The sequence below is a fragment of the Sceloporus occidentalis genome, unplaced genomic scaffold (genome assembly GCF_023333645.1).
Source record: "Sceloporus occidentalis isolate IW3139 unplaced genomic scaffold, rSceOcc1.0.p SCAF_13, whole genome shotgun sequence".
Taxonomy (NCBI): domain Eukaryota; kingdom Metazoa; phylum Chordata; class Lepidosauria; order Squamata; family Phrynosomatidae; genus Sceloporus; species Sceloporus occidentalis.
Genome location: NW_028316993.1, coordinates 18,664,362 through 18,808,540, shown reverse-complemented (window position 1 = coordinate 18,808,540; position 144,179 = coordinate 18,664,362). Strand labels below are relative to the sequence as shown.

Genomic DNA, 144,179 nt, shown 5'->3' with positions numbered 1-144,179 from the left:
GCCACACCAAAGCCACACTCCAGTCCTGAAGGGCTGGAGCATGGCTTTGGCGCGACTTCTGGACTCTTAGGATGCATGCATCATTGAAACACCATACCTCCACTGTGACTCGAAGCAGCTTTATTTTGGCTGTCTGTAACAGGCCTAGGTGTTCTTCTGTTGCAGCCTTGGAGGAGAAGAGGCTGCTATCACTAAAATACTACTTTTGTGAATTAAGTTCTCTCTCTCTCTCTCTCTATCTATCTATCTATCTATATATATATATATGCACTCATCTCTCCATATTGGTGACTTTGGCTTTTGCAGATCTCTTTATTCATGCATTTTATTCATATGTTCTCTAGGAATATCTATGGTGCAACTCTATGGTCCAGTTTAACTAAAATTTGCACTGAAGTACCTAGAGATTCCTGGAGAGAACACTCTACTAGGCCTTTGTAGCTCCTCCTGCGTGGTTCTATGGTCAGTGTCTGTCAGGTTTTGACCATGGAGTTGCCCTGGAGGACCTAGAGATTCCCAGAGAGGGGTCCTCTCAGGTAAAAACAGGGTGTATTTCTTCTTTGGAGTATTTTCACATTCACAGGGATCGTGTGCCCCAACCCCAACAAATGTGGAGGGATGAGTGTATATCTGTTTCAGAATTCGTCCGGCAATATTACAAATGGCATCACTTTAATCTTTAATGTTGGCATGTTTTCCCCCAGACATAAATGAACATGCACATTTCCTCTTCCTGTCTATCCATCTGCAAAGGATCCTGTTGTAGCACGTTTGAAACTAACTGAAAAGTAGAAGTTGGTAGCATGAGCTTTCCTAGTCTTGCGCTTCTTTCTTCTCCAGTATCTGAGGAAGGAGTCTGAAGTCTAGGAAAGCTCATGCTACCAACTTCTACCTTTCAGTTAGTTTCAAAGGTGCTACAAGATCCCTTTCTATTGAGACAGGTAGATAGGAACAGAAAATGCGGACGTTCATTTACACATAGGGAGAAACATGCCAATGTTAAAGACTAAAGTGGTGTCCGTTATAATATTGCTTGACAAAGCCACAAATAGATAAAGATATTTAGAGAGAGAGCTTAATTCATAAAGAGTAATTTAGTCTTACTAGCCTCTTCCCAGTCTACCACAAAAGGAAATCTCTAGTCTTGATACATGACTATAAAATTTAGTATGCAAAGGGATGTTGGAGCACCTTTGAGACTCCTTCAGTGAATCTCAAATGTGCCACAAGATCCCTTTGCAGAAAGATTTTCTAGACTAAACACAGCTATGTCTGTGAACTCTAGAAAATGTAAGTTTAAAATCTATATGAACAATTCCAGCATAGAGGAAACAGTGTAAAGGAAGAAATCCTGGTCTTTGCTTCATTCCTGTGAACTGAAGGAACAAGCAGGCGTATGGATTTAAGGAGTGGGAGAAGTTTTGGTTTGCTGGAGTAGGTGGAAGGAGGTTTATCAAAATATTTTCCCATCAGTTTAGAGCAGACTTTCAATGTCAGCTAATCTGAAGTGGACCCTTAGAGCGCTTCCATGCTGCAAGAGGGATCCTCACAGTGCTATCTTTCCATGGAAAATCCCCAGTGATCAACTGATGACTTCTCTGAACTATGCATAGTGTGTGAATATGCATTTCTGGTAATAGGCAGAATGTGTTTGTGAGTCTGACTAGCATGATGTGAGAACCTGAAACTTTTTAACGTAGTACAAGTAGAAGTTAAATGACCTCACAATGAGTGAGTATATTTACTTCACCGTGCATTAAATTGGAAATAATTGACTCAGTTTGAGGCATCTTTGCCCACCAAAAGCTAGCCACCATTTCCTTCAGGTGATATTAGGATAATGTGTGTTAATCTGTAGTATTAAATGGTTTTACTCTGCCCCTTAAGGGCATGTTAGGTCTAATGTTGGCTGCCAGTCAGTTGACTTACAGATTTTATCAGGTGACCACTGATTATTTGACCTTACTCAAGTATTGCACAATGCTGTTCTTGATGTGTGTCACTCTGCTCCCCCCCCCCCCATAGTATTGTCAGGGCATCTGATACCAAGAATAAGAATGATTAACAGTCCTGCAGGAGTATATCTGCAAACACTTTTGAACTAACTGGGCACACTCCTGGCCTCAAGCTCTGAAGAACTTATAACTTTTCTCCTTCCAAATAAGTAATAAAGTAGCTTCTCTCACCGCCTGTTACCGTATATACTTGACTATAATATAAGTCAACCTCATGTATAAGACGAGGGCAGGTTTTGGGGGCAGAATTAATGGATTTTGATACAAGTTGTGGATAAGTCGAGGGTAAAACTTAGGGAAATGTAAGGAAGGACCTAAAGGATGAAGCAAAGGAAAACAGTGGCAAAGAATTAACAAAATTCCAGCAGGCATTAACTGTTTGTGTCACACGAAAAGCTGAGAGAGCAGAGAGGGGTCAGTGCTTCCAGGACAGATTAGATTCTTTCCTCTCATGGTTCCTTTTTAAACAATAAGAGTTCAAGTACAGTACTTGCATTGACTCATAGATAACTCAACCCAGGGTTTTTGGGTCAAGTTTTTGACTAAAATTTTTAGACTTATACATGAGTATATACAGTATTTGTTGATCTCTCAGAACAAAAAAAATCAGACTTCAGGAGAAAACATGAATCACAATCAATAATCATGACAGTGACCAGTCTAAGGTTCACAGCTGAATATTACCCTACAGTGTCCAGATGTATTTTGTGTATAGGATTTTTAGATGTTATAATGTTGCACAAATATTTCTTTATTTCATTTCTCTTCTCCCTTCTAAACAGTCCTCATGTGACTACATTGCTTTCTGGCTCCATTTCAGACAGTAAACAAACATGCCTTTATGTGGTTGGTCTCATGCTAGATGCTCAAATTTATCTCTCCTCCGACAAATAACTGGTTTTCATTTTATTATATTTTCCATTTCTGTGTGTGATTGTGAAAGCTGAATGGAAGAGAATCAACCTGTTTGAGACATGCTGGAGAAGATTGTTACAGATTGCTAAAAAGACAAATAAATGGGTCGTAGATAAAATCAGGCCTGAACTCTCCCTAGAGGTCAAGATGGCTAAACTGAGGCTGCTGTACTTTGGACATATAATGAGAAGACATGACTCACTAGAAAAGACAATAATGCTTTGCAAGGTAGAAGGCAGCAGGAAAAGAGGAAGGCCACATTCCAGATAGATTCAATCAAGGAAACAATGGCGGGTTACAGACCGCCAAAAAATACGTATGGAATATGTATTAGGGTTAGGAAGGGGCAGTGCTTCCGCACCCCTCCATACGTACAACATGGCGGTGCCCCTTCCACATGGGGGCCGCCATGTTTACATATCAGACGCATAGCGTCCAGACGTGTCGCGGAGCCTATGACATCGCGAATGCGCCAGCGGCGCCTCGTGACGTCACAGAGGCGCTGCAAGAAGGAGCTCCTTTTTTGCTCCGTGCGGTGTGGCTGCTGCAGCTCCCGCACAGAGCAAACGGCGGTGGCGGCAGACCGCCTCAAAGTGGCGGTCTATAACCCGCCAATGGTTCTGAGTTCGCAACACCTGAGCAGGGCAGTAGATGATAGGGAGACATGGTGGTCTTTCATTCATAGGGTCACCAGAAATCAAAGCTGAATTGACTACAGTTAAGAAAAGCAAATTGAGGAATGTTTACTACTAAAACATTTTGGGGAGTCAATTTGGCAGATTTTGGCAGAATTTTCCCTATTTTAAAGTGTATTATTTTTTTAAAAAGTGTAAAAAGTGGCATATTTATATGAAAGTATATTCCATGAACCTAAGGGAAAGTTATTCTCTGTAGATTATAATATTAGCAGTTAAAACATTACAAAACAAGTACATAGTTCAAACTGTTAAAGTGCTGTCAGGAATGTGTGTGTTATGTGCCTTTGAGTTATTTCTGACTTACAGTGACCCTAAGGCAAACCTATTGCAGGGTTTTCTTGGCATGTTTCTTCAGAGGGGGGTTGCCATTGTTATTCTCTGAAGCTGAGAGAATGTGAATTGCCCAACCTCACCCAGTGGGTTTTTGTAGCCCAGTGTGGATTTGAACCTTGGTCTCCACAGTCGCAGTCCAGTGCTCACACTCATTCTCTACTGGTGTGAAACTTCTGTTGCATATTAAGCTATTCTAAATCCATCAAATAAAGAACCTAACTTAATACATATAGTTTGAATATGCACACTCACATATGCATCTGTGCTCTGCAACTAGTAAATGCAGTTTTCATGTGGTTAACAAAAGAGCATCCCAACTGACTGATTACCATATTCTGAATGTCATAGCTGCAATTGCTCTGTCTCCTTGCTACGGCATAAGCTGTTACTTCTGTTTTCTACTTTAAAATCATATCATAGAATGATACTACCATAAGTTTTAGGAGAGTTCATAGAAAACCTGATATCTCATACCTAGATGTCATTCTTAAATGCAGTTGAAGTTCAAGATAGTTTAGTAAAATGAAGATATATGGCCATGTTTAACCACTGTTTTAACATTTGGCAACTTTACCCAGAGGCTTCTATTTGACTAGTAGTGTAGTGTATTTTATCAGTGTTTCTATACTGTTCATGAACTCATTATCACTAGGAAGTCTGTATTGAGGAGAAGTTTGATATTAACTAATTTTTAAATATGTTTGATTTTTTTAAACCCTTTTAGGGAACAAGTGCAGAACAGGACAACCGCTTCAGCAACAAACAGAAGAAGCTACTAAAGCAACTAAAATTTGCAGAATGTCTAGAAAAGAAAGTATGTACAATTCAATATATTACAGTAAAACAGATTTTTAAAAAACATTTTAAATATAGATGATAAAATCATAGAGTTGGAAGCCGACCCCAAGGGCCATCCAGTCCAACCCCCTGCCATGCAGGAATTCACAACCAAAGCACCCCCTGTGACAGATGGCCATCCAGCCTCTGCTTAAAGACCTCCAAGGAAGGAGACTCCACTCCGAGGGAGTGTGTTCCACTGTCAAACATCTCTTACTGTCAGGAAGTTCCTCCTAATGTTGAGGTGGAACCTCTTTTCCTGTAGCTTGCATCCATTGTTCTGGGTCCTGTTCTGTGGAGCAGCAGAAAAAAAACTTGCTCCATCCTCAATATGACATCCCTTCAAATATTTAAACAGGCCTATCATATGACCTCTTAACCTTCTCTTCTCCAGGCTAAACATCCCCAGCTCCCTAAGTCAGTCCTCAGTATATGCAATAGGGTTGGTCATCTTCAGTAGATCCATGCCACAGGACCTTTTTGAGCTGCCAAAAATGCAAAAAACAAACAAACAAAAAAAACCCAAATGCTCCACCAACAACAAACCTAGAAGACAATTTCTGGTTTTGAGACACATATTTTATGTCAAATTGTGCAGAAGGAGCTGTGACCTAGTTAAAAACAAATTGTTCTTTTTTTTATTTCCAGGGTGTGTAGTTCATCCTTTTTTGCTAGAAAAAGTGGTAATCTAGGGCATCTTGGACTGGTAAAAACAGTCTCAGGGGTCACATCCAGTCCTAAGTATGCATTTTGCCCTCTCTGATAAGGAAGACTGGGTTTTGGATTTAGCTGATTTGGGATTATTAAGGTTATGTGGAAATCAGAATAAGTCTAACATGCTTCCTTGATCTGTGATTAGCAGGTGTATTGGTTTGAAATGCTAACGCAAAATTTGAATTCATAAAGTGCAAATTCACTGAGCCCTCCGTATCCATGAATTCTTTATTCACAGATTCAAGCATCCATGGTTTGAAAATATTTAAAAATATATAAATACCAAAAAGCAAAGCTTGATTTTGTTATTTTATATAAGGGACACTAATTTACTATGTCATTGTATGTAATGGGACTTGAGCTTCCATGGGATTTGGCATTTACAGTTTTGGAACCAAACCCCAGCAGATACTATAGGCCCACTGTACCAAAGTAGTGCCATTTTTAATTCGGTCAGGGATTTAGTATTCTTGTAGAGGATTCCAGGAAATACACACATGGATAAAAACCTACTAAAGACAAATGCATTTTGGAGGGAACTGTTTCATTGATGGGTTTTCAGGGAAAATATCTGTTATTGTGGATGGCTTAGACCTCATAGCCGGACTGGAATGTCACTATAGAGGGATAAGGAAGTTCTGTCTTGGGCTTCCTCTGCACTGCAGAAATAATGCAGTTTGGTACTGCTTTAATTGCCATGACTCAATGGTATCAAATCCTGGGATTTGTTGCTTGTTGTGGCACCAGAGCCCTCTGACAAGGAAGGCTAAATATCTCACTAAACTATTACCATATTGCATGTAAGCAAGCAGTTTTGTTTGTGCATGTTTATTATACAGATGGCTATATTTCACCATTGAAGAGTTTACAGTAGCTGAACAAAAGAGAGAAGAACCTATATAATTGTAACATTTTGGTTTGACTACATAGGTGGACATGAGCAAAGTAAACCTTGAAGTAATCAAGCCATGGATAACAAAAAGAGTAACAGAAATCCTTGGGTTTGAAGATGATGTGGTAATTGAATTTATATTCAACCAGCTGGAAGTGAAGGTAATGATTTTGCCGTGGTTGTATTTACATATTTGTGAATGTATTGTATAATATTCTGTGGAAACTGAAATTTCTGTCAAAAACAATTCATGAAATTAGGAGGGGCTGTGTTACAGTATATGTTGTGAATAAAGTCACGTTGTAAAACATTTTGTTAAGGTTGACAGTTTTAGTGAAGGTGCATAATTTGCAAAACTGCTCAGGTGAAAAATCAGACTTGCTGTGTTGATTTTGCTGTTACATGTTAAGCTACTTTGACAGCAATTTTCTAATGATGATGTGATTTATGATTTAAAAGGCCTGAACCAAAATGGAAGTTATTCCTTGCGTCTGAAGTATAGCACCATCACCTTATTAGGTCACAGCAGAGTGAGTGTCCAATGTCGCTCTGACCAACTCCCTTGATGATGCAGTGTGTGTTTGGAGGTGAGTTGTGTAAAGTGGCCGAAAAAAGACAGACAAAGCATCCAGCAGAAAGCAATTGGGCAAAGCTTTACACTGCTCTTGAAATTGTTGTGAATTAAAACAGATTAACTGTAAAGCATGAGGTACAGTTCTAAATTGGTGAGAGACATTCAGTGGATACTTACTCCTTTTAGAACTATGAATATGTTCAGCTGGGATGGGGAGGGATACATTAATTAGAATAAAGCTACACTTCAGGGCAATATAGAAAGATAGCTTAGAGGTACAAAACACCTCCCACTGAATTCATTGTTAAGATGCCCATCTGATGGTAGTGGGGCTGGATTGCACCATTGAAATAGTTACACTTTTTGTATAACATGAACTTCATAAATGAAATAGAGTTCATGAGAAATTCAGTCATTTTTTTCTTCAGTCTGCCACTGCATCCCAAGAGACAGTAAAGCCTTTTCTTTTAACTATTGGCAAAATAATCTTGTGCTAATATACTTTATACTCAATCTTTCTTCCAAAGAATTCATCTTTATCATTTGACTGAACAGTTGACATTTCAACTGAGAAAGGTATTGCTGTTAAAAGGAACAAAAAAGTCACTGTATGCTTGAATGTAAGGTTATATTTTTTAAAAACAGCCATATTTGCAATGTTTTATGTACTTGTATAGAAAATGCAACTGGGGAGACAAATTTGAGGGATCAGCTAAATAAAATAAAAATTTATATTCATTAGTAACTTGCTAGTATATATTACTGTAATAAAACCTAAATATGCAGTATAGATCCCCTTCCTAGAAAGCATGACTTAAAACTTTAGAACTATTAAAACATTTTTTCCCTTTTTGTGTTTGTGTACTCATTATTGCTTGTTCGTCTTTTGCAATTTAGATAAATGGTATAACATTAAACTCAAGGTGGTTGAGTTGCAGTAGGGAGTCGGAAGCAAGCCAAGGGAACATCTTTCTCTACAGGGGACTTGGCGATTCCAAAAACCCCCCAAGTTCCAAGAAGAAACAGAAGACACCTGGAATCTGTACTTGCTTTGTGCTGTTGAGCTGTGCTTGTTATATGGACCTTGTTGCTTTGACCAACAATGTTAGACCTAAAATGCTCACCTGTACTGTGAGCCACTCTTGACCTCTTAATCCTTTGTGGGCATTACATAATTCACATTTTAAAAAAATATGGCAGCTTTCATTCTATAAGCTAGTTAGTGGGGGCTTAAGAGTTGTTTTCTGATGAAAGTAAGAAAATGCATGCATAAATTCTTGTTCAGTTTTCACAACAGGACCTTGAGTGTATTGTAGGTGATGATTCTGTAATGTTAACTGTACGAATTCTGACCATTGTATGGACCACAGTGGGGGAAAAAATATTTAAAGCAGCAGTACCAAAGATTGGGGAAGAATGTTTAGAGAGTTCATTACAAAGACACTTATACACACCATTATGATGCTGCTATACCAAATTCATAGCCTCAGTTGTAGTGGCTGCACAGACCAAAATATTTATGAAATCCACAAAGAATTAACAGGCCATTTTAAATGTAATGGTAAAGCAAAAGAAATTTGGTATCTCTTAGAACTATAGTTTTGGGCCTCTTTTAGACCAAGTTTTAAAAACTAGCAATGAGTATAATGTATTCTAGTTCCATGGTAGAAGATTAAAGGCAGAATTAAAATGAATTTTCTGGGTTTGTTTTTTTCAAATAACCTGTATTTCTTCCTGTCATATCTCTTTGCAGAATCCAGATTCGAAAATGATGCAAATCAACCTGACTGGGTTCTTGAATGGAAAAAATGCTAGAGAGTTCATGGGAGAACTGTGGCCGCTACTTTTGAGTGCACAAGAGAACATTGCTGGTATTCCGTCTGCTTTTCTGGAGCTGAAGAAAGAAGAGATAAAACAGAGACAGGTAGCATTTTAGTAGAGCTGGTTGATGGGTTCAATTCCTAGTTGATACATGATGGCCTAGGAGAATCTTGGATACTCGGGTGCATCATCTGTAAATAGGGAATAATTTTCTAAGTAAAAATAAGGGTGTGAATTTATAAAAAAACACACAGTTAAACCTGGAAACAGAATATATTAAAAGTAATATGAGCACAACCCCCTTTCAAATATCTCGTTATACAGTGGTCTGTTAATTCCGTTCCAAAAACCAACTTTTTAATTTAGGAGGGGAAATGCTCATATGGAATTGTGAGTTGAAGACTTTTTGCCAGATTGGGAGGTGTGGTATCAGTTTGTAGGAAAGTTTACCTGACAGCTTCTGCATGTCTTTTTTTTAACTTACTCTTTGTAAGTGCTTTTAATTACACATCACCATCCCATTTTGTAAGCTGCCTTGAGTCCTGATTGTTTTTTTTTTGGGGGGGGGGATATGGGATATAAATGAATGAATTCAAAAATCAATTTTGAAACATGGTGTAATGGTTTGAGTATTTGACTAGAACCCGAAACAGACAGGCAAAAAGCTCCGCCTTTGTGCCAGTCTGGGGTGTGGCACGCAGAGGATTGGCTGAAAGCTGTGCCAATGCCAGCTAATGCAAAAGGAGCAGGTGAAAACCACTCTTTCCTGTCAATCCATTCCGCTGATGGTCTGTTCGACCCCTAGAACTGAGAGCCATGAAAGCCCACTAGGTGACCTTGGACAAGTTACATTCTTTCAGCCTCAGAGGAAAGCAGTGGCAAAGCTCTTCTGAATAAATCTTACTAAGAAAAAATTGTTACATCACTGTAAATTGGAGTTGACCTGAAGGCACATAACAACAACAACTGACCTTAGTGTGAACAAGTAACCAACCTAATATGAGATTTCATTGCTGAGATGTGGTTTTGACTGGAGCTCTAAGATTGGTACCAACCCATCATGCCAAGTGTAACCTGTCAGTTTCAGCTGTGGCTCCCATTTTATTCCTAAAAACAAATCAAAATAATTTCTCTCTCAAAGATCGTGTCATGGCGTAATAGTTAAAATTGTTGAAGGTTTCTAGATACCTAACATTTTGTCCATTGCAGATTTGCTGCTTGAGAGTTTCTTGGATGTATTTGCACAGTTTATGTGGGATTTGACACTGAACTGCTGCATGCGTGTCAAAACCCATTAAATCCTTTTCTGTGCTAATTAATGAAAATGTACATGCCTTAGTTAATGTCTGTGGCAGCTGATGGGTGCCATATCAGTGAGATGGTGTCTCCATTCCAGGTTTTAGTAAACACACCAGTAGAGATGTCCTTGATGCTGAACCCTCTTCACAAATACATTCCTAACTTGGATAACGTCTTTAAAAAGGGCAAGGTTTCTGCTTTGATTGTTGTGTCTGACTGTAGGGGGCGGTGCTCATTTCCATTACTAAGCCTAAGAGCCAGCGTTGTCAAAGACAACGCTGTGATCATCTGGTCAGCATAACTACACAGAAAGTTGTTTATCTTCCCACTGAAGTGGTACCTATTTATCTACTTGCACTTTTACAAGCTTTTGAACTGCTAAGTTGGCAGAAGGTGGGACTAGTGATGGGAGGTCGCTCCGCCACACAGTGCTTGGGCCTTGAACTGTCTGTCGATCTTGCAATCATCAGAACTGCTTAACTGCTGAGCCACCACATCCCATATTACCTTCTTTAAATTTGTCCCAAACCCATAATGCATTTTACTGCTCTCTTGTCATGATAGCCACCACCTCCCAGGGTCTTAAGTGTATAGAATAGAAACCTGTTGTTTCACTGTGCTTATGTAACTATACCAGCATATGGTTTGGTGCCCCCAGTGACTATGAAGGATTTAGAGTGTTTGGATGAGCAGATTGTCTGCTTTCCCTTTCCACTGCTTCATGATGTTTGAAACAGTGAAGTTCTAGTGTAGTGCAACAATAAGATTCAAGGGCCGATATTTATTTCATTGCCTAGCTTTCTGAATTAAGATCATGTTGATATTTATTTCAGATTGAACAGGAAAAATTGGCTTCTATGAAGAAACAAGATGAAGACAAGGATAAGAGAGACAAGGAAGATAAAGAGAATAGGGAAAAGAGGGACCGATCTCGAAGTCCTAGAAGGTATATACTAATTGGTATGAACACTACAGTATGAGGGATGAACATATGAACATTGTTGAATTCGGTGCTAGAACAATTGTGTAATTGAACTTTTTTTTTTTGAGAAGATGCACTTTACTATCTGGAGCTTGAGTGTTAGTTTCACATAGTTTAATGTGGAATACTATTTTTTTTCCTATCTAGAAAGAAAAGGTGAGAAATAATTGGAGGAAAACTCCTAATTAAAATGTGCTTGGGATTGGTCATAAATATTTTAAAAAATGCAGCAATCAGCTAAATATAGATTAATGTTGTTGTAGACGCAAATCGAGGACTCCCTCCCCTAGAAGACGTGCATCACCAGTCAGGAAAGAAAGAAAACACAGCCATTCCCGATCCCCGCATCACACCATTAAAAGCCGCAGTGCTACTCCTGCACCAGAAAAGAAAGAGGAGACTCCTGAACCAGAACCTTCAATTAAAGTTAAAGAAACATTGATCCAAGAGGCCACCTCTACTAGGTATCACTTTGGCTGTGACTTCTCTTCCTAGCTTTTTAACCATGTTCTTCTGAAAGTTGGTGCATTTTGTTATGTGAAATAATTTTACTGCATTGTGTGATTTGCATGCATGCTTGCTATTTTATTCTTGAGCTTCACAAATGCTTTTACAAAGGGTAGTTTTTTTCTGTGTATTATTTAAATGAGATATAGCCTGTGGGAAAGTTTAGAGTCTAATTAAGAAAAATTTACTGTTAAACTAAAATAAATAAAATTGAAGTAGTATCATCCTGGCTTGTTCCCCATTATGTAGGTATATGTTGAATATAGCCAGATGACACTGGAAAAATCTGAAAAGATCAAAATGAAAATGGAGCTCAGTTATAGCAGAGGCTTTGTCTGAACTATAGCTTACTGATAGGGAAGTCACACATTGATGTGAAAGCGTATTTAACAAATGCATTGTCAACTTGGGACATGAGTTTTTAGTGAACATAAAGCCATGTACATGTACAGTGAGTTTGTTAAAGTGTGCATACTGCAGCCTTTAAGTCTTTTCCTTTCACTTGTGACCCATGGTTTAAATATTTATTTCAACAGTGATATTTTGAAAGTCCCTAAAATTGAGCCCATGCCAGACACTAAGGAAATATCTCCAGAAAGAATTTCAAAAAAGGAAAGAGAGAAAGAAAAAGAGAAGAATCGTCCTAGATCTCCATCTCGATCAAAGTCAAAGTCTCGCTCTCGTTCTCCATCTCATTCAAGGCCAAGGAGGCGCCACAGATCACGATCCAGGTTAGAGGAATAATGTTTTTCCCAGTTCAAGCTATGATCTTCCTGGTTTACATCTGGAGTGTACATGGTATGAAGCTTCATCAGTCAATTTCCTTGTGAAATGGTATGAAGCTTCATCAGTCAATTTCCTTGTGAAATTCTGTGAAGCCTCATAAGTCAGTTTCCTCATGAAGTTATGTTCATTCACAATGGTCAAGCATTCCGTCCACTTGACCTTTTATAATCATAGAGCTTTCTTTTAGTGCCAGTATTCCCTTTCTTCCCAGAGTTGTGGAGCACTCTGGGAAGCAGCTCTCTCTCTCTCTCCAGTACACATAGTTTAGTGCATGGTGCCAAGATTTATTGTAATACTATATGGGCATGTGTTGGCTGCCTCACAGATAAAAAAAAATCCCTTTCATTACAGATGTGGCAAAACTTCAATTTTGTAAATAAGAAAGTAGCTGTTTAATATCTAAATTTTCCTGAATTACATTGAAAGGTCTTACTCACCAAGAAGGCGGCCTAGCCCAAGACGACGGCCATCTCCTCGGAGAAGAACACCACCACGACGTATTCCACCTCCACCCAGACACAGAAGGAGCAGATCTCCTGTGAGACGGTAAGAATCCTTAATTAAAAGCGAGTGTCACCAATGTTTAAACTTAAAAGAATGTGGCAATATTTTGATGGTGGTAATTTTTTGGTTACTTTGGCTCAGTTTATTTTTGCTTTGATTGGGATAAAGGGAGGAGAGTGAGAAATGGTTTCCAACTTGGCTTGAAAATAATCACCATTGTAAAAGTAGTCATGTTTAAAATTCTAGTGGACAGAGTTTAAGATTTCAGTATAAAAGCTAAATGGAAATCAGAGGCTTAAAGGTATAATCAGTAACTGATAATCTGATTGGGTATTGTCACATGGCCTACTTACTTAAACACTAGTAGAGCCAGCTTGATGTAATGGTTTGAGCATTGGACTATGACTCTTGGAGAGAAGGGTTCAAATTCAGCTTGGTGACCTTGGTCAAGTCACAGTCTCTAAGCCTCAGAAGATGGCAATGGTAAGCCCCCTGAAGAAATTTGCCAAGATAACCTTGTGATAGGTTTGTCTTAGGTTCACCATAAGTGAGAAATGACTTGAAAGCACACACACACACAGAGATGCACACTGTGCAGTCTTGATGAAACTTCAAATTTACAAACTAGGAGGTTCTGAAGTAGCCATTGTAAGTGGTGGGATGTGTTGCAGTTGAATTTCTGTAGCCATCTTTGATGAATGAAAAATGTTACAGGGTTGAAGAAAATACATAATTTTTATACCTCTTAGTAAGGCTGACTCCAATATTTTATAAGAAAATTTTGTTACAAGAAACATGCAGGCCCAAACATAAAAAAATCAGTGGTTTGTTAAGGATTTTCAGGTAACACCTTCAACATAAGCCTGTCACTTCCATATAAGATTTGTGTTTTTGGTTCTGAAACATGCTGTACGTTAGAGTTCATGCTGAATTCCATCAACCCCCTGCCCTGAGCACCTTGAATTTTGCAAGACACACACTTCAGGCTGCTCTGTAGTGCTAAGCAGAAGACCTTTCAAGTAGGAACTCCAGAGTTCTCTAAAATGCAACCTAAAAGTCAGCATCCCCAAACGATGAACACAGACCCACTTTTTGGAGGTCCTGATAGGGTGCTATTAAGATAGCTTAAATCTGCATACACCAATAATGTACAAATTCTAATGGCACTTGCATATTATAAGAAGTATAGTTTTGTAGCCGTATGAGTACTTGTGAGGAGTATTGCTCAAGGTAGGGTTTCTTTTTTTCAGGTTCTCAGGAATTCTGCAGCCAAAGTTGGAGTCAGCAGGTATATGATAGTAGCAGAACTGACCACAAATTGTGCCGCAGAATTCTAGAGGCCCGATTCTAAGTGTAGCCCAATAAACTAGTTGTAATTCTGTCCCTTATAGTACTGATGCACTTACATTATGTTTGGATGAATCAGCCATTTTCATTAGTTTTCAGATTTCTTGAAGAGTTCTGAAATCCATTTAAATTCAGTTCTCCAAACATCTTGGTCCTAGACATTCAGCTTCAAAACCAAAAATAGGAATCTTGGAGCCTTCCAGATGTTGTTTGACTTCAGCCTGCAGTCCTACCTCACACAGCTAGCACTGAGGATTGCGGTGACCATGTACAAGTCATATGCACTCAGCCTTAGGAAGGCAATGGCATATCTCTGAATAAATCTTGCCAAGAAAATCCTGTGATCGGGTCACCATAAGCTGGAAACAACTTGAAGGCCCACACCAACAAAATCCAACATTAGGAAAGCTGAATAATTCTCACCCCTGACCTATACAGGCTGAATCCTTTCCCCGTTGTTGACTGTAGCCTTGAAATATAAAGCAAATTATATTTTTTCATAACTTGAAATTAATACGGTATTCAGATTTGTTTGGAAGCTTTGTATTGTGAGTTTGAGATCTTAGTGAGAGCAGTACAAACTCGTAAAGGGTGTGAAGCCATGTTACATTGGTTATTTATGTAAATGTTGTAGGAGGAGACGATCATCAGCATCTCTGTCAGGAAGTAGTTCTTCCTCATCCTCTTCGCGTTCGCGATCTCCACCAAAGAAGCCACCTAAGAGAGTTGTATCTAGTCCTCCTCGTAAAACACGTAGGCTTTCTCCTTCTGCAAGTCCTCCTAGACGAAGACATCGACCCTCTCCACAGTTAAGTCCACCCCCCAAACTACGCCGATCTCCAACACCTCAGCAATCAAGTCGTGCAAGAAAAGCCAGAAGCTCAATTTCTCCCAGTAGAACCTCAGGTAAAGTGAAGTGAATTTGTAATTCTTCAAAGCTGTCCTGCTTGTGTGCCTAGCTTCTTATAGACCTTGACTAGCAAGGGTAGGAATCATGTACCCCTCCAGATGCTGGTGAACTGTTGTCCCCCACAATTCAAGTTATTGGTAAGAAATGTTTGGGAGTGACAGTCCAAAAATGTTCCAAGGGTCACATAAATTAGGCCTTTGAGCTGATGGGTAGGGTGTCTCGTGGGGTGACCTACCCAAAGTCAAAATAGTGAGTATACCTTCTAATAAGTGTTGAGACATAAAGAGCTTAGGATATATCACAGTACTTTAAGCCAGTGTTTTTATGGCCCTCTATTGTGGTGGGCTAGCAATTGCCTTTGTTGTTTTGTCGGCTAGCAATTTGCCCCTGTGTGCCAGATATTGGCATCTTATCAATGTCTACTGGCTAGAATTAATTACTTCTTTTCCGGAAACTGGCCAGGGACCACCACTTTCAGTAACACTGTTGAAGGCCAATTCTTTCTTCGGAGAGATGAAAATAGTTATCAGCCCTTTTTGTGTCCCTGTAGTCTTGAGTTTAAGGAGAAGCATTAGTGCAGACAGGACAATGGGGGGGGGGGGGGCTTTTGTTATTGCTCAGAAGGCTTAGTAAGTTAATGAAAAGTAATGAAATGTTACTTGATGTGTGTGGGATGTGTGTTAATTCAGCTTTATTTCTTGCCCTATCCTACGTACTTGGGAATAGTTGTAATCAGTTTTCATCCCTACAACAAGCCCTATGAGGTAGCTTAGGCTGCAAAGTACTAGGCTAGCTCAATGCTACATTTGTGATTGCACTGGGATTTTCTCCCTCCCTGTAGTCCTTTGGAGCAGGTTTTTAGGGTATATGCAGGGCTGTTGGAGGAAGGGAGGGTTGCCTGATGGCAAAAGCTGCTTTTGATTACTGAAGCACACTGTTGGGTTTTTCCTCATGACCTGCGAACGCTTGATAACTTTGCAAGATGGAATAGAGATTTGAATATGGTTCTGCCCTCTGAACATGCACACGTGCATTATATAAGTTATGAGTATAATAACTTGGAATGAATGAAGCATTTCAGTTACTGATAGTACTATACAGAAAATGTTCATATGTGTCACTGTGTTAGTTATGTTTCCTTACATTTTTGTTTACATGATTTCTTTCAGCTCCCAAACATAAAAGTATTGAAAAAAGGGAATCTCCCTCTCCAGCACCAAAACCTAGAAAAGTAGAATTGTCAGAATCAGGTAGGTGTCTCACACTTTTTCATCTTTCATACTGAAATACTCTTTGTATTTTTGATCTTTAGCATGTAAAACATCAGTGTAAGAACAACAGTGTGAAGCTATAAGGAAAGCTTATAATTAGATGCAGAATGAAATAAAAATCTCTAGAAGAGCCATATCAGATTTCTTCAAGGAAAAAGAAAACAATGAAGGAGTCCTGGAAATGCTGTCTGGAAAATATGAAATGTGTTCTGCACTGTTACTGTTAACATGGGGCAAATTCTAAATATAATTCTATTTTTTTTAAAAATGTGCATGTTTTTCAGAAGAAGAGAAAGGTGGTAAAATGGCGGCTGCAGATTCTGTGCAGCAAAGACGACAATATAGAAGACAGAATCAGCAGTCTTCCTCTGGTATGGTTCTTTATAGTTTTTCATCCTGATCCTGTTTATTTTTATTTGGAAATAAATTTTGTCTTTTTTGGAGCTTGTGGACGAGAAACCTTCCAGCAAAATAATGTGCTTGTTTGAATTGTTACAAATGACTTTCATTACCAATACTTAATTTGGTGAAAAGTCTGGGATTTATATGTTCTGGCTCTTGCTCCACATTTTTAGCAAATCATGTGTTTTGTAATTCGTGACAGTTCATAGATTTGTGAGGGCCTTTGGCTTTTAGTCCTAAAATATATTCATGTGGAGCAAGATTTCATCAGTGAAACTGCCTCTGCTGTTGAGCAAAGGCACTAGTTAGGAGAGAGGCATTTGTAGTTGAGAGAGGTACTCAAATCTGTCTCTGATGTTCAAGAATAACAGATGTATTAACTTTAAATATCTGGTCCTTCAAAATATGAGCTGCATCTTTCTGGAGTAGTGTAGATGGTTGTAGAGGAATTCACAGAGGAGGCATATTTTAAAATAGAACACAGATTTGTTATCAGATGCTGTTAGCCAACCGCCGTTACATAATTGGTGAAATTGATTTGTATAGCTGCCACTTATTAGTCATTATGGAAACTTGAAGCATTTTGATTTTTGGAGGATCATTCAGAGGGTTTGACTCAAATGGGTTGTGGAAAATTCTTTGAAGAAGATTTAGGACAAGAATAGTTATTTTGCAAAGGATTGTTTTAAAGCAGTGTCACGAGTGACTGCAGTGCATTATATATTGCTTCTATCCAGCATTATAATAACACCATCTTTGATTTTTTTAAACAGATTCTGGTACTTCATCTTCCTCTGAAGAGGAACGGCCAAAAAAGTCAAATGTAAAGAATGGTGAAGTGGGTAGACGTCGACGGCATTCGCATTCTCGCAGTCCGTCTCCATCTCCACGAAAGTGGCAGAAGGAGGCTTCTCCTCGGTAACTCCCCTTGTTTTATACTCATATGCTGATTTTTACTAGTAATGGTTGGTGTGCTGTCTTTTTTTGACTGCCATATTTTGACAGTTAGAACTGGTTTTGCTTTTGAACTCTTTGCAGTCAGAGTTAAATTTGGATCCTAAATTCTGACATGTTGTGTAAAATTTCCACTTTCATATTAGCTATTAGGTTGCTGGTTTTCCACTACATTCACTCAAATGGCTTCTGGTGATTTCAGGACTCACATTAGTGGGAGATTATATGGGATTAGCATAAAGAGATAATTGAGTTGCTAAGAACTACAAGGTAGTGACTTTCCACTTGATATTTCATCCTTGCATGTAACTGTGGGATGTTTGACCTGTCATTTTTCCCCCTCCACTGCTGTCAGGATGCAGATGGGAAAAAGGTGGCAGTCTCCAATTGTTAAAAGGTTAGTTAGCAGGATACTCTGCTAATTAGAAATAAATTTTAAAAAGGATTCACTTCTTGACACAGCCCCCATTGTGTTGTTTCCTACCACGTGACAAAATAAAATATGGGAATGTAATGGGAGATAAGTGGAGAAAGGTTGTTGCTTTTCTACCACAACTGTTAAAAAAAGAAATACACTATGATAAAGAAATAAGATATTAAACAAAACCATAATGTGTATGTGTGCTTCCATCAGATTGTTAGGGGAAATGGTTAGAATGTACTATTCTAATTTACAGGTTTTTCTGCCTCCATGAAAGTAGTCTGTATTTTGATCTTTTTGCTAATTCCAGGTGCAGTTCAGGAGGGTTTTTAGAATCTAAAATAGGAAGACTGTCTTTGTATTTACATGAGTTGTTTTTAGTCAAAAATACATATGTTATAATCTAGTGTATGAACATTTTGTAAAAGCTATAATAATGCAACTTTTATTTAGTTAGTTAGTAGACAAGTTATTTACAGAAACAAGAAGATTTTCAAAACATTTACCGTATATACTCGACTATAAGTCGACCTCATGTATAAGTCAAGGGCAAGTTTTGGGGCCAAAATTATGGATTTTGCTATTACCTGTGGATAAGTTGAGGGTAGAATTTAGGGGCATACAGCAAACGATCTAAAGGATGAAGCAAAGCAAAACAGTGTCAAAGAACTTATAAAATTCCAGCAGACATAACTCTTTGGGCTTACTCTTAAGGTTGGATGGATGAGAGACTAGAGGAAGTCAGTACTTCACATATTATACTCTTGCTTTTCATCAGGAGATGGTTTCTTCTTTTAAATAAGAGTTAAGACACATTTCTTACATTGACCCATGGATAAGTCTGAGTAATTTTTTGGGGGTCAGTTTTTTGACCTAAATTTCTAGACTTATACGTGAGTATATACAGTAGCCACTTTGAATGCAAATAACTGTGCATAGTTTTAATGAAGCTTTGTAGTAATCAAAGGAGCCTGACTTTTGAGATTGTGTAGAAGGCAGAAATATTGTATACAGGGAATCATTGAAACTTTCTGGCATGGTCTGAGTTTACTGCAAATGAATGATCAGTACTGCCCTACTATGCCTTTGAAGTAAAAGAGCAAGCCAATTTAACATTAAATTGTGAGCATATTGAGATTGCCAAGAGCTGGACACAAGTCTTAGACAAACCTGATTAAATGCAGTCTTTCTCATCTAGGCTGGCCTGGATACGTGCTAGGGTTGCCTCAGAGCGTCCTTGACAGACGCCCCACAACCCTAGCACGTAACCGCGGCATGATAATGGCTGCGCCCTGTATACATGGATGCCACCATTATGACGTCACGACAGCTCTGCAGCTAAATGGTGCGGGGCGGGGGTGATGTGTGCGAGCCGCTGCAAGGCACTCCTTCAGTGGCGCCGAAAGGAGCTCTGAAATGGAGCTCCTTTTGCCGTGCATATCGCTGACGTGGCCTTTACACAGTGATACGGAAGAGCCAGTGATACGGAAGAGAAAGGGGCCTTTCTCTCTCTCCCAGCTGCTGTTGGGGTGTCCTTGGGGCATGAAGCCCCAAGGACACCTTTTTCCAGGCCGTGGGGAAGCGACATTTTGACACTTCCTCAAGGCCTGGAGAAGCGGCAGATCGGGGTCTCTGGGGCTGCTGCTGTGGCTGCTGAGGCCCTGATCCATCGGGGAAAGGGGCGGGTGCAGGCCGCCCCAAAGGGGCAGTCTGTATCCCGTCCTAGACAGGTTCTTGTTGTTCAGTGCTTCTGTTTTGACTGTTTCACATCTCATCTATGCCAATAAATAAGCATTCAAGAAAAGGTCTGCTGCTGCTGCAATAGTACAGTGGTACTCCTTGAGGAATTGGATTAGTGTTGTGATGACACACACCATTGTTAAATGTCAGCACTGCTGTTTTTATGTATCCATTAGTGCTTTGGGAAACAAACTATGATTATTTGCCAAAGGTGGGATGGGATAATTTGTGTTTGGATGAAACAGGGCCTGAAGGTAGCTGGACATGTTTCTCATGTGCATAGTAAAATAAACAATGCTTTGTTTCCAAAAGTTTGTTCCCAAAGGTTCCCAGGGTACAAATATTTTTACAAGTCTCTGGATGCACATGCCTCTGTTATCCATTTGTGAACTTTTATAAGTTCACAACTTATCTCTTCTTCCACCCCTCCAAAAGCTTCCTTTTCTGATCACCTAAGCACATTTTCATACCATCAGGAGCCAAACATGTGTTTAAGACTTATTGGATGCCACTGTAATGTTATTAAATGAGCCCCAGTATAACAGTTTGTAGTTACTTTAACAAAGGAGAACTGCAGCTGAAGGGAAGGGTAGTGTCTTGCTTGTAGAAAGCCACTCTGGACTCTCCTATATTAGTTTCAAAGCTTATCTTTTAAGCTTTTCTACATGTGTTCTTCCTTTAGTAGAAGAAGGCGAAGTCCTTCACCCCTCCCTGCCAGAAGACGACGTACGCCTTCTCCTGCCCCTCCTCCAAGGAGGCGTAGGTCACCTTCACCACCACCACGCCGAAGGTAAGATTGTCTCTGCATGTAAAAATGCATGTTTCCTTTAAAAGTGTATTGTGACATAGAAATGTCCTTTAATCAACATGTCTGATTTAATATAGGCTTCAGAATTTATTTAGAAACTATTAAACTTTTTAAAAAGCAATATTCATGGTTAGAACAGCTGTTTGAGAATGTTTTATACATTTTATGATACTACGTCCCTTCAGTTATTTCAAGGTGATTTACAATTATTAAAACAAAAATAAATACCCATCAAACCACCTGCAGATAAGGACCACTAGAAGTCAGTGCTGAAAATACTCCGAAAAATAAAAATACTTCAAAAAATTAAGGAAATGCTTGAGTGTATTGTATGAACTTCCCAATCCATTTGTACAATGATACAGGAGTACCATCAGCTTTCCCCAATTTCTTTTTTGCTTTACCTGTTATCTGGTGTTAACAAACACCTTTATGAATCCCCTAAACTGTCTTTTTCCATTTTATATCTTAGATCTCCATCACCACCCCCTCGCCGGCACTCTCCCACACCTAGGCGATATTCTCCTCCAATACAACGAAGATACTCCCCTTCACCACCTCCAAAGAGAAGAACAGCTTCTCCCCCTCCCAAAAGAAGGACATCTCCTTCTCCACAGCCTAAGCTCAGAGTGTCTCGTTCTCCTCCACCAAAACAAAGAAGCTCTCCACCTGCAAAGAGACGTTCTCCATCATTATCTTCCAAACACAGGAAAGGATCTCCTCCTAGCAGATCCAACCGTGAAACCCGCTCCCCAGTGCAGAACAAACGGCATTCGCCTTCCCCACAACCTAGGCCCTCCCGTACCTCTGCAAGCCCCCCTCTGCTACGTAGGGGAGCTTCACCTTCACCCCAGAGAAGACAGTCTCCGTCTCCAAGCACTAGGCCCATCAGGAGAGTTTCAAGGACCCCAGAGCCCAAAAAGTCAAAAAAGTAAGTGGCAATCAGTGTCAGCTAAAGCACTTCCTTTGATATTATGAAGGCAGCTGGGTCATGCCACCAAGGACAGTCTTGTGTGCATTATAAAACCTGAAACTCCCATGTCATTTCCCTGTTAAAATAAAAGCCCGTTTGCTTATTTTGGATGCTAGATTTCAGAGTATAATTCAGCTGATTTTTTATAAGCCTTTCTAAGGTATTTTTTTATTTGCTGCTTACAGTCCTACTCTGCATCTGAGGAAGTAGGCTTGAGGAAGTAGACTCAAGTCTACAAAAGCTAATATTTCTTTCAGTTAGTCTCAAACGATGTTACAAGATCTCTTAGAGTCCTATTCAAGACAGGCTCATACAAATAAATTTACTGAGAACTGAAGAGGCCTCAGTCTACATAATTCGGGATCAGACATGCAAACCTAGAAATTGATAATGATCTTAAATTTCAGAAGGATCGTTATACAGATGTAATAAACATATAAAGCAGATTTTTATGTCTGCAAATGGTTCAGTGTGAAATCTTGGGAAAAGTTAAAACTGAACTTCCTTATATCAAGTATAAAGCCTAGATACAGAAAATAGTATACCAAAGTTCTGTGCGAGCAGATTTTATGATAGTTTGGAGGAATAAAATGTAGAATGAATATATGTGATACACCAACATCTTAGCTCATGTAGGGATGAAAGCGGTTTGCACCCTCTGGCACTATAAATGCTGTAGATTGATTATAGTAAAAAGATTGTGTTTGTAGATAGATAGATAGATAGATAGATAGATAGATAGATAGATAGATAGTATATATATCTAGAAAATATATGTACATTTGTGACTTTACTATCTATCTGTTAGGGCTACTCCTCCAAGTCCACACTCTGTGAGAAGGGGATCTTCATCCAGGTCTGTTTCAGGATCACCTGAACCACCTCCTAAGAAACATCCAGCACCTCCATCACCTGCTCGATCTCAATCACCTGCTCATTGGTCACCACCAGCAGCTGCAAAGAAGGGTAAAAGCCCCACACCAAGTCCATCACCAGTAAGGGTGTGTATCTTCTGGAGCCTTCCTTTCAGTTTATACACTTACAACTGATTGGGAAAATGTTTGCTTTTGCTAGTACAGCTGTGAACATGTATGTTTATTTGATGAATCGGCTTTCATTTCAGTTGTTGAGGGCCTTGCTTGTGTTCCTCTACAAACAAATTCCCTTTACCGGTTGATTGGCTTGGAATGTATTGCTTTGTGGTGTGAATGTTTTCTTCAGTTTTAGGTTTGTTGTGGAATGGTAACATATAAATGTTTTAAATAAAAAAAAATTATACTGTTGAACTTTTCAGAATTCTGATCAAGAAGGTGGGGGTAAAAAGAAGAAGAAAAAGAAGGATAAGAAACATAAGAAGGATAAAAAGCACAAGAAGCACAAAAAGCATAAGAAAGAGAAGGCGGCTGTAGCTGCTGCAGTGACTGTCTTTGCTACATCTACAGAGGAAGATACAGAGAAAAACGTAGAGCCCAAAAAGGTGAGTATTGTGTATTTATTAAAATATTTATAGAAGAATTTCTGTGTTAGATGTTATGGGGAGGAGTTAAATGCTGATTGACATTGTTAAAGGTATAAGGAACCAGGAACCAACATTGTAAGAGGCAGTATAAAAGATACAGTTTATATCCTCAGTTATGAAAGCACAAAAATATCAAGGGAGACACAAAAGACAAGTGGATAAGCATTGATATAGGAAGCAGTTTTAAGTTGTTTGTCATGGGATGAATGTTTAGGTGAAGGGGTGAGCATGTATTAAGAATGGATACAATTTGTGTATATGGATGTATGATTGTTTTAAATGTTTTAAATGTTATGTATTATTGTTTTAAGTAAGTGATTTCTTAATAAAGAACTAATAAAAAGGAACCAGAGATCAATTACAAAATCATTATAGTAATGCACACAAAGCTTGCGTTTTTCCTGTATGATTTGGAATACACTATGTTTGCATATGCTGAATTAGCTATGTACTTCAGACCCATGGAGGCTTTTTAATCTGTCATAATTAAAGAAATGAGGATATGGAACAGCTGGAAGTGGCTAGAATTCTGTTGGTTGTTGCCTGTGGTTGCACTTTTTCCAGGATTACCTAGTGATGGTGAGGATGACAGACAAAATACACCAGCTCCGAGCAGCCTATTTCCTCAGTGCATTATTGTTTTTAAACCCAAGTCTGTTTGCATCATGCCAAATCCAGTTCAGTCTTATATACTGTAATTAGAGAAGTTAATTGTTCACTTTCCTTTGTATTCAGGAGACTGAAAGTGAAGCAGAGGATAACCTGGATGATTTGGAAAAGCATCTGCGTGAGAAGGCTCTGAGGTCAATGAGGAAGGCACAAGTGTCTCCACCATCTTAGGCTGAAGCAGCTATTGATAAAAATGTACATTTTATTTGGTTTGTACTCAAGGTTTCAATTTCAAATTGCTAAACTGTGTTTGAGCTTTAGACTTTAACATTGGTTGTAATTGCTAGGTTGAAGTTCACCATGTTTTTCAAAAAGGGCATGGATCTTCATTACAGACAAAAGTATTCACAGTATACTAGTGACTTCCTATGACAGTTGACATGGTTTCACTAGAATTTTCTGAAGCAGTAAGGGTTTCTCTCCCCCTCATTTCATCCCTGAAGGGTTTTAAAACAGGGCTGACAGACCCAGCAACTTCTCTAAATGCCATAGTACAAATGTTTATGGTTATTCTGATCTAGTTTCTTGCTCTAGGCCTTATATGGTCTGTACACTCAGCTGTCAAAGAAATTACATAGGAATACTTGCAAAGACCCAGGTTTTTCTGTGTTTGCTTGCATTATTTTTGTTTAAGATTGGGATTAACATTTGAAGAAGGTAGCTACATTTTAACCTGTTGCTTGCCAGAATCACAGTGGGCTCATAGTAGTATAATATAATGGGTTTATTTGGAACACTGGAATTTTAATTTGTATCTTATGTCTTTCACCTGTCCCTTTCTTTTTTTGTCTTTTAAGGCAATTCCCATGATCAGCAGTCTCAGCAGAATTTGGCATACATTTTTGTTTGTGAAATGTTGTTGTTGCCCCATTCATTGTTTTTTGTTTTGTTTTTTGGTCTTGTGGTCCTTTGGAATAGTGTGTAACTTTTAGAGCTCTCATCTCTGAAAGCTTAAGGACCTGAACTTTGGATATTGTCATGTTCTCACTGGGTTTTTTTTTTAAAGAAGAAGAACTAAAGCTATTATAAAGCTGGTGGATTAAACAATAAATTTCTAAATTTAAAGGATCTTGGCTATTTATCTTACCTCCCACTCATCCCCAATTCAAATGAAGCATGTGCTACTATGACACTGTTAAGATAAAAGGATTTCCATATGGTTCTTCAGGAAGAGCAGGAAACTCTACAGAGCACATTATATGGCCTTGACTGGTCTTCAGGAAGCCTACTTGTACATTCAGATGAAAAATGTTTTGCAAGAAATACCTATGGTTTCATTATCACAAAGATCCAGAACACACCGCAGAAATAATCCAGTTTGAGACCACTTTAACTGCTCTGGCTCAGTGCTAGGGATTCCTAGGAATTGTAGATCTAAATGTCTCACAAAACTACAGTTCCCAGAATTACCTAACATTGAACCATGGCTACAGATTCAAACCTATCAAGAATGGGGAGTTCATTGCAATGGTCAGAACATTTAGGGGGAATGGTTAGTAATGGAAACAACTCAAAGCATAAATCTACTGGAATTGAGACCAATGTTTAGCATTGATAGGATTTTCAAAATTAATAAGAGTCTGAAGGTACAAGGGAACATGATAGCCAAATCCTATCTCTGCAACCAAGGAAATTCACATTGCCCAGTGCTTATCAAGGAGGTGAACAGAATATTAGCTTGGCAGAGAGGACGGTAAATTCAGTCTCTGATGTATGCAAGGAACATTAAATTTTCAAGCAGATTACTTGAGCAGGCACAGGATCAATCAAGGAAAATGGTCATTAACACCAGGAGGTATTTGAATCACTGAACAGTTCATTAGGTCCACCATTCCAGGTGGAATTGTTTGCTTCTGGTGAGAATTCAAAATTACAAAGATTTTATTTTAGTAGACGGCAGCGCAGATGTAGAGCAGCAAAATGCTCTAACTGTACCATGGCCAGAAGTAATGCTATATACATCTCTACCATTTCTGCAGATAGTAACATCAAAGATAAAATTAGAGTGAGTGCAGGTAGTATTAATTGTACCTTACTAGCCATGCTGCCTATGGTTTCAACACTTCTGGGTCTATTCTAGTTGGGATTACTTACTACTTATATTACACTGTTTAAAAAAGGTGGGAATTCATTTGAGCATTTATGAATCTGTAACCACAGTAGTTCTGTAGCTGTGCAGTGACTCCTGGCTTGAGCCCCCACGTCCCAATTTACCGGGCAGCTGCCAATGCAATAGATGGGGACCCATTCCCCTTAACTCGGGGAGCAACTGACTTTCCTAATCCCTTCTGTGAGCGATCTCCATTATGGCAGACACAAGCAGGGTCCCTGTTGCAATTTTTACTTGTACTGAAGATCGCTCGTGAGGGAAAGGAGTAATGCCAATCTTTTTCTTCCTGATTAATAGTGGAACAGACCCCCACCATCAGTTGCAGTGGCTGCTGCCCAGTAAGTGGACATTGGGGTCTTTCATGATCCCTATGTATCCCCTAACTAAACTAGAAGATACCTAGGAATTGTGAATATGAAACAGTCACAAATGCATAATTTTAAGTTTGCATTCACAACTGCCCAAGTGGATTTCAACCAAGATTATTACAGTGGGCCCTTTGTATCCACTGGGATATGGTTCCATGACCCCCATGAATGCCAAAATCCATGGATGCTCAAGTGCCATTATATAAAATGAGGTAGCAAAATGGTGTCTATTACATAAAGTGGCAAAATCAAGGTTGATTTCTGGATTTAAAAACATATTTTCAAGTCGTGGATGGTTGAATTCATGGATACGGAATCCATGGATACTGAGGACCAACTGTATATAGTAGAGTAGTGAGTTTGCAAGTCAAGGACTGTGATATAGCAATTTGCTGAGTGCCTCATTTCCCCCAGTTGATTTGCGCATGCAAGCAACTTCCATGCTCATATCCACTTTTTAAAATGTGAACTGTGGTCTGTATGCGATACAAACAGAGCTATCAAATCTGAGGATCTGTGCTGAAATCTCAAGGTAAGGTTGTGCCTCACCAGGTCTCGGGGTGAGAAATCTCTGGGCAAACAGTGCTGGTGAAAACCTTCATAGGAAAAGAAATTCATGCTGCTTAGTCATGCTCAAAATGGAGGACATGATGGAATTCCTCCTGGACAAAAGGCTAAAATATGTAAGATATGTCCTGGAAAAGGAGGGTGTCTAATCACCCTGCCAAAAATGCTATAGGCCATGCTCTGACGGGAAGCTCACAAATGTTCATTTCCTAGCTTATATTGTTCATTATTTCAAACGCTACGCTAGTTAAAGGGAAACTGTTTTTGATGTGGCTGAAATTATATTAGTTATGGTAATGGTGGTGAGACCCATTGAAATTAGCTTTCTGTTTTGTATCACACCCAGTTGCTCTCTTGTTTCTGTGGAACCAAATGCAAGATTACCTCTGTTGAAGTCCCTATAAATAATTAGGTTTGCCCAAGGGCAAAAGTAACCTTAGGCAGGCATCATGAAGGCACGTGTACGGGTCTGCACACACAGATGCAAGTCTGTTCCTTTCATTTCAATAAAAACCATTCTCACTGAATAGTCTACAGCTTCTCAGTGATAGTAGTGGCACCTTTGTGTCAATGTTGTGAAGGGCATAGATATAATTTGAACCAAGGGTAAAGGACAGGCTTGCAAACCAGTCAGTTTCTGAATGTGGAATGGGAGAGGGATGAACGTTTTTTCCTTCATCTCAAGCAGCAAGATATCTTGGACTGGCTTTGGTAATAACATGGAAATAACAATATAGTGTGTTGTTGTTATCTACCCTTGAGTCAGCCCCAACTCAAGGTGACCCTGTGGATGAGACATCTCCAAAGGCCCCCATCATCTACTCATCTATTTATGTCTTCTAGATTCATGCCTTGTGACCTCCATAACTAAGTCTATCCATCTGGTGTGTGGTCTTCCCCTCTTTCTACTGCTCTTCACCTTCCCTAGCATCATTGTTTTTTCATGCCATGATGTGGCCAAAGTACAACAGCCTCAGTTTTGGCATCATGACTTCCAAGGAAAGTTTTGGTCTGATCTGTCGAAGGACTCATCTGTTTGTCTTCTTGGCCATCCACAGTATCCACAGCTCTCTTTTTCAACTCAAATGAGTTTATTTTTCCCCTATCCTCTTTCTTCATTGTCCAACTCTCACATCCGTACATGGTGATGGGGAATACAATGGCTTGGGCAATTCTGACTTTATTGCTCAGTTGTATGTTTTCACTCTTTACGATCTACTTCTTTTGTTGCACTTGCAACACAATGACATGGCCCTTTGGAGGAGGAGAAGTATGCAAAAGCAGCTCTCGGGGCAAGTCGTGCACCTTTGGTGGTAGGCCAAGCCTGTGAGATCACTTCAAAATGCTCTGGTGAAGACAGACATCTTTGTTTTTTGAATTCTGCTATTGTGAGCTTAGTCATGGGGAGCCTGGCAGCAAAAACTGCAGCTGGAAATATCAACTCGGTTGCTGTCAGGAGAAACAAGCATCCCAAATGCTACACACAATGGGTTGTTGGCAGATAAGAACAAGAAATGTAGATAGCAAAGGAAGAGAATTCAGGGAGTGAGAGAGCCCAAGAATGACCTCATGCTATCTTTATTACAATCCTAGTTGGGTTAGGTTTGATTTGGTTTGGTGCATTTAAGAAGAAAAAAGCAGCTCCCCCACTCCACAAACCATGGAATTATTTCTTAGGAAACACCCATATTTGTGATCAAAATTTTTTGTTGTAGCAAAACTGTATAATCTTGTGTCACCTCTTAATGCAATGCTAGAATTCATTCTATGCTGCACGTATCGTGTCCGCGGAGTCGCGTCCGGCAGAGCTGTTCAGGGTAGTGAGGGAGCTTACTCAGCTGCCCTCCTCCCTGAACTCTATTTTGGAACCATCCAAGGCCTGCTGTGACGAGTTTAACAACTTATTCGCGGATAAAACCTCTCGGATAAGGGCTGATCCCGATGCCAGTATTTCTTCAGGATCCAGAATAGAGGTCTCCAGAGCTTCTGTGGACTCAATTGTACTGGATCATTTTGAGTCTGTGAGTACTGAGGAAGTGGACAAGATTCTTCGAAGTGTTAGGAAGACAACATGCTCTCTCGATCCCTGTCCCTCTTGGCTAGCGGCTCAGGGGGACGCGGCTGTAACCACTATGTTACGCCGCATAATCAATTCATCTTTTAGGGAAGGGCGATTTCCATCCAGCTTGAAATTGGCCATTGTAAAACCACTGTTAAAAAAGCCCTCCCTAGACCCCCTGATTTGAAGTAATTATCGGCCTGTTTTGCTGCTGCCTTTTTGGGGGAAGGTGATCGAGAGGGCGGTTGCCATTCAGCTTCAATCGGTCTTGGATGATACTGATTTTCTAGACCCATTTCAAACTGGCTTCCGGGCGGGCTATGGAGTTGAGACTGCCATGGTCACCTTGGTCGATGATCTCCGTCTGGGCATGGACAGGGGTAGCGTGTCCCTGTTAGTGCTCTTAGACATCTCAGCGGCTTTCGATACCATTGACCATGGTATCCTTCTGGAACGCCTGAGGGAGTTGGGTATCGGGGGCACTGCGCTCCAGTGGTTCCGTTCCTACCTCTCGGGTAGATTCCAGATGGTGCAGCTGGGGGATGTGTGCCCCTATAAGAGGGCACTTACATCTGGCGTCCCTCAAGGAGCCATTCTCTTCCCCATGCTATTTAACATTTACATGAAACCGCTGGGAGAGATCATCTGGAGACACGGGGCGCGGTGTTATCAGTACACTGATGACACCCAAATATGTTTCTCTGTGTCTCCGACTGATGCAGTGACCAGGGATGGCATCTCTCCTCTAGATGCCTGTCTGGAGTCAGTAATGGGCTGGATGAGGGAAAACAGACTCAGTTTGAATCCAGAGAAAACGGAAGTACTCGTGATAGGTTCCCTGGGCCCGGGGATGGAAATTTGTCCACCTGTCCTGAATGGGGTCACGCTCCCCCTGAAGGACTCCGTTCGCAGTTTGGGAGTGCTTCTGGATTCGTCGCTCCACCTTACATCTCAGGTGGATGTGACAGTCAGGAGCACTTGTTATCAGCTTCGGCTGATATGCCAGCTGCGACCCTACCTGGGCCGGGGGGACCTTGAAACGGTGGTACATGCTCTGGTGACCTCTCGGTTGGATTTCTGTAATGCGCTCTACATGGGGCAACCCTTGTACCAAACCCGGAAGCTTCAATTAGTGCAGAACATGGCAGCTAGACTGGTCACTGGATGCCCCAGGACCAGTCGTATAACACCTGTTATACAAGATCTACATAGGCTGCCCATTCGCTTCCGGGCGCAATCCAAGCTGTTGGTTATCACCTATAAAGCCCTAAATGGCTTGGGCCCAGGGTACTTGGAGGACCACCTCTCCCCATATAATCCGCCCCGCACCCTCAGGTTGGCCAGGAAGCAACTGTTGAGGGTTCCAGATAAGAAATATTCTGCGACTGCACAAAGGGCATTTTCCAGCTCGGCGCCGCAGCTCTGGAACTCTCTTCCCGGTGAGCTCCGCTCGGTTACCTCCCTTGACTTATTTAGGAAGAGGTTAAAAACCTTCCTCTTCCAACAGGCTTTCCCCCAGACAATGTAATACCTGCTCTCTCCCCGTTGCATCGTTGCACCTGCACTTTATGCTCGCTATTGTTGTGATTTTAATCTGTAAACTTTTTATCTTGTTTTTAATTTGTATTAATGTATTGTTCGGGTTTTTTATGGATACTGTTTGCAAAATTGTACATTTGTTGTACTTCTGTGTAACCCGCTTTGATCTGCAAAGGAAAAGCGGGCTATAAATAAACAGATTATTATTATTATTATTATTATTATTATTATTATTATTATTATTATTACTACTCAAAGTGGTGATCCATGGGTGTGCAAATCATCAGCTGCAAGTTTCCAAGAAAGCAGGAAAGAGTTGGAGCTGGTGGCACAAACATGATAATGGTCTTTGACATATTAAGAAGAAAAAATACAGTGGTACCCCGGGATACGAATTGACCGCGTTACGAAAAAGTTAGATTTAAAAAAACTGTTCCGGGTAACGAAAGATTTTTCGGGTTACGAAATTAATTTCGGCGCGTTTCGGCGCGAAATTCAAATCGGAAGCGCGGCTAGCGGCTTTCCAGCGGCTTTCCAGCGGCTTTTCGGGTTGCGAAATGTATCGGGTTACGAACGGCGCCGCGGAACGAATTAATTTCGTAACCCGAGGTAGCACTGTATGCTGGTCCATTAAAATGTCCTTTAAGGCAATGCTTCTGAGGGCAATACTTCTAGTGGCTATATTTACACATTATGACAAACCATGGCGTAATTTTCTTAAATCTCAACTTGTTCCACCAACCAGCCATGGTTTGCGAATCAGCCACAACCATATTCTGAACCCATTATTTGTTGATGGATTACAATTTCGGGATTTTTTTTTTTAAAAAAAGTATGTGGATTGCTGTGACATCTGAACCGATAACTCTTGTCTTTTCCTGGTTTGTTTCCCTAGTTGTCCACCCTGAAACAAGGACCTGACTTAGGGGACAGGAGAGAAAAACTAGAAATAGGGAAAGCATTACTGTTTGTTTGGTCATTTGTTGAGCAAGTTGTGGTACAAGCAACAATGTTAATACAAAGAATGGCTCCTTCAAATGTGTGATTGTTCCTATGACACACAAGTTATTGTGGACTAGATTCTACTCCTCCGGTGTGTATATTATTCTACTTAGTTGGCCTGTCAATTTGTTTGGATAATGAAGTGGGCTGTAGTCTACAAAAAGTTGTGCTGTTATTAATATGTTAGCCTATAAGGGTGTCACAAGATCTTTTTTGCTTGTTTTGGGTTCTATGCATATTCTGTTGTTATGGCTGCAACTTTTATTTGACTACTGGTAACCCATTAGTTGGAGCCCTGGTGGTATAGAGCTTAAATGCCAGTACTGCAGCCCCAAGGTTGTGAGTTTGATTCCAGGCAGGGCTCCAGGGTCCACTCAGCCTTCTCCCTTTTTGTAGGTCAGTAAAATGAATACCCAGCTTGTTGGGGGCAATTGGCTTACACATTGTAAACTGTGCAGTGAGTGCTAGTTCACTGATAAGTGGTGTAGAAATGTACTTGCTATTGCTGTTGCTATTAATGGATCTGACACTTAGATGGAGGTATCTTTTTCTTAAAGTTGTTTTTAATGAGATAATTATATTAAAAACAATTTTAAGTAAAAAGAGACCACCATTTAGGTGTCAGGCTCAATTTAGTCTAGTCCCCCCCCCCCCATTTCTTACAAAACAAATGCAGACCCCTAGAAAAAAACAGTCTCTTTAAAAAAAAAACTTTGTTTTTCTTTGTTTCTCAGGTTTCAAGGCAATATTAAGGTAGGTTATGATAGCCAAAGTGGTTTGGAGAGAAAAATTCTGAAAATGTTTTTCTGTTTTCAGCCAAAGACATAGGAGGCAAGCAACCCAAACAAATCTGCTTACCCTCTTTTCTCTCTCTTCTGCAGTAGAGAATCCAGCCTTCAGAATAATTTAAATTTGGGTGTGTATCTACCAGATGGGGTTAGCTATCAGACCGAGTATATTGACTGCATGATGTTGTTCTAATTGGAAACAGGCTTTCTCTAAGACCAGTTAGCATATAGATAGGGAATGGCAATTGGGATGACTTTGCTTTCACAACCCAGTAACATAATATAAAGCCCACCAGTATGCATGTGTTGGTAAAGAATGTCCATGTATGTTCAGCATGTTTTGCAAATCTAAATGAATATTTAAAGGACCATCTCTATTAATGCAGAGTCAGAAGACAGGCCGATCCCAGAGATCAATGATCAGCTAGGAGAGCTTTATTTACATACAGCTATCTGCCTGGTTGCTCCAAGGAATTGCAAATCAGCATTGGGATCAGTAATGTTTGTATAAAATGCCTTTGGTCCCAGAACAAAGCTGTTGTGGCCATCTTGAACTGCTTTGTTTATTCCATCCACCTGGCCAAATATGTCTTTCAGGACAGAGCTATGGTTCTTCCCCACATTGCTGCACACTTTTGAAGGGGAAGGTGCAGCAAAATGGGAGGCAAAATGATTTGGGAAACTAAGCTATATAGGGAGAATTTCAGCATTACAGACTTGTCCGCAGCAAGAAGTTTATCCATGATGGAACACAACTCATACGAATAAGGACATTTGCCTGTTTTAATGCCAAGATTTCCCTAACAAATTATTTCAGCACAACGTTGAGGATGTTCTACAGTAGGAGGCAGGGCTGCATCAATACTTTTTGTGAGCCTAGATCTCCTGCTGGGCCTTGGTGCCAGGGACCAAGCCCTGAACAAGGAAGCCCTCGCACAATGCTCTCTTTGTCTCTATCTCTTTCCATGATTCTGGGGCATAATAGGTTGTCGAGTCTGAAAGCACATGTTCTGCTCTCCACATGGAAAGCAACTGCTGCAGAGTCTTTCTGGGGCAAAACAGCAGCAGCGATATTCAACAGTCCACCCTTTGACAGCACTTTAAACTCAGTCATTTGGAAGCATTCTCTATTCTTGGAGTTTTGATGTTTGAAATGCTTAATTCCCAGGGCACCTGAAAGTTGATTCCTTTTCTAGGTTGGCTGTCTTCTTACTATAATTTTCCTCCTGCAGAGAGAGGGGAGTGGTAGTGGTTTGAGTGTTGTACTACAGATCTGGAGATCCTGGGTTCGATTCCCCGCTTCGTCATGAAATCTACTGGATGACCTTTGGCAAGTCACATGCTCTCAGCCTCAGGGGAAGGCAATGGCAAACCTCCTCTGAACAAAACTTGCCAAGAAAATCCCAAGATAGGCTCACCTTAGGTTTGTCAGAAACTGGAAACAATTTGAAGGTACACAATACACACAGTACAGAGAGAACAGCTTCTCAATGGCCTTTGGATTCCTTCCTGGTGGCAGTTCTGGAGTAACAGTGTCATCTTATGGGAGCGAATTTAAACTGCATAAATGTCATGGAGTGGGGTCCCTGGCCAACAGTGGAGTTCTGATTCAAATTAAAAAATACACAGACCTGTTGAGATTCCTAATTCAATTCTCATTACATCTAAATATTCAGATGATAGTAAAAACATCACTTGGTGAATATTGACCTGGTTCAAGGGACATTATTGTCTCCCTTAAGCATTTAGCTTAATTCCAGCACATTGCACAAACATATTCCCATTTCAAAATGTAAGCAACTTATTTTATTTATAATTACAGATACTCAAACACTTTGTCTTGCTTTCCCCCCCATGTGATTTTGTGTTCTAGAAAGGCATTGATTAATTTAAAATTAGACACATTTTAGTCTTGAATCTGTCAGAAGATGCTACAAGTACAAAATTATAATATCAAATACATTTCTATAACGGTTATCAGTGAACTAACACTCTGTAAGCGGCTTACAACGTGAAAGCCAAATTGATCCCTGTATGCTAAAGTGCAAATTGAAAGATGGCTGTGGCCTTTAAATGTCTGTGCATTGAAAGAAAAAATCTAGCATATCAAATATAAATGCATTGCTAAAAGTATACATTCTGAGTGTGAACACGAATCCTGGTTTCTTCTCTTATAAAAGTACAATGGCTATTTTTCACTTGCTCTTTCTTTGGAAAAGCCACAGATTTGTCTGTGTGAGCAGTATAATATGCAAATAGTGTATTTTCCTGCTCAGGTGGTCAGGTGTCTGTGCCTTTGACAAGAGCCTGATGGAATTAAGGATGCATGTCTCTGTGCTTTTTCTATAGAACAGAGGAGCTCATCACACTAGTCCTTTGTTTTGGGTCGTCCCATTTGAAAACCTCTTGTCCTGTGCCTGGAAAGGTAGCCAAGGCACTCTTTCATGCTATTTCCACTTCAGTGGTGTTATTTCCCATGTTTGCTTGCTTGCACTTGAAAAATGACAATGCCATTTAGATTATTTTCTGCTAGTCGTGCTTTTTTTTTTTTTTTTTTAAAAAGGAAGCCATAATGACAAAATGACATAGCGATGCTATTATGGAACCACCTCCACTCCCCACCGACATTGGGAACACGAAGGCACACAATACCACTTCCAAAAGTATTTTTCCCCCTATGGTTTTCCCCACAAACTAACACTTGCCTGCTTTTGCATTTGTATGCTACTGTTTAAAATTTTGCATACACACACACACACACACACACACACACTCATCCCTCCATATTTGCCGCTTCGATTTTTGCACATTTGATTATTCACGGATTTGATTAATATGTTTTCTCTAAGAATCTCTAAGTCCTCCAGTGCAACTCTATGGTCAACTTTAACTAAAAGTTGCACTGGAAGACCTAGAGATTCCTAGAGAGAATACTCTACTAGGGATTTGTAGCTTCTCCTGCACAGTTATATGGTCAGTGTCTGTCGGATGTTGGCCACAGAGTTGCACTGGAGGAACTTGAGATTCCTAGAGAGGTGTACTCTCAGGTAAAAACATGGTGGTTTTGTTATTTGCGGTTTTTCCATATTCACAGGGGTCTTGTGCCCCTAACCCTAGCGAATATGGAGAGGCAAACACACACACACACACACACACACGGGGGGGGGGGGAGAGACAGACAGACAGACAGATAGAGAGGCAGATAGGAAGAAAATAAACTCATTTAAGCTGTGGTGCTGGAGAACAGTGCTGTTGATACCATGGATGGCCAATAAGTCAAACAAATGGGTTCTAGAACAGATCAAGTTTGCAACTTCCTTGGTGGTGAAGATGACTAAACTGAGACTGTTGTACTTTGGGCACATCATGAGGAAAAAATGAATCATTAGAAAAGACAATACTATGAAAGGTGGATGGCAGTAGATGGTTAGAGTCAGTCAAGGAGGACACGGCCTGGCCCTGAAAAACCTAAGCAGAGTGGATGAGGACATTGGGTCTTGGAGACGTTTCATCCACAGGGTTGCCATGAGTCGAAGTTGACTTGAGGAGAGCTAACAACAATGGGTTGAGCTTCATTTGGTTTCTTTTTGACCCACGGTCACAAATTTCTTCATAAATCTGATGGAAAGAATTTGAAATTGAAAAACAACAGAATGCAGGAGAAAGCAAAGATTTGCAAAGGTTTTCCATTCCTACTCTCTCACTTGAGCAGTGATTCCCAATCTCTGGTCTACCAGGTGTTTTGGACTTCTGCTCCCAGCTCTTTAGACATCTTGGCCAATGGATTCTGAGACCTGAGGTCCAACACACTGGGAAGACCAAAGCTTGGGAATCACTGTGCTAGAGGAATTGCATTTTTGGATTACAGATCTTAAAATCCTGGAGCCAGCATGGTCAAAGCTATGCTGGATAGGGATTCTCAGAGTTGTAGTTCCATTCCACCAACCTCATAACTTAGCGTGTGAGAGCCGGTAGAAAATGAATTTACTGGATCACAAGGAGATGTAGACTACAACAACAATTAAAAGAGTTCAAGGGATGCCAGAGAAAGCAGGGAATGCAGCTGGCAAGAAATATCCTGGCTGGTAGCTACTTTGTATGCCAACATGCTATGGATTCCTGTTCATGAAAGGAGGAAAACAAGTCAGTGGTGGTGAGTGATTGCGAGATTTGCTGCCAGCTGGGGTCAAGTCTGCTGATAAGAGGTTAAAAATAAGTCACAATTTATGAGCTAGTTCAGCACACACTGACAGCATCTGTTTACTCAAAATAAATCCTACTGTGTTGAGGCACTTCCAGATGAAGCTTTGGACTTTTATCACAGGAACCTTGGTCTCGTCTGCAGTGTCATTAGAGGAGAATGAAAACGTACCAGCTTTGGAGCTTTGATTACTATACCTCTTTTTAGGAACGCAACAGGGATTTCTGCACCATGAAAGGTCCCTGCATGCTCTCTTTTTCATTCCCTTCTAACCCCATGTCCCTGCTCTATGCCCAACTCAACATGCTATTAATTTAATTTTTTATTTGTAATTCAATTTCAGAATAACTTTTTCTTTAAGAGGAACAGGGAACTGTGTCCTTCTTGCTTAGCCGATGGCGGTGGTGGGGCTTCTCTGCCCACCACCTGCTTAAAAAAAATGACAGTCTCCTCACAAGGAGAAACTCATATATATCTTTTTGGCAAGTAGAGGGGTGTGTGTTGAGGATAAAAGAAAAAGTTTTAAAAAATCAGCCTGCTCTGGAACAGGAGGAGAGGAGGAGATGCCAACGCCATTTGACTGCCCAGTACTGGAATTACCATGTGCAAAAACTATGATACTTGAGGACAAATGTTACAGCAGCATGTTTTGGAGCTTATTGATGGGTGACCCCCATCAATGAAAAGGGAAACTCTAACAGTAAAGCAGCAACAATATTGTGTGATAAGTATTGCATGATTTTCTAACTTTGGTGGGGTACAGACCACCCAGAAGAGGCGCCTCCTCGGCGCCTCTCTCTGCTGCACAGCTGTGCCGCAGCATACAAATTGCGTGGCACAGCCACGCAGCAGAAAAAGAGCTCAAAAAGCAGCTCCTTTTTGCTGCGCCACAAAGCGCCAAAGACGACGCATATACATTGCAGCTGCACACCTCTGTACGGAAGCTGCGCAGCTGCGACGTAACAGTTACGTGCGCCGTGTGTAAGGCGCTGAGTAATGGTGACGCGTGCACAACGTGTTAGGGTTACGGGGCGTGTGCATGCAACGCCCCAAGGTAACCCTAGCACGTCATGGACGTGCCGCAAAGGGCCCGTCTGGAGAGGGCCTTTGATAGCAGAGTTAAACTGTTGAAACTACTTTGATTGTGAAATGGCCCTGCTTCATTCATGGAATGCTGCAACTTTTACAACCAGGTTCAAACCATTAGCCATGAAACTCACTTGAGTCATTTTCTCAGCTGGCCTACCTTACAGAGTTGTTTCTATGAGGATAAAGGTAGCAGGAGCATATAGGCCACTTTATCCTTACCGAGGAAAAGGTAGGATATAAGAGTAGAAAACAAACACATGGCAACATCTTCAGTTTGTAACACCCCAGTGTTTCCCCCTTTTAAAATGTCTTCTTTTCCACAGAACATGTTAAGGAAGGGACGACAGAATAGCTCCACAATGCCTTTTGACGCAAAGCACAATGGACCCTCCTTCCAAAACCTCTCTGAGACTTTCTAATTCTTATTTTATACATATCTTACATTTCTCCAAGGATTTAAGATGGTCTGTGTGGTTCTCCTGCTCCCTTGCTTTATCCTAACAGGTGAGGTGGACTGGTCCAAGCACTCACAATGACCTTTATGTTTGAGTGACGATATGAACCTGAATATTTCTGGACTTTTTAACCACTAGGACACATTGGTTCTTGTTTGCCAAGTGCATGGGGGTGATAGTCTGGAGGGGCCTTAAGATTTGCCTCCAAAGTTGCTATACTACTGAGCAGCACATACAGAACAGTTCTGCAATCCAGCCCTGTATTGACATCTCATTAGAAGAAGCATGGAAGTTTTAGGACATTTGATATGTGCTCAATTTAATATATAATTTGTTGTATTGTTGCTTGGAGAGCCAGTGTGACATAGCAATTTGAGCTCTGGATATCAGGGTTGAATTCTCCACTTGAGCATAAAACCCACTGGGTAACTTTGGGCAAGTGTCACTCTGTCAGCCTCAGAAGATGGCAATGACAAACCCCCTCTGAAGAAGCTTGCCAAGAAAACCCTACAATACAGTTGCCATAAGTAAAAAATGACTTGGAGGCATACAACAACATTGTGTTTTTTTTCAAATTGGACTTTAATTGTGATTTATTTGCAATATTCATTTACTGTATATACTTGACTATAAGTCGACCTCATGTATAAGTTGATGACATGTTTTGTGGGTCAAAATTATAGATTTTGATATGACCCATGGATAAGTCAAGGGGCATGTAACAAAGGATCTAAAGGATGATGCAAAGGAAAACAATGCCAAACAACTTACAATATTCTAGCAGGCATGTTTGTACAACAATAAAGGCTGGATGGATGAGAGAATGGGAGGGTCAGTGATTCTAGGACAGACTACATTTTTGCCTTTCACCAGGAGTTGGTTCCTTTTTTAAAATAAGAGTACTTACAGTACAGTACTTACATTGACACTCAAATTTGTGACTAAAATTTCTAGACTTATACATGAGTATATACAGTATGCTTGGCCTCATAGAAGCCAGAGAGAAGTAAACTAGATTGGGAAAGAACTGTCCCAAGCTCAATGCATAAAGGTGGTTGTCCCTTTTCCTACAAACATTCTGCTTGTGACCCTCTCCCATTTTTGCCCTTCTGTTGACATGAATTCTGGAGAATTTTATTGACTTACATTTCAGGGTAATATATTGTGAGATAGCTCTGTAGCTCAGGGGCAGAGAAAACTGAGGCTCTTCAGATCTTAATGAACTACTGCTCCCATCATCCATCACAATGGGCTAGGCTGTGTAAAGATGGTTGCAACAGGAGTCCAATAGTTGATGTATCAGTTTCCCCAACGCTACTATAGGTAGCACCAAGAGCCAGTGCAGTGCAGCAGTTAGAGTTTGGCTGAATCACAGAAAGGACAGGTTCATCCCTGTTATGATACTGTTATCATACCCTGCATTATTTTGGGGTACATTTTTTTTAAAAAATATTTTATTATAATAGCAGTTACAGCAAGGCCATAAGCATGAACCTGGACATGTCAGATGACCTTTAAGTGAACATCTGACTAGTTAGAGATCTAAGGGCATATGGAAAGGGCACCTGTAACTTTATTACTGCACATTGTTGCTTCCCACTCCCTGCATTTCCTCCTGAAGGTCACAGACTGGGGTTGTCCTGATCTTATTACAGCTTGGCTAAATCAATGTCTCTGCCATTATTCCTTTTGTAACTCTGAAGTTAAAACCATCAACCAGGTGGGAATCCCATTGTTTTGGGGATTCTTGGAAGATCTGCCCAACTGCCTCAAGACTCTATAAAAAGCCTGCCTTGGCACATATTGATTCAGTCTTGAATCACGTAGGAATACTGCTGGGTTTCATATTGTCCACTCAACACAGGCTGGCTGGCCCTGTCTTTTTCAGGCAGCCTTGCTTAGCCACTGTCACTTCCACCATCCCCTGATTGGAGCTCCACTGGTAAAGCATTGCCTTACCTCAACCTAGCTGCAAGCTACATACCTTTAATTCTGTTAATTCTTGTGTGTGCGCGTGCCATTGTGGGAATTGTGACTTTCTCCCTTTGCTCTTAATCAATAAAACGAAGGCCTGTTACAGACAGGCCAAAATAAAGCTGCTTCGAGTCACTTTGGAGGTATGGTATTTCAATGATGCATGCGTCCTAAGAGTCCAAAAGCTGCACCAAAGCCACACTCCAGTTCTAAGGACTGGAGTGCAGCTTTGGTGTGGCTTTTGGACTCTTAGGACGCATGCATCATTGAAATACCATACCTCCAAAGTGACTCGAAGCAGCTTTATTTTGGCCTGTGTGTAACAGGCCTAAGTTGTACTTTGCACTCTCAAGAGTTTTAGTTCTTGGGACTGTTATGCAAAGGCTGAGACCTGGGCTTTCCGTAACCAAAACTTTCTGACTGCTTCCAATTGAGCTAAACTAATTTCCCCTTTGAATTCAATTTGTGAGTGTTCTGTTGGGACCCCTGCAATTTAAGTAATAATGGGCCCAAACAGGCAGGCCAAAATAAAGCTGCTTCAGGTAACTTTCGAGGAATGGTGTTTAAATAAATCATGTATCCTAAGAGGACGGAAACCACTCCAAAGCCATGCTCCAGTCTTAAGTGCAGTCTTGGTGCAGCTTCTGGCCTCTTAAGATGTGTGTGTCATTTAAACAGCATACCTCAAAGTGACCTGAAGCAGCTTTATTTTGGCCTGTCTGTTCGGGCCCAATATTCACTGAGCAGCCTTGTGCCTATCTCTTCCTTTCTCAGCCTGATCTACCCCACAATACTGTTGTCAGGATGAAGCAGAATGGAGGAGAGCAATGCAGACTGGAGAAAAGGCAGAACATAAATTACAATTCAATATTCATTCATTCATTGACTAAATAAATAATCTATACCTTTCTGGTATTACATCCTAAATGCAGCTGGCGCTTTTCAGTCAAGTTCTAACATCGGTTAGATTGTACAGTATATCATCTGGGGCATTCAGTCATTGGTCCAACAACAGTTGTTCTGTACCATTTTTACATCTTCCAATCCTGCCGTGTGGTGGAAGTCAGTTTCCTATCCCATCTTTGCCAAACTAGCCTCATGCGGTGGTTGGTCCCAGACGTTAAGTCATTGGTCATCAAGCCAGTTCACTGTGCTTTGGCGTCCTATGCCTGCCACTGCCTTAAGCAGGAAAATAGAAAGTTTATTCTGTATAGAAAAACAAAATTTTCAATCCCAAATTAGCACTGGGTGCGGTATAAGCACCATTTATAGAAACAGAGTAAGAGGTTAAGGTTTAAATGTATGACCAGATTTATAACTGAAGGCAGGATGGGATTGGCAGGATAGAGACTTGAAGATCAAAAATAGGATGGGAATTTATGCCAGTTGGGAGTCAATCAAAATACTCTCTGTCACTCAGTTGTGGTCCTCTCTCCCTGAAGTTTGTTGGAAATCAAGAGCAATGGCAACACAAGTTGCTATATGAGCTACCCATGTGTCAGACACAGTAAATGCTTCTGAACAGACCTGCTCCTAGTTGTCCCAATAAGAAAGCACCATGCAGCTATTCTGCCTTTTCTTCTTTAATAGATTTCTTTGTTTGGTGGGAAGGAAAAAAGGATGAAGGCAGTAGTGGGAAAATACAAGAGACTGAAAAGTGAATGGCAAGTTGTCCGAACCCTATCAAATTTTGTACATAGGACAGGGAGATTGTGAATTAAAAGTCTCTGTCTGAAGCATCTATGGTCCAAAACACACTGCAGAAATAATCCAGCTTGCGACCACTTTAACTGCCCTGGCTCCATGCTAGGGAATTCAGGGAACCGTAGTTTTGTGAGGCATTTACCCTTCCCTGTCAGAGAGCTCCAGTGCCACAATAAGCTTCAATTCCCAAGATTCCTTAGCACTGAGCCAGGGCAGTTAAAGTGGTCTCAGACTGGATTATTTCTGCAATATGTCTTGCACTGATCATATCTTTCACAGATGGACATGTGGACATCCTGGTAGTTCCCTTCATGTTGTTGTTGTTAACTGACTTTGAGTTGGCCCTGACTCATGGCAACCCTGTAGATGAGACATCTCCAAGCTCCTCTGTCCTCCACTTGCTCTGCTCCCTAATAGAGTCTATCCACAGACAGGGCTGTTCAACAGTGGAACACACTCCTTCCTCAGAGTGTAGTGGAGTCTCCTTCTTTGGAGGTCTTTAAGCAGAGGCTGGATGGCCATCTGTCGGGGATGCTTTGACTGAGAGTTCCTGCATGGCAGAATGGGGTTGGACTGGATGGCCCCTGTGGCCTCTTCCAACTCTATGATTCTATGATCTGCGGTCTTCCTCTCTTTCTACTTCCCTCCACCATCCCAAGCATTAATGTCATTCTGAGTGAGTCATGCCTTCTCATGCTGTGCCCAAAATATGACAGCCTCAGTTTCGACATCTTAGCTTCTGGTCTGATCTGTTCAAGGACCCATCTGTTTGCCTTTTTGACCATCCAGGGTCTCCTCAGCTCTCTTCTCTAGCACCACATCTCAAGTGAGTTGATTCTTTTCCTATGTGTTTTCTGCACTGTCCAGCTTTCGGATCTAAACATGGTGATGGGGAATACGATGGCTTGGACTATTCTGACTTTATTGCTCAGTTGCATAGCTTTCCTCTTTCGATCCTGTCTAGCTCTTTCATGGCTGCCTTTCCTATTCCAAGTCTTCTTCTTACTTCTTGACTGAAGTCTCTGTCCTGATCAATGTTTGGTCCAAGTTACGGGAACTACTGTTTTGATTTCTTCATTGTCTAGGTTGAATCTATGTATTTCTACTAAGGTCATTATTTTTCTTTTCTTTTTGTTCAGCATTAAGCCTGCCTTTGTACTTTCTTCTTTGACTTTCCTTAGTCATTTCCCCAACTCTGTGATGTTTTCTGCTAGTAATATGGTGTCATCCGCATAGCCTAGGCTGTTGGTGTTCCTTCATCCTATCTTCGTTCCTCCTTCCTCTATATCCAAGCCTGCTTTTCTTACAGTATGTTGAGCAAGTAGGGTGATAAGATGCAGCCTTGTCTGACTTGGGAACCATTCTGTTTCTCCACGTTGTGTTCTGACAGTGGCCTCTTGCCCTGAGTACCGATTCCTCATCAGGAATATCAGATATGTTGGCACTCCCATGTCTTTAAGGGCCTTCCATAGCCTTTCCTGATCTATGCAGTCAAAGGCTTTGCTATAATTTATAAAGCACATGCTGATTTTCTTCTGGAATTCCTTGGTTTGCTCCATTAGCCACAGTATGTTTGTAATGTGGTCCCTAGTGCCTCTTCCTTCCTGAATCCTGCTTGCACCTCTGGGATTTCTCTCTCCATGGATGGCTGGAGTCCATGCTGCAGAATTCAGAGTGTAATTTTGCTTGTGTGAGAAGTTAATGCTATGAGCTCATATAGTTGCTGCAGTCTTTGGTGTATCCTTTTTTGTGGATGGCCTCTTGTCCCAAGTTCAGATTTCTCATCAATACGGTCAAATGCAGTGGCACTCCCAAGACTTTAAGAGCCTTCCATAGCTTTTCATGATATATTTTGATGTTCATTTTTGTATATTTTTAATTGTATATATATTTTTTAAAATTGTAAGCTGCTTTGAGTTCCAACTTTGAAAAAGAAAGCAAAATAATAATAATAATAATTGAAAACATGCAAGGGGAGCTGCCTTGGCCATTTAACAAATACAACCCCCCCCCCCCACCAGTGATACCTTTATTGGCCAACCGAAATGCACAATAGACTTGTTGCAAGCTTTCGAAACTCCATGGGCCTCTTCTTCATCAGGCAAGATGTGGCAAACCAAGCAGGAGGGGGAAATAATTGGAGATGTTCGTCAGATGCCTGCATTTTATTGTTTTGGTCCTTAGTAAAGGTTAACATCTTTCCCTCAGCAGCATAACATCTTTACTAAGGACTGAAATAACATGCAGGCCTTTGACTAACATCTCCAGTTGTTTTCCCCCCTCCTGCATGTAATTTAAGTTTCCTAAGGCTTCAGCCTTTGCTAAGGAAGCTAAAATATTAAATACTAAGTATTAAAATAATAATAAAATAAACAACAACAACAACAATAATGCAGAATAAACAACTGCTTCTTGGGGGGGTCAGAGTGATGTTTTGAAGCCACGCCCCTTTCATTAGCATATAGACACCAAGCAGCGCCCTCGACTTTTTACTGGTCACTGTCCCCCTTCCTCTTCTCCCCCCCCTCGCGCACTTTTAGTTGCTTGGCCCCTTAGCCCCGCCTCTTTCGCGGCTGAGGCCCCGCCCCTTGATATAAATAGCCCGCTGTTGCGGCGCCGCCTTCAGTCTGGGTCCAGCTTCGCTCGGTGGAGCTTCGAGGAGGAGGAGGAGGAGGAGAGCACGAGACGAAGCGAAGCGGCGCGGCGGGGGAGGATGGCGCTCTCGGTGCCGGTGAACGGGGTGAAGGAGGAGGGCGACAAGGAGCCCCTCATCGAGCTCTTCGTCAAGGTAAGCGCCGCGCCCCCAGAATTTGCCCGGGCTTTGGCTGCTCTCCCCGCCTTTGCCTCTTCGCCTGGGCTCCCCTTCCCCTCTTCAGTCTCTGACTTTGCTTCCTTCCTTATTTTTGTCTTTCTTTCATCCCCCATTCTTTCTTTCTTTCCTTCCTCTCTTCTTTTCTTTTCTTCCCTTTCCTTCTTACTTTCTTTCGTTTCCTTCCTCCCTCCCTTCTTTCTTCTCTTCTTTCTTTACTTCCTCCCTCCCTTCCTTTCCTCTCTCCCTTCTTACCTCCTCTTTTCTTTCCTCCCTCTCTTTCCTCTCTCTTTACCTCCTTTCTTACTTCCCTCCCTCCCTTCTTTCCTCCTTCCCACCTACCTACCTACCTTCCTTCTTCCTTTTCCCTTCCTTCCCTCCCTCCCTTTCCTTTTTTCTCCCTCCTTACCTCATTCCTACCTTCCTTCCTTCCTTCCATTCCACCCTCCCTCCCTTCCATCCTTCCTTTCTCTCTCTCTCTCCCTCTTTCTTTCTTTCTTTCTTTCTTTCTCTCCTCCCTCCCTCCCTACCTCCTTCCTCTTCTTCTTCCCTTCTTCCCTTCCTCCCTTCTTTCCCTCTCTCCTTCCCTCCTCCTCTTCTTCCCTTCTCTCCTTCCTTCCTTCCTTCCCTCTCTCCTTCCCTCCTCCTCTTCTTCCCTTCCTTCCTTCCTTCCCTCCCTCACTCTCTTCTTCCCTCCTCCTCTTTTTCCCTTCTTCCCTTCCTCCCTTCTCTCCTTCCTTCTTTCCCTTCTTTCCATTCCCTTACTGAGGGAACCAACTTGAATACTTCTTGATCCAACCCTTCAGAACAACCCACCAAATAGGCCTGATGCCTCCTTTGCCCCTCTTCATTTGAAGACCTGTTTTTGTTGTTGGTGGTGTGAACTTCAAGGCTATGGAATTCTGGGAGCTCTGCTCTGGGCCCCAGAACAAACTCCAACTCCCAGAATTTCATAGCCTTGAGCCAGGGCAGTTAAAGCGGTGCCAAACCTGATTATTTCTCTAGTGTATATAGCAATAGCACTATACATTTCTATACCGCATCGTAGAGAACTAAGCACTCTCTAAGCCAGTGGTTCCCAAACTTTGGTCTCCCAGATGTTTTGGACTTCAGTGCCCAGAATTCCTGACCGTTGGCCAAGCTAACTGGGGCTTCTAGGAGTGGAAGTCCAAAGGTTTGGGAATCACTGCTTAAGCAGTGCTAACAATGTGTTAGCCAATTGCCCCCCAACAAGCTGGATACTCATTTTATTGGCCTACGAAAGGATGGAAGGCTGAGTCAACCTTGGAGCCCTGTGGGAACAAACTCACAACACTGTGAAGTTGAAGGCTTTCGTGGCTGGCGTCCATAGTTTTTTGTGGATTTTTGGGCTATGTGGCCATATTCTCGACGAGTTTATTCCTGACGTTTCGCAAGCATCTGTGGCTGGCATCTTCTGAATGGCCACATAGCCCGAAAAATCGACAATAGCTATCACAACATTGTGTCTATGGGGTGATGGTGGTGTCTTCACCTCTCCCATCCAGGATTAAGATTAGCATTGGATGCTCTATTGGTTGACCCATCAGTGATCCCACATTTGGAACTGCTAGCTTTCTAAAAAAGCCCAGGAGGCCAGAAAATATATCCAGGAATAGCTGTGTTGGCCACAGCAAAGTATGATAACACCCTAAATCCACAAACAGCAATATCTTTACCGGGCCAACTCAAATGCGCAAAATGCACAAAATACATATTGCAAAGCTTTTGATGCTCCACTGGCTTCTTCGTCAGGCAAAGGCGTTAAAAACCATATGAGACAGCGATATCTGTTCCTATTTTTAACACATTTGCCTGATAAAGAAGCCAGTGGAGCATCAATATGTATTTAGCGCATTTGAGTTGGTCTTATAAAGGAATTGCTTTTTCATATGGTTTTTAACACTTTTGCCTGCTGAAGAATCCAGTGGTGCTTTGAAGGCTTGTAACGTCCATTTTGTGCACTGATTTTTAACACCTTTGTCTGATGATGAAGCCAGTGGTGCTTCGAAAACTTGCAACAGGTATTATGTGCATCTTAGTTGGTCCACTGTTGGGTGGATTTTAGATGTTATTGTTCTTTACATAAAAGTGTTTTACATTTGTATTGGTTTTGTGTTGCAGGAAAAAGGACAATAGAAGTTTTCAAATGAAAGTTGAAAATTAAGTTACTTTGTGTTGGCAAGCTAAAGTTTACTCCTGAATTGATTTCCCCCCACCTTACTTTTCCTTTTTGCATTTCCCATTTTTCCAGTAACCGGTACAAGAATCGATTAATACCAGATGTCATTTTTGAAGGCCTTGCATATATAGTTTTGAAAACCTTTTAATAAAAACATTGTACATTCTAGTTTCTAGAAGGAAGATGACATCAAACGATTTATGAAATCATCTAATTGTTGAGATAATATAATTTTACCTTACCCACAGCCTATGCTTTCTTTGAACAGAGCAGATGCTCTGGCTTTAGCATTTATTTAGTCCTAAATCCAGTGTTAATTCTATCTAAAGTAGATCCATCGAACCAGTGGAACTTGCATAAGTGTTGGTTTCCATGTGCGCATTGATCCTGTGGTCTGCTTGATTTGGGAGTAACAACTAGGTTTGGCCTTATTTTGAGGAACCCTTTCCCCCCCAAAGCAAGCTTTGTTCCCTAGCAGTTTGATAATACATTCTTTTGCATTGCAATTCTGTCTGTAACTCCCATTCCAACATCTGTAACACCCATTCCAACCCCCATTCTCGCTGTTGTGTAAAAGAAACAGCTGAGAGCAAAGTCTTGAACTGGGAATAAAGGGTGGAGACTTGACAGAGTCTGGATGAAGTCATGTTCTCCAGAAGTCATGATTTCATGCAAGCTATGAATAGTCCATTACTCACTTGTTCTTGGAGGTGGTGTGAGGAGGCTTGGCCTGAATTCCTCCTTCAACTTCTGCCAAGCTTTGAGGGTTATAAAGAGTTAATTCAAGTTAAATTAAAAATTGTGAAGTCGAAAGCTTTCATGTTCAGCATCCATAGATTTTCGTGGGTTTTTTGGGCTATATGGCCATGTTCTAGAAGAGTTTATTCCTGACATTTCGCCAGCATCTGTGGCTGGCATCTTCAGAGAAGATGATTTCCCTGAAGATGCCAGCCATAGATGCTGGCGAAATGTCAGGAATAAATTCTTCTAGAACATGGCCACATAGCCTGAAAAACCCACGAAAATCTATAAATTAAAAATTGTGTTTCTTTTAAATGTGCTGATGCTTATTTGCAGCCTCATTAGTTTTGGTTCATAATGGCATGATCTATTCACCAGCATTTTGGTCCTGAGAAATAGAGGTTCTCAACTCTGTTGTGTGACAGGGTAAATATCCCCAAAACAGGAATGCATATTTTAGAAAACCAATTTAAATTTTTGAGCTGCACATCTAGGTTTACCCTATGATGCTTTTCAACTGGGCAGTGCTTTGATTTAGAAGTGAGCAGATTGAAGACAAAAGAACATAGGAAGCTGTTTCATACTGAGTCACATCATTGGTCCAAACAACCCTGACTGGCAGCAGTGGGTTTCCAAGGATGATTCTTTCCTAACTGTACTGGAAGATCCCTGGCATTTGGTGGTGGTCTTCCCATAGAAGTACCAGCCAGGCCCTCTGCTCAGTTTCTGAAATCAAGTGAGACTGGATCAGTTCAGCAAGTGGAGGAATTATGACTTTTAACTTCATTATATTTAGAGTTGTGTAGGGAGAGCCAATGTGTGGTGTAGTGGCTTGAGCATTGGACTATGACTGTAGACCAGGGTTTGTATCACCACTCTCTCAGCCTCAGGGGAAGGCGAAGGAAAACCTCCTCTGAACATATCTTTTTGACAAAATCCTGTGATAGGTTGGTCTTTGTTGTTGTTGCTTGCCTTCAAGTAGTTTCCAACTTATGGCGACCCTATCATAGGGTATTTTGGGCAAAATTTCTTTGGAGGGGGTTTGCCATTGCCATCCTCTGAGGCTGAGAGAGAGAGAGTGAGAGTTGCCTGAGGTCACTGAGTGGTTTTCCCTGGTCAAACTGGGATTCGAACCCTGGTCTCCCAACTGTCCTAGTCCAACACTCAAACCATTGTGCGACGCTGACCCCTCCAGATTGCCCTAAGTTGGAAATAACTTGAAGGCACATGCAACAAAAATTGTTTGGACTTTAAGCTGTATATTAGTTGGACTTGCTTATAAAGAATTTGACCATGAGTATTTGGAGGAAATGATTACAACTATGTTATACTCTAAATTGGATGTGAATCATTTGGCCCTTTAGATGAAGTTGGACTTCACCTCCCAGTACTCCTTGCTATTGACTTCGATGGTGGGACCACTGTGATTTGCACTCTGCATAATCTCCATCTGTGCTTTCTATCATCATATCCTAACCTGATAGAATAGATAGATTGAATTTCTCCTAGGTGAGCAATCTTCATTGTTAAAAGATGATGTCTTGGCACATGAAGAAGGCACCAGCTAGATCTGGGATTAAATAGCCCCTCCAGGAATTAACATGTTGAGGTGATGCAAAACTGGTCTGATATTAAAAAAGAAAGTATTTCCAAACAGAACAGCTTTTTTTTCTTTTTCTTTTTTAAAGTGTCACTTCTAGAGAAGGAGAAAACAGATGGAAGTTGCTAGCTTCCAATAGCTAGGATCATTGTGCTTTCAAGTAATGCCTTGAAACCAAAATATTTATGCTGTGGGCTGCATCCTATAACTCATGCCCTTTTTCTGCTGGAAAGCATGTTTGCAAAGCAAACTTGAGGAATTTAGATGAAATACAGCATTGCTTGTAGCACTTAGCTGGTGGTCTGTGGTGATGAATAACTGCAGTTTGTACCTTCTGTCAAGTGCCTTTGGTCTCCCTGCAGTCATGTTAATGTGCAATGCAAATATTTGCTGTCTTAATGCTGATTAAGCAAAACTGGCCAATACCTCATTTCCTAAGAGCTTACAAGCAAGTTCACATGTATATTTGATAAAAGGAGGGCAGCTTTCGGTGTCTAGCCTTAAAAAACTTACTGAATTGTGATATAAGGAATGTGGAGTAATTGGGTTTCTGTATCTAAGATTAAGCATGTATTGAGCCAAGGGAAGCTGAATTCCAACATGCTGTTAAGTATTACTGTATATACTAATGTATAAGTCTAGATATTTTAGTCAAAAAAGTGATCCAAAAAACCTGGGTCGACTTATCCGTAGGTCAACATAAGTACTATACTTTAACTCTTTTTTTTATTTTAAAAAAAACCCCTCTACTATTCTATCCAGCCTTTAGGGTGAGCACAAACAGTTAGGCCTTTCAAAAAAATTTAAGTTCTTTAGCATTGTTTTCCTTTACATTCTTTGTTACATGCTGCTAGGTTTTTTCAATATAAGTAGTGTTAGTGTTCAGTCAAATGTAGTATCGGAACCATTGGCAATAATCTTTGAAAACTCCTGGAGAACAGGAGAAGTCCCAGCAGACTGGAGGAGGGCAAACGTTGTCCCCATCTTCAAAAAGGGGAAAAAAGAGGATCCCAACAATTATCGTCCAGTTAGTCTGACATTAATACCAGGAAAGTTTCTAGAGCAGATCATTAAACAGAGAGTCTGTGAACATCTAGAAAACAATGCCACAATCACAAAAGTTCAACACAGGTTTCAGAGAGAGAAGTCATGCCAGACAAATCTTATCTTGTTCTTTGATAAAGTTACCAGCTTGGTAGATGAAGGGAATGCTGTGGATATAATATATCTTGATGTCAGTAAGGCCTTTGACAAGGTTTGTTATGATGACATTCTTGCAAACAATATTATGTAGAAGTCTCTGATTGTCAGAGTTCAGTGAAACTGGGCCGAGACAGAGTGCCCGAAAATGGTGGTCTTCAGGTGCGCATTTTAACTCCCAAGAGGCGCCGCAGCTGCCAAATAGCGCAACATCCCTCTGGAGTAAAAAGAACCCAGTTCTTCGGGGTTCTTTTTGCAACACCTGGGTTACATTGTGAGTGTGCTACTGGCACACTCGTGACGTAACCAACATGCCGCAGTGTGTGGATGCTGCGTGTCCCTTACATCAAGATGACATTGCCCGTGTGGAGGGGATGCTGCCATCAGGCTGCCACTGTTACATACACACCATTACATTTTGTTATTGGGGAATCTGGGGAAACTGGAAAATGTGCTAGATATTTTGAATATTTGACCATCCCTAAGCAAAGAAGGGCCTTTATGTTGGGAAGATTAAATATTCTGCCATCAGCAGTTCTGGAGGGAAGGTACAATAAGGTACCCCACCATTGTCGTTTTTGTCCCTGTGGCCTTGAGGAGATTGAGTCAATTAGTCACGTTCTTCTTAGTTGCCACCTTTATATAGAGACCCGTGCATTTTATATAACTCCTATTGTCAAACAATTACCCGGAAGGGAGAATAAATTTTATATTAAATATTTCTTAGCAGGTCATAACGAAGATGTAATTAGCAGAGTCGCTAAATTTCTTGCAGCTGCTATCACCCTTCGTAGAGGCTATTTAAAACAGATTCAGTGAACTCTGGAAGTCTAAGCATGGCTGATATTGTCATTCCAGACACTATGTAATTTCTTGTATGTGAATTTTTATATACTGCTCTATTATTTTTTTTATCAATTTCTGTTATTGATATGCAGATTATGCTAAAGAGATTCCTTGAAACATTTTTATAACCTTTTAAAACACCCTGCATGTTGACACTGTTAGAGTTTTTATGACTGTACTGTATTATTGTATTGTATTTTATCGCTGTGCTGGCTGTGTGCCATAATAAATAATAAATGTTACATACAAGGGTTCTGGACCATGCGGTTGATATGTGGTCTGGAACCCTAGTGCAGCCGCTATGCCCCTTTCGGTCTGTCTGTCTCAGACCTACGTTTGATATGACAAAGAACTGAAGTTGGCTTGAAGCTGCCTGTTTCTTGGAAACTAGTTGATCACAAGCCGAAACTGTGCAGATTTCAGAACACTCTGGAACTGAGGTGTGACTCCATATAGTATGTGAGTACACACCTGCTATGCTTCAACTTTCTTTGAATTTCCTGACTGTATCTAAACAAAGGCAGGAGAATACAACATGGTCCATTTGAGATGCATGCAAATGAAGTCCAGAAGAGTCAACAGTTTTTTGGTGGCTGGATCAAGAAATTGTGGTTGCCAGAATCCTAGCCTTCCTTTGTGCCCTGACCATATGCTTCTGTGCAAAGGAGGGACAATCCCCTGTTTTCTTTCTTCTTGGCTCAAAGTTTAATACTGGAAAGGGTGGTGACGGCTTGCTGGGTGTGCGTCTGCTGTTGAGATATTCTAACATACTGGCTAAGCAGCCCCACCCAGACTTGGAGGTTGTGTGGGGCAGAAAGTGACATACAGCTGTGGGAATGGTTTCCCCCCTCCTCTTATAGCTTCAAATACTAAAGTATGTTACCTTTGCCAAGTGGCAGTGGTGTGCATTGTGGTCTCACGTAAGTTTGCCAGTCTGGGTTCTTGAGAAATTCCTCCCTGGTCTCAGTTGTAATAACAAGAAGTTGATTTTCTGTTTTCTTGGTTGCCTTAGCAGCCAGCCAAATAGTTTTGTGAGCCCAGAGTAGCTGTTTGAAAACTGGTACGGAGTGTCTGGAATTAGCTATCTGAATAATTGGCTGTCTTTTCCTGAGCCCCAGCAGGAGAATCTGTTCTTCTCTAAAAACATTGCCATTTGTCATATGTTTTAGCATTGTGTCTCAGACATACAGACAAACAAAAAAATGGGACAGGAAATAGGCAGTGTGTATTCATTTCTAGCATTGCTGTCAGCAGATAATCTTATCCAGAGGTCTGGTTTAGCTTCAGAATCTCATTACGTGCAGTCCTTATGCTAGGTGCAGGGCAGTTGCTAAAGGATAATCTTGTAAAAAGCAAAAACAACAAACACATACATACCCTACACCTGCATCAGAAATAATGTAGTTAGGAAATACACGTGGGCTGTCACATTTTCAGGAATGGGAAATGTCAAGCCCAGCCATGGGTGGCTGTAGCAAAATCTGACCAGGAGTGTGGTACCTCCGTTCAGAAATACAGAGGTCACTTGTGGACACTGGGACCTGCTTGGCAGTAAGCCAGATCTCAGTGCATTTAAATCAGAGCTTGGAAATTTATTTTTTGGATTGTAACTCTGAGACTCTCCTGGCCAATATGATCAGGGGCCATGGCCAGTGACCTGGGTATTCTGGAAGCTGTAAACCAAAAAGTTGTTTTTTTTGAGCTCAGGTCTGAGCAACCTAGATGTTTAATCCTTCCCGCGTGTAAATGATCCAGTGCTGTTTACTGTATGCTAAGGACCTGGGGTCTTGGAAATGGTTAAGGGCTAACCTCAGACCTGGGAGCTCCTAGCAGATAAAGAGGCAGAGCTGTTATTACAGATGCAGTTGGATGGTGTCATGTGTCATTGAATGAAAATAGTATATGTTCCATAAAAGTAAGTTTTGACAAGCAAAGTGTAAGTTGGGCTTGGCCCTCTTCAGAAGTGCATCTGTTAATGCATCGTTACTTTGCCTGAAGACAGTCTTCATCACCCTCTTGAAAAATGTTGGTACCATCCCTTGTCAGCTGTGACAGCCAAAGACAAGTGCGACAATGTGTTTCTTGTTAATGAAGCTGACTGAGTGGAGAAACTGTGAGGCAAAGATTTCTCTTTTCCCATCTCTCCTTTGGTACAAATGTTCTGAATGGCTTTTGGCTCCCCAGCATTGTTTTTGACACAATCTGACCAAAACAATTCAGGCTTTCACATTGTTTCTAGGTCTTTGAAATTGAATTGGCCAAGAGGCTATGCTTTCTTTCAAGCCACTAGCCATAGCATCACATTAGATCGCTGTGCAAATAATGACACTGGTGTTGGCATCTTTTGTTCCTGTTGTGTCCCTTCAAGCCATTTCTGATTATAGCAACCCGAAGGTGATCCTATCATGGGGTGTTCTTAGTAAGATTGGTTCAGAGGGGGCTTTGCCTCTGCTTTCCTCTGAGGCTGAGAGAGTATGACTTGTCCAAGGTCACCCATTGACTGGGTGGGGATTTAAACCCTGGTCTCCAGTTCCGTCGAAGACTGATGTGCTGTGTTGAGCATTGGATTACAGCTCTGGAGACAAGGATTCAAATTACTGTTAAGTCAAGGAAACCACTGGGTTTTCTTAGGCAAGGAATACTCAAAGGTGTTTTTGCCAGTTCCTGCCTCCAAAACTTGATATTTATTGGTGGTGTTCCATCCAAGTACTAAACAGGGATGACCCTACTTGGCTTCTAAGATCAGGTGGGATCTGGTGCCTTTAAGTATTTAGGCCCACCATTAAGCATGTTGCTGTTAACTGTCCTTGAGTTGACTCAAACTCATGGTGACCCGGTGGATGAGACATCTCCAAGACTCCCTTTCCTCCATTGGTTTACTTAGTTCCTGCAAATTCATGTCCATGACCAACCTGGTTGAGTCTATCCACCTGGTATGCTGTCTTCCACTCTTTCTACTACTCTCCACCTTACCACATTATTGTCTTTTCTAGTGATGTATGCCTTTTCATTTTGTGGCCAAAGTATGACAGCATCAATATGATCATCTTTGCTTCTAAGGCAATTTGAGGCTTGATCTGTTCAAACACCTATTAAACATAATTACTGATTAATATGAACATGCAGCTTCAACTTGAAATATCTGATATTCAGAAGTAAATTGTTTTTCCCCCCACAAAGCTTGTACATTGTGAAGATTTCTTATTATGTAATTTAAAAATTTTATAAGCTAATGGTAGCTTTTTCTTACTCTTGCTTTGTCTGGTTCTGTCAATCAGTAGGTAGATTTTTTCATTAGATATATGTGAGCAATGGTAACAAAAGCCATTTAATCAGGCTGGGAACTTACTTGTCTGCCCATCTTATATGACTGGTGAAAGGCAGAACACTTAAACTTACTGGCATGTTTTTGAAAGTGAGCAGCAGAGCCCATGGCGCCAGTTAATCTTCCAGTGGGCAGATGGAGGAGACAATATTAGTATACTAAGAAGTCAGACTTGAGAAGGTAGTCACCTAAAGTGCCTCAAGTTCAGAGTCAGGATTGTAAATGTAACTTCTTGAGGAAAGAAGCCAAGTTTTTCAAGGCTGGGTTGAATCCCCCCCCCCCCAATTATTTTGCCATTTTGAAGCTCACATAGAAGTTGAGACTGTTAAACTGGGTTATTTTTCTGTGTCTGCAGTGGTTATACAGTAGTCAGAATCATTTATTACCAATTCTCTGTGTTCCAAACAATATTTGAGTCTTCACTTTCACTGATTTGGTTTTTAAATAAAACCAGATTTTTAGTTTTTATGGGTGCTAATATATTTTGAAGCCATGATACAGGAGTTGCTGAGACACAGACCAGAATCTTGTAGAGGCACTACAGGAGCATAAAGCAAATTGTGCAGGTAGTTGAACTTTCTTAGAGGCTGCATAAGTCCTGTTCCTTGGTAAGGCTGATCATGCTACAAATACACATACCACCTTCTCTCATACTGTTGACTTGTTGTATGGAGAGCTAGCCATAATGCAATGGGAGTACTTGGAACCATCATGCTTGTTGCACATCAGGGAAATTCAGTGTGGCTACACTCCTGTACACACACACATACTGTATATATACAATATATGTATATATGTATACTTTGCTCAAAGTTGTAGGATTCTGGCGAGAATCTGTGCACTAAGATATCTACTCCATGCCATTGTCCTGCTCATGGTACAACCCCAATTCCTTGTAGCTTCTTTGGGATGTTACATGGAAAGGCTGTGCTCTGCAACCTGGAAAGCTTTTGTGTGGTTTTAATCTTCAGTTGTTGCTGTTGCTTCTGCCTCCAAGTTGCTTCTGACTTATGGAGACCCTAAGGTGAACCTGTCATGGGGTTTTCTTGACAAATTTCTTCAGAGAGGATTTCCCATTTCCTTCCTCTGAGGCTGAGAGACTGTGACTTGCCCAAGGCCACCCAGTGGGTTTGCATGGCCAAGTCAGGATTTGAACCCTGGTCTCCAGAGTCATAGTTCAACACTCAAAATACTGCAGCACACTGGCTCTTAAATAGGTACATGTGCTCTTATATGCTTGGTCCTGAATTGTCTAAATTGGTAAGAACCCCTATCTTCCTCTTTACTTTGGTTTCATCAGTATATTTAGTCTGTTCACTGTCTGAGTGCAATGCTACCCAAACCTTTCCAAAAAGGTGAAAATGGACCCTTACCATGCTTTACAGCCTGTATAATTTCTGGCCCAGTCCTGTGAACATATGGTTGTCTTGGAGCTATTGCATGAGGTGTTTTGTTCTATGGGGGTAACTGCTATATAATGTGGATCCCTTGTATGCTGATGTACAGTGGTTTCTAGTTTGCTGTGACTTGATTTTACATTGAAATGAAACAAGAATTGTAGCCTAATGTACTGCACTTCTGAAATGCTAGGAATGTGTTCCTGATAACAAAATGCAACACATAGCCATAAATGTGTGTCTTATTAGCTATGCTAGAATAGGCTTTGTCTCAGTCACATTTTTACAAGTTATATGTGCAGATGGTAAAGACACTTTACAGGTGGCTCATATGCATGGCCTCCCTGAATATCTCTCTTTTCACTGCTTGGACATATGATACAAAGCTACTGTTATAACATCAAAGTTTAATTTTGTTCTTGGTACTCTAGTGGGGAGAGAGGATTGATCTCTTTAATTTAAAGTGGCAGTAGGACTTTATAGAGTTTCAAAGCGCTTGTGCGGCCGACGGGTTTGCTTTGCTCTTGCTATATCCTGCTTTAGTGTTCCTATTTATAGTTACTTTGTTAATGCAACTGATGACTCTGTCATAAGTAATTGTTTTTGCAGTCCTTTGAAGCCCGAGACAATGTTTCTATAGGAAAGATTAGTATAGCCTTTGTTTGTGCCGGGCCTGTGCGGCCTGTGCAAATATACCAGTAAAACAGCATTTATGAGCACAATTGGAAATGGCTACAATGCACAGCTGTACTGCTTTGTTCAATACTGAAGGTCTCTATTAGTACTAGGTAATGAGTAAGAGGGTAGCAGCCATGTAGTTTTAGTACAGATTTGAGAAGTGAACTGCAGCTGTTGCTATTGATTCCCAAACCATTTAGGGTATGAAGTAGATCATAAGGATAAAATACTCTATTTTCTGGCATATAAGACAACCGGGCGTATAAGACGGCCCCCAACTTTTTATATAAAAATATAGAGTTTAAGGATATACTCACCGTAAAAGCCGGCAGCCGGCCATGCATGCATGTGCCGGCTTCAAGGGGCCTCTGGAGGCCCCTTAGAAGCCAGCAACCCCAAGAGTGCGCTTCAGTGTGCCTCCGGAGGCCCCTTAGAAGCTGGCAGCCCTGAGAGTGCGTGTGCTGGCTTCAAGGGGCCTCCCGAGCCCCCTTAGAAGCCTGTGCTGGGCTGCCAGCTTCCCAGGCCTCCAGACACCTGAGAAGCTGGCAGCTCCAAGAGCGTGCGCGCTGGCTTCAAGGGGCCTCCGGAGGCCCCTTAGAAGCTGGCACGGGGCTGCCGTCTTCCCAGGCCTCCAGAGGCCTGAGAAGCTGGCGGCTGAGCATGCTCCAGGCCCCGGGGTTCAACCCGGCCTATAAGATGAACCCCGACTTTTGACCCAATTTTAGAGGGTCAAAAAGTCGTCTTATACGCCGGAAAATACGGTACATCAAAATCAAATTGCACCTTAAAGACAGATTTCAACAACCAGTCAGCATGCCACCTGTAAGAAAATGCTCATCTCAAGTGAGGATGTTTTGAACATTTTTCCCCCAAGCAAGCCAACCTTCCTACATTAGTGAACTGAGTGCTATTACAGCAGTTCTGGATCAACATATCCTAATCTGTTGAACTATAGGCAGTGGGTCTTAGTGCCATGGTCTGTGTAACTGATCTTGGTACATAGAAGGCTCATGTTAGACGGACCCTCCTACTGTGAAGATGTTCTTGGAGTTTAAGCCTTGGAGGCAATACTGACTTCTGTCTGGAAATTTACAGGTTCCCCGCATCTTTCAGTCAGTAAATCTTTTGCAGCATTTTGGAATGCTGCAAACCAACTCAAGTTTCCAGATATTCTTCAGGGCCAGCCTCAGATATAGTGTATTGCAGTAATCAGTATATTGGTTATCAAGGCATGTGATATATCTATGTGTGTGTGTGTGTGTGTGTGTGTGTGTGTCTGTTCTCAAGTGGCCAGATATAGCTAGATAAAGATGCTGCTGTTAGCATATTGGCTACAGTTCTGCCAAACCAAGAGGTTTCTAAATCCCTTTGGCAGGGAGTTGGACTGGGTGGCCCTTGTGGTCACTTCCAAATCTATGATTCTATGATTTGAGTAGGTGAAATTTCATTTGTTTCAAGTATTTTGTACAATCTTTCAGGTAAATGCCCAGCACTGCATACAATAGATCAAGCCTATGCTTTTTTCTCTCACTGAAGCCAAAGGAGCTTAGAAGTGATTAATTTTTGCCTAGATCATGTTCTTACATTGCCATGTCAAAATATGTGGTGAAACAGAATCACTTTTCACACATTTTGATATATACTGAATTCTGGAGGTTAAAGACAACAAAGTGAGGCTACATTTTGCTTATTCTCTGGTCTTTCTCTGCCTTTGTAATTTTAAAAGAAGTCATCTGTCATAATGAAAGAGAGCTGGCACAGTTCTTTGGGACAGTTTGATAGTGTGTTTAGTTGTTCAAATGCCAGTGGCCAGTTTTAAACCAAAATTCCTAACAGTTTCACTAAAAGCATAAAAGGGAACCAGACTGAACCTATTGAGGAATCATGGTAGATGCTTCAAAATTTGATGAAATGTTTTCCCTTGTTAAGTTAAGGCACAACCACTGAAATTCCTGAGGTTTAAAAAAGGTGGGAAAATAGGAGAGGGTTCGCCAAGGTACTATTGGCAAGATCTTGGAGGTAGAAGAGTAGGGCTGGGGGAAAAGGATGCTGCATGAACTCCATTTGAGGTCTTCAGTATTGACCCAGAAATTATTGGGACATTTCATCTAGCACTTAACTGGATAATAATATTTTTAAGGCTACACTCAAGTAACTGAATATATGTACGAATGCCTCTAATTTATTCATATGCTGACTGTCTTTAGTCTAGTCGTTTTGCCAGTTGCAAAATTCAGCTTGACAACTCATGACCTCAAGCAATTGGAGTCTAGGGAAAAGTGACTTTCTAAAAGTGGCTTAACTATAGCAGGTTACTTGAAAAAAATAGCCCCCTCTTTATTAGGGAAGTGCACTGGTTCAGCTCTGACCTGGAAATTCATCTTCCTCAAATGCTGTATGTTAGAAGTCTAAATACTTCTAATTTTATCAGTAAAATTTTGCTCTGCAAAGAATAAACCAAGCTCCCTCTAAATTACAGGTTTGTGCAGTAGTCTCCCTGCCGTCATAGTGTAATCCATGTATTGTTGGCTAAATAAAGAGCCAAGCGCTTTCTTTACTTGGAGAAAGGAAGTACGGTTGATCTCTATCCTGCATTTGAATCCATATTAGGCATAAACTAAATATAGGAGAGTATAATAATCCAGGAGTGAAGTCACATCTGTGAACTTTCAAAAGGACAATGAGAATAGTCACTGCTACTGGATGGTCTTCAGAGTTTCCTCCTACATGCTAATGCTTTTTGTTTGCCAATTTCTGTGTTCAGAGCTTGTTCAATATTTTGTAAGTTTTTAAATGAATGAAAGTAGATCTGTTTTTAGTAGTTGAACAGGGAACAGATTTTGCCAAAAATGCGGTTGGGACAAAAACAAGATCCTAGAACACATTTCAGTCAGTGTAGAAAGCCTTGCCATTATGCTTTTCAAGGGATGGGGTTGAGGCTAAATCAGTTTGATATACTGATTTTTCTAAATGTTTCTTTCATGTAATAGGTTACATTTCATGTTACTGTTTGCCATCTTAATGGATAATATATATGTATGCCTTCCCAGTTTCAGAAGTACTGAAATTGACCCAGGTAGAAAATAACTATCTGATCTGGTCAATTTTACTGAAATTTTCCTGAAATTTCCCCAAAATTGCCTTCAAGGGGTGATGCATCAGATGCCATGCTGTAGGAGTATGATACAAAATGGATGCAAATCTTTAAGGCAGCAACATCTCTGGAAGACAGCTTTGGGATGTATCAGATCATATCCATAGAGCTTCGCATTAAAATCTAAAAACTCATTTTAAAATCATTTTTATGTCTTGAAAGTAAAGTTACTTTTGAGCTAAATTTGCAAATTATACTTACCACTTTAATTTGCTGCTCTGGCTTGGTATCAAAATTTTTTCTCTGTTCACTTCGTGTTCCTTTTTATGTGAAGTCTATCACCCTATAATATACTACTCTGGGTCAGCTAAGACAGAATGCCAATAGTGTTTGAGAAGCTGTGAGTTAATATTTATTAAGTTAAGGATTTTTATCACATTCTTAATGATTAAAGAACAGTTTACAACAAACTGAAACAATAACATGCAATAATGAACCTCAATATAACAGTGCTGAAATCACCTGCAAACCAAAGTCTCAAAAATATTGCACTGCGGTTCAGTTCAGGTTTTTGCTACCAATTTCTGCCTAGACCACTGCTGGATTGAATTATCCCTTTTCTTACCCCACCTTTCCAAAGCTATTAATTTTGTCTGGATTTTTGACCTGTGGTCATTTTATTCCTACTGATGTCTTCAGCACCTCCTCTGCTGTCTGCGCCAACAAACCTGTATCAAGATTGTAGCCTAGATGTTTAAGGGCCAAACTAAATACAACAGGGCCATTGCATGTGTCTTGTCCATATGCCTTCCCTGTTCATGGGATGTGTACACAGAGAGCAGTTGTGGTTTCAGTAAGAGGAAAAAAGCATCTACTCACCATATAAAAGTGTGTGTAAGGCAGGGGTGGGCAGTTGTCAGGGCTTGGGGACCTGCTTTGCCCTCCCGAGACCTAAGAGATTCACAACAATGTATTTATGTATATATGTATGTATGAATGAATGAATAAATGTTCCCCAAATGCCCTCTAACGGGTCATTCAGGCATCTTTTTTTTTAGCAAGACAATGCAAGTCATCTCACTCACGCATTCTGGGTTTGTTACTGACACTGTGGAACTGCATTGATCCATATCGATGCCCATCTCTGCAAGTCCAGTTGCTCAAATGTGCAAGCATCCGAATAAAGATGGAGTTGACAATGCAAATGCATTTGGAACCCCTTTTTAGTATGCAGTGTTTTATCCGTGGTCTGTTCACCTCAGTTATTCACACTACTGATGATGTGGATCTTTTTTTTTTTTTTTTAAAAACTCAGGAGAGGGGACATCATATCGATTATCCCAAATTAAGTGGAGTTTTTGGCAGCCCCCCCAAACTTAATGGATGCATTCAGGATGTGTGTGAACAATGGAGATTTAACCCAGATTCAACCTGGATTATTTTCACAGTGAAAATAAGAGATGTATAGGGACTAATTTTGCCACATTTTGCCCAGGAGAGCTATTTTTTTCTAACAGGAAGCGACCCAGCTGGCATTTAGGGGTACTTTGGGACATAAGAAAAGTTCTCAGCAGTGCCACATGTGATTTAGTCACATTTTCCCCACCACTCCAGTTTAAGGTGTGTAAGAAACATGACCTCCTCTCTGTTTTATTTCATTGCTGCTTCTTAAGGGAAATGACATTTTCTCAATCTGGCTTGGATGCCTTTTGACATGTAGATAAGGTGGGGAAGAAGACAGATTTTACATCTGTTCCCCACCCTCTTTTTCATATAAAAGGTGGAATCCAATCTTGTGCTTTATATTGTGGGCCCTTGGTATCTGCTGGGATTTGTTCCAGGATCCTCTGCGAGGATACCAAAATCCATGAACGGTGAAGTCCCATTAAGTACAATGGTATAAAAAAATAGGGTCTCTTATATGATGTGGCAAAATCAAGATTTGCTTTTTGGAACTCCTATATTTTAAAAATATTTTCAAGCCATGGATAGTTGAATTTGTAGATAAAAAATCTGTGGATGCAGAGGGCTAAGCATATATGAACAGGTTGGATACATTGATGGCTGTCCTGTCACATCAAGCTTGTCCTTAGCCATTGCTTCCCTCCCCAAGAGCTATAAATCAGCTTGATTCTCAAAAGGCTTTTTTTTTCTTTGTTTGAAAAAAAATTGCAATATACCTTCAGTAAGGATGTTTTGGCCTTGGAAGAGCTGTAGTGCTATCTGAGTAAATTGACTTTTGGGAATCTAGACTTATTTATTAATTATTAATATTATTTTAGCCCAATAATTTGAAGTAGGGGGAGGATATAACACTCTCTTTTAGAGCAGATTTGGGAGCTTTGGCTGTCTTTGTGGTGAGGCCTTGTAGAAGCTAGGAGGTAGGGTTTTTGTGTTGCTGCCAAAGCACATGCTGTTCTGTGCTAACTAGCTCAAGAGGAGCAAAGGTCTTGAACAATAGCTCTTCAGGACTCTTGTAATGTTCAATGTTGAATCTGAAGCATTTTTTGTACATAAAGCAAACCCTGACAGCAGGCAACCAGTTTTGCAATTTTATAATCTTTTCTCTTGAATACTAGAGTGCTTTATCTCATTCTCGGCAACACAGAGCGAGTCCATATTATGCTGCGAGAATGTACCTTTTGATCATAGCAACCTTTGTATGCTGTGATCTGACTGTGAGGGACCATGGGATTTATATAATGTCAACAGATTGTAATTATGACATTTTTATGTAGGAATATGGAGTTTTATTCACAGCCATATGAGGTAGATTAGCTTTGAGAGGGGTGTGCACAAGGACTCCCAATGGGCTTCACTGCTAGGCAGAAGATTGGAGCCCAGTCTTGATGAGAAAATGTACTCTTGGGAGCAACCTAGCAGAGTAAACCTAGGTTAAATCTATAATCTAGTATATTTGGCAGCGTTCTTTTGAACTGGTTCTGTCAATAGATGCTTCATATGCTTTTATGGTGTCCTTCATTCAGTGTCCTTATTGTCTAGCTTGCATAAAATGCTTCAGAAGCTCACAAAGTGGAATTGGAAAAGCTGGTTGTAGAACTGAGATCCATAGGCTTCTGTAAAAACAATGTTTCTTATATTTGTGGTGCATTGCTTTGTTTTGAGATTATTTTAATAATAATAAAATATTTTCTACAAGCTGTACTTGATAACAGATACCGATGCATTCCTGTTTTGCCAGGTTCTTGTAGGTGGTTTTAAAAGTGGTATTTGTTGGAAAATACCTTTCCCCTGAGCACTTCTTTTGCAGGGAAATAGTTTTCACCCAGTGGTCATATTTCTGATCTCCCAACATGTGTAATGCACTAGCCCACTGATACGAAGGGTCCACTCTAGTTACATATGTCAGTGAATCCAAAGATTGGCTTCATAGAAGCAGATATTCATAGGAAATCTGTGAGAAGATAAATGGTGATAGTCTGTATGTGTTTGTCCACATTTACTTTGTAAGAAATGGATAATTCCAAATGTGACATTGAACAAAGCGAAAAAAGTCCTTTGTTTTGTATAACTCTACGTGACACTTTCTGCTATTATGTCCCAAAACAATGGTGCCATCCTTTTGTTGTGATGGTCCTTCCTGAAGCAATATTTTTGTGCTAAGCTGTCAGTAGCTATCATGCATTCAAAGCAAGTCTTTGCATAACATTGTTTACCAGGGATCAATGAACGAGGGTCAGAGAGAGATGAGTGTGCACAGAGCAAACCTTTGCTCAGATCAAGCAGCTGGATACAAAGAGATTTGTAGTTTATAAGCCTATGGCTCACCTTTTAAAATGGTGAGCCAAATCAAAACAGTTTAAAAACTCATGGTGTAATTATAAAACTAATGTCAGAGGGAAAAAATGCAAGATAAAAAAAAGCTGAAGAAAAAAGACTACTTCTGAAAACAGACAGCTTTTCCCTTTTAGAGAAGTTTGTGTGTATGATCATCTGAGTACTATTTCCCAAATATCCCAAACATTTTTTCAATTCTAGTTTTAGCCCATCTATAGCTTTAAAGCTGTAGGAAAACTTATTGAGATGACCCTCCAAATTAATAATTTCTCAGTGAAACTGGTACCAAATTGTTATATGGTCTAACTGTTTAGTCCCAGGAAACCCTATGTTCTCAATCTGTAGACATTTCTATCAAGGGCATTTTTTCACAGGCAAAGTTATGTAAAGTTCCTTACTTGTAGGCAATGGTGGTCTACTTTCAGGGGGTTAAGGTAGGCGCATCTGCACCGCAGGAGACTGAGGTAGTGGCATTTTGCCATGTACACAAGGAAAATTGATTTCCCCCTCCCAAAGCTCCTCAATATACTCTAGAATTGGGGCAATTTACCACATTTTTGGCCTTCTGGGCCATTTTATGCTAAGAAGAGGACTTTTTGCAACAAGAAGTGACCAAGAACTCAAAGCCTATGCCACAGTTGCCTCCCACACTCCCTAGGGCAGTGATGTCCAAACTCTGGCCTTCCGGGTGCTTTGGACTTCAGCTCCCAGCATCCCAGACCATTGGCCAATGTGGCTGAGGCTTCTGGGAGCTGAAGTCCAAAACAGCTGGAGGACCAGAGTTAGGACATCACTGCCCTAGAGAGATTTGTGAAGAAATGTTTTTGGAATTTCCCCCCAAAGAATATCATTTGACCCTGGGGCTTCCCCTCCCTTTCGTAGGCTGACATGAAAGTATCTGGCACATGCGTGGTGCCATCTGACTTTAAGGAGGAATGCTGCTGGCAAACTAGATGGAGCTGGTGAATGGTATCCATTACAGTCGCAAACGTTGGTTCATCATGAGGGACCCCGACGTGTTTAAAGAGGATGGATGATGCAGCATGATCATCAGACCCTCTCACCAACAGTACTTCTATTGTGCCTGAATTAAGTTTCAAAATTTAAAATCTGGACACTATTAGAATGGAGTTGTTGTTGGAAACTAGCAAAATGTACGTGTTGTAGAAGTCAAAGTTCTGTATCCACAAAGATTGTATTCAGCAAAAGAATAAATGTCTGCCTTGATCATGGAGTAATGGTTTGAGTATTGGATTATGACTATGGTGACTATGGATTGTGACTATGAGAATTCAATTCCCAGTTCAACCATGACACCCACTAGGTGAACTTGGGCAATTCCCAACCTCAGGGGAAGACTAATGTAAACCACTTCTGACCAACTCGTGCCAAGAAAATCCCTAAGTTTTCATAAGTTGGAAATGACTTGAAGGCATACAACACACACACACACATACACACACGTTGGTTGAATGAGAATGAAACAACATAGAAGATGCACTTCAAGTTACATTACACATAGGGCTGCAGACAAATTAGTGTGGTAAGAGCATTTTTATTCCCTGATCTGATACAGGCCCCAAACTTTTGATTATGTGCATTGCATTTGCCATCAAGATAACTGATATATCTATCTGCTGTTGATCATGAGGGAAAGGGATCAGGGATTTACAGGGACTATTGAGAGTAGGGAGGCATTTGTGGAGAAGGACCAACAAGTGCTGTGCAGATGATATTTGTAAAATGACAAGAGGTTTGACATACTAAATTGTCAGATGCCAAATGTATCTGTAATGTAACTTCCTCTGCTTTTCTGAGAGTTGCAGCCCTTTAAAATAAGAATTGGAGTTTTAAAAAAGTTTGTTTTCAGGCTGCCTTGGGAAGCAAGTTTCATGATATGTAGTATGAGCCAGTGTTCCTTTTAAACTACCACCAGGTTGTCAATCTGTAACTTTGCAGTCATGTCACCATGACTGCTTGCCATTGATTTCAGTGTTGGCTGAATTAGGCAAAAATGCACACTGTTGAAAGCCCACTTCTGTGAAGTTTGTGTACCTAGGAGTAAGCCTCCATGTAGGTTTGCTTCTTAACCGTTCAAAGGAGATATCCCCCAAAGTCTCTGTAATAAAATACAGTGGATCTTTTTTTGGTATCCTCTGGAGTTTGGTTCCAGGACTCCCTGAAGATAATAAAATCCGTGGATGCTCAATTCCTATTAAATACAATGGCATGGTAAAATGGTGTCCCTTGAAGGTTTGCTTTTGGGAATTTATACATTTTAAAAACATTTTCAACCTGGGGAGACTTGAATCTCTGGATAAAAAAATCCATGGATACAGAGGGCTGACTGTAAAAACAAAAGGCTAAGATAATATATTGGCTCTTCATATAGGAAACAGTCATACCATAGAAAGCTGGTTGTATTTAAGTAAGCTAATGTTTAAATCTGCATTTCTGTAGGCTTCTATACCTTCTCTCAAATGAACAAATAAAGCTTCAGCATTTTCAGCTAGTGATTTTGTGTGGGTATGGCACAATAGATGGGAAAAGAGTTTCATTCCACGGGGTGTTTGCTTTCAGGCACATTTAATGACTCTTATACAAAAAGAATTGAAATAACTGACTATTTACTCCTACTTGAACTTTTGTGTGCTGTACATGCATAGATTGTAGTCTGTGCATCATATAAAGAGAAGCCTGGTGGGATAATGAAACTTAAATCTTCTATTTCAAATCACTTTTTTTATAACCAAACTAGACTTTATATTTTGATGCATGTTTCAGCACATTTGTAAAGCTGGGGAAAAACACCTTTAGGAGGTAGATAGTGGCGGGAGGAGCGATACCTCTTTTCCTGTGGCAATTGATTTGGTGTGGCAATATGTTTGATACAACCTTGTTATTGTGTATGCATATGTGAGTTCACATTTTAAATATCAAATCTGATGAGGATAAATAGTAACCATGTAGTAAGATAATTTGCAGATTTGAAACTCAGCATGCAGTCTTTCTGGCGTTCTTTCTGGCAGTTCTTTGTCTGCAAGGGCTGAACTTCTCTTCTTTTAATTTTCAGCTTCCATCTTACACACTACTGCTGAGTTCTTTGGTGCGTTCAGCAGTACTGACCTTATCTGTCATGAACTTGCTACTTTCATCCTTCAAAGGAGCTGTTGACTCTGTGGCCATTTGAAAGGAGTGAGATAGATGAAGTAAATAGAAGCTTGGTGCACAATATTGGCTGCAGACTGTAAAAGTAGAATTTGGCACAGTCAGGTATTTGTAAAAGCCCTGTGTCCCTACTGCCACCCCGGTGTGAGTAAATTGCAGTCATCTCTATTTATGAGCAGAAATGGTTCTAGGATTGAAATTATTAGCCTGGAATCTACTGCAGTTTGTCCTAGTGAATTTCAACATACTGTGGACTTATGTCAGGCTATACAAAGTGACCATGATATTGGGCTATTTGATGCATTCACCCATGTGGTAAGGAGGAGTTTCCCCCACTTTTCCAAAACCAAAGCCAAATAAAATCTTTATGCATAGTGGTAGAATTCAAAAATATAGCAATGTTAGTCTGTAGAATCAGTATATAGAGAGATCTTGTAGCACCCTTGAGACTAACTGAGAAAAAGAAGTTGGCAGTATGAGCTTTCATAGACTTAAGTCTAAGTTTGATGAAGTTCATGCTGCCAACGTCTTACTTTCAGTTAGTCTCAAATGTGCCACAAGATCTCTTTACATTGTGTATAGTGAAATGTTACACCAGCAAGTGGGGAGTTTTTTTGTTGTAGTAAATATACTATTAGGTATATGTGTGGAATACACTAAGACTTGATATTGTTAAAGCAAGAGTGGTAGAATGGAAGTGATGACTATCACAATTTTTCCTACTGTTGCAGCCCATGGAACATTGCAAGTGGAACCTGATACAATCTCGTATAACAAGCTTCTGTGACAAATCAAAAATCACCTTGAAAATAAAACCGATCACATCCCACAACCATATTAGTTGCGGTACATCTATGGGATTTAGTTGAGTTCTGTTGAGTTTTTTTTTTTTTTTTTACAAAGTAGAGGATAGAAAGAATGTTTGAACAGGTGAGGCATATCACCTATTTATTCAGTCCTTTCCATCTTGGCATAAGATTTGGCAGAAAAAGTTTAACTCTGTTCACATGATAATTAATGTCACATTTATGAAAGGAGATGGCTTCAGTACTTTAAAAGGAAGTGTCATTGTGTCATCACTCCTAAAGAAATAGTCCTTGGACTTTGATGACAATTGTTAGCAGGTTGCTAATCTTTTCTTGGAAGTGTGCACATGGCTATTCAACTCCAGACACTTCTGGGTGAAATGTGCTGAAATTTATTTATTTATTTATTTATTTATTTACATCCCACCCTTTCTACCAATATGGAACCCAAAGTGGCTTACAATATATGATAAAAGAAAATAGTTAAAACAGTATGTGTTACAAAAGGTTTTTAAAGCAGTAAACAGTCACTAAACAGTAAAACAATTAAAGACATATTACACATTAAAGTAACATTTTCTGTGGCTTTAGGCCTGAGTTTGGAACTTTCAAGTTGTGCTCGCTCTTAAAGTTCAGGTTTGCCCCTTGGAGGTATTGAATCCAATTTTAACTTTTGGTGTTTATTACACTATACTCTTAAAGTGCTACTATTCCACTTTGACTCCTCTAGCTGCCTCCTGTTGCATTGTGGGATTTGCAGTTTTAAGGAGGGGTATTTAGAATTCTAAATACCCCTCCTTAAAACTGCCAATCCCAGAATGCAACAGGAGGCAGCTAGAGGAGTCAAAGTGGAATAGTAGCACTTTAAGAGTATAGTGTGATAAACATCTGTGAGAGCCAGCTTCTGGAAAATTTTTAATTTCAAAGAAATATCCTTTTTTGTCACTCATTGCTGAAAGTAAGGGTCACCTGCAGCTATTGTGACTGTCTCTCTCTGGCTTTTCTTCACGAATGAAGATTTAGGAAGGACTCATCCCGCGCTTTGTACAAGTGCGTTGGTGACTAAAAAGGCCAATCCGGGATAAACAGGTCTGGTTGCAGAAAGCACAGCAGAAAGTCTCCTTGGGTGATATTTCTGGGTTGTGGTTCTTTCTGCATTGTCATTTCTCTTCAAGACTCATTCGGCACGAGCTTTCAAAAAAGGCTGCAGCATCGTGGATAGTGCGTCTCCATGCCTCCCGATGCGAGGCCAGGGCGGACCATTGTTGGTGATCAATTTGGCCGAGCCTGAGATGTTGTTTTAGGGAGTCCTTGTATCTCTTCTTTGGGGCGCCCCTCTTACGCTGACCCGTGGCGAGTTCACCGTAGAATACTATTTTTGGGAGGCGATGGTCCTTCATAGAATCATAGAATCGTAGAGTTGGAAGAGACCACTAGGGCCATCCAGTCCAACCCCCTGCCATGCAGGAAATCCAAATCAAAGCATCCCTGACAGATGGCCATCCAGCCTCTGTTTAAAGACCTCCAAGGAAGGAGACTCTATCACCTTCCGAGGAAGTGCATTCCACTGTCGAACAGCCCTTACTGTCAGGAAGTTCCTCCTAGAAATGTGTCCTGCCCAGCGCAGCTGCGTCCTCAGTAGTATGGCCTCAATGCTGGTGATCCCTGCTTGCTCAAGGACAGCAACATTTGTCTCATAGTCAGTCCAGTGTATATTTAGAATTGTGCGTAAGCAGCGCGGATGAAAGCGTTCGAGGAGTCGTAGGTGTTGGCGATAGGTGACCCATGTTTCAGACCCATAAAGGAGAATAGACAGTACAATACACGCTGATTTTTGTGCTTTGCCTCAAGTGTTTGTTACTCCAGACTCTCTTCTGAAGCCTTCCGAATGCACTATATGCCTTTGCTAGTATGTGATCGATCTCTTTATCAATCTTGGCGTCTGAGGAGATGATGCTTCCCAGGTAGGTGAACTGCTGGACGGACTTAAGCACAGATGTGCCTACAGTGATGTGGGGATGGTAGTGTTCTTCCTGTAGTGCTGGCTGGTAGAGAACTTCCATTTTCTTCAGACTGACTTCCAGCCCAAAGAGCTCTGAAGCTGTAGCAAAACAAGATGTGAGGCGCTGCAGAGCTGCTTCCATATGGGCAACGAGGGCAGCATCGTCAGCAAAAAGCAGCTCACGGACTAGATAGTTTAGAGTCTTAGTGCGGGCCCTCAGGCGGCTTAAGTTAAACAGGCTACCATCAGTACGGTAGCGTATATAAATGCCATCTTCTTCTTCGAGATCTGCCATAGCCCTTTGGAGCATCATGCTGAAGAAGATTGTAAATAGAGTTGGAGCGAGAACACAACCTTGTTTCACATCATTAGTTATTAGAAAGGGCTCCGAGAGAGTGTCGCCATATCTGATTTGACAATTGTGACTGTACTGAAGCATTATTTATGAGCGGATTGTGACAATAGGATTTCTCTCATAATTCACACCTGGCAATTCGTGAGAGTATAGAATAGGGATTTTCCCTCCTGTGTCCTGTTAGCAGAATATGTTTTCTTGGAAGTAGTCCATGGAGACCTTTAGAGATGAGCTCTTACCTTAGCTTTTGTTATTGATGTGTATATGAAGTGTAGAACTTGAGAATATTTTATTTGGCTTCCTTTTCCGTTTACATCCTCTGTGTGTTCTTTCTAGTGCTTGTATTATGTTTTAATTACTTGTTGAAAAGAAAAGTGTGTCAAAGCTTTCAGAGCTTAATTCTGCCTTGTAAATTGCTAATCTGGTTTAGGAGACTGCAGAGAAGATATAAAGTTGTGGAAATCCTCTTGATCAAATATACCAGTAGAAAAACAACCACCCAAAAAGCAATTTACAAAAGTAATTGATTGGTTATAATGTTCTGGCCCTTGAGTCCATTCTTCTTGAAGCAATAGAAGAATAATTGGTTTGAGTGAATGTCTGTTTACGTCACTTGTAACAGGCACTGTTAAAAGAATGGTTTAGTTATGTCAGTTTGGTTCACTTATGGTTGCTGTACTTCTTAACCGTAGGAGGTCTTTAATAGAAGTCCATATTTATATAAATGCAACCTTAACCTGCCTTAAGGTTTGGCATAGTACTTTCTTTTCCAATCATATTTATGAGTGCCCAGCTTTATATAGTGCTTTGTATCATTACCACCTGTATTCAGCACCTTTTATATTTTAAGTTCTGTGAAAAACTGCAGGAAGCCTTAAATGGTAGTTGCCTTTCTGAGTGATACATAATTCTCAAAGGTCACAACATAAAAGGTAGGAGATCTGGTACAAAGCAGAGACCATCATGGCATCCATAATTGTAGGTTTAAAATACTTCCCACACTTGGTTTCCTGTAATACTTGGCTTCTAGTAAGGTTGCATTTATTTGACCTTTTCTTTATAATTTCAGAAGTCTCCTATTGTATGAATTTATTTGCAGACTCCACTTGGGGGTGTACAAAAATGAACATAATTTTCAGTTTTTGCTGTGCTGTGTATAGGTTGGGAGAAAGTGAGTTTCATAGAGGGGGTTGAACTTGATTGTGGTATCCAGATCAGTACTTGATCCTGTATATGTGAATTTATTTATCAGCACTCTCCTTATCTCTTCTCCACCACCACAGATTGTGCTTGTTTAAGCTTTTAGTGCCAGAATAATGACTAATGATACATTTAATGCATTTCAAAATAGCATAATTGCAATTGAATCTCATTGCAAATATGTAGAAGCAAAGTGAATGAATGGCTATGTCATATTCATAGAGACATGTTGTTTGTCAGTCACACATGCACCTTCCTCCTGAGTCCCAATTTTGGAGAACAGTAGTAGTAGTAACAACAACAACAGTAATAATGTACTACAATATTTCTGAAGTTAATACTAACCAAGTTAATACTAACCAAATTATGTGCAAGGTGTCTCCTCAGTGTAAAATGATCTGTTGAGGATTTAACAGCCTTTAATAATCAGATTTACACCTTTATTCAATAAATGTGTGAATAAATCAGTGGCAAAGGTCTCTATATACCCTAAAGGTACCAGATCGTGGTAGATAAGCAAGGCCAGCCCTGATTAGTACTCGAATGGGAAACTGCCAATGAATACCAGCTGCTGTAGGCTCTGTTTCAGAGGAACGAACTGTCAAAAACTCCACTGAATATTATTTGCCCAAGCAAACCCAATGAGATTCATGGGATCGCTATAAATCGACAAGCAATTTGATTTAAACAACTCTTCTCCAGGTTGGTGCATTCTGGGTGTGTTATATTGATTCTGCCATAATCCTGTGCCTGGCTGGATTATTAAAATTGTCATTCAACAATCAGTGATTTCAATTTATATTTGCTTCTAGTGATTTAAATCAGGGTTTAATAATTGATTCAAATCACCTTGATTTAAATCAGCCCTCAATAGGTTTGTCTTCCCAGATTTAGTGTCTTTCAGATGTTTACCCAGCAGTTCTGTTTAATAGTTGGGGTTTTGAAAGTTGTATAGAGCCTGTGTGGCATAGTGGTTTTGAGTGCTGGGCTCTGACTCTGGAGACCAGGATTTGATTCTCAGCTCAACCATGAAACCCACTGGATAACCTTTGGCATAACATATACTCTCAGCCTCCTCTGAACAAATCTTGCCAAGAAAACCCCATGATAGTATTGCCCTTATTTCATAAGTTGAAAATGACTTGAAGGCACACAACAACAAGGAATGCTGCAGTAAGACATTTTATAAGCTGGGTGCCATCACAGAAAATCTGTTCTGAGTCACTGGCTCCATACTTTCTGCAATCCTGTCACCTTGAGCAAAGCCTCAGATACTAAATAGAGAACACGAACTTTCTACTTCCTCAGATACATTTGGATGGACTCAGATGCATTAGATTCCGATGCATTTGGATGGAAGAAGTAGATTTAAGACTACAAAAGCTCATGCTGCCAACTTTAGTTAGTCTCAAAAGTACTACAAGTTCTCTCTATATACTGATTCTACAGACTAACACGGCTATATCTTTGAATTCTAAACAGAGAACATATTATACATATTACATAAAACCATAAAGCAGACTCGTAGGGCATGAGTCCAACTCTCTGCTCAAAGCAAGTCCAACTAGAGCATCCTCAACAGGTAGCTGTCCAGCATCTTTTTAAGATGTTCAGAGAAGGAGACCCTGCCACTGCTTTAGCTAAGTGATTCCCTTCTTGAAGTGCCCATAACATCAGCTGAAATCTCCTCTCCTTCAACTTTTTTGAAAATTCTCCCATTTATTGGGGGGGGGATGTTTTGTGTCAGTGCTCTTGATCAGCTGGGTCTCAGTATTGGTGGAATTGTGCATGCTTTTCCCCTACAAAAATCTTATTGGTGGAGAAGTTCTTTGCGAAATGGATGAAATTAGTGTGGTGGTATGGCAGCTAATGAAATGGCTCATCTGAAGTCTATTTTTGCATTTCATTGTTAACATATGTAAGGTCTCTTTTTGCAGAACCCTACTGGAGGAAGAATTAGCAAAAACATGGAAATGGAGGGATTTCAAACTTGAGAGGGTATTTCCTCTTGAATGTTGTCACATGTTGCTCCTTTTGGCTATTGTCCATGCTAGAAAATACTTTTGTTTTTAATCTTACTACCTTGAGCCAGAAAATGTGGGATGTGACTTTACAGTTTAAAAGACACTACTGGTTGTGTAAATACATATTGTTCATTATTCTTCAGACATAAAACATGATTGATAACCTCATTTTGTTAAACCTTTCCCTTGTAGTTTTATCACTGTTTTGTAGCCTTCATCTACAGTTTTCTGTGGAGTGGTGCCTTTTCTTAAACTTTCTAATGGTCTCTTTTGAATTTTGAGTTGTAACATACAGCTAATTATGAATATTTGAAAAACGTGAAGGCAGCCAAAACTCTCCTGCAGATGTTTTTCAAGCTGCCAAGCCATATGTGTTATATTCTCTCTGCTACATATATACAGCAGCCTGCACAAATGATTTTCAATTGCGAACGGTTGCACAGCAGAATCCTTTCTGAGTGCAGAAGCCAAATTTTCCTTGGCATTCTTGCAGCATTCTTTTTTACAGAGTGTGCTCAGAATAACTTCAGACACAGTAGGGACACTGGGGAAAATGACGGGGGAGATTTTCAGAGAAAAGAAACATAAAAAGAAAGCAATTTCCTGAAGACTTCAATATCCGGATCAAGATCTGGATTATATCTTGTATTCACGATATTGTTTGGTGAGATGGCGTTTCCACATCTTCAGTAACACTGCCTTATACTGTATGTTAAATTGAAAGCAAACACTCAATCAAAAGTTTGTACTTGCAAAAGGTCTGAACCACTCCGTATTTCTCTCATTTGCAAGGTTAGTGGCTACTATGTAAGAAATGTATACTTGCAAGTGGTCATTATGGTGAGAGGTGTAGCCCAAAATGTAACTTTTCCAAGTTCAGCTTGCAAATCCTTCTTCATTAAATGTTTTACCTCTTTAAATTCTTCACTGACATATCCCTTTCTCCCTTCCCATTACAACTGGAATGGTATTCACTTTCTTATATACTGGCATTGGTACTTATGATTGGACCATCCATCTGAATGGACAGATACACTTGGAAGAGAGAGGAACTTACTCTCTATTTGTCCTCTTGTTTCAGGTTAGCAAGATCAGACATTCCTGGATACTCCCACAACATAATATTCTTGGTGCCAGATTTGCTTCCTTGTGATTTTCTTGTGATTACTTTCTAGAAATATTTTTAAATATGTTTTTAAAAAAATCTTATTTCATTGTGTTCACTGTAGTTAGCATAGCTTTTTGGCTTGTCCTGCCCAAAATATTCGAGAAGGTTATTTAAAATTTTATACCATCAGTTGTTCTGTTCACTTTGAGGCATTGGTATTAGTTTATTTTAGACTGAAATCAAGATTGAGCAAGAGTTTTCCATACTGCACTGTTCCAAAACTATTTAGAAGTGTGCTACTTCGTTTAACAAGTTTTAGATTCCACAGATTTCTTCAGAATGCTTTACATCTGAAGAACATTAGTATGAAAATTCTTTTCTTATCGCATATGTCATTCTAAGATGGAAAAGCCAGTGATAGAAGACCAATGTAGTATAGAGCTGTGCTTCTTAAGTTATCTGATGTGGAGGGTCAGGAAATTTTTCCCCATTATGACCAGTAGATATGTATGCCCATTGAGTACAACTGTTTTCTTTCACAGAAACTTTGTGTGGAATAACAACAGTCCAGGGACCATCACTTTGACTAGCACTGTTGTACAGATTAATGGCTCAGAGTGGCTCTCTATATCCTCAGGTTCTGTACCCACGGATTCAACCAACCACTCCTCCAATTTTTTTTTAAATCCAAAAAGCAAACCTTGATTTTGAGTTGTTTGCCGTTTTATATAGGAGGTACACCATTGCATATAATGGCTTTTGGCATCCATGGTGTTGGGGCCCTGGAACCAAACTCCAGCAGATGATGAGGGCCTGTGTTCAGTTTTGAGCACTATTTATTTTAAGAAGGCTATACACAAGTTGGACCAGGTTCAGAGAAAGACAACAAGGATTATAAGAGGTGTGGAGAACAAAACCTATGGAGAAATGTTGAAGTAGCTGGGAACGTTCAGCCTAGTGAAGAGAAGACTGAAGGGTGATATGATTGTATTCTTTAAATATCTCTAGAGCTGTCATAGAGAGAACAGCTGTTCTCTCTATGGAATTCATTGCCTAGTGAGGTGGTCTCCTTCAGACATCTTCAAAGGTGAAAGATAGTATGAAGAAGGGAAAAGTAAGTGTAGAGGATATGAGTATATGAGCAAAAGGTATGAGTAGGGGAAGAGAAAGTGTGAAAGAGTAGATGTAGTGAAGATGTGTAACAGAGGTATGGGTGAGGTGAGTTGGTAGATAACTAAAGGGAGAAGGGAAGGAGAGATGGAAAGTTGGAAGGTTAGTGTGACTGGAGTAAGAGTGAGAAGGAGATGGAAAGGAAGGAGATGGAAAAGTATTTAGGAAGAGAAAAGAAGGGATGAGAGGGATTGGTATGTGAAGACGTGTATTGGTAAGGATGAGTAGGATGAATGGTAAGGTAAAATAAATGTTTGCGATAGAATTAATAAATTTAATGAAATAGACCAGGAATATGTAAGGTTGTTATTGGGTAATGTATGGGAGAATATCTGTGGTAGGTTTTAATGGTACTTTTTTGGGCATGTTTTGTATGAGATTTGTGTGTTCTGTATGTGTTTTTTTAATAATATATATTTTTTGTCAATAAAAAAGACCTCTTCAAAAAGAGTCTGGATAGCTATCTGCCGGGGATGCTTTAGCTGGAGATCCTGCTTTGAGCAGGGGTTGGGCTCTATATGATTCTATGATCTGAGTCAGTAGCTCAGCAGCATGGGTAACACCAAGATCATGTTTTCAGAGGCGATTGTGAATAAGATAGTGAATAAGAAATCAGTCTCAGATGAGGGAATGTTATATTGGAGCCCTGAAAATTACTGTTTTAATTGGCAGTTGTAGTTCAAGGAAAGAAGCATCTCAACCACTGCACTGAATTTGGATAGCTCAAGTGGATGTGCTTGCACTCTTATGGTCATTTGTCACATGTCCTTATGGTCATTTGTCACATGCCCTTGTAAAGATTACATGTCAAGTGTTTAGTTTTGACATTGTGGACATTGTGGATGTCTTTTTACCTTCATCCCAACAACGACATGTTCTGCAATTTACCCTTCATAATAAAACAATTGACAACTGATAATGTGTTCAGACTTGCTTAATGTGGATTTAATGAACTGTACATTCCCTCAGGGATGGGTAATAGCTCTCTGCTGACTCCAGAAAGGGCAAGGCTCTGCACCTCCTGGTTCAGCGTTAGTCATATTCATAAGGGCATCTCATAAATATGTAAAATGCTTTGAAGCAAATTGAAGCAAGAGGTCTAATCTGTAGATTGCGATGGATCAGCTTTCTCAATGCTTTCTCAATGAGTCAGTTCAAGGGAGAAAGATGTTGATCCATTTCGGTCACTTGCTAGATCATTGATTTCCCAGGTGGTGAACTAGAATTTCCAGAAGCTTTTAAACCTTTCACCATACTTACTGTAGGGCATTTGAAAGTTAAACTCAATTACTTCTGGGAAACCAAGCTTGGGGACCCACTGAACTAAAAGTATAGTCTTGAGAAGTCCATTTTATGTGATGAAATTGGACAGTCCTCAAAGGTGTTTCTCTCTCTCTCTCTCTCTCTTTTTTGCTTGAAGTGTGGATGCCACTGAAGTTCAGCTGTATCCTATGCAGAAATCTAGAGAGTATTTTCTAAGAGACTGGAGGCTTTCTGCGTTCATCCTTAGTGTGGTTAGATTCACTTTCTTGAGATATCTTATTTGTCCTGCTGAATTAATTTGATGGGCTGTACTGATTTCTGCTTCTGGTCTGCATAGTAGTTGGAATGCTATTGCTAATCTGAGTTTTTGTTGTCTAATAGAATAAAACTGTATCAACTTACATAGAGAAGTCGGAGAGCGGGTTAGAGTTTTACATCCCTCCCAGCCTTTGGGTTTCTGAACTGAAAAACTTTGGGTCTTCCTTTGGCAAAGCCATTATGGCTGCACCCACACTGTGGAAATAATCCGCTTTGACACCACTTTAACTGCCTTGGCTCAGTGCTGTGGGATTCTGGAAAGTGTAGCTTTGTGAGACATTCTGTCTTGGTTTATGACTATAATAAAGATGAACTTGAACTTGTGAAACATTTAGCCTCTTGTCAGAGAGCTCTGGTGCCACCAAAAACTACAATTCCCAGAATTGTCAAATCAGATTATTTTTTAAACTTATGTTTATCTGTTCATTGTTGTTGTTCCCTGCCTCGATCCATGGGAAGAGGCGGGTAAATAATAATAATAATAATAATAATAATAATAATAATAATTATTATTATTATTATTTTGGCAGGGCAGATGCAACCTATAACTCGCTAGCCATTTTTTTTGCTACTGTTCAATTTTTCCCTAGGAAAGCTTTTGTGTTTTCCCCACTTTTAGTTTCTCAGCTAGTGGTGGCTTTTCTTCCTAAACAGCTGAGCCTCTTGTTTCAAATTGTCAGGCATCTTGCATAAAGAGAGGTTCGGTGCATTTGATTAAAAAATAAGGCTTTAGACATCTCACCCATTTAAGATCAGAACTATCTCTATCTAGAATTGTGCTTCTCAGGTAGGCAACATTTTGTTGTAGAACAATAGTTCTTTTAGTTTTTTTAGTTCTTGCTAATTAGCTTACTTGCTGTTCACCGCTATGATCTTTGGAATAGCGGTATATAAATAAAACAAATTATTATTATTATTATTATTTAATCTGGTGAAAGATGGAATAGCTACCATGTCATCACCTGTAGTATGAGTCCATGGACCTTGTGTTTCTTGTGTTTAACTGTATAGTGAGCTGTGCATCTTTCAGTACAACTTGCAGCCTGCCAAATGCTGCCTGCTCCCCAGGTGCTCAGTGCTTCAGCCTGAAGAACAGTGAATTTTTAATCAAAATGCTTACTGAGCTGAAGGAGAGCTGAGAATAATGAGGGGATTCAGCACTTTCTCTTGGAGAGGCTTCTTTTTAAGGAAGCTTGACAAAAGACTGGTGTTAAAAAATCTTTTGGCCTGTGAACGCAGTTGATATGTTGAAAGTATTTCACAAAGCAACCATCACAGATTGCTGTACAGATAGCAACTGTATTCACAGAAAATCAAAATACCTCTGTATATTGCGTTGGAATGCATGTATTGGGTGTTTGTGTGCGAGGGACACTTCTCTGTGTTTTCTATGTGATGTCCGTCTTCTCTCCAATCTCCATGCTGTCCTCCACAGCAATAGAAAATCTTTCCTTTTCTCTCTTCCCTCTCTTTTTTGATGGTTAAGTGTAAAGCCTATTTTTCTTTTGAGTGTCATGCAATGTTTTGCAGTACCTTGACTGTCTTGCAGTCCCTTGATATCTTGTAGTGCCAAGAGGTACTTTAGAGAAATGGAGACCAAAGTTTCAATTTGAAGTGATTCAATCCCCTTTTTGGGGGTGGGGGTGGGGGAGGAAATATTTTTAAAAACATTTTTAAGTGCCTCAAGATATACCTGTTGGCATACTGGTTCCCATGGGCATCCATTACCTTCCTTGAGCCTAGAGAAATGCTCCTTTATCCGCTTAGCCATATATTATGGGGAAGTATAGCACATTTCTCCAAACTGTGTCCACTTGTACTAATGACTTTTTTCTCTTTTCACAGGCTGGTAGTGATGGTGAAAGCATAGGCAATTGTCCCTTTTCTCAGAGACTGTTCATGATCCTGTGGCTCAAAGGAGTGGTATTTAGTGTAACTACAGTTGACTTGAAAAGGTAAGAAAAATGGGATTGCCTGGAACTACTACTCTGTATCTTGTTACCTATGATGAAGTCAAAGAAAAGTCTGTCTTTCACTGCATAACATGAAGGTTTGTTTTTTTTAGCACTTCTCATTGTTATGGAACTGAAGTAAGTCTTGTGTAAATTGTTTTGTTGATATTGCATCCAAGGTGTGTAAACTTCCTTGTATCTAGAATTAATATCATTCCTGATAATTGATGCACAAATGTATTATGCAAAGTATTGGGGAGTGGTGAAAGTATTGGGGCAGGGAAGCAAAATATATGAATATGCATGCTAATAAACTTTATTTTGCATGTAAAAGAGGAGACAAACATACAATTTTATTCCAGATGGCATGTTTAATTGGCCATTGTTTGGGCAAAGAAACAAGTTTGCTAGAAATTTTGTATTTATTGTACTCAATATTTTTGTTTACTACAATACAAAGAAACAAAAAAAACTTGCCTTACTTTTTGTCGACGCAGAAAAAGCGTTCGACAATATAAGATGGGATTTTATGTTAGAGATTTTAAAAAGAATGGATTTGGGAAATAAATTTATTGGTTGTATCAAACAAATTTACAATCAACAATCTGCTCAAGTAAAGATCAATGGGAGCAAATCTGAAAAGTTTAGAATTTATAAAGGGACTAGACAGGGGTGTCCTCTATCACAGCTCATATTTATAAACACGGTAGAAGTTCGAATTAATGCCATAAAGAATGATGAAAAGATAAAGGCCAAACTATTGAGAACTCACAAGTCCATGTTGGGCCACTTTTTCTTCTCCTTCAGCAACTTCTGCATATGTAGGGATTTTAAATATGTAGAGGGCAATAATCTTACAGGAAAGGCAGTGTCCCTGTTACTATTTTCAAGCTAATAGTGAATTTAGCTAGTTCAGTATCTGTTGGGGAGAATTACAGTGGGCCCTTGTTATAGTGGGTTTGGTTTCAGGATCCCTGTGGATCCCAAAATCCATGGATGCTCAAGTCCCATGAAGTACAATTGCATAGTAAAATAGTGTCCCTTATATAAATTGGCAAAATCAAGGTTTGCTATTTGGAATGTATACTTCAGCAAAACAACAAACATTTTAAAGCCATGGATGTTTGAATCTGTGGATAAAGAATCTGTGGCTAGAATCATTGGATCATAGAGTTGGAAGAGATCCCCAAGGGCCTTCCAGTCCAACCCCCTGCCATGCAGGAAATCCAAATCAAAGCATCCCTGACAGATGGCCATCCAGCCTCTGTTTAAAGACCTCTGAGGAAGGAGACTCCACTACACTCCAAGGGAGTTTGTTCCATTGTCGAACAGCCCTTACTGTCAGGAAGTTCCTCCTAACGTTGAGGTGGAATCTCTTTTCCTGGAGCTTTCATCCATTGCTCCGGATCCTAGTCTCTGGAGCAGCAGAAAACAAGCTTGCTCCCTCCTCAATATAACACCCCTTCAAGTATTTAAACATGGCTATCATATCACCTCTTAACCTTCTCTTCTCCAGGCTAAACATCCCCAGCTTCCTAAGTTGTTCCTCATAGGACATGGTTTCCAGACCCTTCACCATTTGGACATGCTCCAGTTTCTCAACATCTTTTTAAAATTGTGGTGCCCAGAACTGGATACGGAGGACAGACTGTACTGCATCTCAGAAAATCAGTGTGCTGGCCATAGATCTGTTGTGACTCTCATTGGATATGATTACTGTATGGTACATTAAATTACTTAAGTCTGCTTCCCTGCTACATTGACAAATACAGCTTTGTTCGTGGGGTCAGGTAATTTGGCTCTTGGGAACATCAGTTAGGATCAGTAATCAGACTTCAAAATGTGATGAAGTTCTACCAAAGCCACAATTATGGGCCATAGGAAAAGTTCAGTCTTAAAATTTGGTGACTTGTATTTTCCTTTGAATGGTCTTGTTAAATATAGTACTGTGCAAACAAGGGGATATTTCCAGTGAGTTCTGTTTGTAGCTATGGGCACAAGAAAAAAAATTGCATGGGCTAAATGGGGACATGGCAGCCTTTTCCCCTCGCTAAGTGCTCATATGTTTTCTTCTTCCCTGTGAATGAAAGACAGAGGCTTCATTATTTTCCCTCTTCAGGAATGCAACTTATGTCTGTGTGGAGAAATTAGATGTCTTTTGTTGGCCAAAGCAGAGCTGCAGTGTGCAAAGCTGAACTTGTCCAAAGACACAAGACAAGCTTCTGAGGTTTAAAAAATAATAATTTGAGGGTTACTTGGAAATAAACCAGAGGCTTTCAAACACTGGCGAGGGAACCCAGGAATTCCTCAGAAGCACCTCAGTCACTAATGCCTTTTACGAATACTTGCATGATGGGTTACCAGGTTTTGTTTGCAACATGAATCATAGAATCATAGAGTTGGAAGAGACCGCACGGGTCATCCAGTCCAACCCACCTGCCATGCAGGAAATCCAAATCAAAGCATCCCCAACAGATGACCATCTAGCCTCTGCTTAAAGACCTCCAAGGAAGGAGACTCCACTACACTCCAAGGGAATGTGTTCCACTGTCGAACAGCCCTTACTGTCAGGAAGTTCTTCCTAATGTTGAGGTGGAATCTCTTTTCCTGCAGTTTGCATCCATTGTTCCGGGTCCTGTTCTCTGGAGCAGCAGAAAACAAGCTTGCTCCCTCCTCAATATGACATCTTTTCAAATATTTAAACAGGGCTATCATATCACCTCTTAACCTTCTCTTCTCCCGGCTAAACATCCCCAGCTCCCTGAGTCGTTCCTCATAGGGCAAGGTTTCCAGACCTTTCACCATTTTAGTCGCCCTCCTCTGGACATGCTCCAGTTTCTCAATGTCCTTTTTGAATTGTGGTGCCCAGAACTGGACACAATATTCCAGGTGGGGCCTGACCAGAGCAGAATACAGTGGCACTATTACTTCTCTTGATCTAGACACTATACTTCTATTGATGCAGCCTAAAATTGCATTGGCCTTTTTAGCTCCCGCATCACACTGGGAGGATGAGAAGTGGGTTGCTGTATTTTCCTGTGTGTGCACAGCTTGGCAAAGTTACTTTTTTGGACTACAACCCTCCACAGCTAGCATGGGCACTGACTGGCTCTGCTGCTTTGACCTTCTCCCATGCTAGCGCTTAAGTGGCAGTGAAGAATAAATCCCCTTGTGGGAGTAAGATGGGATATAAATCCTGGAAATAATACATCCTGCAGATAAAATAAATAAGAATACTGATGTTGGATCACTCAGGAACAGTGACTAACCTAGAATCCCCCAACACATACCATATATACTCGACTATAAGTCAACCTCATGTATAGGTCGAGGGCAGGTTTGGGGGCTAAAATTATGGATTTTGATATTATCCGTGGATAAGTCGAGGGTAAAATTTAGGGGCATGTAACAAAGAATGTAAAGGATGATGCAAAGGAAAATGATGCCAAAGAACTTAGAAAATTCCAGCAGACATTAACTGTCTGTGCTGATTCTGAAGGCTGTATAGATGAGAGAGTAGAGTGGATCCATGCTGCTTTTTGGTGCTCCTAGGATGGACTAAGCTGTTGCCTTATACCACTCTATTCAGAAAAAGGGTGTGGCTCCTTTTTTATCTATTGTATATAAGAGTTAAAGTATAGTGCTTACATTGACCTGTGGATAAGTCCACCCAGTTTTTTGGGGTCAATGTTTTGACTAAAATTTCTAGACTTATATACATGAGTATATACATATTTCTTTATATTAGGTCTATAGTTTGTGCAGTCAGCTGGCCAACAGCATCACCACCATTTGCTCCCTGCTTGCCATTGCCGCCTCCTCTGCCTCAGCCTCTCATGTCTGAATACAGCAGCAGCAGCCCAGGCCTGTTCCTTCTACTCACCCCCATCAGCTTTACAGCAAAGGAAGGCTAGCTGGCCAGCTAGCTGTTTGGTTGTTGCTCAGTTTCTGCTTCGAAGGTGATCAGATGCAAAGGAACAGAATTATTGAATCATAGAACTGGAATAGACCTACAAAGCCATCCAGTCCAACTCCCTGCCATGCAGGAACCAAAGCACCCCTGACAGATGGTCATCCAGCCCCTGTTTAAAAAACTCCAAAGAAGGAGACCCACCACACTCCCAGGGAAATTTTCCCGGGTCTCAATAAGGCAAAAATTATAAAACCAATGTGTACCCCTTCCAGACTGAGCCTACAGAAGCTTGTCTATCACTCATCCATCCTCTTGTATGTATGCTGGTCTTTAAAATAATTCTGGCCAGCTTCTGGGCATCTGTCCAGTGAATCTTAAAGGGGAAAAATCCCTAAGTGACACACACTGTATGACCCATGCTAGTGCCACCCTCCTTGTCAGTCAATATAGATGTTCTTTTTACTACTGTAAATAAATACTAGAGTATTTATAACAATGTTCCATGGGACATTATTGCTATACTTACTTTGGGCTAAACTCTCCACTCCGGGCACCTGAAACTTGCTTTTGTCCTCTTTTGGTCATATCTTTGTTAGATTTTGCTCAATGCTTAGAAATAATCGCAAAGGATTTAGCTCTTTGGTAGTAAGGCCTGACATCTTCTCTCTCACTGTGTTCCTAGTGTTAGGAAGGATCGAATTAGGGGAATTTTAATTAGCTCAAATACAGCCGAGAGGTGGCCCTAACAACACCACATGCCAGAATCGGGTCCCAATAGTGTATACCAGAGGTCGCCAGCAAGCCCCAAGAGAAAGAGACGCTGATACCAACTAGGTCCAGTTAAAAGGGTATCATTTATTATAGCACAAGAACAATCACGCAGCAAAAGGAGAACATACAAACACACATTCAATGCTACAGAAGGGGAGGGGTGAGTTCGGGAGGTAGGTTTAGAAAGAGAAGCACCAGTAAGATATGCTACCTTAGAAGTCTTCTCCAGGAAGTCCTGATGAAGATCGGATGGACAGTGAATCATGGCCACAGGAGCGGGGAAAGGGGGCCGCGGAGGCTTAAGAGCAGGGTTTGAACTGGTGTGGACCAATTTGCAACCTGGCGACAGTGCGAGCTCAGTTTAGCTCAGTTGATTTCAGCAAAGCTCAATGCTCAAAACCCCCAAAGAGGATCCGAAAACTTAGGGTTTATAAAGTGCGAATGTATCCGGAGGCTATGGGACTTGCTAGACAAAGGTGTTGATTGCTTGGGCTTTGTTAAGCCAAGAGCAAGCAATGTGTTACACAATGCACTCAGGTCTGGACACAATTCGGAAGGGCATCCGACTTGATTACTAAATCGTTAAGCTGATTGCTGGCCCATTAAGTGAGAAGCCAAGTCTATTGTCTTACTTGGGCAGCAGAGGCGATTCTGGTTTGGCGACTCCCAAACTTCCTATGGAAATTTCCAATTCTAGCCTTTTCTCTAGGGCTCTGCCTTTGCAGGGCGAGCTGCCTACGTGGTCTCTCTGCTTTTAGGTTAATGGCAGGTCTTTTCTGGGGTCAGTCAGGGATCATAGCACAGACCGCATGTACCCAAAATTTTATTAAATCCAAACTTGGTAACACTAGCATCCTCCATTGACTAACTTTGGTAAGAATCATTGTGGTGTTAAGGTACCAGGCAGATGAGATTTCTTGGTTCCACATCCTGCTTGCTTAATGGAGCTCTTTGGGCGCCTTGGAGCAGGCCAATTTCTTTGTCTGAGTCTGCATCAGAAGTGTGTTAGACTATAGAGGAATAAATACCTTCCATCACCATGGATGCTTCCTCAAGTTGTTTGGAAGAAAGATTGGTTCTTACTGGATATAGGATAGTGGATATAAGATATAGTAGTTGTTACTGGATATAGGATAGTAGTTGTCAACCTTTTGAGGGGGTCACAGAACCCTTTGAGAATCTGATGATGGACTGCCATGCCAGAAAAATGCAGTTGAATAGAGTTTCCAAAGTAAAAAGAAGTAAACATTTTTTCTCCCCGAATCCCACCCCTACCCCTGCTCAAAACCTATCCAAGAACTCCTTCCAAGGGTCCATAGACTGCTGGTTAATGCTTGATATAGGAGATACAGTATTCTGCACAATACAGAATTCAGTTGTGTAGCTGCATTGCTTGTGGGTTCCCATCTGTTTTTGTTAGAACATATGTTTTAGTTTAAAGAATTCTGAACACAAGAATTTGTGTATGATTAAAAGAATACTAGTTAGTCCACAATCCTTGGACATGGAAGCCTACTCCTGGCTACCCCAAATTTCCTTCATTTCATCAGTTGAAAGTGGGAAGACCTCATCTTGTTGCTCCTGCTATTCAGTAATTGTGAGTCAGAAATCTTGGCTGATCTACAAATTGCTTAATGTTTTGCCTGTAGATCCAGAACTTCCTTGTTTAAAATCTAGAGGTAGATAATGTGTGAGCATTGAATTGCTGTTGGGCTGCAATTCCCATCAACCCCTGTCAGTATAGCCGGGGGGGTGGGTAGAGTGATTATGGCAATTGCTGTCCATCAACCACAAAGGGACATATATTTCCTATTCCTGCTTTTAAGCTGCCTGTACAGCTTCACTTCATACCAAGTGGGTGAAATTTGTGAGATGGGTAGTGTACGATAGTGTGGAGTAGGAGAGGCGTATGTAGTTTTTTGCCTCCAGACAGGGAAGGGTTTATTGTAAATGAGACAAGGATAGGCAGGCTCTTCCAGCTTTCTGTGCATGCATTATGTAAACTAGTATCTGCTGGCATAAATTTTGCAACTGGTTTGGACAAGATTACTTGACAGAAAAATATACCTTCCTCCTTTTGAAAGATCCCCCCTCCCCTTAATTGGTACCCCACCCTTCTTTATTGAAATGTTCTCTGTCTTGGCCAAAACAATATGTGGGCTATCCTTCAAGATGCTTTTATTATGCTTTTGCATAACTGCAAAAAAGATGAGAGCCGCATCCAGACTGAAGTTGTGGTATTAAACTAAAAGTCACCATTGGTTATGGCTGTCTGTTGTTGAAGAGCGGCCTCTGTACATCTTGACATATTTCCAGTAAATGCTTCATCCTTTGCTCTGGAAAGTGAAGTGTGCTTGATTTTATTTGTTTTTGCTGTTATGTGCCTTCAAGTCAACTCCGAAGTTAATGGTGACCTATGACAGCATAGGATTTTCTTGGCAAGATTGATTCAAAGGAGGTTTGTCATTGCCTTCTGTACTGAATTGGGTCTCTGCCACCAGCTACTTGGGGTTTAAAGTGCATGTTAGCCATTAACTGCTGTCCATAGGCATTAAATAGTTAGCTTGTATTCCTGACTTTATTGGATACTTTTTGCATTTGCTGCACACTTTGAGACTTGGGAAAGATATGAAGACTGGGAATGGACTGGAGGAGTGAATTTTTATCTGTTGCTAACCCGCTTGTGGGGGGCATGGCATAGTGGTTCGAGTGGCATAGTGGTTTGAGTGTTGGACTGTAGCTTTGGAGACCAGGGTTTGATTCCCAGCTCATCCTACTGGGTGACCTTGGCAAGTCACACTGAGCTCTCAGCTTCAGGGGAAGGCAATGGCAAGCCTCCTGTGAACAAATCTTGCCAAGAAAATCACATGATAGGTTCTTCTTAGCGTTGGAAATGACTTGAAGGCACAAACACACACAAGCTGCTTATATTGCATTTGGTGGGAGATGGGTCACACTTTTACACTTTCATTTTCTTTGTTTGCTTCTGCACTATGTATTCTTGGGAGCCCATCTTCCATGGTCCTTGCTATGGTACATCCCAGCCCAAGGCTCCCCATATGTCCAGTGATGGAGACTGGATTTGATTGCTGGCCAAAAGGTAGTCTAGGTAGAATTTGTTATGTGGTACAATTCTGTTGCTGACTGTGAAAAAATGTTGGACTCTTATCAGTGAAAAGGCCCAACTGCTTCTTTACTGTGTACCATTTGCTGCATCATTTATCATCAATAAAGATTGTACTATATCAGTAACATGTGTCAAAGTATGGCATTGAAAGAACCCTTGGAGAGGCCAGGAATTACTGCTAGTACTGGAATAAGACACCTTCCCATAAGGCTGAGAAAGTGTGACTTGGCCAAGGTCACCTAGTGGGTTTTCATGGCCAGGTGAGGATTTGAACCCTGGTCTCCTGGAGCCCTGGTCCAACATGCAAACCCCACTGCATCTCCCTGGCACTCTGCTTAACCTTATGCCAAGTGCCAATAACAATGGGTTTATGGGAAATATGATGGTAGATGGACCCATATATCAACTTTGTTGATATATGGGTGAGGGAAATTGTGTTGGGAACTGGGAAGCACAAGTCCCCACACTTTTTAAAAAAATGTCATTTTGACAGTTGATAAGAATCTTACCTGCCCCAAGAACACAGAACACAGTTTTAACATCTGATAAGTACAGTTTGTCACAGTGAGTTGTGGTTGTTTTTTTTTTTTGGGGGGGTGCCTTAAAAGGAACCTTCTTCAACCAGTAGGAGAAATTGGAGTAAAGCCATTTGAGTAATTTCCTGTAATTATTGTGGGTGTACACAGCAGTATTTTAATTGTAGCTTAAGCTACTTAAGGTACGCAACTGACTCACAAATTAAAGTAGCTTTTGGAGAAGGACAAATTAGAGCTGTCTGAAGTGCATGCATGCTCAGTTTGGGACAGGTTTAGAACAGTTGGGTGCTGTGCCTGTACAGTTTGCATTCAACATTGAACAAATATCCAGAAGTGTTGAAGTACTGACAATAGTTGCTTTATGTAATATGGCATATGAGTCATCTACCCATAAATTGCATGGCTAGCATATAAATCTGGTGGGGATCGTGTGGCCCTCCAAATGTTATTGAATCCCATCTCCAAGTGTTCCTCACCATTGGCTGTGCTAGCTAGGCCTTCCGGAAGCTACAGTTTAGTATTTGCAAAATTTCCCCGGGAAAGAAATGAAATGTCTTCCTATGTAAGATGGTGGTCATCTCCACATTTCTATATTTGGGTCTCTTGATTTGGTTGGTGACCCTCTCTCTCTTAACTCTAATGTACTCCATTTTTCTTTAAAAAAAAAAAACCCAAACAAAACCCATCTTTCATCCCAACTTTTACTTCTATTGCACAACACCTTTATTGTCTTCAGGTGAAGTAAGTAAGAGGCCCAGAATGAACCAGGTGAGATGGCAGATGAGTGTCTCCTTTGAGGAACCTAGATTGCTTTCTCCCTGCAGGTCCAACTGTCACTACATCCTCCCGAAATGTGATCATACTTGCCCTGGTGAAAGTATTCTCAACTAGAAACCTCTAATGTATAATAAAACCAAACTAAACCCCTAAATGCTGAAGAATCATAGCTGTAAATATTCCACATACATATATGCACAGGCAGATAAAATTAATTTACTTTAGGAAGGTGTTTGGAAAAGTAACTCTGGCGGGTTACAGACCGCCCGTTTGGGGCGGCCTGCATCCGCCAGAACGGCAGCCTCTGAGGCCCCGATTTGCCGCGGGGAAGCAGCAAAAGGCCGCTTCCCTGGGGCCTGGAAAGGGGTGTCCTTGGGGCTTCAAGCCCCAAGGACACCTGGCAATGGCGGGGAGGAGGAGAAAGGGGCCACTTGGCCCCTTTCTCCTCTGTGTCGCTAGTGCAGCCATCTAAAGGCTGCGCCCAGCGACGCAAAGCTGGAAGGAGCTCCGAAACGGAGCTCCTTCCGGGGCCGCGGAAAGGGCTCACTAGGCGCCCTTGCGCGGCCCCACTACGTCACAACCGTGCCGCCTTGTTTGGAGGCGGCACGGTCATGACGTAGTTATGGCAGCAGCCGTGTGGAACGGCCGCCGCCATTTTGTACGAGCTGAGCACGTAATAGGGTTGGGAGTGTGCGGAAGCGCCGCCGCTTCCTAACCCTAGTACGTGCTCAGCACGTACTTAGAGGCCCGTCTGTAACGGGCCTCTGTTTCCAAATTTGGCATGATCACCTGCTTGTACAGCTTATATTGAATCTGTTTTCATGTTTTCCAATATGATCACCATCTCTGAATTTCTCGCCTCCTCTGTGCTGCTTTGACTTGCATTAAAACATGTATAAGGACTACTGAATTTCAAACATTTGGGAAGGCCATGTGCTATCACCAAATGCAGAACCTATCACATATCCTGGGGTTGTGATGGAGGAATCAAGTATTAAGTTGGGTTTAGGTTATGAGGAAATCAAAATCTAAGTCAGCCAGAGTTGTATTCCAGCCATGAAATAGATGGGACCAATAACATTAAGCAGTATCTGTGAAGAAATTGATCTAGGCCTTAATGTCAAGATGCTGGTTGGAAGTTCTTCATATAGAGTGTTCCATAGATGTGTACATAAGAGAACTGGGTGTATCAGTTAAAGCCATTTACAGCTTTCCAGTTAGTTTGAGGATTTGCTGATTGTATTCTGTAAGAGCAGTAGCATTTTTCTGGTTGAGTTGGCTACTTCATGATCTTCCAACCTTATTATTGAGTTCAGTCGAGATTCAGTCCTTAGTCCATATGTTTTTCTGTGCCTTTGAAACATACTTGCTGATCACAGCTTAAACTTTTTCCAAGTGTACTTAGGCACAGTGACCTTAAGTTGACACTGATAGCACTAACTATGATCTTTACTATAATCACTCAATGAACTGAATTTTTTTAATATAGGGATTTTTTAAATTTAATACAGGAAGCCTGCAGACCTTCAGAACTTGGCTCCAGGGACGCACCCACCCTTTATAACATTTAATAGTGAGGTGAAAACAGATGTAAACAAGATTGAAGAGTTCCTTGAAGATGTCCTCTGCCCACCCAAGTAAGTGTCATTGGAGTGTTTGTGTGTGTATTGTAGCAAGATATTTTAGTGAGTGCTTTTTGTGTGTTTTCCAGGTCAGTGTTACTAGTTTTCCATGTGGCTCATGTGATGTATTGTTTGGGCAGGGTGTTTTGTTGCAAACCAATTTCTCAGGGATCAATTTCTAAGAGAGGATGCAGAATTCGTGGATATGGAGGGCCGACTCTATAACATTGACTAAATTTAATTTCAAGGTTTTGTTAAACTCTAAACAAATCCCATGTTAAGACTGACATCTGGGTGATTTAATGCTTAAGTGGCATTGTGTGTGTGTTGTTTTTTAGGGGGGGCATGTGTCTATTTAAATTATACTGAGAGTGTTGAGTACCCAGAAACTAACTTCCCAAATGTATAGAATTCATAACAGGTAATTCAGCATTTCTAAGGAATTATACCCTTTCTCTAAGGTTAACACTGTCTGCTGGTGTTGGCAATATTTCAGGTGACTCTGAATGAATGATCTTTCTGAGTTCAAGACACTTGGGAAACAGGCTTGCTTTTTCCAGTTGCTTAACACTGGGGAGAAGTAGCTGTAATGTTGCTTGAGGGAAAACAAGATGTAATTCCAGCCTTCCCCAGGCCGAAATGAGGACCTGAGCAGTAGCCTGGTTTGTGGCTGCTGCCTCTCCTAGTCCTTGGGAGATTGGAAAAGCAGCTTGGAGAGAGCTGGGCTGTGCCTTCAGGTGCCAGAAATGTCCAGAGCAGAGAGAAGATGGAGACAAGTAGTAGTAGTAGTAGTAGTAGTAATAACAATAATAATAATAATAGAGTTTATTTATATCTTCCCGCCTCTCCCACTTGGATCGAGGCGGGATCACAGCAGAATTTTAAAAATACAGTTAAAACATTACAATATTATTATCACACAAGTTAAAACCACAGTTAAAAACATAAAATCAACAATGATGGGGTCAGATGCTCTCGTTCCATAGAGAAACAGTCTGTAATTCGTAGAAGGTCAGGTGGATATGCATGTCAAAAAAGCACTGTCTTAACTGCCTTCCTGAAAGTTTCCAGGGATGTAGTCTGGGGGCAGCTATACTAAATACTTTTTGGGAAGTAAAAACATATTTAGATGCTGGTACCTCTAACAATTTCTTCCCATTTGTTCTAAGAGTGTGGGGCGGATTGTATAGAGAGATGCGTTCCCGTAAGTAACTAGGGCCCAAGCCATATAGGGCTTTAAAGGTAATAACCAACACCTTGTATTGTGCCCAGAAGCTAATTGGAAGCCAGTGTAGATCTTTCAGAATCGGTGTTATGTGGTCAAATCTCGAGGATCCGGTGACCAACCTGACTGTCGCATTTTGCACTAATTGGAGCTTCCGAACTTGATACAAGAGTAGCCCCATGTAAAGCGCATTGCAGAAATCAAGACGAGAGTTACCAGAGCATGTACTACAGCTTTAAGGTCCTTTTGGTTGAGGTAGGGTCACAGTTCGTATCAACCAAAGTTGATACTAATCACTTCTGGCCGTTGCATCTACTTGATGGAGATGGATCCAGAAGTACTCCCAAACTGCGAACTTCATCCTTCAGGGGAAGTGTGACTCTGTCTAGGAGTGGTTGACAGATTTCCTTCCCTGGGCCTAAGGATCCTATGGCAAATACCTCCGTTTTCTCTGGATTCAGCCTGAGTTTGTTTTTCCTCATCCAGCCCATTACCGACTCAAGGCAGGGATTCAGAGGGGAGATGTAACAGTTGGGAACATAGAGAAGCATATTTGGGTGTCATCAGTGTACTGATAACCCTGCGCCCCATATCTCTGGATGATCTCTCCCAGCGGTTTCATGTAAATGTTAAACAGCATGGCGGACAAGATGGCGCCTTGGGGGGCGCCAGATGTTAGCTCTTTTCTAGAAGAGCAACTGTCCCCCAGCCTCACCATCTGGAACCTGCCTGAGAGGTAGGATTGGAGCCACTGGAGCGCAGTGCCCTCTATACCCAATGGTTGGGTAATTTAAGTAGCAGCTAGGGTTACTGCAAAACTGGAGGAAAAAACAAATGCCTTATGTGGCATCAGAAATACTTGTGGTGCATGAGGAGGGGCTTTTTTTGGTAATAAAAGGAGTGGGGCATTTTTTGTGACCAGTGACAATGTGTTGCAGGATGCACAAATGCCCTGTGTCCAAAGATGCATTTCTGTGTGCAGCATCAAGAATGTTCTACCCAAATATCCAGAACTATAAAACAAAAGGTGGGAAGAGAAGAATCTAAAATGGGATGAAATAAAAATACTTCCTGCATTGTGGACTGAAATATATTCTGACCCCTCCTTCACTGAATTTCAGTGTCCTCCCAAAGAAAGCAATGTGTTTTCCCCCAAAGGAGTCCAGTCTACAATTATTATGAAAAGGCATGCCTTTGCATTGTAAAACATTGATACTTTATGGAAAAACATGCTCACTTTGTAAGATACGATACCGTGCTGTTATACAAATCATAGTGTAAACTGAATATATATTCCTCTTCAGATATGCAAAGCTTTCAGCTAAACATCCAGAATCAAACACTGCTGGAATGGACATCTTTGCTAAATTTTCGGCATTTATCAAGAATTCCAGGCCTGAAACAAATGAAGGTAGGGAATCCATTCTGCCCCCCTTTTAATGTTATTTGGCATTTGACTTATTTACTTACCTTGGGTGAAAGGTTTGATGATTACTTGAGCAGGCAGTGACTGCCTCTAAACAAGCAGATTTTCTTAAGGGCTCTCTAAATGGTAATCTCAAATATATAATAGAGACTTCATCTTAAAGCCACTGTTTTCAGGAGCGAAGGAAGATGAAAATGCTTTCCCCTTACCTTCTTTTGTTCCAGTTTAGCCAGTTTAGCCAGGATTCTGCCTTACCTTGGGTTCCAAAATGTATGTTTCCAATCCTGCAAGGGGAAGGTGGCTGGAAGTGGGGAACCAATGGGAGCAGAGATTAAGCAGTAGTCCAGAAATAAAGAGCCAGATATCGTTGGACTGCAAGTGCCTTCAGTCCAAATCAGCACAGCTGGTGGTCAGTGATGATGAAACTTGGCATCCAACAACATCTGGAGGGTAGAGGTTAGACACACTCTTTGCAGTAGACTTAGGGGTAGAGAGTGGTAGTTGTACCCTCTCCTTTGCCCTTCTCCATCTCCTGAATTGAGGTGTGTGTTGGGGGGTTGTTGTTGTTGCCACTTTCTGTTTCTTCTACTGGGCTTGTGTTTGTGCACTGAGCTCATTGATACCTCTGTGTGTGAGGTATAACAGTGTCACACTGCTACTTGTGCAGTCCATTCTGTGAGTAAATTGATGCTTTGTAAACCTGGCCTATATTTTAATATTTTAGTATTAGCGAATAGATATTCTTTAATGATTTAAAATCACTGCTGACATTTCCAAGTCCTATGCCAGAGGTGGGAAGATTATCTGTTGCCTCGGGTAGCACATTCTGGGTTCCACTAAGGGCAGTAGCATAAAAAAAAAAACACTTGCCCCCATGGGGCACAACCTGGCTCCTCCCTGCCCTATTCTGAACTGGTGCAAGCTAGCAAAAGTGGATGAAAGTACCAGAAAGTTTCTCTACTTTCCTGGTTTTGCACAGTGATTGTACATTGCTGTTTTCCAAGTATAACCAAAACACAGAGGTAATCAGTTTGTGTAGTCATGAATTGTTTTCCATTTTAAGTATTGTATTTTTATATTCACGAGCGGGAAAATTTGCTTTTTCCATCTTTACTCTTAAAGCTAATCCTCTTCAGGTACTTAGTGCTAGCTTCAGTCATTACCTGGAAAACAGCATTGCAGTCCTTGGAACTGACCCATGCTGTTGAGCACAGCACAGGCCAGCTATTTCATCTTCATTTGTTCATCTGTCATTAGGGGCTTTTCACACACAAAAGATGTACAGGCTGTGTGGCTGTACCCAGGAGGTTTCTGCAGATTGTGTAGACAACAATGGCCAATTAAAGGCAAACAGTCATAAAATTGCCAAGGCTGCTAAAATGGACTGGAGCCATTATGTTTGCTCAAACACCATGCTTACGCCTAACAGATCCTATTGCTGTTGTATTGAGAGCTGTCCTGCATATCAGGGCAGCTGTTTACAGACATTTGCATTTAACAGCATATGCTCATTAAGAAGGTTTCCTATGGCTTTCAAATGAGATACTGGTTGTGTTGAATTTGTAAGATAATGGCTGCTTGACAGCTATAAATTAGGCCATGCCAGCTCTTCTTATTAGGATTGGTATCCATAAAATACTTGGTTATGGTTCTGTGTAGGGTGGAAGCATCCATTATACTTGAACTGTTCAGACATTCAGCCTGGAACAAGTTCCTATAATCCTATGCTACATAACAAGTCACATCCACATGATAATTTATGTATATCATAACCACCACACTACATACAGTTTGCACTAAAAGTAGTGGTACAGAGCATTATCCCTACAACTCTTCTGCTCACCTCTGTGGTGAATCCTTGAAAGATGCTTAGAGTGTAATTTATCGTCATCCCAAACATGCACAAATACAGTTGAATAATTTCTTTCTGTGGCTGAATGGTATCTGTTAAAGATAACTAGATTTATTATGGGGCAAGTCTTTGTGGGTTCAATGCTCCTTTGTTAGATGCCTAAAGTCTTACTTAATAGATGTGGATATTGAAGCCGAAAAATTGAAATGGTGGGGTTTGTGGCTCATGAAATATATGTACATAGGTGCATAAATTGCCCAAAGGAAGGAGAAGAATGCAGATAGATGAACCATTGAAAATGATTAAGAGGCAGCCTGGCGAATAAGGCCAAGAAAGTGGGCCAGGCAATGGAAATTGTCCCATTTCTTGTCTTTGTGGAATAAATTATCCTGATTTCTGGGCCACCAACAATTGCCATATTTTCAAGCTGAAATTCTGAAGGAAGACATGGTCTTCTCCAGGTAGCAGTTGAAGGTTTTTTTTGCATTTGTTGTACCTGTGCTGTCAAAGCAAACATTTTCTAAAGACCATCTCTTTAACATTAAGGAAAATCCTCTTGTCTCTTTACCCAATATTCCTATGTCTTAACACTATCATCTTATCCTCAGTGATGTAGATACAGTGGGATAATGTACTATCTTGTTGTTATTGTTGTTGTTGTTTGCTTTTAAGTAATTTTTGACTTATGGCAACACTGAGGTGAACCTATCACAGGATAGTTTTCTTGGCATGTTTGTTCAGAGGGGTTTTCCCATTGCCATCCTCTGAGGCTGAGAGAGTGTGATTTGCCCAAGGGCGCCCAGTGGCTTTAATGTCTCTGTGGAGATTTGAACCCTGCTCTCCAGAATCATAGTTGAACGCTCAAACCACTATTCCACACTGGCTCTTGTACTATCTGGCCTCTATTATTTTTCTAAGAAATTATTCTGTTTATTTATATCCCACCTTCCTCCCAGTACAGGGACTCAGTTCATCCCCTTAGTGTCTTTTCCTGTGTAAATTCCTGAATTTCATAAGCACTTTATCAAACTGTACCAGGAAAAAAAAGAGGCTGCCAGTTCATCTAGAATTAATTATTGGATTGGGTGAAAATAAGTTTCCTGCTAAGGTTTAATGGACTAGTGTTAAAATGCTTTGTGGCAATTTCTTCCAAAGCGCTCTGCCTAATATTTTTCTTGCACTGAGAACACTGTGCCACCTTTTGTAGCTTCAAAATGCTATTCACTGGATGCATATACCTATAGACATTAGATTGTGCATTGGGCTGGTAAATAATCTGTGGTTGCTATGCGACCTTTTGCCCAGGGATTTCATATGGCAGCTCCTTGTAAGAGAACAACAGTAATAATTGTACCCTTTCAGAGGTGCATTTTCCTAGTTGCTTTTGTTGTTCTTGGATTAGACTTTCTACTCACTGTTGCTCTATGTTTTTCTGTACCTCTGTAGCCCACACAATACTGTACTAAGGGATGGATTGGCCATCTAAGTTATAGCTCAAGTAATTTGAAATGCCAAACTTCTAATAGGCTTGACTTGGCCCCAAGTATATGAGATAGTCAAAATTCACATTTCCTTGGGGCTTGAAAAATCACTCTAGAGGAATTCTCTGAATTCTGTGGCTCCTTTTGGTTATCCCTTTTGTAATTTTGCTGCTTCTTATCACGAGAAAGAATATGCAAGGCATCCATTTACCCTTCTTGAATATTTGTTTCCAAGCACATCTCCACAACTATAAAGACTAGAATATTGCACTCAATTTTACAAGAGAGTGGCATTCCTTAGGAAAGGTAAATTTTGCAGTTAATACCAGCTTCAGTTACTTTTTTTTATCCTTGCATGACATTTCAGCATATAGAGTTGTAGATGGGAGCATGAAAGGAAGAGGGACATGTAAATGGTAAGCTTAATTTCTGTTCTCTGTTCAGGAGCAGAATAAACTAAGAGTACAGGTATGCCTCCATTAGTGAAGTAGATGTGTTCTTGGATTTTACTTCTTTTATGGAAACTTTGGTACCGGAAGTATAAATAATACGCGTATGAAATAATAGAGGTATGTTCCTTCCAATGTGAATGCTGCAAAAACAAAACATCCAGCTAGGCAGAAGACAAGAAAGTGGGGACTGGCCTGGACTGGGCTAGGTTCCCATTAAAACACTTTGGAAAAAGGAGCTCCTATGTCAAAGGATTCGTTAACTGAAGTATGCCTGTACTACAATCCTGCTGATATATCATTCAGATTAATCTGCTTCAAGGGCACTACATGACTGCAGTGGCCTGCAGAAATTCCAAGCCTGGCATGCATGCTCATTTTCCCCCCCCCTATTTTGAATGGGGATGAGGTGGGTGAATGAGAGTTTACCACACATGCATATGTGTATCTAGCATGGATATATACAGTGTGTAAGAAACAAGGGGTGGTGGAGTGGGATGCAACACCTCTGCATTGCAATTCTATCTGCTTTTGCCGAAACTGGAAACTGTGCTATAATTAATGCAGGGAATAGTTGGAAGAGTTCCAAAGTGTACGGTCTCATTGAATCATTCATAGATCTCATTCCTGATTGACGCTGCTGCTTCTGTCCAACTTGGCTTGCAACATAGAGTCCAACAGTGTATGTAGAGGTTAATGAGAATTCATCTTGAAGCTACCAGAACGATTTACTTGATGGCTCATTGCCCACCCTTGAAATGCAGTCTGTGGCCTGCTTTTGTACATCTTTCAAAAGTCTGTGACCTTCAAGGGAGCAATAAAGTCCTCATTGCTTTAAAAAAGAAAAAAAAGCAGCACTCCACCGCATTCACTGCTTGTCAGCACTTGGTTCTTATGCCACTCTAAAGTTCAGAAGGCATCCCTTGGAATGTCCTAAAGAAGCACCGCTTATCCTCTTACTGCCGGGTTATATAAATAAGTTCCCAAACCCTACATTCTTCTGCAGTGTTTGAAACAAGAGCAAAACTTATCCTGTGTTTCTGGAGGGAGAGCTGTGTTGTGCAAGGCTGCCCTCTGCTGTTTTTCTGTTCTGAATATTTAGTGTTTTGTGCCCTGTTATTCCAATCTAATACAATGTAAGGGCACAAAGAGAGAAACAAGATGTGGAAACAGGAGCAAGAAATTCAATAGTTAAAAAATCCTAGATCATTGAATAGGTTTGCTTGTGCAAAAAAGCAATGCAAATTTTGAGTAGTTGGTGTTAATTCACACTTATTCTTTTTTAGTGTACTTTCCTGTTAGGAATATTAGTCTCAGGGTGTATCCATACTGCAGAAATTAAGCAGTTTGACACTACTTTAAATTCTATCCTACAGAATCCTGAGATGTGTAATTTGGTGAGGCACCAGAGTTATCTGACAGACTAAGCTGAATACCCCGCCAAACTACAACTGTCAGGATTCCACAGGATAAAGCCATGACAGTAAAAGTGGTGTCAGCTTGCTTTATTCCTCAGTGTGGAAGAGCTGTAAGTCTCATTGCTCTATTAGTGTTAGGGAGCTATATACCCAAAAGGTACCAGATCTCATCTGATCTTGGAAGCTAAGCATGGTCAGCCCTGGTTAGATCACTGAAGAACACCAGGTGCGTGTATGCTAAGTTTCAGAAGAAGGAACTGACAAGGCTATTTCTGAATATTCCCTGCCAAAGAAAACCCTATGAAATTCATGGGGCTGCCAAAAATCAACAGGTGACTTAAAGGCACATACATACATAAGTACATACACTCATCCCCCGGGATACGAATGCGCCGCGTTACGAAATTTCCGGGTTACGAAAAAAATCAATAGAAAAAAATAGTTCCGGGTTACGAAGGTTATTCCGGGTTACGAAAATTTTTTTGGTGCTTTTCGGCGCTATTTCGCACGAAATCGCGGCTTTTCCCCATTAGCGCCTATGGCTTTTTCGGCTAGCGAAAGTTTCCGGGTTACGAAAGCGGCGGCGGAACGAATTAATTTCGTAACCCGGGGGACGAGTGTACTAGTGTTTGACTCATTGAATCAAGGGGATTTGTGAAGCATTGTCTTGCCATTCAGCAATTAAATTAATGGCCCTAGTCCAGTTTGGCTAACAATTGGATCTAGGCCATAGGAAACTTCTTAGTATTGCATTGGACCATTGGTTCCTCCATTACTGTCAACTTAGATTGTCAGTGGTTCTTTGGGGTTTCAGGCAGGATTCTTTCTTAACCCAAGATATTCTCTAGTCTTTTTTCATTTGCTATTAACCAGACTCAACTCAGCTTAGCTTCAAAAATGAGATCTGATTAGATAATAATAATTTTTTCCCCAGACGTATTCAGAGTGTCGTAGTAGCTGGAAGTTTAACATGGCTTGTAGTAAGAGTCAGTTACCAAAACAACAAAAATAGTAAACCTTAGATTAAATAGCCCAATAAACAGCAGCAGTAAATTTGGATCTTGGTTTCTAAATGAAAGCCGTCAGGCATAGTTTGTTTTTTTCACAGAGGCCATCCTGTATCCCAGTGACTGCTCCCTAGGAAAGCCCTGCTCATTATTAAGGTTGGCTTGGCAGGTGCATGGCATCTGGTGTTTATTGACAATGTGTAATGGAGATTGTATACAAAGAAAAGGTGGTCTTGCAGATATGAATGTCTTGGGCTGTTTAATTCATGCTGCTTTGTTGGTTTTCCTTCCTATATTCCCGCCCCCCCCTTGATTAACCAAGCTTCTCTTTCCTCCAGCCTTGGAAAGGGGCCTCCTGAAAACTCTGCAGAAGCTTGATGACTACCTGAATACACCTCATCCAGATGAGATTGATGAAAACAGCATGGAGGATGTGCCAGCTTCCACACGCAAGTTTCTGGATGGTGATGAGATGACCCTAGCAGATTGCAATTTGTTGCCCAAACTACATATTGTCAAGGTAGTATTGCCTTGAAGACCAGCTTGACCATGTACATATGTACATGTGGTGTTTGACTTTTGTTTGGATGTGTCAACAGTATCTGATGGAATAATCTGTTATGGCAATTCTGTTGAGGAGCCACATATTGACAAGTTGCGACTATCTGAGATCATCTCATGGGGAGGCACCCAACATAAAAGGGAAGTACTTGGGTAGCAAGAGGTAAAGCTAGCAAGGGTTCTGACTATCACCTGCTTAAATGGTAGAATTCAATGATATAGCTGTGTTAGTCTGTAGAATCAGTATGTAGAGAGATCTTGTAGCACCTTTGACACTAATTGAAAGAAGGTAGTTGGCAGCATGAGCTTTCGTAGACTTTGGTCTGCTTCCTTAGATGCTCAGCAAAACATCTGAGGAAGTAGACCAAAGTCTGTGAAAGCTCATGCTGCCAACTTCTTTCTTTCAGTTAGTCTCAAAGGTGCTACAAAATATCTCTACATATCTGCTTAAATGAATCTTTATTTATTTATTTCGTTTATATCATGCCTTTCTTCCCAGCACTGGAACTCAAGATAGTTCATGATACAATTAAAAAACAAGGGTGTTACTATGTGCTTTCAAGTTGTTTCACACTTATGGTAACCCTTAGCCAAACTGTATACTTGGGTTTCTTGACAGGATTTGTTCAGAGGGAGTTTGCCATTGCCTTCATCTGTGGCTGAGAGAATTCACATTCTTGGCCAAGGTCTCTCAGTGGGTTTCCATGGCTGAGTAGGGATTTGAATCCAGGTCCCACAGAGTCCTAGTGCAGCACTCAAACCATTACACCACACTGGCTCTTTAACTGAGGTTCTGCAGAATATTGAAAACATTACTGAGCAGGTTATCAGTATTAAAAAAATTCAATTAAAGCAATTAAAAGCATTTGAAAACAGAGATAAAAAAATAGTACCATTCCTGTTAAAAGCTACTTCCTCAGCAGCCAGTTGCTTGTGGAAGAATAACAGTGAGAAAAGCCAGTCTCCCTTGGACAGGGATGCAGATTTCATGTCTACATGGAAACACACACAAAAAAGCAAATTTTCTTTCTTTGTTTTGGGTTGTAATTATTATGTAGTCATATGTGATATGTGATTATTCATAGTCATCCAAATCCAATAATAACAAAAATACAGTCTTCAATGCAATTGAGAGACACCTAATACAAAAAGACAACCCAGTTTAAAATTCTTGAGTAGACAGAATGGTTTTAATCAGGTGCTGGAAAGATGCTCATAAAAGAAAGGTGTTTCAGATTTTTAAAAAATGGGGCTCAAATCTGTGGAATCAAGGGGAAATCTCCTACTATGTTTCTTCTGAAACTGACCCCTTGCTTTGCCTCTGACACCAACCTGTGGAGTCAGTCCAACAACAGATTTACTTGTTGGTGTAAAAAAACACAGAGCTCAAGGAGACTCAGTCAGGAAACTGAGTAGCAGAGTGCTTGATCCACTAGTAGAACCTCTCATCTGTTTCTGACTGAACATCTGGTGTAAACACTCAAACCTGATATCTGAGTGGAGTTGTCTCCTGGTGAGGGAGATGGATTCCTCAGAGATGTGTTCCTTAGAGATAACATCACCCTTCCTGCCTGACCAACACAAATCCTGCCATTGTTGGTGGCACAAAACATGCCAAAGCTGGGAGACCTCTGGTTTGCTTATTTTATTCATCCAGTTTCACCCCCTTGTCCACACTTAATGTGAGTGAGGACTGTTTTATTACTAAGAAGCACAGATGTGAACTCACAGATGAGAAAGCATCTTAATAGTACCGCCAAAATAAGCTTTTTTTGGGGGGTGGGCGGAATAGATGGAGAAAAGGAGATAATTCTGAGGTAGCTTGCTGCATGTCTCCTTAACTGGTCAGTCCAGCCATATTGTGCTCTGCCTGTGGCTGTTGTAATAGGAGCATCTCTACACCCCCGCAGACAATCCCCATGGCTCAGGCGCATTCTAGAAAAGAAAGGGACCACCCCGTAAAATGCACAGGTAGGAATCATGTGCTCCTCCAGGTGTTTTTGGACTGCAGATCCTAGCATTCCTCCTTATGTGTGGGCTAGGACTTATTGGAATTTTCAGTCCTAACAACATATGGGGGACTGCATGCTTTCGGGTCCTCTGATAAATCAATCAGATCAAAGAACAGTGTAGTCAGATTAGAATAAAATAAAACACCGTTCATTCAGATGAAAATATGTTGATGACAAGGTATGGCAGAGAAGATAAAATTGAGATAACCTTTAGTCCTCACTATTATGTATCCCAGCACAAGGAACAGAAGCTCTGATTTAGCTCCTTCTCATTCTGTAGAATGAAATTACCTTTTCAGCTTCCTGTCTGTCCTCCAGGAAATCCATTGACAATTTAACTTTGATAATGTGTTCAACACTCCAAAATACGAGGAATAAGCCCCTTGGTGGGCACAGATTCCCCACTTTCACTAGTAGCTGGACTCTTGAGTAAACTCAGCAAATTCTCTCAGCAGGGGTTCCTCTGTCTTGCTCTTCTTTCCAAGTTCCTGATGTTCATTCTTCAGAATAGATTTGGATGACCTCCATGCGTTATTTGGGAGACATCCATTCACATCCCAGCTCGGCCATGAAGCTTACTTGGGTGGCCTTTGGCCACTCATGTCTCTTGGTGCAATAATCTACTTCAATTGACAAAATAAAATGGGGAGAGGGAAACAAATGTGTGCCACCCTGAGTTAGTCAGAGGAGGTACAGGGTGTGAAATAATAAATAATAGTTCTCTGGTGGTTTCAGTTCAGTGAGGTTCCTATAGCAGAGCTTCCCAGTGGATTATGCACCAAATGTTTTGTTGTTGAGAACCAAATACCTAAAACCCCAGTCTTGCCTCTCTTGAACACCATCCAAAAACAATTCTTCCCTTTCTTTCTTTCTTTCTTTCTTTCTTTCTTTCTTTCTTTCTTTCTAGGTTGTGGCCAAAAAGTATCGTAACTTTGAAATTCCCAAGACGATGACTGGGATCTGGAGATACCTGGCTAATGCCTACAGCCGTGATGAATTCACCAACACTTGTCCTGGAGACAAAGAGATTGAAATAGCTTACAGCGACGTAGCGAAGAGACTCACAAAATAAGCATTCACACTTTCATAAGGAAAAGCTTCTTTTAACAGACTGCTCCCTTTTTGTTCTTTTTAAAGATAGCAGTTTACTTTGCATATACTTGCAGTACTCAGTGTTACATCAGGTAGAACAGGTGTAGTAATTTGTTTTTTTAAAAATGCAAATGGATGTTATGCCACCTAATTGTTTTGCCTCCTAGAATAAGATGAACACAGTGTTTAATGTTGCCATGAAGCAGTTTTGGAGTCTGTCCAGAACTGCTGAATGGACCCCTACTTATTACTCTGGTTTGTAGATATTGGGCCCATATTAGTTTGAAGATCAGGTTTCATAATTAGAGGGAACAAGTGGCAAAGCTTTTCCTGAACTGGACCACTTTAGATGACATGAGATAGAGGTTTGAACACTCTTTCTGTCTTACTTTCTTGCTCTCCGGGAAGAAGAGTTCAGCCTACCCTTTTTGATATGTTTTTACATGCAGAGAGTTCTTTTTCATTCAGAGAACATTGCCATCCCTTTGCTTAACCATTCAGTCTAGGGACAGCTTTACTTCTTAATATTCCAGATCATATAAACTGGCACTTAGAGTTTAGACTGAATCTTGGATCCTCAGGGTGGTCTAGGGAGCACTTTTTACTGGTGGTTCAAGGATTATAAAATGTACTTTGAGGTACTTTGAAGTAATCTTGCATACCAGAGCAAAAATTCCTCTGAAACGCAGTGTACCTCTTGGTCTATCCAAACAGGGCCTGAAAGGTAGCTTCACCAAAAAGAACCACTTGTGAAACATTTGGTCAGACATCTAAGTTTATGTGAAAAAGACACATTTGGACAAATTCAGATAAAAGGAATTGTTGCCCACAAAGACCACTGTGCTCTTTGGAGACGTAGGGAGACGCAAAGGCATAATTTTTGTACTCTCGGCACAAGTCGATTATTTTGCTATGAATCTGCATAGGATTGGATGGGAACTTGAGGATCTCCCTAGAGACAAATTTTCTCTAAAGATGTAGGAGTTTGGCCCTCATAATTATAAAATATGATCCAAAGTTTATAACATCATCTGGCTTCTTTTGAAAGCACTAAGCTCTTTGTCAATAAGTAGGAGTTATTTCTGAAGTTACTCTCATTCAAAGCCACAGCTGTTAGACAACCATCCTAGATAACCATGAGGTTTCTCTTAAGAATTAGCTACTCTTATGTTGCTAAAGTAGAAGTGTTGTAGTTGGGTGTAGATGATATTTTTGTCCCAAATTTATTAAAGTCAGAATCTTGTTAAGGATTAGTTTATTTTTAATGAAGTTCAAGTGGCCTTCATATACCAGTTTCTTTGCCTTACTTGACCATGTGTGTAATTCTGTTGTCACGATTCCCACTTCTGGAGTAACTTGGATGTGACATTTCCAGCCTCTCCCATCAGTGTCTCCCTTCATTCTTACTTGTGTAACTGTTTCATATGGTACCTGATCTGTCATTTTCCCTGCCGCAATCATGATATTTTAGAGTTCATTTGTGATACTGTATTTCTAAATCCAGCTGTAGTCTCAACCAGAACAGTTCCAAATCAATAAGACATGTAGGTGGTGACTAATAAGTCATGTTCAGTATAATAACTTTACTCTAGTTGAGACTAAAATTGGATTTAGTCCTATAATAGCATTAAGGAATAGTACAGACTTTATAAAGATATCAAAAGTTGTAGTGTTAGTTGGAATTTTTTTCAATACAAAGAAAGGCAAAGGTTTGAGGTATAAAGGAGCCTTGCCATTTATTTTAAATGCCACCAGAGACTTGCCAGTGTATTTTTGGTAACTTTTTGCAAAGGATTGTCCTTTTTAAAAACAAAATGCAAGGATGCTTGCCATTTCTAAAAATCAGGAAGAGCTATTGAAGCTGTTTTGTGGAGCAAGTCCCATTGAGTTCACTCTGGCTGATTTTTCAATAAAAATTGCAGCCTCAGTTCTGCAGTGTAAGTGGGACACACAAAAGAGTATTATAACACTTCTTTTTACATTAACATTTGGGTAGAAAATCCAATGTTAAAAACCCTGCTTGTAAGCATCATACTTTTACAATGTTATTTCTCATTCAAATTGGTGGAAAGATGATTTCTAGCTTTGTGTGTGTGTTATAAATGGCTTTGTAGTGCCTTCCACTTCCTACATATGAAATATCCAGCATTGACAAAATCCATTCTGTGCTTATGCTGTTGCTTTGTGGCTGCCCCAAAGCACCCTGCATCTTTAACTTAAGATACGTTTCCTAGAACTTTGTGCTGTTTCAACCTGGTTCAATTTCTCTTGTTTGAAACCTGCCCCCAAATTCTATGTGATGTTGCCCATGTTGCCTTCTGGTCAGTTGGCCAACTTGAACATTTGGTAGTGAGGTAGCAAAACAGTAGAATTACATAGATAGGTTGTTGCAGGTTCCTCCCTATTTGGATTTACTTAAAAACCTTTGCTTGTTTTCCAGTTGATTTTTTTTTTTTGCATCAACATTCAGTGGCACAAAGCCATCCTTTTCAGATTGATCATAACTGAATGCAACAAAAAGACAGATTCAAGAGAATCCTGGGTTATTTTAAATGAGCTGTGTGTTAGTATATGGAGTCTGAACCCTCCCACATTCCTCCTTGTACTTCTCAGCAAACCAGAAAAGGGATAGCATGTTATCCAGCTGCGGATCCTGGCCTAGCTCCATTTAAGATGGAGTGACTAACCAGGTTCTCTGACCCCTGACTAATTTTGAAGCAACAAACTTAGGAGCCACAGTTCAGACAACATGTAAACCAATCTCCTCTTACTTTGTTTAGCTCTTTTTTTTCTTTCTGTCCATTAGTACAAGTGGGTTGCATTCCACACTCTGGATTTCTGAATTATCATTGTGGGTCAAGACAATCATTGTGAAATAGGATATCAAGCATAAAGCTTGGGTTGAATGCAGGGAGAAAGATATGGTTAGAAATAGGCCATTCCCTTCTTCCCTGCCCAATTTTGACTACAGACTTGTTAATCTATTTTTCTATATATTTAATCCAGTTAGGCACACTGTTTTTAATAGTTCAGTCTGTGCATGAAAGTCCCTTGAGCCATCTCCCTCTCACCTGAAACATCACTCAAAAGGGAAAGATCAACAGTTTTTAAGATGTTGTTACACTGGTGCTCCTATCATCCATCCCCACTGGCTGATGGATATTGCAAACCTGTGATGTTGGGAGGACCACATGCTCACTGGTCCTGGTGCACAAGCTATGTACGATAAGCACTGGCACCTTATCTTTTCCACTTCTGTCAAATCCTTTAGTTAATCAGGCTTCTACACAAACAAGAGAGATGGATTGCATAGACTTCTCAGTACTGCCAACTGACCACAAAACCCCTAGCCCTGTCTGTTGCTATGCCTTTAGAAGCACTGTAAAGTACATCTACCATGGCTAGTCTCTTTTTTTTGGGGGGGAGGGGCAAAAAATCAGTCACTGTCAAGCCCTTCTTGTGTTAAAATGTACTCAGGAGGCTCTCTAATTCATATTATGCCCTGTTGCTAGTAGCATGTAGATGTTGGTGCTCACGTAAAACTCTTCACTTAGTTTCCCCTGCTTTCCCCTCCAAGTTACAAGATAACTCTGCTTTAATCTAAATTTTCCATGGCAACAAAAGTAATGCTAAACCATTTGTTTCATATTAAAAATAACAACTGGTATTAGCAGCAACTAATGGAAGAGGGTTTGTCCTGTGTGAAACCACAATTGCTTGCATTCTGTACATTTCTTCCTTACACTTTTTGAAAAGAACCATATTCCAAGCAAATATATATAAAACCTGCTCTGGACAGTGGATAGTGGAGTGATGCTCAAATTACCAGAATGGGCAGGACATTTAATTTGGTTTTGTACAGAGAGATACCTATATGACTATTGTAATACGCTTATCTTTTCACTTTTCTGGAATATCTTTTACAGATATACCAGCAAACTGCTGGCAGCTATTGTTTTAAAAAAATAAAATTTATATTTTCACTTAAAGATTATTTTGAATGCTTGTTTTCTTACAAAGTTAATACCTGTAGGTCTTAGATTTGTGAGATTGTGTAGTAGCTAACCTGATGTGTGAATAAAATGAACCTTTGTCAAATGACTGCATAGGAAAGCTTTTCAAGTTTCATGCTCTTTTTGGCTTTGGATATGGCCAGCAGTGACCCCGGGGGTCCAGTGGAGCCCCCAACCTCTAATGGTTGACCACCTTGATTTAAATAGAGAATGGGTTGACTTTTGAAGGCAGCTAATTTGGCTTTATCTTGTGAGAGAGACTGAATGTTTCATAATATGGAAATGTGCAGTTACCCTTCCTCTTCATGAAAGCTAGTTAGGAGGTAGTTTCCATGGAATGTAAAAATTGGGCACATGGAAGCGTTGATTATTTAGTTTACTATTTGAAGCATATTAAGTTTCCAGTTGCCAGGGGGGTGAGACAAGGCTGCATTTTATTACCCTATTTGTTCAACTTGCACACAGAAAAAACATATGAAGAGCTGGGCTAGACTCAGAAGAAGGAGGGGTGAAGACAGGAGGAAGGAACATGGACAATCTCACATATGCAGATGACACCATATTGTTAGGACTTGGAACAATTAGTGAGGAAGGACAAGGAAGAAAACGCAAAGGCAGGGTTATTGCTGAACATAAAGAAAACAAAAATGATGACTACAAAGGACCTACAGTTGGCCCTCATTAACCCCGGACTTGTCATCCGTGGATTTGAGTATCCGCAGATGGCAATCCATGTTGTCCCCAATGGCAGCAACCCTGCCTTTAGGGACAATGGAACTTCACCTGCACGCGCCTCCACTCGGAACAATGGGGGCTGCCCCTAATGGCGATGCACACGCCACCATTGGGAACAATGGACCTTGAGCATCTGCAGATTTTGGTATTCATGGGAGTGAGTCTGGAATGGATACTGAGGGCTCACTGTATATAAATTCAACCTAGACAGCGAGGAAATCAAAAAAGTTAAAATATTTCTCGTACCTTGGATCAAACATTGATCAGAGCAGAGACTGCGGTCAAGATATGAACAAGACAGATGTCTTATCCACAGGGTTACTCTGAGTCATGGTTGACTCAAGAGTTGCCATTTGAAAGGAAGATACTATTGCAAGATTTCACAGCTCTTCCAAAATCATCCTGTGTCTGTTTTTCTCATTAAGCCCTAAAGTGTAGATCATTGTACCCATTATGCATATGAGAACTGAAACAAAATGTGTGATGATATCCAAGATCACCTTGTCTGTTAGCTGGGATTTGAACTCCTTTCTGAGATTATTGAGCAAGCACTGGCTTTCCATAGTGTTGTGCCATCTGGATTCTATAGTCTGGCCCAGGCAAGAAAAACAGCTACTTAAGACCCAGTGTGTTAAAGCATAAGAGAAAGTTTGTTCCATTTGCTTTGGGCCAAGAAATGGATTTGGTTCCATTTCTTTGGGCTAGGAAGTGTAAGAAAGATGTGTTTCTGAATTCAGTACCATTATGATTTTGAGAAGTTTTGAAATGCTAACGTCTCCATCTTCAAATGGTAAGCTGCTATTACCACAAGGGTGGGAAAACATGGTTTGGTAGATGCTGTTTGACATAGATAAGGGTGGAAGATAATGGGAGTTGCAGTTTGGGTCATCCCGCTGTTACAGGATGTTGTTCTGAAGCTGAACTTGGCTGACATACCGTGAACTGTGCTTATGAACTGAAAACTATGGCATATTATGTGTCAAACAACAAATGCTGCAGAAGGAGCATCTTCCCCACTTCTCACTCATCTGTGAACACATCTAAACATTCAGTATAAAACCTTTAATTTCATGAGAAAGAACTGTGTAGTTCATAGACAAGAGTTTTGCCTATATAAGACTAGAAAACCCTATTTGCACCTACTTAAGCATCTTCTTCAGCCAGATGTCAAGTGGGAGAATGAATGAAGGCCCTGAAGGGTAAAAGAAGCACTTGGAACAAAAACATTGAACTCCTGCATCCTTCCTATCTGTTAGGCATTGAGGGACCTGAGCATTTTCATTCTTTAGTTTTAATGCAGGATGTGAATGGAAAAAGAAGTGTCTTGATGGAAGAGAAGGGCAGGTGGGGAGGTAGGAATATGTACTTGATCAGAGTATCTTCTGTGCCCCCTTCCTACTGATAATAAAAAGAAGAGATACAACAGGTACTGATTTTATGGCCCGGTTACATTCCACTTGGTTTCCTGTGATTGAAAAAGGATTGTAACTCAGTGGCAGGGCATGGCTTCCATGTAGAAGTTTCCAAGTGGAATCCCCAGGTATTTCTAAACAAGGCTGACAACACTGGAAAACCCATTTCCAGTTGGCATTTGCCAATGATGGGGACCATTTGTACCTTTGGATGTTTTGGACGACAACTCCCACAATCCCTTACCATTGGCCATGCTTGCTGGGACATCTAGGAGACAAGATCCAGAACATCTGGATACTCCATCCCCGGTACAGATTAAATTGAACTGGATGGGGAAATGGATGGAAAAATGGTTTCAGGATTCAGCAGGAACGACAACCATCCCTGTTGTTCACCCCTCTGATTCAAGCTCCGGATCTGGAATTTTGGGCTCTTTAAAAACTGATCTTGAAATGAGCAACTGGAATGAAAAGACAGCTGTCTTCCTGAAGGTGACGTTTGGCTCATGAACTTTCAGGCAACAGAATGGGCAAAGCACTGAACGTTGGGCATTCAGTGTTTATCCTGTAGGTGTCTCCCTTTACCTTCTTCATGGTACTTTTTACATCGTCTTCTGAAGACAGGTTCAGTGTCTAGATGGGCAATATCTCATTGGCACAGCACATGCAGCTGAAGGTCCCACGTTCAATCCCAACATCTCCAGGTGGGGCTGGCAAAGATACCTGACTGAAACCCTGCAGAGTTGTTGCTGGTCGGTGTAGGCAGTGTTGAGTAAGACCAATAACTTGAATCTCAAGGCGCTGTTCTTTGTTTCCAAAGGAGATTTCAATCTGACAGTTGATACACATGCTAAATGTAAGTGTAAAGGGTGTCGGATTCTAAACAGGAGAAATAGTATGCAAAGGGATTAACAGAGAAAGAGAAGTTGGTAGTGTGAGCTTTCAGAGACTTGAGTCTACTTCTTCAGATGCATGGGGTGTAGACTCAAGTCTACCAAAGCTCATGCTACCAACTTCTCTCTCTGAGTTAGTCTCAAAGGTGCTGCAAGATCCCTTTTATACAAGATCCCTTTGCATACTGATTTTCCAGAAACACAGCTATGTGTTTAAACAAAAGTTGCACTGTAGTAGTTTACTGTTCTGTCTTTGCTGACAGAAATGAAAGCTGTTGGTTTAATTATTGAATATGACAATATCAGTGAGCTTTGCAAAGCTTGAGGAAGATACACTTTGGACTATAACTCCCAAAGTCCCCCAAAACAAGCTGAGTAGCTGTGCTAGCAAGAAATTGTGGAAGTTGAAGTCCAACATTCCCCCCCCCCCCCCCCCAAATGCTTTGAAAGTTTTCTGGAGAACATTCTATGCTTCATAGGAAGTCGCCTTCTTCCAGGTCAGACTCATCTCCCATCTTTACCCACAACTGTCTCCGTTGATTGTCCATGGCACCCTAGAGTTCAGCCAAAGGGTTTTTCCAACACATGCTGCCTGATCCTTTTAACTTGAAATCCCAGGGACTGAACTGGGAACCACCTGCATGCAAAGCAGCCACCTGACCGAGTTATTGTGGTCTCTGTCACCATTAACACAACTGTAATGCCCATTGTCAGGGTGAGGTGGGGGAGATGCTGAAAACACTGAAAGTAGACATTCCACTTGAAAGCTACAATTGCATTGGCTTTTGGAGTCTATGTCCGCATGTTGTCTTGGGACTTTATCATAGAAGTCTCGGTCTCACCTTGGTCTTGCAGCTATCACATTATAAAAAGACAACCAAAACATGTTTTGAGGCTTTTACTGCCACATCTCTCTTCAGAAGTGTGATGGAGGCTTTTGGTGCCGATGGTCCTCCAGACCCTCTCTTTCTCATCCCCCCTTAACTCCACCTTCTGGCCCTATGCCTATCCAACTTGCCTTTTTAATTTTTAATTTGTATTTGTAATGCAGTTCTGGAGTTATGGGAATGTGATTTATTTATTTATTTTTAAAAAGTGGGGAGGAAAATGGATAAAAAGAAGAAAAAAAAACCAGGATGCCTGAGAACTAAGAAAGGGGAAAGGAGGACTGACACCATGTAAGTGTGAAATATGGGGACTGCATGGCACTATCACTATTGCACCTGTGGAGTAATGGGGTGGCAGCATCATTGGCCACTTATTACAGTCGGCCCTTCTTTATGCACAGATTTTTTATACACGGATTCAAGCATTTTGAAAATATTAAAAAAAAGGTTAAATTTCAAATATCAAACCTTGATTTTCCATTTTTATATGGGACACCATTTAGCTATGTCATTATATTTAATGGGACTTGAGCATACACGGATTTTGTTATACCTGGAACTAAACCCCAGTGGATAACAAGGGTCCACTGTAATGGGTTTTTCTGTCAATGAAAAGATGTCTCTAACAACACTTCAGAAGCACAGCAGCATTGAATCAAAAGTGTTATGGTATGATAGGTAGCTATAGCGAGTACATTTTTATACCGCTTATCAGTGCACTTACCCTACATGGTTTACAATGTTTGCCCCCAACAAGCTGGGGACTCATTTTAGCTACCTATGGAAGGATGCAAGCCTGAGTTGAGCTTGAGCCCTTGACTGGTATTGAACTCCCAACCTTTGTGAGTAAGTGGCTGCAGAACAGGCAGCCGCTGTGCCACCAGAGCTCCCATCATCCATCCATAGGTGCTATTCTTTTGCTTTAAAAAATTGGTTTAAAACCCATGTGTGATAAAAGTCCTATGTATTTTTCTGCTCCCCCCCCCCCCCCCCCCAAATTCATGATGTGGGATGAAATGCAAAAAAACACTGTGTTGCAACATTAGAAGGGAGGCCTCTTCGTACTAGTTTCTTTAAAAAATATATTTCTTGGCCTTGGTTCGTGGGCCTATAATTTTAATTTCAATCAGAGCTTTCAGGATATAATTCAATTTCGACTACAGCTTGCAGAATCTCGCGGTCAAAATGGCTACCATGCTTTCTGGAGCGTTTGAGGGTCATAGTCTATAACAAAATAAAAACCCAATTTTGCCATGTTTTGAATGCACCCAAAGAGCAGGCACTTGAATTTCTTCACAACTCCCATAGCTGCCCAAGTTTCCTTCACACAGCTTCCAGAGTAGTCTTTGGGTGGCTGACAAACCTGAGGTCTCTTTTTTTCCAGTAAGCTTCAGGCTTTAAAGATAAACGGTTGTGAAATTAGAATATATGAGTAATTGAAACAGGTAGGAGAGAGAAGCCTGTTTGAGATACATTTTTCTCCCTACCCCCCAACTTTGGGCTTGTGGCTTTCTGGGCATCTTTTGAAGTGGTTCTTTCTACCTGTGAGACAAGAGCCTCATCTGAACTCCATTTCAAAGCATGGGAAGACCAGAAACCATTAGCTTCCGTCTCAAGATCTCCCATCAAATCTTTTAAGGTGTAGTCTACCTTATCAGGTGTGATAACTGGGTTTGTAGTACTGAGCTGAGCACTCACAGGGCTTTTGGGCCAGAGAAAATATAGGATCACGGGAAGCTGATGTCTACATGGAGTTAAGTCACTGGTCCCTCCAACTGAATATTGTCTACACTCAAATTTTGGAAAGTGACCTTTTGTATGATATGTCCCAGAATCCCCTGGAGTAGAGGATTCTGGAAAATGCAGTTACTTTTCCAAGAGAGCAGAGTGAAGTAACTCAGGTGCCATACATTGAAGAGCAGCAATGGTAGCCCCCCCTAACTCTTCCTCCTGGGGTTTACTCACCAGCCTGCCCTGTACTCCTATACCAGTCTGATGCCCTCGGATTTACCCACCTGCCAGTATTCCAGATTTCATCACTCTATCTGTTTAGCTTGTACTTTGAATGTATCATAGGTAAAGCAGGATTAGACTTGGCTGAAGGAAGTGTGCAAACTGGAAGAAGGAACATCAACTATTTAAGATATGCAGATGACATCATGTTACTAGCAGAAAATAGGAATGGCTTGGAATGACTACTGAAGGAGGTCAAAGAAGAAAGTGCAAAGGGAAGCTGATAACTGAACATTAAAAAAATAAAATTCAAAAGGTAGTGTTGGTAAAGAGTACAGTGAACTACTAAAAAGACAAAATCAGTGGATCCCAGAGCAAATCAAGCTCTTCCTAGAAACCAAGATGACTAAACTAAGACTGTCACACTTTGAACGTATCATGAGAAGGCATAACTCACTAGAAAAGACAGTAAACCTTGGTAACATAGAAGGCAGTAGGACAAGAGGAAGGCCACATTACAGATGGATAGACTTCAGAGAGTCATGGCCCTGAGTCTGTAAGACCTAAGAGCTGTTGATGATCGGGTGATTTGGAAGTCTCTATTCATAGTACAATGAAAAAGGCATAGTAAAATACATCTGAGAAAGTAAAATTCAGTCCGCAAAAGTTCATGTTGCCAACTTTTTTTCCACTCAGTCTCAAAGGTGCTACAAGATCTCTCATGCATAGGGTTGCCATAGGCTGAAGTTGTCTTGATGGCAATTGACAAAATCCATGGATGCTCAAGTCCCATTAAATATAATGACATAGCAAAATGGTGTCCCTTATAAAAAATGGAAAATCAAGGTTTGATATTTGAAATTTATACTTTTTTTTGAACATTTTCAAACCGTGGATGCTTGAATCAGTGTATAAAAAAATCCGTGTGTAAGAAGGGCTGATTGGACTTGTGAAAGGGGTCTTTTGCACCAGCAGAAAACACCTGAATGGTGCTGTGACCTGGGTTGACAAATGGGTATTTTAGTGGTAAAACCCTCAGATTACACCAAGAGGGAAATGATGCAGCACCAATATTATCTGAAAAGGCTCCATGTTTGCTGATGCTAACTCACATGTGTGCCACTATAAAAGCTTTGTGTGCCATGACCATTGTGATGTGTTAGCTACTCCAGTTGCAGTCACGTAAACACTTTGCTTCTCTCCCCATCTCTCTCCTCTTCCTCCGTTGCCAGTGTCTCCCAGCTGATGCTGGAAATGTTCCAGAAAGGGAGAAAAGGCAAACACATGATCCCTTTGATGGGAGGCTTGTGTTCTTACCACTTGACACACAGATGAATCAACTGGATTCAAGACAAAGATCAAGCATGCAAACTTCAAACAAGAGAATGCCAAGTGACATCTCCACATCTTCGATGCCCAAGGCATGAGAGCTTGTTGGGGCAGTGTCATAGAGTAATTTTTTAAAATCAGTTATTCTTTAAAAAAAAATAAAAATCCCAAGAAGTAAAAGCTCTAACTGAAGTCGGCTTGTTCTTTTAAAGTAGAATGGTGGCAGCTGGTGCAGGCCTGGCAGTTGGGGTTGATATTCCCTTGGCATCTTGTCCTTGCAGTCCTAACACATGAGGGGTCTGCAATCCACCTGTACATGCATTTGGAAGAGGAAATCTGTCAGAGATCCCAGGGGAAGGGGCTCTTCTTGGCCATCCCAGATAAATAGCTTTGGGCTCCTCCTTAAATGACATGACAAGACTTCCAAGGAATCCAGTGCTATTGGTCTCCAATAACGGTGGTTCCCAATCTTGCTTGTGGTGGTGTTTACCGTTGAGTGGTTAGAGGCTATTTCAAGCCCAGGGCTTAAGCTCTGCTCTGCAGCTGATAGGGTTGTATATACCCATGTATAAGTCTAGAAATGTTGGTCAAAATTGATGCAAAAAACCTGAGTTGACTTATCCACAGGTCAATGTAAATACTGTACTTAACTCTTATTTAAAAGAAGGAACTATTGCCTGGTGAAAGGCAAGAGTATAATTTGTCCTAGAAGCCCCAATCCCCTCTACTCTCTCATCCATCCAACCTTAAGAGTGAGCACAAAGAGCTATGTCTGCTGGAATTTTGTAAGTTCTTTGACATTGTTTTGCTTTGCTTCATCCTTTAGATCCTTTGCTATATGCCCCAAAGTTTTCCCCTCAACTTATCCATGGGTCATATCAAAATCCATAATTTCGGCCCCAAAACTTGCCCTTGACTTATACATGAGGTTATAGTCAAGTTTATATGGTAAAACCCTCAGCTTTGCTGTGCAAATATGAGCTCTGCCAACTGGGAAGCACTGGGTCTTCCTTCTTTGACTAGCATGCGTACAATGGAGCTGTGCTTTGTATGATTAGTTGGAAAATGTCCCAAATTGTGAGAGGTACACTGAGGTGTGCCCATTTTGCTTTGGTCCTGCCTTATATTATTATATTGCACCTCTGCGATGTATCCTGGGAGACAATTCCCACTTCCATCTAAACTTTAGGAAGAATGTCCTAGAGGTAAGAGCTGTTGGACAGTGGAATATGCTTCTTTGGATAATGGTGGTGCCTCCTTCTTCTGAGGTTTTTAAACAGAGACTGGGTGACCATCTGTCAAAGGGAGTGCTTTAGTTGTGTATTCCTACACAACAGGGGGTTGAATTGGATTGCCTTGGGTCTCTTGCAACTCTATGATTCTGTGCGGATTTGCCACATCAGCTGTGGTCTAAAAGATGATAGATCCTTAAACATATGTGAATTTTCTAAAGAGTGCTACTATTACTAAGTTTAAGATGGTCTTTCTTTTCTTTTTTCTTTTCTTTTCTTAGTATATTTAAGAGAATATTCTGATAGTCTTGCATTTCTCAAAACTTATTTGTATAGCCTGGAAAGGATAGGGTTTTGTTCTCCTCACGTTTTTCTACCATATTTCAGTCTTATCTTGAAAAATTCACTTGTTCTGCACCTCTGCTTCTAGCTCCCATTTCACAAATGAGTATAGAAAAGGAACTGAGGGAGAATAGAAACAATGATGCTGGTGAATCCATTTTTCTATTGGTGCCAAAGTTTCTGTTTCCATTCCTGTCTTAGTGCCCCATGTTCAGAAGCCAACCAGGCTGTAGGCATGGAAAATAAACTCATTGGGTATACATCATCTGAGACTGGCAAGAGAATGAAGCACAACTTGCCCTAGAAACCTGCATATTCTGATGTTTGCCATGTATTTGCTGCTGGAAAAAATACATGCAATTTGAGAAATGCACGTGATTAAAAAATGTAGATATTTGAAGTGTAGCTATTCTAAAAATGTGCACGGATGCACCTTTTCAGTCAATGGGAAAATGCATAAATATACATACACTGGTGAAAATTGACAGTTTAAAAATATGCCCAAAGGCATGCATTAATTTCTGTGTGGGAAGAAAAAATGGTTTCATGCAGTCCAATACACCACCCGGCACATGTGGGACAGGAATGCTAGTGGGAATCTTAGAAGTGCCAGAGAAAAGAGACTGGTAGATTTTTACATCCTTACTGAGCTGCCAACCATAATAATAATAATAATAATAATAATAATAATAATAATAATAATAATAATAATTTTTATTTATAGACCGCTATTCCGCAATGATCATAGTGGTGTACAGTAAAATTGCAATACAATACAAAAAATTGCAAGGCCTCTCTCCCCCTCAAGATGCTGGTTGGAGGAGGGCTCTTTTTCTTCCATGGATTTCCCCTTGTGAGAGCAGAGGATTCTTGGAAGAGGCAGTGTACTTATAGTGATTTCCATACAATGACCACTTTATGGATGAGAAAGTGATTTTGAAATAGGCTGCAAAGTCACCTGAGTTTGCCCATCCCTGTTCTGGTTTTATAACCAAAGTGCGACTGCATCTGAATGGTTACAGTTTGCCTTTCTTCAGAGGGTGGGCATTGCACTGCTCAGTAGCTGAAACGCTTCAGGAGAGCAATTCCAAACTTCATATCACACACTCGCTGTCGCAGGGATCGTTTTGAAGTTTTTCAACCCAGCACCCAACTTGTCCCAAAACGGCTTTCATCCTTCGCCAATGCTTCCATAGCAAAAGCTATTAAAGGGAAACACATTATGCTTTCTTGATGTGTTTTTCCTCCTTTGCTGTTAACATCTCCTGTGGTCATGATTTCATAATGCTACCAAGTCGCTGCAATATGTGAGCAAAAAGTCCTCAGTCGGGGCAAGTCTGGACTGGTTGGAAGGAAGGCTGGAGTTGAGTATGCATGGGAAGAGTTGTGTTAGGCAGCCTACACTGTGCAAGGCAGAAGTTCTACAGGTTCAGCCTTTCCCCAGCTTTATCATTGATGGGATGGTGATAGAACTAAATTAAAAGCTGACCTGTTCAGAGTTTCTTAAAGGACAGAATGTGGCAACCCTGTCTCAGATGAAATGTCGTCATGCAAAGGGATTTTGTAGCACCTTTGAGACTAACTGTGGGAAGAAGTTGTAGTATAAGCTTTTGTAGACTTGGTCCCCTTCTTTAGATGCATGTTTAGATACATGGAGTGAACTGGTGCCCAGGAAGGATTTCTACAATTATCATATAGAATATAGTCATTGAAATGCAAAACTTGTGGGCATGGAGATTATACATCTAGAACTCAATGCATCTAAGGAAGTAGACCACATCTATGAAAGCTTATGCTGCAATTTCCTTCCCACCGTTAGTCTCAAAGGTGCTACCAGCCCAATTATTCCAAACAGCTACTGTATGTTTAGGATTGAACATGATTTATTTTGCCAGTTCTTTTCTAACAAGTGTTTGTATCTGGCGTTTAAAGTTTTAAAATGTTTCCCAATGAGTATATCAAATCATCATGATCATCATCATGATCATCATCATCATCAACATTTTTTAAAAGATGCCATATTAAAATACGATGACATACAAGGTCTTTACAAGAATGTAGAAAGGAACATACATGCAGAGCTTAGGGAAGCTGCTTTTTAAGACTACAGTTTAGATTGGCCATGCTGCCTGAGGGACTCTGAGAACTGTAATCCCAAACAAATATCATTATTGAGTGTCTACATAACCCAGTCTTAATGCAGCTGGACCATATCAAAGGGCTATTACTTATCCCTATTATATCATCTTAAAACAACAACATTTATTACAGCAGACAGCCAGCATATCATCTCAAATGTAAAGGAACAAAGAACAGACTTGGATGTCCAAATGGACCTTCCCCTCTATTTCTAGGCACTCAAAAGAAGTATGTAGCTGTACAGAGGAGAAATATGGTATGTATGTGCGTTACTTTGGCCCATTCCAGACGGGTCTTTGCTCCGCCCCCAGTATGTACTAGGGGTTGGCCGAGGACGCAGCGTCCAATCAGGCCTCACCCCTAGTATGTACTGGAGACGTCAAAATGGCGGCGCCCTATACACATGGGCGCCACCATTTTGACATGACGGACGCTTAGCATCCACACATCGCGGCCTGGATGTGACACCGCAAGTGCGCCATTGGCACCTTGCAGTGTCACAACTGCGCCGCAAGAAGAACCCGCTTTTTGCGGGTTCTTTTTGTTGCGTGGGGCAGCTGTACGGTTTGTCCGCTTCAGCTCCCTCGTGCAGCAAACACAGGTGCCGGAAGAACACCCTTTTTGGGTGCTCTGTAAAGCGCCATAGAGATGTGATGTCTTGTGCCTTTTATCACAGATGAAGGGAAGCTTTTGTAGAAACCATCTTTCTCTTAGGAGATTTTGTTCATTTTACTCTAATTTTGTTTTTTGGATTTTCAGCATTCTCTAGCTGTTGCTTATGAATCTCCAAACTCACCTGAAAAGGTTACATGAGGCAAAATCAATTATTACAGTTCCAGTCGTTGGTCTTACCTTTTCCACTTAGGGTCAGGCAAGGAAAGTAGGAAAGTTACAGGATTGCATCCCCATGCCCTGCCCCAGTGCCCCATGTTCAGAACCCAACCAGACTGTCAGCTGAATCAACACTGCCAACAGGACAGTATGCCCTACCATGACTTAGGGCAGCAAGCTAGTGTAGCGGGTGAGGGCAGGACAGGTGGCATTTACAGCCCTGGCTTCCCACCAGCTTACTATTTCACCTTGCCTCTGTCAGCTGAGGGCTAAGGCAGCTGGCTCGTTTTGCTTAATCGTAGGATCAGCTCTGCAGCATGGAAGGGTTTTTTTTTGTTGCAGCTTGTCTATGGGAAGCAGGAGTAAGTCCCAGTACAGCAGTTTTGAGGTATGTAAAGCACGACTCAGCTCATTTACCCAGGGGCATACCTTAGTGCAATAGTTGTTCAAGCTGAAAAGTTCCATGCAACACTTTCCCAGATGGCAAACCAGAGTTCAGGTCCATGCAATATCCGCCCAGGCTGCAAAGCAGTGCTCATTTCCTTGCAACACATTCCCAGGCTAGAAACCAGAGTTTATGTGCATACCCTTCCAGGCCGCAAACTAGCACTTGGGTCCTTGCAACACCTTCTTAGATGACAAACCAGAATTCAAGTCCATGCAGTATCCTCCTAGGGTGCAAACCAGAGCTCAGCTCTTATGGTAGTGATGGAAACAAGGGAAATAAGAAATTAAAGAGCATTGCATTTTAACCACAACATAGAAATTTGGAGGATTAAAGGACTTTTTAAAAAACCTCAATAATGCCACTTACTTCTTGGAGACAGGGTGGGTTCATGTTGACCATGCTATATACTTGTCAGCAGGTTGTTGGCAAATGCCCAGCACCGACTGAGTGAAGCCTGGCAAACAGGTTGAAGTTATAATGCTGTAAAATTAGCTTTATGATGAAGCATTTGTACAACACGTCAGGAACATAATTCTCATTAGTCTTTCCCAAAACAAAAAATCCACACTCTCTGAGTGGGTTCTTAATGGACTCATTTGACAAATGAGAGCATTGAGGACCTGGTCACATGACCACATTGGTAGCCACATGGAAATCCTGGCTGGCCACAAAGCAGAGATATGGGCTGATTGGGTAAAGCTCAGCAGCCAATACAAACCACTTCTAATGACAGTAGACTAGAATTGGAATTAGTTTCTGCTGTGGATCACAGTCTCCCTCAACCTGGTTCTTGCCAGAGGTGTTGGAACTATAACTGCCATTATCCTCTACCTGCACTGCCATGGTCTTGGAGCTCAAGTTGGAGAAAGCAGATGTAAGGCTATGTACAATTGACCCACTACCATTGGTATACTATGACCTTGCTGTCTTGCTAGGCTCCCTGCTTTCACTTTGGTCTGCACTGCAGAAATAATGTGTTTGACACTTAACGTTTGCTTTAACTGTCACAGCTCAATGCTATGGAATCCTGTGATTTGTATCTTGTTGTGGCACTGAAGCTCTCTGACAGAGAAGGCTAAATACCTCACAAAGCTACAAATCCCAGCCTTTCACAGGACTGAGCCATAGCAGTTAAAGCAGTGTCAAACTGCATTATTTCTGCAGTGCAGATTCGATCTTTGACTAATGGCAGAGACACATTCATAATTAGGACCATGGGTTATGGAAAGGAGGGTTTAACCCAAGATTGGAAGAAGGCATGTCCATTCAAATGACAGACTGTACCTCCCATAATTCCTCACTATTGTCTATGCTCGCTAGACCGGATGGAGTTACAGTCCACCAACACCTGGAAGATCACAAGTTAACCTTTTCTCAGCATATTGATGGTTCCAGTGAAAATCACCCTCCAAGAGCTGCTATTTTCTCCTGGGGGAAACTTCGTTCCTGGTGTAAACAGCAGCTTTGAAGAATGGGAAGCATGGTGATAGGGGAAAAACATCCCGTCCCACATGCCACAGTCCATATCTTGATCCCCACCAGCTATTACTTAGAAAAGCCACATTTAGATGCCCTAAATTCTTATACTCATTTTAAATGTTTGGCTCTCTGTGGCTTGGTCTTGGATAGCTTCTTTTTCCCCCCTGCTGCTTATTCCGGGTAGCTCACTTTGGAAGCCCTCTGGCATGGACCCTGAAAGCTTCAAGTTTGGTTCTGTCATGGCTACTTTTGACCCAGTATTTACACAGAGGATCAAAAGTAGCCAAGCTTGAGGCTTTCATGGTCCATGCCAGAGAGCTCCCAAAGTTCTCCTTCAAAGTTACCATCCTTTGAAGTTACTATTGGCTGGTTTATAACAATGACATTATGAACCATCTCTAGGAGAAGCTAGCGTGACTTAATACTTGGAGGCTCACCTCCAGACATATGGCTCAGTTTATACTGCATAAGACTTCCATGATTCTAGAAATCAACTTACACAGAATGGTGGTTATGCAAAAGCACATAAACCTATGGAAAAATGTCACTTTTCCCCAATGTGACATTGATGCTTGTGTTGGGACATTATTCTGCAATACCACCATCCACTCTTTCTGGCCACTTTTGGTGCCACTTTTGGTGCACCCTTTTTTGGTAGCTCTCAGCCCCATTCCTTTTCTCACAAAAAAGGGGGGAGGGGAAAGTGTATTACTCTTCCCAAAGGCCTCCAGGAGCAGAGACCGACTATTTAAATAGGTTGCAATTCTCCCCAGTATTGTTTAGCATCTGAAGACACCCATTTGTTAATTTTGAAATAAGATTTCTGATCCCTTCTAGTTTTGTTGCATTAGTTCTGGACTTTTTTGGTAGCCTGTGTGGCCTCCAGAGGGTCACAAAGACAGAAAAAATTGGCCCTGGTTCCACTGAAGTTGCATAACCTTGGGGTATGTATGTGTCTGTATCCATAAGAGATGTTACTAAACAATTCATATTTCATCTTGTCCTAGTTAGTTTTTATGAAGACCAACTAAGAGTAGTGGGCCAAATGGCTGAATATTGCCTGAAATGCTCTCCCCTCTCAAGCATTTATTGCTTTATGAATTTATACAGCCCGAGTTCACCAAATCTCAAAGTTAAAGTCTGAGTTTGGAAATACAGTTGCAACTACAAATTTGTTGTTGTTATGTGCCTTCAAGTCATTTTTGACTTACGGCGACCCTAAGGCAAACATACCATGGGGTTTTCTTGGCAAGATTTGTTCAGAGGTGGTTTGCCATTGCCTTCCCTGGAAACTATGTGACACTCCCAAGGTCACCCAGTGGGTTTCATGGCCAAGTGAGGAATCAAACCCTGATCTCCAGAGTCATAGTCCAACACTCAAACACTATGCCATGCTGGATCCCATGCATAGGAAAGTGAAAATCATAGCTATTTTCCTCCATCCCTGTGGAAGATGTATGAATGGTCCTGCTTAACCATTCTCCTTGCAACAAAATGTTGCATTGAGGAAGGCTCTTGCTTGCGATATTCCATCCCATTTTCCTCTCCATATTGTGCTGCTTCTTCCCTCCCTTTCACAACAACTAGTCTGTATTCCTTGCCTGGTGAGCATGTTCATTACCATATGGATGTAGTGGTGGCCATCTATGTGCAGAGCATTCATTAAGGACAAGATTAATTATTATCCATGGAGGGTAAGGCTAAATGGCTACACATTACCTCCAACATCAGAGCCAGAATGGAAGATATAAGTGGAAGGGTATTATTGTGAACACACTTGTGGACTTCCTAGAAGTGTCTGTTCAGTCCTGGTCACTCTGAACAGAATAGCCTTTGGATCTGATCCACCTTGTATGTATTTTAGGATCCTCCTTGGTTCCCCCCCCCCCCTCTTTAAATAAACATATTTGTACTTCTGCAGATGTAGGGATTTCTCTTAGGCTGCATTTACACTGCAGAATTAATGCTGTTTGATGTCGCTTTAACTGCCATGGCTTAGTGCCATGGAATTCTGGGCTTTGTAGCTTTGTGAGATATTTTCTGAGAAATTCATTCTCTGTCTGAGAACTCTGATGCCACAACAAACCACAATCCCAGGATTCCAATAGGTTGGAGCCATGACAGTTAAAGTGGTGTCAAGTGGCATTAGTTCTGCAGTGTGGTAGCAGTCTTCAAATGCTGAGATCTTCCTCTCCTGCGTGAATGGTGCTGCTTTGGCTACACAAGGGCCAGCAACTGAAGCTCCCAGTGAAGACTGTTGCTATTATATATGGTGGGTGATGGTTCTGGGATAGCTGATTATTAGAAAAGTCAGATGAGGTCTTCCTTGTCTCCCTTCGGTTCCCACACTGCGATCCCAGTGATCACATGTTGAGAGATGTGGTGGAAAGGATGGACGCCTGAGAATCTTTGCTGCATTGAAAGAGGACATTGTTAGTAGAGGGTGGGAAGCAAAGTTATGCTTACAATCCCATTACACACCAGTTGCATCTGAACTTTTTCCCAGCCCCCAAACAACACAAAATGTAATAGAGTACAAGATGTATTGCATGTCTGTTTTGCCTGAAGAGCACTGGAGAACAAGCTTGTGCATCACTTCTGAACAGCTTGAAAGTGTTTATTGCTTTTATCATATTGCCTTTTATGCAACCATGGGCTTGTGAGGGCTGCTGCCAACACAGCAGCCAGATGAATGCCCAAACTTAATATAAGTTTCATGTAAACATGTTTTACCAATAAATTTAAAGCCAATCAGATTTGGATCTACGCACTGGCCGCAGTTCAATTAAAATTAGTTGGACATAACTGATCAGACTGAAACAGGGCACTTTAGTGTCTATTTCTTTTAAACTCATTGCAATTACCTGGCAGGCTGTGCTAGCACAGTTATAGCATTTGCTTCTTCTGCAACCTGACTGGTGGCATCTCAGGAGGTCTGAAATGGTGAGGTGAAGACCCCTTGCTGCTTGGACTACAAGCCACTCTTAAATTCCACAGCTCCCAGTCAGTTTGTCTTCCAGAAGGGGAAGCAAATGAAGCTCCCAGTGCAAGAGGTTAGCAGGACAGCAACCATTTTGGGAACAATAATTGTAACTCAGTCCCTGTTTGCACAGGATAGGATACTCTGGGGGCAGCTTGGAGTATCATGGCCAAACAATTGCCCTGACCTTGCCCCCGTGCCATGGTGGTTGTCTGCATGGGTGTCCTACTGAGCTGCTACCACCGTGGGTTGTTCCCTTCGGAGGTCAGAATGAGGCCTGCAGCCTTGATCACGCAACTTATTCTGATCTCAGAGCAAGTAACCTGAGGTGGCAGAAGATGCATCAGGTGGTTCAGTGGGACACTCATGCAGAAAGCGGCTATGGCACAGGAATGAATGGCTCCAGATCTTCCTGATAGATCTAAAGTAACAGGTATGGTTTTAAGGCCATTTTAAAAGGGGGGGGGGGCGTACTTAAACAAATCAATCCTGAACTATTCCTGGAAGCCAGGATGACTAAACTGAGCTTGTTGTATTGAGGCCACATTATGAGAAGACAGGATTCACTAGAAAAGACAGAAAGAGGGGAAGACTGCATGCCAGATGGATGGACTCAATCTGCGAGATCACAGGCCTGAATCTGCAGGACCTGAGCAGAGCAGTGGATGACAGGGGATCTTGGCGATGTCTCATCCACAGGGTTGCCATAAGTCGAGGTTGACTCGAGGGCAGTTTACAACAACTTGGGTTCTGGTGAAGAATGTGCTGGACTTCATCCAGACAGCTACAGATAGGGCTTCAGCCTGAGATTTTATCATGACCATTTATATTAATTCAAAAAGAATATTTAAAATAATAATAATAATAAGAGGAAGGGGAGGACAAAATTAGAAATGATAATAATATAGCAACAACAATACTAAAATCAACCCATATTGGATACATAGCACTCTGTCTTTCCTGACTTAGAATTTACCTGCAATCCTGAACTTTGTAACAGATCTACTTTTCAATGGATTTTAAAATAAGCGTGTCTTGCAACAAGACATTGCAGTATAGAGTGCCACTGTTCAAATTCTATTCAGTTCTCCCTTCTGCACAGTTTGTCACACACTGAAAAATATTAGAGAGCTTTTCATTCCACTTGGCATGTTAAGGCATCATTGGCCTGTTTTTGGTGTTTTCACGCTTTGTTTTTTTCCTTTTTTTTCCTAGTTCTGTTTTGTACTTCTGCAAACCTCATGATTCCCCAGTGGGAGTGTTTGGCTACCTAAGCGACACCATTTACAACCTGAATACTGGAATATTGGAGTTGTGATACATGCCAATACACCTCCTTTTCTAGGGCTCACCATGTTTGACTGCTGTGTAGAAGCTGGAAAATTTATTTTTGCATGCAGGTACTACAATAGCGTCATTTGCTGATAGAGCAATGCATTTGTGTGAGGAGGAGCTTCTGTGATTGGAACTTCCAATATACTTCTCTGTTTGATTGTTTCAGAGAAGATGCCAGCCACAGATGCTGATGAAACGTCATGAATAAACTCTTCTAGAACATGGCCACATCACCTGAAAAACCCACAAAAAACTACTTATCAAATAGCCACACAACCCCAGGAGAGTCCAGCTCTTTTGATTCATCTCAATAAACTAGTTCTAGCATCGATGTCTACCAGGAGCAGGTCTTTTATCAAACTAATGGTTCTTAATTGCCTACTTTAGACCAAGCCAAAACCACCAGCAGCCCAAATGCCTTCCACTGCAACTATATATTTTTTGCTTGATAAAATGTGTTTTCCCTCAGCTACAAAATGGAACAAACAAACAAAATGGAGAAGGAACAGGTGTATGTAGGCGGCAAGAACAAATGACACCATTGTCCTTGTTAATGAAAAGGTGTTTTGTGTTTGGTGTCAGCCCTGGTTCTGCTACATTGCCGGAAGCCATTTGTATTTAGGTGCTTGCAGTTTTGGAGTCACTTGCAGTTTGTCCCCAGGGGCCTCTCTGCCACAACATTCCCAGTCAGTTTTAATCACAAAATCAAAATCCTAGAGTTGGAAGAGACCCCAAGGGCCATCCCCGTGAATCCCATTCTGCCATGCAGAAATACAAAATTCAAAGCACCCCTGCCAGATGGCCATCCAGCCTCCTCCAAAGAAGGAGACTCCATCACTCTCTGAGCCTTCCACTGTCAAACACCTCTTATTGTCAGGAAGTTCTTCCTGATGTTTAGATCGAATCTTTTTTTCCTGTAGCTGGAATCCATTTGAAAGCATGCCAACATCTTGCTTGAGTACCAGTGTGGCACAAATATAAAAGTGTGACTTTATCAGTTGCCAACTTGCCGTGAATGAAATCTTTAAAGTCCTCTTCAGGTTTTAAGTCTTGATAAAATCAGCTGCCTGCAGAGGTCACTATAGGCCAGCAGAAAAGCAATTAAAAGGGGGATTCAGGCATAGCAGCATTGCAGCAGGAGGAAAACATCTGTGGAGGCTCCTGAAGCCGCTTGCATTGCTCCACATTACAATATGCTAAATGTGAGATGCAGGAGAAACTGACATCTTCTTCCATGCCTAATAATCAGTAATATTAGGGTTGTTTTTTTTTTTTAAATGTCAGATGTGAACTTCAAGAATATATTCATGCACAACATTTTATACTTGATTAACTTTTATGACTTCTGCTTTCCCAAGGAGTTTTGGGAAGTGTAGCTTGAAGATCCCGAGAATTCCCTGGGAAAAGAGGATTGATTAATTTAGATCCCATAGTGTGAGTTTTAAAAAAATATATGCAGGCCTTCATGTAGGGTTTTCCAAATTATGTTTTGGAAATGGTACCCAGACATTTTCCAACATGGTATTGATAAATCTTACATAAGAGTAGTGTCCTATTTCCACTCCCTGCACTCAAACAGTGTTGTTTTGTTCCTCATAAAGCAAAAGCGCCATCTTTCCCTCCACTCCTGGGCATGCCTTGGCTGTGAAGTGTGACTATTATACGAAATAAGCTTGCAAAGAAAGCCATTGGGTGTACACCGCACTCTGCATTTACATTGTACCCTTTTCCATAAATGAGGCTCAAGACAGCTCACAGTATCATAGATTAAAGGATGAGTATAGTCAAAACACAAAACAAGTAGCAAAACAGAATTAAATTAAGCAGTACAATGGAAGACAATAAAGAACCAGTCTGGCTGTCTGAGTACATCCTGGGCCTGTCCAATCTGGAAGGGCCATCCTGGCTGCCAATTACAAGGGGTGGCTTTGCACACCTTTATTCCGCCTTCTGGGCTAAAAGGCAGCTTTGAAGCCTTATGGCAGATAGTCTTGGTTGGACGACTGGATCCCAGCTTTCAAGTTCCAGCCTGAGGCTGGAAAGTTCATGGTCAAACCACAGAGTCCCTGACAAGTACAGGGTTGGGTTGGATGGAACATAGGATAAGCATTAATAAATGGCCATATGCACCACCCTCTACTTTAATCTTTTGTCTTTTGCTAAACTAATCCTAAATAAATGAAACTAATTATGTATGTATATTTCTCTCTACTAATAAAAACAATCTAACTTCCTTTCCTCTCCACATGCAGCTGTCTAAAGTGGCTTTGGAATTAACACCCAACAAGAAGCCAAGAGTAAATAAAATATCAAATCACAATACCAGTGGAGTCTTCCATATCCGGAATTCTGAAATCTGAAATATTCTAAAATGCAAAATTGTCCACATGGGTGGCTGAAATTGTGACACTTTTGTTTTCTGGTGGTTCAGTGTACACAAACTTTGTTTCATGCACATAATTATTAAAAATAAGGGATGCTGATAAAGTGTAGAAAGCAACTCCCCTCTCTGGAGGGTCACAGAACCATACAGATGGAAGAGACCTCAAAGCTGAGCCCTTTGCCATGCAGAAATTACGTAAAGATCCCTGAACAATTTGGGGGCCCTCTCCAGATGTGGGTGGCTTAAGGCAAAAGCAAAAGGGTGGGACCCAAAATACCAGCATTTTTTAGCTTAAAGCTCCTACTGCCAGTAACTAAACTTTAAGAGAGAGATTCCAGCATTATAGAATCTGAAACCCCCTACAGAACAGCAGGAAAGACCACTAAATAACTGTATTAAGGGGAAGGGGTTAGGGACGCCAGGAAATCCTGCAGGATTCAGCAACGGACTGAGAGTACCAGACTTGATATGCCATTTTGCATCTTCAAGCCAAACTACAAGGAACTGGCCATCAGTATGAAGTTTTCAGGGTGTTATCCAAAGGAACATGATTATCACCTCCTTCCTGAAGTTCTGGGACTGTTTGGAGATTGCATGAACATAAGAAGATCCATATTGGAACATACCAAAGAGCTGTCTACTCCAATCAGATGCCTACAGGAAGCCCACCAGCAGGACATGAGTACAGTTTCACCCTCCACCTTGCATTCCCTGCAACCGCTATTGCTTTTGATGGTGGAGATGATATGTAGCCATTTTGACTAGCAGCCATGGATTTATCCAGTCCACTGTTTATGCCATCCAAGTTGACAGCCATAACTGTATTTGTGGGATTGAATTCCAGAGTTTAATTATGCACTGTGACAACTGTTTCCTTTTATTTGTTCTGAATCTCCTACTGTTTGGTTTCAGTGGATGAAGATGAGGTCCCAGCATCGTGTGAGAGACAGAAAGGCAAATCAGGTGAGCAAATTTGCCTGGAAACCTTGAGCCTATAGCTTTATCATGAAAAGCTTGAAGGATATTCAGTAAATGTTGTCAGTGCTTAGTGTAGATTAATTCCAGGTTGGAACACATGATGGTTGCACATGACCAGATGGTTCCCACCCACCTCCACCTTGCACCCTGCCATTCATGCACCAGATGTGTTACCTGAATCATCTTGCATGCATACACTTGTGCTTTCTGCCTCAGGCCCCAAAATAACTTGGTTGGACTTTGAGGGAGAGGCAGGGTTGTGGTGGAGCCAGGGGCTCACAGGGTTGAAGCACTTAGATATATTTGATTAGCAGGGACAAAAACATCTCTGGGGACTGTATGACGTATACTGGTACTTCAAGATTTACCACTCCACCACCAGGGTGTGTGTAAGTATATATGTGTGTGTGTGGCTGTCCATGCATGCGTGGGCATGCACGATTGGTGCTCCACCTCATTTGGCTGGCTCTGACTTGAGCATGCTAAAAAGAAAGGCATCATCGTCATCATCATCATCATCATCATCATCATCATCATCATCATCATATTAATCGTTGATGGACAATGTACATGTACATGCTGAGCTGAATTTAGAAATCTGCAAATCGCCATGCCAGCATCCTATTGTATTCTATTGATTGCTCCTCAGGGCAAGGTTGGTATAATTGGGAGGATGCTCTTGTTTGATCTTAAGGCTTGTACTGGAATGTGGCTAATATGTGGGAATGTCAACACACACAATTAGGAGGTTTGGAGGTGGGCAGACAGTTGGTGCTCCACCACTTTGCCAAGAGGAAGACTTGCTCCTGTAGGAGTTCAGGCCAGCTGTCTCAGTGAGGCAATCCGGATGTGTGGAGGTTCACATTTAACTAAATGTCAATCCATCTGTCATTACAGCATCTTCGGATTAGATAATGAAGCAGATGTGGGTAGTAAGATGAGGTCCTGGCATGTTGCGGTCAGAAGCATAAATGCACCTCATGCTGTTCTTTCTTTATTCCTATTAGGGGAAGATTTCCTCAGTATGTGGATGCAGCATTTGGAATGGCTGAGTTGCACACTGGTAATGATTTTGCCAAGATTATACCGAAAGGTTATGGCTAATGCTGGCGTGGCACATTTTAGAAGGAAGGCACTCATCATGACAGTCCCAATAGCTACATCTCTGGCCAATGTGAATGGGCAGTTTTTGAAAGATCTGGTCAAGCAATTGTGCGAAATCAAGTACTCCATCTTAGGCTTTTCTTCACAGATGCCAAGGCCCCAGTAACATAACAAGGCCACTCCTGATGGCTACCTTGCATCCTATTTCCATTCTCCCCCTTTTTTACTTATGGCATATGATATATTAAGTAAATATAAGTATATTTACTTATATATCTTAGTGATTCCTGAAAACAGCATCCAAAATCTTTTCATCAAGGTGCCCCCTTTTAAAGCCTCTATTTGTGAATATTTGCATGGCCTCTTTCCCCCCTCCCTCATGCACACAGAGTGAGAGGCCAAAGAAGAGAAGGAAAATAAAGACGGGAAATAAATTAGACACGAGAATATTTTATGTACTGCCTTAATTCTCTTGGGTCCCATGCATCATGCCACAATCCATCTAACAAAGAGGACTCCAGAAAGTCTGGAAGGGGACTGCAGAGACTCCATGAAATATGGTAAAATTCTGAACCAAGGAAAGTACACATATCGGACAGATAGAGCATGAAATCTCAGCTTAGGGTGCAACCTGGCTGCAGATGTAAAAATAATGTTCGGAATTAATAAAACCTAAAATATTTCTGTTAGAGTTGTTGGCTTCAGAAGCCAAAGAGACTCTCTTACAAATCGGACAACTATGCAGAAATGGCTACTAGTTGCTCCTGCAGTTTGCAAAATCACAAAATCGTATTCATGTGATGAGGTTTTTAGTTTTGTCTAGGCCTCAGTCAAAGCTGCATGTTGGGGGATTCTGGGAGTTGTAGTAAAAAAAGTAACTACCCTAAGCTCTGAGCTCAGTTGAGATTTTCCCTTCGCATCCTTGCTCTGCCCTGCAAAGGTATGTATGTATGTATGTATCTTGTGTGACTAGAAGTCATTTCCGACCTATGACAACCCTAAGGCAACCCTATTGTGGGGTTTTCTTGGCATGTTTCTTCAGAGGGGGTTTGTCATTGCCATCCTCTGAGGCTGAGAGAGTGTGACTTGCCCAAGGTCACCCAATGGGTTTACATGGTCAAGCCAATATTTGAATCCTGGTCTCCAGAGATTCCGTTAGCTCACAGTATGTATCTATGTACATTGTCTTATTCAGATGTTCTCATAAGCAAGGAATAGGTCTGCATCAAAACCCATAGCTACATGCACATGCACATGTATATGCCTTAGGTATATATACCTGCCCACATGCCATTGTGCAATGCAGAATACATAGTGCCTGTTTCTGTAATCTCAATGCATATAATGCAACATTGAAAGCACCAATGAATAGTTCATATAGCATTTTAATACACTTTAAATTTTAAAGCATAGTTGTTTTAACTTTTAAATTTGCTAAATTGTTTTTTTTAATTTCATATTTATACACTTTAATGCTTTTGTATTGTTCTTAAATTGCATCAATTTAAACTTGCTGTTCACTGCCTCCTCTGTTTGGAGAAAGGCAGGATATGACTAAGTAACTAATAACACTAAAAAATAATAGTCATGCACCATCCAAGAAAGTGCAACTTCATGGCTGAAATGTTGTGGTTAGACCTGTTCAACTAATTTTTGAATAGTAAGTCAACACATTTGTAAATCCAGCTGATCCAATGGTTCTTTTCTAGTTCTCTTCCAATAGGATTTAGTTCCATATGTGGGACTCTCCTTCTGCAGCGATGAACTGAATGTGCCCATTGCACAATGGCTCAAAAAGCACAACCACATGTGTAAGGGAATGTTACACATGCATATGACACCAATGGGATTCTGCCTACATTCCTGGTCCAGAATGGTCATGAAGATCATTCTGCTTAACAATTTAGCATCATTAGACATGCTGGGAGTGTGGGCATGAATGCCCACATTAAGGCAAACATGTCCCCCTCCCAAAATGCCTTTGGGAGCAAAACTGCTGCCTCCATATCAAAGCAATCCTCCAAAGCAACCCATGCGCCATCTGTTCCAACCCTCCAAAGAAGTTCTAGAATAGAAAGTTGTTTTTCCTTGGAAAGATACTTGAGAAGTTGCTTTTAAAACCTTATTAGTTACTGTTCCATTTCCAGAACTTGCATGCATACTTCTCATCAGTTACAATGTTTTTAAAGTAATTCTTTGCTGTCTTGTTATTAAAAAATAATTAAAACAGAGTTGCTCTTTGATAACTAAAATACCCCAAATGCTACATAATGCAACCCCTCAAAATTAACAAAAACTATTAGTTACACTGAAAAAAAATGCTGTCACAATACAGAATTAATGCAGTTCGACATCGCTTTAACTGTCATGACTCCATCCTATGGATTCCTGGGATTTGCAGTTTGTTGTGGCACCAGAGCTGTCTGATAGAGAAGGCTAAACAATTCTCAAAACTGCAGATCCCAGGATAACCTAAAACTGAGGCATGGCAGTTAAAGGAGTCTCAAACTGTATTCGTTCTGCAGTGTAGATGAAGCCAAAGATATGACATTACCCCTCATCACAATTGTGACGTAACTTAGTTACACCTTTGTTACTGTAATTAAAAAAAAGGAATAATCTGTTGAGTTCCTTCTGTTCTAGATGAAGTGCTGCCATCAGTCATGTCTGGCCTGATTTTACGCTTATGAGAGGTTACAGAAGCTATTCTTAGCCAACCCTGTTTTTTTGTGGGGAGAACTTCCCATGACACTGGACACAAACACATATTTGTCTCCGAAAGTGAGTGACCAACAGAGCAATGTTTGGGCAAAAGCGATGATTTTATAAGCAGAACAGCTGCCAGATTGACAAGGCGACATTGTTCTTGGCAAGAGATGGAGAATGATGTGCAGAGATACACTCTTGGCACGTATTCCTTTATGGCGATTTTTATCTGACATTTTGGCAATCCTAGATTTAAGATTATGCGCTCAGTGGGGAAGGGCTATAGCTAATGATTTAGATGAGAGTAAAACCGACTTAAAGAAAGTATTCCTGGGCTGGCTTCGTCTTCAAGTTTCCTGCTGGTAATTCAAATATGTGGGTATGTCTCTGCTACCTGTTCAATTATTTGAATAGTTGAAAAATTCATTAATAGTCAGAGCTTGAAAAAGTTACATTTTTAGAGCTACGGCGCTGAGAATGCCCCAGTGATCACAGCCTTCATCACTGGGGCATTCTGGTTTCCGTAGCTCTAAAAATGTAAGCTTTTCAGGTTCTGGCTGTCAGTGAATTTTTCAGGTATTTCAAACTGAGGGATTCGGCAAGCTGTAGTCCAAAAACCACATTTCCCAGGCCTGCCAAATGCATAGAGGGGGCAATGCCTGTACTGAGCCAACAGAAATGTCAGAAAAGTACTCTCCAAAATGCTTCATCGAGCTAAATATAAGCAAAGAAATGGAAGAGTGGGAGAAAGGGGGAGGAGAAAAGTCTAGCACACTGAAGCCAAAAGGTATCTTGTGTTGCCATCTTCTTTCTTTTCCTTCTCCTTCTTTGTTTCCTTCTTCTCTTCCTTTCCTTTTCTTCTCCTTCTGCCTCTCCTTCCTCTCTTCTTCTTTTTCTCCTTCTTCTCCCTTCTCCTAGTCCACCTTTTCCTCCTCTTCCTTAAAAGCATCCAATTCTAAAAGCCTGTCTGAATTTTGAAAAAAAGTATTTGTCTGCCAAAGGAAAGGCAGCAGGCAAAGCCCACTTTCGCCTGTTCAGGGAAGAAGATCCAAAGTCTAGGGGCAGCCACCAATAACTCCTAGCTTTTGTTCCTACCAACTGCACCTGTGATGGCGATGGGACTCAAAAAAGGGCCTGCCCTCTGGATCTCGGGGTCTGGACAGGTTCATAGTGGACAGATATAGTCTATCAGATAACCTGGGCCTAAGTGTTTAGGGCTTTATAGATCATAACCAGCACTCTGAATAGTGTCCAGAAGCAAATTGGCAGCCAGTGGAGCTATTGGGGCAGGGGAATTGTATGATCACCTGTAACCAGTCCCTGACTGCAGCTCTTTGTCTCTTTCAGAAACTGAAGTTTATGAACAGTCTTCAAAGACAGCCACATGTAGCGTGCATTACTAAATCTGTTAGATTAATATGCGTATTATGCAAATTTCATAGTGGATGACTCAAACATGTTATGCCAATTTGTTTTATACATGCATCCTGTCTCTTCTGGGGTGTCACCCAGAGTGGTCCATATCTCTGCACCCCTTTATTGATGCCACTGCTCCCTGACAGTGCAGGAATCCACAGTTAAAACATCCCCGAGAGGTGGCCACCCAGCCCCTCAAACCACCAGTGAAGGAGAGTCCACTACTTTCCACAGCAGTCAAGAAAGCACAAGACTGTTGTTTTTTCCTACAACAGACTGCCTCCCTGAAAAGTCCAGTTTTGTGCAATGCTTTCCCCCTGGCTATGCAACAGCAGCTTGGTGGTACCCTGCAGGCAATCACTGTCCTGGTGCCATCTGGCTGTCATGGTGCTCCTGACCAGCTTCACATCAGTAGAAAACATGAGCTTTGCCAATTATGAACTTGCAATCTTTGTGTTTTTCCTTTTCCTTTTTCTTTTTTGGGGTAGCACAAGGTTACTGAGAGAGAAGGAGACGATTTGTCAATCTTGTTTCCTTTCCGTTTCTAATTTTTCCAGGCTTTAAATTCAGTTTCTTTCAAAGAGAAAGAGAGAGAAAGACAGACAAAGAGACAGAAAGCAAAGTACAATATCATCCAAAAGTGAAATAACATTCCAAATCCACCAAACTGGAGTTTATCATACAGAGGGCAAATTAGTAAAATCCAAAAATGCACAAACGGGATTTTAAAATCTGGGTGTTGTTTGTCAGATGTGTTCGTGTGAAAGATAAATAATCCAAATGGAAAGCTCCTTTGTACTTTTGGAACTTAGCGAAAGTAAAAGGGAGCTGGTTTTGATGACTCTGCATTTCGGTTATTTTTGTGTCATTTCTCTTTCACGCAAAGGTCGACTGAAAAACATCCGGCAAATGAGGGGGTTTTACCCCCAACTTTCTGTTCAGGTTAACCCCAAACAAATGTGGGTTGTTTCCAGTTTAAATTTAATTTCTGCACAGGTTTCGTCCCATGTAATAAAGTCCAGTGATACCTTTACTAGGCCAACGAAAATGCTAATATAGAGGTTGGGGGGGGGGGGCAAGTGCTTTCTATCTCAAAAAGAAAGGAGGGAGAAAAAGAAGCCTTGGTTCCTCTGGGTTCCACAGAAACCCAGCCCACACAAGACTCTCCTTTGCTCCTCTGAAACCTCCTCACCCACACAGCCTCAGAACCTGCCAGTTGTGCCCAGAAGGCAGGATACTGTTGCTTGGCAATTTCCGGAAACTGTCAGACTGATTGATGAATTTCCATTCTGTGGGTCTTTTCTGGTATGCACCTGCGGGCGCATGGCTGTTGTGGAGACGTCAGGCAGCCAGCGGGTCTCTTTGCCCTCCTTGCCAACAAATGAACTTCCCCTCGAGGAGAGAAGAGCAACTTAGAAACTGGTACTGCTGGAGTTTGGCCACACCGTGTGATGGAACAAGCCGATGAGTTCCCATGGTTTTTTCTTCTTTCTTTTTAAGTCCTACTGCAATAAACAGCACCTTATCTGTCAGGGAATAGCAAACAAGTGGAGTGACTTAAGCGGAGGAGTGTTCTTAGAACTTCCAGGATAGGAGTGTAAACTCAAAGCGAGATATCTCCAGGATCTATAAACTGGAGATGGCAACATATCATTTTCCATTCTCCGAAATGTGTAACGTAGCTGAAAGAAAATCCTGGCAAGGGTAAGCTTTCTCTGTGTGCCTGCTTCTGAAGCACAATCTCCTGATTTAAGTTTGCAAGTCAAAAAGAAAAAAAATAAATAAAAAGTCCTCCTTGCAGTTATATTACCCTTATTTAACCTTTCTTCAATCTGATCCCCTTTGGATGTGCTGAGCAAACAACTCCTATCATCCACATTCAGGCCAACCATTTGGCTACTAATAACAGGAGCTGTATTCCAGCAACAGTTTGGGAAATATTGTCCTAGTTCATTCTTTTAACTGTATTTCCAGATAGAGTACTTCTGATTGTTTGTTTAAAAGAAAGTTCATGTGACAGAAGTGGAAAATTTGCCACACTAAAATTGCCCTAAAACTGCTACAAATGAGATATGACTCAGCTAAAACTAAGCCCTTCTCTGTCCCAGTTTGAACGGATTTTTCCAGCTAGAAAAAAGATGCATTTTTACAACCATTGCCTGCAGGAAGAGACCTGAACCACCACAACATCATGCGGTAAGTCATAGAGAAAGCCACTACTCTCCGGCTCCATTTTCACTTTGATATCTCATGCAATAAGGCTCCAGGTGGTGCCCTCATAAGCATCACAAGAAAAGAAGGAGGGGGAGAGGGAAAGCATTTCCAAAAAGTAGAAGAAAAAAGGAAAAAGCTGCGCATAAGATTTTCAGATACAAATATGGAACCATGGACACACATTTAGAAATACAGCTGAATCTTGATTTTCATGGGTTTAACTCTCATGGATTTGATTATTCACAAGTTTGCCATTGGTAATAAAATGGGATTTATTTTTTTTATTTTTGCAGCCTACTGAGAAAAATCTCAGACAACGTACATAGATTAGAACATGCAAAGAAAACTAAAAAGAAGTTTAATAAGTCATAATCTATCAAACTGTCTGAAACCCCGGAGATCTGCTGAGGAGATGCTTGTGGTGTCACTCACCAATATTGTCACACATGGGCTAATAATCCATCTTGGTATAAGTCATTGTCTGCTTGGTTGTAGGTATATCAGATTGTAGCAGGGAAGACTGAAAAGGCATTGCTGGCTGGTGGATCTGATGACGGTGGGGCAGTACATCCATTCTGGGGTTTAGTATGAACTTAGACAGTGCATCCACACTGCAGAATTAAAGCACTTTGACACTACTTTAACTGTCATGAATCTGCCCTACAGAATCCTGGGGTTTGTCATTTGGTGAGGCACCAGAGTTCTCTGACAGACCAGGTTGAAAACCTCCCCAAAGTACAAATTCCAAGATTCTGTAGGATAGAGTCATGGCAGTTAAAGTGGTGTCAAACTGTTTTAATTGTGCAGTGTGGATGCACCCAGAGCTATCCAAGGTGCTGAACCAATTTCAAGAATAAGGCCTAGTAAGAGCCAGCATGGCGTAGTGGTTTGAGTGTTGGACTAGGAGACCAGGGGCTGATTCCCAGTTTGACCATGAAACCCACTGGGTGACCTTGGGCAAGTCACACTCTCTCAGCCTCAGGGGAAGGCAATGGCAAACCTCCTCTGAACAAATTTTGCCAAGAAAACCCCATATAGGTTCACCTTAGGGTTGCCATAAATCATAAACAACTTGAAGGCACACAAGAACAACAAACCTTGGGTAGTTTGGACTATAACTTGGAGCAGATTCACAACCTTATTGAAATTGGAGCCACCAATCCCCACTGTGACCAGGTGACCCTTTTGCATTCCTGTTGAATTTGATGTCCAGGAGCTGCTTGTTGATGGGCCTCTTCAGGGCCTTGCTCTTGCGGCTCTTTATCTTTAAAATGGTCTTGGTTTTGGGCATTTTCCAACGGCTGTCTTCTGTAAAGCAAGACATATAATTTGGCCACCTTACCCTGCCATATGACTTGTGTGTCAGCTGCATCAAAATATTGGAATGGGAATGGATTTATTTTTTTAAAACTGGAGAGCTTGAAATACTGTTGTTTTCATTGTACCCTGGCCAATAAAAGTATTAATAGCAGCTTCTTTTATGGTGAAATAAAGTCTGGAAGAGCAGGAGGCCTGCCTGGATCCCTCAAGACAGCGGTAAGAGTCTGTAGGCTGTCTTCTGCCAAGAGGTCTCTTCCCTCTGCCCTTTCCATTAATTTTTCTGAGATGGTTAGAGTAATATTATACCTACGAAATAACAAGCAAAATAAATAGATGAGTAAGGAAAATATTAATGCTCTAGAATATTTGCTCATTTGTATGGCACAACCTATTTCTTCCCCTTTGCTGACATCTTTTTTGTGATTCGGCCTCTGGATCCATCATCAGCTTTTAGGGCAGGCTAAGTAAAGTCCATAAAGTAGGGGCTTCCAAGACGGAAGGGTGGTGAATCCACTCCAGGTTTTATTCTGAATTTTAAAGGTGCTATCCAAAGTGCTGAATCTTATCCCCCAAATACTATCAGCACTTTCCTAGCTCTTTTCAAGAGTGGTTTCAGTGCCACACTGACATGAGCACCAGTGCCAGAAAGGGAAAGTCTACTAAACAGTAATAGTTTTTCTTGATGACAATTATTGTAGATAGCCTTATAAACGGGAATGGGCTTAGCGGATTATTCTGATACTCATTAGAAGACTCAAAATCTTGATTCACTTTCTTAAAAATTGCTTGGTTCTCAAGGAGGTTTTGAGTGCTTCCACACCAAGCAATTATTCTGGACTAATAGCCATTCTCTTTGCTCATGCTTTTCACAAACTACATCCACACTGTAGAAATTGACACCACTTTAACTGCCATGGCTCCATGCTGTGGAATTCTGTGCTACAACAAATTACGCTTCCACAATTCCATAGCATGGGGCCATGACAGTTAAAGTGTTGTTGAACTGGAGTGTGGATGCAGTGTGGATGCAGCCCTAGCCACCTAAGGGCAGGCTCTATCTCACACTGAGTCCACCTGCATTAGAAATTATTCTTGATCGCTAAGAAATGTGAAAAATGGTCTTTCTGCCTCCATATTAGCAGTAAGCACTTCTTGACTCAAGGATACAGTCTGACAATTTATATTTTGCCTCATTTGAACAAGCTGAACAGCTAATGTAAGGATAGTTCTGATAAGGATAGGTTCAGTACTTTCGGTTTGCCGAAACAAGGCTTATCTATTTATCTTTAGAGAAATCTTCCCTTCTTCTCACCCTTCCAGAACCTTGCATAACCAAAACTAGTCACACGCTTCACCACAAGTATTCAGTTACTAGCATGCTATCTATTCTAATATTCCATTCCATTATTTTTTCCATTTGCATTACGCTTATCACCTTAGGTGGACCGAGTGCAGAAAGGCATCGTATAATTTTAGACAAAGTAAACAAATACTTTGGCGATTACACACAAATTTAGAAAGCGACAAAACTGGTTGCACACAATAACAATTAAAACACACGGCCTCCTATGGCTTAAGGAACTCTTAAGTAAGTTAATGCCAGGAAAATACTTGGCGATCATTGTTTTATGTCTGAGCTGGGAATAATTTTTTTTTATTGTGAACATGCTCTTTGTGGTTGTTGGTGTCTCCATTTAATCCTTGGGCATCCAACTAGAGTTGTTATCTGTAAAGGAGACCCCATTCCTCTGCCCAAGTATCTATATTAATGAATGTGAATTACATATATCCTCTAAAATAGTGGTTGGAATCATGCAACTCCACAGATGTTGGATTGCAAATCCTGGCATTCATCCTTATTGGCTATACTGGCTAAGGCTGCTGGGTCTTGCAATCCAGCATAATCTGGAAGATCCCCACCCAATCCTATACCTAAGCAACAAACCCATGGCTTGTCTGACTTGTTTAGTTTTAGTCTCCAGAAAGCTGACTTTGTGGTGCCTGCTGCTGCGGGATCTGAAATAGTGAAGCATTTGCTGAATCGAGAAGAGAAAAATATGTTACCAACTATCGTCCCTGTAGCTGGTTCCTCAAAGACATCTCTTAGCAGACTCGCCAGTGCTGGATCATTGTAGGCCACTAGCTTTGTAGAAATGATGAGCAACGTCTCAAAGTGGATGGGCCCTGATTCTTCAGAAGCTTTTGGGACATATGGGTGGCTCAGTTGGAGCAATCATGGATGGAACAACAATTATTAAGGGCTAGGAGCCAGCTTTGTGTATGCGTGGGTGGGAGAGAGTTGGAGAGCAACTGGGTTGAGAGAAATGTGCAAACCAAGAGACAACATCCCATCCTCTGCTCCATTACCTTCCATCCAAAACCTGTGGATGCACATCTTAATTAGAGCTTGGAAAAACTGCATTTTTGGACTATAACCCCGTTCAAAAAACTAACTTTTATCAACTTTACCTTTAATATATACCTATTGATTAATCTATACATGTTATATGATGTGACTTTATCTGTGGCAATGCACATTCAAGACACTCAGAAGGGATAGCTGCAGGATGGATCCTTTTTCATTTCTACCACATGTTATCACAAGGACACATTCAATCCCGTTCATAGGTATATGTCCCTGCAGACACACATACACATAGGTTTAAAATTTACTATCATTTTTGCTATTATAAGAAAGAAAGAAAAGTATGGAAATTTTTTAAAAAAACATTCTGAAAACATTCCACCAAGCGTAGGAATCAAAGGCCCATTGAAAATGACAAAACCTCTTACATTCAAGGTTTTAATGAAAACCAAACTTTTCATTTACCATGTTTTTCTTTGTCAGGATTTCCAAGAAAATACAGCTCAACGGAGGGGCTGATTTAAGGACCTTGGTTGAAAATGTCCCATCCCCAACCAATTGGACTTGGGGTTCATTTGTGTAACCTTCTGCCTCCATTTTTGTGTGCTTATGATCTGTGTGTTTTTACACTTTTCCTCCTCACCATATATATATTGCACTCCACAGAGTTTGGGTGTTCATTGAAAATGAAGTCCAATCTATGACTTGAGTCTTGCTCTGACATTTCAGTTATGTTTTGAATGTGTGAATGGACCACAAGGCCACCCATACTGATCCAGTGTCAAGTCTACTCACTAACACCATACCCTGGCATCTGTGTGTACCATATATACTCGACTTTAAGTCGAGAAATTTATGCCCCAAAATTGCCCCTAAAATCTTGGGTAGACTTATAGAAGGGTCAGCACAGCAGTAGTGCTTAGAAAGGTCCTATAGCCAGCAAGCCTGATGCCCCAGTCTCCATTGAATTCCTTCCTCCTCCAGTCCGTTTGCAAGACTTTGCTTCCTATCCTATCAGAAAAACTCCCCTTTGAAAAGCACTTGCCTTGTCCGTTTGCAAGCCTTTACTTCCCTGGTCCCTTTGCAAGCCTTTGCATCCTATGGGGAAAAATCCCCATTGAAAAGCACTTGCCTGGTCCGTTTTGAAGCCTTTGCTTCCTGTGGAAACAACTCTCCATTTAAATCCACTCCTCCTCCTCCTCATCATCTTCTTCTTCTTCTTCTTCTTCTTCTTCTTGGTTTTACTTCGCGAATGAAGATTCAGGAAGGATTCATACGTGCTTTCTACAAGTGTGTTGATGATGTTGGCTGTATCCTTCGAGCCTGTGCAATGGATTTTTCTGGTGGAGCGCAGCATGCACAGAACTGGCCTCACCCTTTAAACTCGAGGTTCGACTGCTGAGGCCTTGATAAGCATGGACAGTGGCAGTGAGGTCCTCGGGTCATAGGTTTGATTAGTTTCCTTCTCTTAGATGGTTGACCTTACAGGGTGAGACGAGCACCATCTGCCCGGGTTTGGGATTAGAGTTTTCCTTCTCCTAGGATGGTTGCCATAAGGCTAGAGAGCCCATCCTGCCCTTTGGTGCTCTTGGTCAGACCCTTCGGTTGTGACCTGTCTGTCATGGGAGGTCCTACCGGTGGTTATTATACCACTGCCAGCATAGCTCACAACTTCATTAGGGTACGCAAGCCTCTCCCCCACACAGTCAGAGCATAGCTGGAGGGGAATAGGAGGCCAAAAGATGACAGTAAAGGAGGTAGGGGACTCTTTCTTCAGGCTAGCCCTGATGGAGCTGGGCCTGCCTGATCACTCCCTCTCAGGCCGGAAGATGACAGTTAAGGAGGGAGGAGCCTCTTCCTTAAGTCTAGCCCTGATGGAGCTGGGCCTGCCTGATCATGCCCTCTCAGGCCGGAAGATGACAGTTAAGGAGGGAGGAGCCTCTTCTTTCAGGCTATCCCTGATGGAGCTGGATCTGCCTGATCACTCCCTCTCAGGTCGGAAGATTACAGTTAAGGATGGAGGAGCTTCTTCCTTCAGGGTATCCCTGGTGGAGCTGGGCCTGTCTGATCACTCCCTCTCACACCGGAAGATGACAGTTAAGGAGGGAGGAGCCTCTTCCTTCAGGCTAGCCCTGATGGAGCTGGGACTGCCTGATCACTCCCTCTCAGGCCAGAAGATGACAGTTAAGGAGGGAGGAGTCTCTTCCTTCAGGCTATCCCTGGTGGAGCTGGGTCTGCCTGATCACTCCCTCTCAGGCCGGAAGATGACAGTTAAGGAGGGAGGAGCCTCTTTCTTCAGGCTAGCCCTGATGGAGCTGGGATTGCCTGATCCTCTCAGGCTGGAAGATGACAGTTAAGGAGGTAGGAGCCTCTTCCTTCAGGCTAGCCCTGATGGAGCTGGGACTGCCTGATCACTCCTCTCAGGCAGGAAGATGACAGTTAAGGAGGGAGGAGCCTCTTCATTCAGGCTAGCCCTGATGGAGCTGGGCCTGCCTGATCCCTCCCTCTCAGGCTGGAAGATGACAGTTAAGGAGGGAGGAGCCTCTTCCTTCAGGGTATCCCTGGTGGAGCTGGGCCTGTCTGATCACTCCCTCTCAGGCCGGAAGGTAAATCCACTAATAATAATAATAATAATAATAATAATAATTTTATTTGTATTTTCCCCCTTCTCCCAACGGATTGAAGTGGGATTACAACCAAAAATCTCCATACAGGCAATCATGTGTGAAATACATATCATAAAAACATCACAAAGTATAAAAATTTCCATTACAGTAATCGCAGGGCAGCGGACAGTTATGCTGATATGACTGGAAGTGGGGTTTCCTAAAGTTCTTTATAGAAGGTCAGGTGGGTATGCCCGCCGAAAGAGATCCGTCTTTCGTGCCTTCTTAAAGGCATCTAGGGTTGTGATGAGACGGATCTCCTCCGGCAGATTGTTCCATAACCTGGGGGCCATAGCTGTATATGCAATTTTGGAAGTAACTGTTAGTTTGACCTTTGGGTAGTCTAACAGATTCTTCCCTTTTGTCCTGAGGGTGCGGGGCGGATTGTGTAGGGAGAGGCATTCCCTCAAGTAACTCGGGCCCAAGCCATGCAGGGCTTTAAAGGCAACAACCAACACTTTGTATTGCGCCTGGAAGCTAATTGGCAGCCAGTGTAAGGATTTTAGGACAGGTATTATATGATCTGACCTGGAAGTTCCAGTGATCAATCTGGCTGCTGCATTTTGAATTAATTGAAGCTTCCAAACCTGGTACAAAGGTAGCCCCATGTAGAGCACATTACAGAAGTCTAAGCGAGAGATTACTAGTGCGTGTACCACTGTTTCAAGGTCCTGTCGGTCCAGGTAGGGACGCAGCTGGCGTATCAGCTTAAGCTGGTACCAAGCACTCCTGGCCATTGCATCCACTTGAGATGATAACTGTAGAGATGGGTCCAGAAGTATTCCCAAGCTGCAAACTTTGTCCTTAGGGGTAAGTGTGACCCCATCCAGGACTGGGTGACAAATCTCCGTCCCTGGACTTGGGGTGCCTATCACAAGTACCTCCATTTTTGCTGGATTTAGCCTGAGTTTGTTTTCCCTCGTCCAGCCCATTACTGACCCCAGGCAGGCATCCAGAGGAGAGATGCCATCCTTAGTCACTGTATCAGTCGGAGACATAGATAGATCTGGGTGTCATCAGCGTACTGATAACACCGTGCTCCATGACTCTGGATAATCTCTCCCAGCGGCTTCATGTAAATGTTAAATAACATGGGGGACAGAATGGTGCCTTGAGGGACACCAGATGTCAGCTCTTTCTTAGAGGAGCAGCTGTCTCCCAGCATCACCATCTGGAATTGCCTGAGAGGTACGAATGGAACCACTGGAGTGCAGTGCCTCCGATACCTAACTCTCTCAGGCGTTCCAGAAGGATACCGTGGTCAATGGTATCGAAGCCTGCTGAGATGTCCAAGAGCACAAACAGGGTCACACTACCCCTGTTGATGCCCAGACAGAGATCATCGACTAAGGTGACCATGGCAGTCTCAACTCCGTATCCCGCTCTGAAGCCAGTTTGAAATGGGTTCAGATAATCAGTTTCGTCCAAGACCGCTTGGAGTGGAAGGTGACTGTCCTCTTGATCACCTTGCCCAAGAATGGTAAAAGGGAGACCGGTCTGTAATTGTTTCTCAACTGGGGATCTAGGGGATGCTTTTTCAATATTGGTTTCACTATAGCTTGTTTTAGTGAAGATGGAAATATCCCATCCCAAAAGGATGCATTTATTATGAGTTGTAATGACATTTTCATTGCATCACCTCCCTGAACGGTCAGCCAGGATGGGCATGGATCGAAAGGGCAAGTCGTCTTCCTTATATTTCCAAGGAGCTTGTCCACGTCATTGGTAGGAGCCCTGGTGGTGCAGTGGTTAAATGCCTGTACTGCAGCAACTCACTCAAAACCACAAGGTTGTGAGTTCAAGACTAACAAAAGGGTTCAAGCTTGACTCAGGCCTGCATCCTTCCAAGGTCACTAAGATGAGTACCCAGATTGTTGGGGGCAAATTAGCTTACAGTTGTGAACCGCTTAGACATTGCTTAGGCGGTATGAAGCGGTATATAAATGAAGCTTGTTTGATTGTTTATTTACAAACTCAAAATGATCCAGTTTAATTCCATCCACGGAGTCACTGGATATCTCTCTTATCGATTCTGTTGTAATGCCGGCATCAAGATCAGCCTTTATCTGAGAGATTTTATCTGCAAAGAAGTCATTGAAAGTGTCACAGCAGGCCTTAGTCAGTTCTAGTAAAGGGTTCAGGGTGGGAGGCAACTGAATAAGCTCTTTAACCGCCCTGAACAGCTCCGCTGGACGAGACTCTGCCGATGCAATTCGCGCAGCACAGAACGAGATCCAGAGAAGGAGATGGTGGGACGGAAGTGGTATTTCCCCCTTTCCATCCTTCCTTATGGCCTCCTAAGCTTTACCTTTGACTTATCCACGGGTCATATAAAAATCCAGGATTTTGACCCTGAAACCTTCCCGCGATTTATACACGAGGTTGACTTATACACAAGTATATATGGTACATTACAGATGGCTGGCTGGCACCTTTGCCCATATAGTTTTATGCGTGAAGACTTCCATATGATGCCTGGAAAAGTTATGGTTTTGAATGACAACCCCCAGAGTCTTCTAGCTCTGGTTGTGAGTGGGAGTCCAAATGTAACATCCAAACTTGGCTTCTACACCACCTGAAACCTGAAAACTCTGTCCCTTCAGATAGTCACACTTTTCATGTGGATGCCAAGTAGCAGGGCTGGCTGGCATTCATGATACTGGCATTCAAGCACAACTACTTGGAGTACCCCACCCCTGACTGGGGCTATACATGAGTTCAAGAAACTCCTGACTAGGGCTTATGTTGGGGAAAGGGATGGAGGAACAGATGCCCTCTCTTCTCAAGGCAATGCTAAAACACTTTGGTGCTCGTGGCTCCTGTGGCTGCAACAACCCTGGGTATCCCAATGGCCTCTCCTGGAAGTCCTTAGGAGAAGCAATTCACTTTTTAAATGAGTGGAAATTATTATTATTATTATTATTATTATTGTGGATCAAACTAGGAGTA

The 144,179-nt window shown here is 41.2% G+C and overlaps 2 protein-coding genes across 7 annotated transcripts in view; both read left to right on the top strand.

Annotated features, from left to right (window-relative positions):
* The window catches only part of SRRM1 (serine and arginine repetitive matrix 1), a 26,562-nt gene extending 1,606 nt beyond the window's left edge, over nucleotides 1-24,956 (top strand). Inside the window, exons 2-19 of one of the 6 annotated variants that reach the window (XM_089479462.1) lie at nucleotides 4,686-4,775; nucleotides 6,443-6,565; nucleotides 8,732-8,902; nucleotides 10,932-11,044; nucleotides 11,344-11,544; nucleotides 12,124-12,318; nucleotides 12,800-12,919; nucleotides 14,859-15,130; nucleotides 16,304-16,384; nucleotides 16,690-16,776; nucleotides 17,581-17,725; nucleotides 18,117-18,158; nucleotides 20,605-20,712; nucleotides 21,203-21,661; nucleotides 22,512-22,704; nucleotides 22,998-23,180; nucleotides 23,958-24,086; nucleotides 24,689-24,956. In XM_089479462.1, coding sequence (XP_089335588.1) covers nucleotides 4,686-4,775; nucleotides 6,443-6,565; nucleotides 8,732-8,902; nucleotides 10,932-11,044; nucleotides 11,344-11,544; nucleotides 12,124-12,318; nucleotides 12,800-12,919; nucleotides 14,859-15,130; nucleotides 16,304-16,384; nucleotides 16,690-16,776; nucleotides 17,581-17,725; nucleotides 18,117-18,158; nucleotides 20,605-20,712; nucleotides 21,203-21,661; nucleotides 22,512-22,704; nucleotides 22,998-23,180; nucleotides 23,958-24,062 — 2,688 coding nt within the window. In that variant the 3' untranslated portion in view covers nucleotides 24,063-24,086; nucleotides 24,689-24,956. Of the gene's footprint in view, nucleotides 1-4,685; nucleotides 4,776-6,442; nucleotides 6,566-6,864; nucleotides 6,992-7,731; nucleotides 8,021-8,731; nucleotides 8,903-10,931; nucleotides 11,045-11,343; nucleotides 11,545-12,123; nucleotides 12,319-12,799; nucleotides 12,920-14,858; nucleotides 15,131-16,303; nucleotides 16,385-16,689; nucleotides 16,777-17,580; nucleotides 17,726-18,116; nucleotides 18,159-20,604; nucleotides 20,713-21,202; nucleotides 21,662-22,511; nucleotides 22,705-22,997; nucleotides 23,181-23,957 lie in introns of those variants that run through there. The other 5 variants (XM_089479463.1, XM_089479461.1, XM_089479464.1 and 2 more) reach the window with 5 other exon arrangements.
* A 19,434-nt stretch (nucleotides 24,957-44,390) lies between these two features.
* On the top strand, nucleotides 44,391-106,059 carry CLIC4 (CLIC family member 4). The gene is made up of 6 exons (XM_089478179.1): nucleotides 44,391-44,535; nucleotides 78,695-78,804; nucleotides 89,437-89,562; nucleotides 92,077-92,183; nucleotides 98,744-98,925; nucleotides 101,886-106,059. Exons 1-6 carry the CDS (start codon nucleotides 44,461-44,463, stop codon nucleotides 102,048-102,050), a joined length of 765 nt encoding a protein of 254 aa, XP_089334305.1. The 5' UTR covers nucleotides 44,391-44,460; the 3' UTR covers nucleotides 102,051-106,059.
* The last annotated feature ends 38,120 nt before the right edge of the window (nucleotides 106,060-144,179 follow it).

Coding starts and splice junctions, on each gene's coding strand:
- CLIC4 (XM_089478179.1), top strand. CDS start 44,461: ATGGCGCTCTCGGTGCCGGTGAACGGGGTGAAGGAGGAGGGCGACAAG. Junction 44,536..78,694: donor TCATCGAGCTCTTCGTCAAG/GTAAGCGCCGCG, acceptor CTCTTTTCACAG/GCTGGTAGTGATGGTGAAAG. Junction 78,805..89,436: donor ACTACAGTTGACTTGAAAAG/GTAAGAAAAATG, acceptor AATTTAATACAG/GAAGCCTGCAGACCTTCAGA.